The sequence below is a fragment of the Carassius carassius genome, chromosome 35 (genome assembly GCF_963082965.1).
Source record: "Carassius carassius chromosome 35, fCarCar2.1, whole genome shotgun sequence".
In the NCBI taxonomy this organism is placed as follows: Eukaryota; Metazoa; Chordata; class Actinopteri; order Cypriniformes; family Cyprinidae; genus Carassius; species Carassius carassius.
Window position 1 is genome coordinate 21,945,882 of NC_081789.1, and position 144,179 is coordinate 22,090,060.

Consider the following 144,179-nt stretch of genomic DNA (forward strand, 5'->3'; position numbering starts at 1 on the left):
TAACCAGTGAATTGAGCCATATCTGGGAAGCAAGATACCATGAATCATGGTTTGAGGTATCATTCACTGTAGTACTCGGCTAAAAACCATCACCATAGCAACTGCATAGCAACACCCTGACAACCACCCAATTATGTTGCTGTGCAGTTGCAACATGCTACTGTGTTCTAGTGTGTTGCTTGCAGCAACTCAGAACATCCTAGTAACTGCATAGCAAGTATAAAAAAATCACAACACACTGGCAACTGCATAGCAACAATGACAACCACCAAATTCTGTTGCTATGCAGTGACTGTTTTTAAGCTAAATGCTATGCAGTTACTAGGATGTTCTGAGAGGTTGCTAGGATGTTGCTAAAGCAAACATAGAACATCCTAATCCTGACATCCTAGCAATGTGCCTAAAAACCGTCAAAATAGTTTACCAACAGTATAGCAACACCCTGGCAACCACCCACTATGTTGCTATGTGAGTTCTAGTGTGTTCTGGTTGTTCTGTGCAGTTACAATTATGTTATATGTGGTTGGTAGGATGTTGCTATGCAGTTGTTAAGTGCAAAAACAACCACTGAGAATGACCTAGAAACTGCATATCAAATGTGCATAATCATCTAGCAACCATATAGCAACATCCTGGCAACCACCATACTATGTTACTATGTGGTGACTCTTTTAAGTTCATTGCTATGCAGTTACTAGGATGATCTCAGTGGTTGCTAGGGTGTTGCTAAAGAGATCACTTTGAACATCCTAGTCCTGACATCCTAGCAATATGCCCCAAAACAGTCAAAACATCCTAGCAACTGAATAACAACACCTTGGCAACCATCCAACCTTTTTACTAAGCAATTGCTAGTGTTTTGATTGTTCTATGCAGTTGCTAGTATGTTCTATGTGATTACAAGGGTGTTGCTAAGTGTGAAAACAACCACTGAGAATGCCCTATTAACTGAATATCAATGTGCTTAAACAGACAGAACACACTAGCAACCACATAGCAACATCCTGGAAACCACCAACTATGTTGCTATGTTGTGACTGTTATTTTTAGCACATTGTTATAACTGCACAGCAGTGTGCTTACAAACTATCACTTTGTAGCAGCATAGTTGGGTGGTTAACAGTGTGCTGCTATGTGGTTGTGAATGTGTAAGGTGTTCTGAATGTTTCAGCACATTGCTGTGCAGTTGCTAGGATGTTCTAAGGGGTTGCTAAGGTTATATATGATATTTCAGTCCCTAGATATGCTGTTCTTGGAGAGTTGTCAATTTGCTCCAGGTAGTCTATGTGAATCCCCAAGAACATTATTTTTTTTATTGCTCTGACAACCCCCCCCCCCCACACACACACACAGATGATGTGTGTGACATCATCTCTAAAAATCATAATACTGTTGTATAGGATATTGATTTACAACAATAATCTTTATTAAGGCACTCTTTCACACACACATCAAGGGGACAGCTTGCAGAGTGAACGCAAAAAACTGGGACATTACTGCAGGCTACGCCTCATACAACACCCTCGCAGCCTGCCACATTCCCGCTGGCCCTCTAATGAACGGAAACCCAGGGCGGATCTGTCACCAGAACACTGTCCTGCGCAGCCTGGAGATGGTTGAGCCAAGCGGCCTACACACAGTCTGTCACATAGGGGAGGAGAGCAGAAGAAATCTAAACATGTAAAATAAAACGCAGCAGCGAGGGTTGTCTTCAATGAGCCAAAGAAAGCTCACGTTACTCCGCTCCTCATCAGGTTACACTGGCTACCAGTAGCTGCTCACATCAAATTCAAGGTACTGATGCTAGCCTACAAGACGACCACTGGCACGGCACCAACTTACCTAAACTCATTGGTTAAATCTTATGTGCCCTCCAGAAGTTTGCGCTCTGCAAGTGATCGACGCCTTGTGGTACCATCCCAAAGAAGTTCAAAATCACTCTCAAGGACCTTTTCCTGGACTGTCCCCAGCTGGTGGAATGACCTCCCAATCTCAATTCGTACAGCTGAGTCTTTACTCATTTTCAAGAAACAGCTAAAGACTCATCTTTTTCGCCTGCACTTAACCAACTAGCACTAGCACTTTTCCTTTTCTTGTCTTTTAATTAAAAAAAAAAACCTACCTATGCGTTCTATACTAGACTAACTGAGACTTGTCATGGCACTTGTATACTGTTGTTGTTCTCTTGTTGACCTGACTGCTTCTATTGTTCTCATTTGTAAGTCGCTTTGGATAAAAGCGTCTGCTAAATGATTAAATGTAAATGTAAATGTAAATGTAAACTGTACTTCCATTTGAACAGCTGTGAGAAACACAGAACTTTTATGAATCTGTCAGTTCCAGATGCAGCTGTGATGTTGAGAATGCAGTTCGGCTGGACCCACAGAATGAAAGCTTGATGTCTTTGAAGCACCAGTCAATGTCTGTTTGTTGGCTCAGACAACCCTTCAAGAGAAGGGGAAAAGAAAAAGAGAGATCAGTAAAGTCTTTTGTGAATGACAGATAAATTTCAATGGTACTTTGAGTTGATTATTACAATTTAAAATAGACCTTTTCTATTTGAATACATGCAAAAATTTAATATATTCCTGTGAATTTTAATCATTATTATTCCAGTCTTTACTGTCCTGCAGAAATCATTCTTATATGTTGATCTGGAGCTCAAAATGTGAAATAGAAAGACTATAAATATTATGCATCTTTACTGTCACTTTTTATTATTTTGGTTATTCAGTGCATCCTTGCTGAATAAAATATGTATTTATGTAGTATGTAGAATTCACTGTGCAACCAATAATTCAGTAATTCTTTTGGGAGATCTGCTTACAGTCAGAGCTTGAGCTGGTCTAAGTGTGTTTATAGTGTGAAACTGTTGTGCAGGAACACTTGAATCCATGCATGTGGCTGTGAAAGAGAATGAACAGAAGACAGAGTTAACCTTTATTGTTAGATTTGCATGAAAACCCACAAAACAGCTGCTGAAGATAATAACTTAAGTTTGCAGTAGACATTCAGATCAATACATATATAAACCATGTTCAAGGAGGTTCTCTCGCCTTGGGAACCAAATAACCTAGAGCCGGCCCTGTGTGTGTGTGTGTGTGTGTGTGTGTGTGTGTGTGTGTATATATATATATATATATATATATATAGCCTACAAAAAAATCTTATGCATTGCAATCCTTTACTTTCTAATATTTGGCATGTTCGTGTGCTGCTGTGCGTCTCTGTGTTTAATAAGCAGCGTGTACACGCGTTTTGGCCCGCCCATACTAACACGCTCTTTAAATAACAAAGAAAAAACATTGCGCCAGACTTTAGACCAGGTCTGAGTTGGTCTATGGCGCAGTCTATTTTCAGCTCCTTAAAATAGCATTGCGCCAGCAATGCGCCCGAACACACCTCTTTTTTTAGACCAGCACGCTGATGGGCGCACAAATGAGCGCAAATGCATTTGCTAATTAAACGACGTGGAGCTGGACAGGAAAATGCGAACAGCGCCGGACTGAAACTAGCAAACACACTTGTGCTGCGCTTTGCGTCGCATTGCGCTGTGTGTATGATAGGGCCCACAGTTGCAATCGCATTGTACACGCGTGAACCTCTGAGTCACAATGGCATGTGAACATATAAAGTTTGATAAATATTCCTTATACTGTTTAGGATGTTTATGACATACGTCGTTTTTTGATACAGGTAGGCTACTGTTGCCATGGCAGCCAAAAAAAAAAAAAAAAAAAAAACCTGCAGTTAGAGCTGAAGAAGCCTTTCATTTTCTATGTTTTTACAGAAGTAACGGTAGTTTGAGTAAAATGTGAATGGTGCTACCTCGCAGCATGCTGTGGATGGGGGCCAGGTAAATTTCACAAAAAGCTCATGGAAATATTTAGGCTGATAGGAAACGTCCTATATAGACCTATACAGACCCACAAAAATATGTCAGGCAGATGTACATGCAGACGTCAAATAGATGTCTCCTTGATGTTAATGTGCGTTCTTGTAATTTAGCCTACTTAAACCATTAATATCAATGTATGGGAAAATAAATGCTTCAACCTAGCTTCTTCACAGGAAATGATGACTAAACAATCTCCCACCTGTGCTGGATTTACTGACTTGGCTTTGTGTGTCTGTGGTGGGATTTGGGGGCTGAAGGCCTGCATTTCTGCCCATGTAATGACTGGATCAAAGGTTTTTAGAGGGAAGTGAAACTCTGGCAAGCAGCCTATAACATTCTCCAGCCTGATATGAGCATTCCTCCTGCATGAAATCAGCTGGCCAGCTATCAGATCTAGTCTATTCTTGATCAGAGATCGAGAGGCCTGCCCATGACACTTTTAAACTGTTTAAACACATTTGTTTATTCAGTCTTAATATCCATACATCTTTATATCCACATGTTCTTTCAGCTGTGTTTTAAGCAAAAATGTCACAGACTATTGGATTATCATGCATTATATATTTTTTATTCAGGATTAAAAATTGGGCTTTATTTATATATATATATATATATATATATATATATATATATATATATATATATTTATATATATATATATATATATATATATATATACACACACAGTACAGACCAAAAGTTTGGACACACCTTCTCATTCAAAGAGTTTTTTTTATTTTCATGACTATGAAAATTGTAGATTCACACTGAAGGCATCAAAACTATGCTTTAAATTGGCCGGTATGCACCGGTACTCAGTACCGCCACTTCCAAATATAGCTCTTGAACGTACCGCCACCTCTCCGTGCGCCCAGAACGTGCTTTTATCGTACCTGTACGCTCATTTGGACATCTGTTTTATTAAAGGTTTTAATCTTTTGCCTGCGCTGCCGCTTTTCAGAGCGCCCTTCACAATTCATGCTTTCTAATTCGTCCCACCTAGAGCAGAGACTAGATTACCCATACACCCTTGAGATTTTCGAGAGAAAAGCGAATGCGTCGCTTTTGCCGCTGCCAGCAACAACTCAACATGGCCAGAGAGATCGCGCACACTCGGCTCTGTAAAAATTTAAATTCAGTGAACACTTAATATGCTCTCCTGGCTTCAGACTCTTAGTACTAAAACAACAAGGTCAGAATCAGATGACTCGCTGGCTGACACCCCACCAAGCCTGAATGATATCGCTCGCTGCAGGTCAGACGCAAGCTAATGAAGTAATGCAGTAGCTCTTTCAGGTAGAGTGACCAGACGTCCCGAAAAATTCGGGACAGTCCCGAAATCTAAAATATTGCCCCGAACCTGGCCCTAATTGTCCCGAAATTATACTAAAGCAAAATCTTGAGTAGTTATTGTCTGATAAACATTAAAAACTGTCTGCGGAGGTTGAGTCGTCCTGCAACCAGCCCCCGCCGGCTGCTCATTGGCTGCAGAATCTTTTTTCTAAGTTCTAAAAAAAATACCGTAGGCAGCTAGGCACGAATTTAGATATACATTTATATAATTAATCTATATGCACAAAGACAATATGACATTTTTGTCCCCTTTTTGTTTTAAATCTTGATGAAGAGAGCGCAAGCTGCTGCAACTGCGAGGAGGACAGTGATGCACGCGTACAGGAGTGATAGACAGTTCGCGGCACTGTATACAAAAAATAAGTTTAAGCTCATTATCGTTACAGAAAGGTCTGATTTACTCACTGTTACAACAGGCATTGTTTTTTTTTTCTTTTTACAATGACATTTGAGTTCATGATTTTAATGTTGTTGTTTCTTGTGGCAGATTAAAGAGTAATGACAGACGGTTGATCTTTGAATAAAAATGTGTTTAGTTAAGGTTTGAAATTCATTATCTTTTATTATAGGCTACGAAGTCTAATATCATAAGCCCCCCATCCCGTCACCCAAGACCGCAGACTTGGGTGAAAAAAAAAAAAAACTATATATATATATATATATATATATATATATATATAGGCTATAATAGAGTACCGGCAACTCTTTTGGGTCACTTAAAGCACTGATACATAACAGAAAGTGTGAAACAACTAAAAATATGTTATATCCTAGGTTCTTCAAAGTAGCCACCTTTTGCTTTTTTGCTTTGATTACTGCTTTGCACACTCTTGGCATTCTCTTGATGAGCTTCAAGAGGTAGTCACCTGAAATGCCCTTCAAACAGTCTTGAAGGAGTTCCCCGAGAGATGCTTAGCACTTGTTGGCCCTTTTGCCTTATGTCTGCGGTCCAGCTCACCCCTAAACCATCTCGATTGGGTTCAGGTCCGTTGACTGTGGAGGCCAGGTCATCTGGCGCAGCACCCCATCACTCTCCTTCTTGCTCAAATAGCCCTTGATGCCTTCAGTGTGAATCTACAATTTCATAGTCATGAAAATAAAGAAAACTCTTTGAATGAGAAGGTGTGTCCAAACTTTTGGTCTGTACTGTATATATAAATTTGTCTGAAATTGTCTTAATTTTATATAAAATATATTTGGGGAGGCAGGGGGCTTGTTAAAATCCTAGTGAATTTATTCTTTATGAACTGAAATATTCTCTTATACAGACAAGGCTGATATCTTGCTGTGTATCTGTAGTGAGCACCAGCCACCAGCAGATGACAGGAAAACTCAACTGATCCTCTTCACCCATCGGATTGTGAGATACAGAACTAGCAGTACATATAGAATAGCAACAGTACAACCTCATGTTCTATCTAAAGTGGTCAGGATTCTCCTGACTGTCCCCTAATCAGACACACAACAAGACAAAAAAATTATAATAACAAATAGACGACATAATAAGAAAAAAAAAACAGTCCAAGAGGTCAAGTTTTGGGTGCTTGGCATGTCCTGTTAGCCCCTGCTAGTAGATGTTGAAACTACATGCTCTGCTGATTAAAAAAAGTTTATAAACTGTGTATTTTGGCTAGATATATTCTCTTGCTTATTATTACAGGCAACATACACTATATAGCCCATATATTTTCTTATAATACATTAGCACACTACTGTTAAAATGTCTGGGGTAGTGAGATTTGTTTTTGAAAGTAGTCTCTGCATTTATTTGATCAAGAATACAGATACATTATTACAATTTCAAATTGATCTTTTCAATTTTAATATATTTTCACATGAAATTCATTCCTGCGATGCAAGGCTGAATTTTCAGCAGACGTTATTCAAGTCTGTATCATCACACAATCCTTTATAAATCATTTTAATATGTGGTCTAATGTTCTAATATGTTCTAAAGTGTTGTGCTGATAAATATTTAAAAAGAAAAAATATATTTCTTAATAAAAAATCTTACTGACTTTTAAATTGTATGTTTTACCTTTTTATTTTCTTTGAGATTATCTAGATCTGGTCACAAATGAAGGTTGTGGGACTATGCTGCCTTATTGTTTGCATGTTATTTTTATGAAAAAAAAAATGCTATAATATAATACTTTTATAATAAGTGTTAGTAGTTAATAACCTGCGGCAGAATGATTGTTCAAGCTAGTGTGCTACTTTGATAAATCAAAATCCACTTTCATCTTCATAAACTGAATTGAAATCTATGTTTTGCCATCACTATCTCTGAACTCTCTGAATGCCAGCATGGTGCTATAGAGAGAACATTAGTCTAGTGCTTAACCGTTTCCTAGATCCAAACAGCAAGTGTGACAAAAAGAAATGTAAAATGAATCTGACAATCTATGGAAAACTACCCTGTTTCCTGTAATTTGTCATGAGGTGAGCCATACATTCCCAGAAGTTTTATTAATTAATTTATTTATTTTTTTTGCTCAAGAGTTGCACTTGAATTTCTCAGAGTTCCAAGTTACATTTGATTTCAGTATCAAATTTGTCAGATGTTTCTCCTAAGGTTCCTTTTATAAATTTATGTATGCACTGATGTTAATATTTCGGTAAACTTTATGCTATTTTGTCAGTAAGTAAATTTAAAACACTAGCCTAAAACTGCTAAAATCTACAAATGAATTTACGCATCACAACATTATAATGTACAGTATAAAATGAATATTTAATTAAGCATTGATATTGTGCATCCCTAGAAGAAATAAAATTCAAAACAGCCAATACGTTTTTCATCTATAAACAGAAAAATATGCATTCATGCACTTTGGCCGTTTGTGTTTTGGGGGCCTGAAAATGCTCATTTATAAAAAATGGGATTCAAAGTTCAAGTTTTTGTAAAGGATACCAATAATTGTCTCTGTGTAAATTCTGAAAACGTGAATTTGGCAAAACAGTGACGTCACATGCATTATGTGATCAGTCTATAAGTGGGCGCAAGTTTCTTTACAAAAAACTGTGGTTTAGTCGTTTGTGTGGATCCATGTGACCTGGGATTGTTTTGACAAAGTTAAAATGCTAGAATATTCAAAACACAAAACATTTCAAAAACACAAAGGAGAAACTTTTTGTAGTATATCGTTGTCATGTAAACTTACCCTGAGTCTGAAGTTATTGACATACAGTAAGAGTAAGTGGTTTAATATGGATAGAAGTCATAATTTGGTCTTGGAAGAAATTGATGTGAAATATTTGATTTGTACTGAGGCAAATCTGAGCCCACTTTGTGAAATTGTTAAGATCTCCTAAGGAGACACATGTGAGATTACTGGAGTCTCTCTTTAGTTTGTGCAGCACAAATTAAGGCTTGTGGTCAGTTAAATGAGCGATCATCAGACACCTTCATCATTGTAAACATTCCTCCTCCATTACACAAGTCCATATCTCTTCGGATGTCAGTTTGTGTTTTAGTCATACAACACCCACAGATATGAGGCTGAGCAAATGCATCTGTTTCTAACGATTCGATTGTAGGCTGCTAACAAACAGCTTTACCTCCCATGAGAATCACACTGAAAACCTTCAGTGTCTGCTCTGAAGGCAAATCTATCTATAGATGAGCAGAGAGAGATAGACAGCTTTTGTGGCGTTTATTAAAATAAAGCAAAAAATAAAAAATAAATCACATAAATTTGCATAATTATACTTAATTACATAATTAATTAAATTCAGAGTCAGTTCAAGGTTGCATAAAATCAGCATCAATGCAGACTTTGTATAGCCTACAACAAAACTGGAATAATCCAGAAACAACTAAAAACAAATCCAGGTCAGGAGTAACTAATATTTCTAACATTTAAACCTTTGCTAGAACAGAAAGAGCAAGAAAAGATCTTGGATATTAAATATGATTTTATCATCGATCAATGATCTTCTTCAATACTTCTCTCAGGATACAGAAATAATGAAAACTCTTCTGAAAGTTTGCTGTCGTGATGACAATCATGAGCCACGGTTTACTGTTTGATGCCATGGCAGTGAAGGTAAAACTGGCAAAATATCACTCCAAAAAATAATAAAAATGTCATATCTTGTCATATGTGACCCAGTTTGAGTGCTGCAGTGAGTATGTTTTGTCTAAAACAACAAGATCCTTTCCTGGCTGCATAAACATATTTTTGTGACAGCTGTTTTTTGAGGAACATTTCATTATTGTTTAATGAAGATTAGAATAGACAGAATTTTCTTCCACAATGCTTACCAGTTCTGCAGTAAAAAATGTAATTATTGAATTATAATTTCACTTAATAAAACATTTCAAAGTTAACATGAAATCAAAATCATTCCTATTTACATAAATACATATGGGTGGTCTTATTGTGCATGATTCATCAGAGCAAAAATGTTCTAATTAAATATTGTAAATATTAAATGTGTTGGCAATGCCATTTTATGTTGACTTAAATTGCATAATCATTTAAATGCCAAGCTCTTACATTTTCCACATTTTCTCGATTCTTATTTCCAGTAATGGAATGCATTCCATTGGCTTGTTTTACAGCCAGTGAGCTTTTTATTAATAAAACGCCAGCTTGCCTGTGACACATCAGGGGCCATTCATGAAAAATTCAGAGGTGTTTAGGATGACATGATCCACAGAACACATCTCATCAATCTGCCAGCAGCCTGTAGTTAAAGTTTGAAAAACCAGTCACAGTGTTTTCATCAGTATGCTGAAATATGATAATAATTGTGACGATCGCAACCAGTGAAACACAGGGAGAGAGAGAGATCCAATAGCAGGTATTTATTTAATATAGGGTAATCCAAATCGTTGTCAAACACAGCCAAGGTCAAAACCAAAAAGGCAGTCCAAAACAAATGAACAAAGGAAAGGGACAGGAAAGGGAACTCGGAAAACGAGGGGTCTCGGAGGGCGAGAAGACAATGAGGAATCTCGGAGGACGAGAAGACTGGAAACACGAAAGGTAAGGACTCCATACAGACAACATGGAAAGACAGGTATTTATAGGGAGGCTAATGACAATTAAGTGAATGCACCTGGTGCAATTAGCAGGAGTGCAATTACTGTGATGACAGGACAAGACTGGTGGAATACTAGTGCCTATGGTGAAGTGCCTAAGGGGAAGTGAGCCCACTAGTGGACACCCAGGGAAACAGAGACTAGACAGCGGTCGAAACCGAAGCCCATCAGGGCGGCGCCGAAGACCACCACAGTGGGATCGGACTGGCAGAAGAGCAAGTCGGGTAGGACAAGTCTGAAACAAAGAACATGAACATGTTAAGGGTAGCCTCCGTGGCCACAACAGGAACAGTCGGGCGCTCAGAGAGTTCGACTGAGAGGTGACGAGCCTCTGGAAGTTCCGCAGAGGCGAGGAGAGACTCTGGTAGTTCAGCAGAGACGTGGCACGGTTCTGGTAGTTCATCAGAGACGTGGCACGGTTCTGGTAGTTCATCAGAGACGTGGAGAGGCTCTGGTAGTTCATCAGAGACGTGGAGAGACTCTGGTAGTTCCACAGAGAAGTGACGAGACTCTGGTAAGCCCATGGTGTTTATACTGGATTCCAGAAGATCGTTGCTGACTTGACTCTGCTCATGAAGATTATTGGTGACTTGCATTTGTTCATGAAGATCATTGGTGACTTGTATTTGTTCATGAAGATCAATGGTGACTTGCCTTTGTTCATGAAGATCAATGGTGACTTGCCTTTGTTCATGAAGATCACTGGTGACTTGAATTCTTCCATGAAGAACCCCGCTGACTTGACTCTGTCCTTGAAGATCACCAGTGACTTGACTCTGTCCTTGAAGATCACCAGTGTCTTGACTCTGTCCTTGAAGATCACCAGTGACTTGACTCTGTCCTTGAAGATCACCAGTGACCTGACTTGACACTGGAAGGTCAACGGTAACTAGTCCAGACTCTGGAGGGTTAACGGTGACTAACCCTGACTCTGGAGGGTCAATGGTAACTAGTCCTGACTCAGGAAGGTCAACAGTGACTAGCCCTGATTCTGGAAGGTTGACGGTGACTAACCCTGACTGTGGAAGGTTGACGGTGACTAACCCTGACTCTGGAAGGTCAAAGGTGACTAACCCTGACTCTGGAAGGTCGACGGTGACTAACCCTGACTCTGGAAGGTTCACAAGCACCTGACTCAACTCTGGAGGGTCCACGAGCACCTGACTCGACTCTGGAGGGTCAACCGGAACCTGACTTAACTCTGGAGGGTCAACTGGAACCTGACTCGACTCAGGAAGGTCAACTGGAACCTGACTCGATTCTGGAGGATCAACAAGAATATGATTCGAATCTGGAAGGTCAACCGGAATCTGACTTAACTCTGGAGGGTCAACGGAAACCTGACTCAACTCTGGAGGGTCAACGGGAACATGACTCGACTCTGGAAGGTCAACCGGAACATGACTCAACTCTGGAGGGTCAACGGAAACCTGACTCAACTCTGGAGGGTCAACGGGAACATGACTCAACTCTGGAGGGTCAACGGGAACATGACTCGACTCTGAAGGGGTCAACGGGAACCTGACTCAACTCAGGAAAGCCTACTGTAGCTGCCATCCTCTGCAGTGGTTCCGGGCTGGCGGCCACCTTGTGCAGTGGCGCTGGGTTGGTGGCCATCTTGTACTGTGGCACTGGGTCAGCAGACATGACGTGACAGTCTCTGGATCGGCAGACGTGATGTGAACACTCCTGGGAATCTCTAGGATTTTGGACAGCATGGAGAAATAATCCAAAAATGTCTCAGCGGCCATTCTGGGAGTTGGCGCTGGACTGGCGGCCGTCTTGCATCGTGGCATGGGGCTGGCGACCACTCTTTGCTGCGGCGCTGGGGTGGCATCCATCTTGACTCGTGATGCTGAGTCGGCGGCCATCTTGTGCTGTGGTGCTGGGCAGGCGGCCATCTTGCATCGTGGCGCTAGGCTAGTGACCACCTTCTGCTGAGGTGCTGGGATGGCGGCCATCTTGTGCCGTGGCGCTGGACTTGCGACCATCCTGGCTAGTGGCGCTGGGCTGGCGGCAGTCCTGGGCAGCGGCGCTGAGCCGGCGGCCATTCTGCGCAGTGGCGCTGGGCTAGCGTCCATCCAGTGCAACGGCGCTGGGCTGGCGGCCATCTCGTGCCATTGGCGTTGGATCGGCCGACGTACGCTTCCTTTCTCCTTTCCGTCCGCCATGGTGAGACGGCGGCTCCGATCCATTTCATACGAGCCCAGGGTCGAAGGGGTCGAAGATGCCGAACCTCCTCTCTACCACTAACTCCCTTGCGACCTCCCCTAGTCCCATGGAAAACCACCAGGCGGGTTCCCTCAAAACCATTCCTCTCCCGCTCTGTGGCTGGGGAGGAAACATGAACAGACATACTGCTGGATCTCAGTGATGGAGTCCTTCTGTGACGATCGCGACCAGTAAAACACAGGGAGAGAGAGAGATCCAATAGCAGGTATTTATTTAATATAGGGTAATCCAAATCGTTGTCAAACACAGCCAAGGTCAAAACCAAAAAGGCAGTCCAAAACAAATAAACAAAGGAAAGGGACAGGAAAGGGAACTCGGAAAACGAGGGGTCTCGGAGGGCGAGAAGACAATGAGGAATCTCGGAGGACGAGAAGACTGGAAACACGAAAGGTAAGGACTCCATACAGACAACATGGAAAGACAGGTATTTATAGGGAGGCTAATGACAATTAAGTAGCAGGAGTGCAATTACTGTGATGACAGGACAACACTAGTGGAATACTAGTGCCTATGGTGAAGTGCCTAAGGGGAAGTGAGCCCACTAGTGGACATCCAGGGAAACAGAGACTAGACAGCGTGACAATAATAATGAAATGCTATACTTCCATTAGGATGGAACCAGAAATACATCTTCACGAATTCTAATTATAATCCATCAACTAGAGTGAGAATTGGTCTTTAGGGATGCACAAACTGCAAATTAAAGTTACTAAAAAACATTTTACTTCTATTCCGAAAAGGTATACATACATTTTCTGTACAACTTTTTTATTTTATTTTTTATTTGTATTTATTTATTTTATTTATTGTTTTTACAAAGACCGAACACCTTTAATGGGATAAGTGTTCCAGACTTTATGTCTCTTTTTGTGGTCACATTTACCTTTGTAAATATAAATTCTGTAGGCAAATTTTGGCATGTGGATTTTTCATTGGATTCAAGTTTGTTAAACTTTGAACATGCAATGGGCCATTTTGAAGCTGCTTAGTTTCGAATAGTAACCTCTGACTATCGCTACACTATTGATCATGTGCAGTGGACTTTTGCCTGCTGTGACATGTGACATGCACTCAAAGAATACATTTCTGTCAGTTAGGCTTCAAATCTGAATGTTGCTGGACAGTTGCAGTGTTCCATTAGTAAAAGCTGTTGGACAAAGACTGCAGTAAATTGTTGAAGCATCTTTAATGCTGCAGTCAATTGCATTCTACATTATGTACTGATCCATACATACCCACAGGTCATTTATCACCCAAAAGTGTGATGATATCATGTGTAAGTGCTTGGCCTGAACCCCTAATGCATTTCAAATTGAACAAACAACTGGCTTTCACAATCAGACCTTTATTTCATTTCCCACTTGCCCCTGTGCCATTTGCTGCCCATATCCTATACAACATGACATGAAGTTTTGACCTTTCAGAGCTCATAGGCTGTGAGGTAAATATAAAGCGATGTATAAATAAACTGTGATGCTGACAAATGGTTGTTCCATTAAGGTCACTGCCGCACTTAAAGGGCATTCATTAGCATTTCAATTTCTAATGGCATTGGAAGGTTGCAGCTTTAAAACAAGGACATCAATTTGGCATGTGAATTTTACAATTTACCTAATTTAACCTTACTTTCAAGGAGTAGTTCATCCATATATGAAAACCCAGTCATTATGTACTCACCTTAATGTCATTCATGAGAAAATTTTAAGAATATTGATCACTGGTTTCCATGCATTTAGAACAAATGAGACATTTTATTGTGTACAAAATCCAGATAATGGGTGAGCACAGATGGCAAGGACATACTGCGCCAGCCAACCAACTACCATTGAGATGAATAAAAACGCAAATGGCTAACAAATAGCTTCTTCAGGTATTTTTGGCCCTTTTCCCTCCGTACTTAATGATATCTCAATTTAGGCTAGGTGTACATGCTCTCTAAAGTTCTGCCATCACCTGAACAGTTATTCTTATTTCCATCTTCCGTATCAATCTTGCATATTTTATCCCACTGTTTTTGTATCAGTTTGAATGTTGAGCGAATCACATTAAATATTAATTCATATCCAATACATTATTCAACAATACATATCAAAAACTTAATTCCTCATCTTTTAGATACTAAATAATTCAAAGGCAATAGTTGCTTGCATTCAGAACCTGTCATTTCCTTGGGAACCCACAGCCCAGATTAGCTTTAGCATGTTAGCTTCACAGATTTCAAGAGCTTAAAAGTTTCCCGGTTAGCACTCCCAGATGTTCACTGAACACACAAGTAGTAGACTAGTATTTAAACAAATGATATTGGCTGATTTTGAAGAAGTACTGTATGGCTGAAAATAAACCTGTTATGGATTTTCCTTACCTTACCCTAACTAGCATGGTACTGTGTTTAGTTGAACTTTTTTTTTTTACTAGATGTAGACTTAAATTATGGTTGCTTTATGGTTCTTTTTCATAAGATTGTGTATATTATGTATTAGCAATTCTGTTTGAGACATAATGTTTAGAGAACGGAGACTTGAAAATGACAACCACTACTTTACATGTTTTAGCTAGACAAAAGTGTTTCTGTGTGATCCAGAGCTTCCACTGTTGAGTTTTTATAGTTTTCTTTTCCTTTGGTTTACTTCGTCAGTTCATAAGAGATGAGTTGTATCTGGCATCCCTCACATTCAATTTAGGTCAATTCACTGGCCTAGTTTATACTGTGTGATGATAATTACACATGGCAGTCTTAACGAGACCAGCATTTCCTGATCACGAAGGGAGCTTGTGTGTGCTTGTGTGGCGTCGCGCGTTCTTCATCTTGTGTGAAATTAATGTTTCTTTTAAAACATCCTCATTAAATGTATAGCCATGGATAAAGCGCTGCATGCCAGCTTTGGTTTGCTTAATGCAGGAGATGTAGGATGGTGTAGAGGAAAGGATGTGAGTTATCTGACTGTGCTAATTTTTAAGGATGGATGAAAGACCACAGGCAATGATTTAAACGTGTTACGCCTTAATTTGTATTCGCCCCAGTCATATTTGTATATGGCTGTTGATGGTTCTCAGCTGACAGAGAAATCATTCTCACACCATAATATTTGTACATTTGTGTGACAGTAGTGATGAAGAAACATAAGGCACTTTCCAGGAATAGCATCCCATTCCAATTTTGCCATTAAAGTCCTAGTTCAGTAGTTGACAGTATCCAATAATTAAATATGTCATAGTGTTATAATTTTGGCATAATCTGATGAATTGCAAAAATAATGTCTATTTTGTAAATTATTTTTGAAAAGTGCCATTACAAATGTGCAACCAATTCATTATTGAAGAGACTCAGTTGTATATGGCAAATGTTTATTCAAACACTGATACAGCACAGTTTTTCTTCATCTACCCTGTTACTGGAGTAAATCAGAACCATGTAATGATAGAAACAAACTGTTTGTATTCTCAAAGGTGACATCCAGCACATTAACAAAGTTTGACATTATTCTTCTGTCTGGTCGCTGCGACATTAACACATAACATCACTGTAACAGGATCGACTGGATTCATTCCTATCCAAACTGAACTCGATGACAGTTACACAGAGTGCTACAGAGTAAAAGGTTCCTCAGAGAACACAAAATGCTACCAGCATGCTTAATGCATTTCTGAATTCGTTAGCGCTCATTAACGGGTATCCAAACAATCTCTCAACATGTTAGAGATAACATACAGTGTATTTTGGTGTTATTTTATCTATAAAGATTGTCAACAAGTCATTTATATTCAGTATAAATAATCACATATGCAGCTGCTACACAAATGCATAATTTACAAAAAGGGAACAAAAAATAAATGTGAAATATCAAATTACCATGCACTGGCTACAGCTGTGCTGAAAGAGTTTGAGGTTTATAAGAATACAGACTTCTATAGAAATGTTTCAAAACTGAATCTTCCCTTTAAAATACCCTTTGGCACATTCATTTACAGTTTATAAAAGTTACACAGTAAATTTTCATGGAATTAAATGTCACTGCTGTAGTTTTTAACAGCTAAGATGACACTAGATTTAATAAACCACTTCTCGCTCATTGCAAATATCTTTGTGAACAGTAAAGCCATTTTTTTTGTGTGTGTGTGGCTACACAAGTGTATACAGCATAAAACATTTAATATGACTGTTAGGCCTAAAAACCTGGAACTCACAGTGAAATAACCACAGTTAGAAAATCAACGTGGAATAGCGTTTTGCTATTAATGCAGCTAACCTTTAAATAACTATGACATAAAATCAGAATTATTTGAAGGGAAACGAGTAAAATTATATTTTATGTTATGCAAATATACATTTGAGAAAAGAGTGGAAGATGGACATTAGGTGCAATAATAATGTTTTTTTTTTCTCATAATAGTGCTAAAGTAATAAATCTCATTAGTATTCATTGGTATTTGTACGTAAAAGGTATTTTTTATTTTTCTCTTTTTTTATAGACACTTATACACATATAACGTAATATTATGTGTCTAATACAATATTAATGAATGTGCACTTTATGTGCAAATTTCTACAGATGCAGTTCATACAGTATGTAAAGTATTTGTATTGCAAGTAGTAAATGTGAAGTGCATGTCATTTTATGACTATCATTTGCTACGGAGAATATTCTAAGCACTTATGGTCATAAGAAATTTCAAATGGAAGTTTTCAGAAGAGTGCACTGCACTTTTTTTCTATTTTCTGCTTATCTTTTTGTTTTTACATAATGTTCTCAGATTTGGGCAGCACCTAGTTTTAAAGTTATTTACAGAATACAAAAATAAGAGTTTGAGCTAGCATAGTTATCAATGTATGAATAAGTGGAAGTATGATTATATAGGAAATCTTTTAAGATATCTGAGATGTTAAATACTTAAATACAGTGTTGCAGTTCAGTCTTGGCATGGTCACAGTTCCAGCTTCACAGTGTTTCACTAAAGGTAAGACCATTTTCATATGATACTGTATACTGTCATATGTTTACAATGTCCTTATCACAAAAGTAAACAAAATTCTGACCAAAACCTGGATTTTGTGCTCTTCTTGCTGCCATATAATTTTAAGTCAGTGAATGATCTCATTCATAACAGGTGATGCCATTGGAGATGTGTAAAACATAGCATATGTGTCTACACAACACCCAACCTCTTCTGGTTTCTTCATTTTTTTTTTCAAGATAATTACTGACTACTCTTTGAAAACTGGGGTTGTGGATGTTCCCTTGTAAAAAATATTCCTGGTACTGTCTGGACTGTTTCCTCTTTCAGGGATAAGGATCTTGGTTTTTCTTCGCAAACTCGAATCGCGACTCTCAGGACCAGATTCAGTCATGTCCAAGGGAGTGACCCGGATGGTGGAAATGGTCTGGTTGGGATGGTGATCACCACCTGCTGTAGATAAAGTAGGGACAGTTGGCACTGCGATGACTTTAGGAGCATTAGAGCCATTCTTCTTTCTATCCGTAGAACTTTTCCCGTCCCTCACGGATTCTGAGCTCTCTGAGTCTCGATTCAAGTCATTGAGCTCAAATGACTGTCTGAAGCTGCTTTGGGACTTCCATGTCCAGGAGCCACTTCCATCCGTAGAGTGTGCATGCACCAGGGGTCTGCCGTTTTCTGGATGGGCTTCCACCCTAATGATGGCTCCAGTGCTGCCTTGACCTCCAGACTCCTCAGTTAGGCTCTTGTAGCGCTGCAGAGGTGCAGCGGAGCTGGTGTGGCTGTTGCTCTCAGAACTGGGAGAGCTCCCCTGCAGAAGACTTTGCTGCTTGGACATTGCAATGACCTGCATGATGCGCGGCTGGCCATTAGAGTTAGTCCTAACCACCGGTACCTCCCCACCCTTCTCCCCAGTTCTCTCCATGCTTTTAAGCCATTTGTCACGGGCATTACTGGCATTTGGCAAGCCACCCATGTTCTCCTGTGCCTCCTCTGGTATGTGCACCAACTGCGAGGAACCAGGCCGAGACTGCATGGGTATCCGAGCACCGCCAGCAATTCCACTGGGGTTGCTTGCTAGTGTTGTACTTCCAGTGGCCATTTTTAGGTATGGAGTTCCAGGTCCCTGATGTTCACCATTGATTCCCACAGCTGAGGGTTCGGAATTGCAGCGGACGTCCATGCTGTTTAGAGGGGACTGGCCTGGTCCGCTTTCCATGGCATGCAGGGAGTGTTTATGGTTCTCGTTCTTACTCTTCCATTGCATCAGCAGCTGCTTCGATCGACTCGAATCTACCGAGGAGGTGTGGATGGTGGCATTGCGGAAAGAAGACTCATCCATGGCAGGCATATGCACTCTGGGCAAGGTGTTGAAGGTCACTATGCTCTCCTTGTGTGGAGGACTGCGGGTGATGACCTCCACATCTCCACTTGGTCTTTTCAATCTGCTAAGAGATCCAGCCTGGTGGTGTTGGGTGTTTTGATGCAGGTTGCCCTCGGAGCAGGAAGATGAGAGACCCTTGCTGCCACTGCAGCTCTTGGCAGGTAGGTGGTGACCTTGCTGGCAGAGGTCAGCCATAGTTCGATGAGAATCGTGAATGTGAAGCTGACTTGTCTGTTTCTCCTTGCTCGGTTGGAAGTTTCCTACAGCAAATAAACCCTGGATGGACAAAAAACTGTATTTCAATGGTATTTCCTAACATAATAATAAGGGTTTGGGAAACAAAATTTACTTGAGTGGGACATTTTGGATTAATATTCTTTTTGGTCTTGAAACAACTTTTCTGTCAAATTTGGAGCATGAAAAAATGTCTGATTCCCTCTGATTTTAGGGCAGTAATAGAGCTTGGCTTAGGATTGTTTAATGGGAATGTTGTTCCAGAACCAACAAAAGTCTGATCCAGGAATATGTTCTAGTTAACTAAATCATTGTGTCCATGTTTTATGTTGTAGACATGCAAGTAAACTGCATTTCAAAGACTTGTGAAATTTCTTTAAAATGCTATTAAATATATGATAATCTGCTTATATTCATCTCACTAGGTAAACAGCGATGCCCCCTCCAAGCAGGAAGCCCAGGTAAACATCAATGGCGTGGTTCTTGTGCTGAATAATGCGGGTCAGGCCACATATGATGGCAGAGATGATAAAGGAGAACACCAGCAGTGGCTTCAGCAGTTTGGATGAGTCTGTCAGCGTGCTGTTGAAATACATCTAAACAAGAAAAAGACGATCAAGATCACAGATGTTTTGTGATGTTTCCAAGCCAAAGCAGAATCAGGTAGGGAGCCAGAACCAAAATATTTGCACTGAACTTCTTTTTTTTTAATTCATACACACTTTGATAATTATAAGAATCTTCAAAGCAAATTAATTAACATGATTCAGCTGACTGAGTGTATCATTATCGCTAGACCACTGAAGCACATTTGTTATTTGGTAAACCCCAGAGTCGTAAGATGGTTGGTATGGTTCCCAGAGACATGAGCCTCCACCCATTGATTATTAGACTGACTGTGCATAAGATGACAATGTGTAAGGTCGTTTCAACTGCTTAACCTGTGCTCTTTTATCAGGCAAATTCATAGGCGCTTTAAGCAAAAGCACATTGAGTATATCAGCTCATTATAAATAACAGATTCTTTGTTTTATATAATGAATCAAATGACCCTGAGCTGGAGAAAGGAGCTATATAGACTGAAAATCACACTTTGAGATCAAGTTTTTCTCAAAAAGGAATCAAAAAGGATTTGACATCAAAACTTAAACACACATACATTAAATAAACAGACATACACCTACCAGTAAAGGTGTTTACACTTTACACATTTTTAGCTCTATATAAGAGTGGTGTAAGATTGTGCATATAAACACACACTCTTACGATGTCTAAAATACCCAATTTATAAATCCTTATGCAAATTTAAATGCCTTTACTAGTATTCTGTTAGCTTATTATTTGCACATAGTTCATGACAGGAAGTAAAAAAGAGAAAAAATTTAAAGACTCTAAATGTATTCCTACCCTCAAATAGATTATTAAATATGCACACACAGCTCAAAAGGGCCAACACTCCATTTCGCTACTTTGACAAGCTCCGCTAAACTGCATAAAGGCATCTGGATGTTGACGCACAAATTACAATGGAGAGCTGTTGCCCTTTTATCCACACATCAGGGTCAGTTTTGCACACAAGGTGACACAAATGCAGCACCATTTTTTTATCAGTGTCTAACAACAAAGTGAACTGATAGTGCCTGAATGCTTCTGAATGACTGATTTTTACTCACCGAGACATACACGGCAGCAAAGGATGCCAGCGTTGCATGCTGTGATGGGAAGGATTTTCTGAAATAAATGAAAGCAATTGCGATCAACTTTGTCATCAAAGGAAAGAAAGAATACAGGAGACACATTTAAAATACATCACCTCAGCACCTCTCTTCTAAATGCATATTGTCATATTGAGTTTATATGCAGTTGCTGTAGAGTGTCAGGTTTCTAGTGTGTTGCTGTATGGTTGGTATAGGGTGGTTTTTAGTGTATTGCTATGTCGTTGCTAGGGTGTTAAAGGTGGTTTTCGTGCATTTCTCTTTAAACGCAAATGAGCTGCTGCCCCCCGGCCCCCTTTCCAGAATAGGGTTACACCTTTAAAGCTGTATCTCAGATACTCTGCCAAATTGTTTTTGGCTTTGATCATCAACACGCTGAGATCATGCATTTTTAAGCCATATCAGTTTAAACTTCTGATATACGATTTTCGTTTTAGTTTTTTCACAAGCTTGCGGAGAAAGCCAGAAATTACAGGGTAGCTCAGTTTTACATTTTCTGGGTTGGTAGTTGCATTGGGGACCTGTTTATAGCACTTAGACATGAAAAAAGTCAGAATTTCATTATATGTCACCTATATGTCACCTTTTTTTCATGTTTTTATTTGAAAATCTAATTACAGTTCTCTTCTCATGATTGAACTTTATTCATAAATAAATAAACATTCACAGTCTCCTCTTAATCAGCAAACTCTCACAGAAAACTCTGCTACGACAGAATATACTATATTATCTCTGTCACACAGTTAATGAAAGAGTCTGTAAAAAGATGCGATGTACCTCCAAATTATTTACACTTTCAGAGCTTGAGGCATCAGTATACTTGCTGGTCTACAACACGTCCAGCTCAGTCTGATAGCGAGTTCCCGAATCATCACAACAGCGAATCTCTCCAGACAGAGCTGGAGTTATAAACAGGGTAAACGTTTTTTGTGTCAGTGTACTGTATACTCAGAAATTCATAAGCCACTTCAGTACTTCCATTATTTAATGAATCTAAACTAGTGAAGAGATGGTCCACAGCCACATCTGTTCCCTTGAAAACCAACCTTGTTAAAAAGTACATCAAAAGCTATTCCTTTAATCTACAGCCTCTATTCTTAGGCTGCACTGAGGCTTGGCTCTGATCCATGCAGGCTCTTGTGCCTGTTTCTTTCGTATGAATCCCTGAGTATCAGAAGTTCACACTTGAGTAATATTTAAAGATTTTTTTATCGACTTGTCTGTATCAGGGTGGGTTTGGATAATCTATGTTTCACATGACTGTGGCACTGTTAATCCGACAGAGATCTAGGTCCCAGTTCGCCATGAATCAGAGCCGTACCTGCCAGCGTTGATGACAGCGGCATCAGATCCTGAGCAGATGTCCTCCAGGATGAAGAAACTGTCATCACAGGAGGTATTAAGGTGAGTGTAGTTGGGCTTGCAGACAGTCAGGAAGTAGGGGGCGGGGTAACCTGTCGACAGCTGGATGATGTCGGTAATCAAAGCTGTGGCGCATAAGCCAAAGACATGAACGCCTGAAAGGAAAAAGACATTGAATGTGATGCACTGACATTTATTCAATTTGATAAACAATTTATGGGCTGATATTACCAATGCTATCTCATGGCCAATTTAAATGTATTTTACGAGGTTGCTAATCTGTACGAATTCGTATGACCTCACTCGTACAATTTCTTTGACGGTTAAGTTTAGGGGCGGGGTTAGGTGTGGTCCTTCCACCAAATTTCCTACCTCATAAAATACATAATAATGTTCACAAATCGTATGTATCCATGAGTGAGGTTGTACGAATTCATTTGAATTAGCCACCTTGTCAAAAATGTACAAATTACCGTGTGATCGGGTTGATATTACACATCACTCTGTGTTTTATGTGAAAACTTTAAAAGGGAAAAACTTACAACAGACCTAAAATTATTCAGACACCTTTAACATTTCTCACATTATCACAGTTTATTAACTATAGTTTAGAAAATGGTAATCAAATATGACAAAAACTCGGAGTTAAACTGTGTCAGAACAAATTCACCTTAATAATGTCAGATAACTTTGATAGAAAGGTATGCAATCGATTAGGTTGAATAGCTGTCAGTCTGTGGTGTAAAAAGTTCGCATTAGCAATTAAAGAAAAACACTTAAGCAAAACATGGTCAGGTCAGAGTGTAAATCCTTCTTGGTCCCAAATTGTTATCAGTTTTAGAAAACGATTCAACCCGGCGCTCCGGTGAGATAAGAACTTGTAGTAGGTGCTCTGGGAATGGGGAAGCAATATAGAATGAAAAATACACAGGTCCCAGGCACTCAAAAAGAATTCAGGTGGAGAAGGTAAACGTTAAGAAGCCTTTATTGTGGTATGGCCAATATCAAAATTAAAATGCCGACATGTTTCGACCGCAATGGTCTTCCTCAGGGCAAGGTGATAATCACAATTGGTGTGCTCACACATAAAAAAAACCACTAACAGTGGTTTGGAGTGTTTTTATGTGTGAGCACACCAATTGTGATTATCACCTTGCCCTGAGGAAGACCATTGCGGTCGAAATATGTCGGCATTTTAATTTTGATATTGGCCATACCACAATAAAGGCTTCTTAACGTTTACCTTCTCCACCTGAATTCTTTTTGAGTGCCTGGGACCTGTGTATTTTTCATTGTTATCAGTTTTATTGGTAGTCATTTCACAGAATTCTGATCAAAACAATTCTACATTCCATGTGGGCTCTAATCACAGGTAACGGAATAAAGGCTAATCAGGAGTGAACGAAAGAAATGTGACCTACCCACAAACCTGACACCTCGCCGGACGAAAGAGTTAAAGTTGCAGCCCGCGGCATTGATATCGGCTTCAGCTCCTCCTCTGGACTGCGCCCGGGACAGACAGCAGAACAGAATCCCCTCTCCGATCATGATCTGTGGACATGCAACACACCAGGTCAGAGGGGGAAGTGGATCAAATGTTCAGGATATCTCTCCTCTCAGATTGCACTCAACAGTCTCATACTGACTCTTCAGGAGGTTCTTTTTACCTTGACACCAAACACAGAAACTCTGAAGTGAAGCTACAGATGCCTTCAAACTGAACCGCCATAATGTCCTTGTCTACTTGTAAATGCACAGTTTTGATGAGCCATAATGCAATCAGGTCTCACTTGGGCTGAGAGAGTGGTCATTTTTATCATCGCACATTTATGTATTAATGCCCATCTTAAGCAGGGCTGTCAGTGTGCATCAAAGACACATCCATCCTTAATCTGCTCCAGATCTGTCCCCAGCGTTTCACTTGCCTGTCTTCTGAAAATCATGCACCCACTGACTTCTGCACAAACAGCAGGGCTGTGAAGTGCTGCTTTCATGGAGATGAATCATTTCAGCTCAACTGGTCACAAGCTTTGTAAAACCTTGTTTGGGTCCTTGGTCCCTTCACTCCAAGCTTTTGTAACCTTAAGGGAATGGCAGGAGAATGGCATTCTTGCATTTGTAAAATAGTGTTTTAAATTTGAATACTTAATATATAAACCCATTATAATTATATCTATATTATTAAGTCATTATATCTTTTTTTAAATAATTGTTAGATATAATAAATAGTATATCTAATAGATAATTAAATAAAAACATAACAGAAATAAACATGTATTAAAATATGTATTACAAAATATCAAAAATATTTATTATATAATTAAATTACCTTATTTGTTTTAGTATTTTATATATATATATATATATATAAATGTAGTTAATAAGCTAATTAAGTACTAATGAAAGTACTTAATTAGCTGATTAGAAAGCACTTGTCAGAAGAAACAGTCGAGCTACAGAGAACGACAGCAGCTTGTGAGTGTTTTGCCTTGTTTTCTCATCAGACTAGTGTGTGATCGTCATTGCTAGGAAAGTTTTTGGTTTAAATTGTGTGTGTCTTATCCTGGTTAATACGTGGTGAAAGTGGCGCTTGGTTTTGCGTTTGCCTATCGCGGGACTGCCTGGTTTCGATCTGCTAAATAGTGAGGCGTGGCCAGCTGACTTCAATCACAGGTAATCAGGCTAATACAAAAGCGCTAAGTTTCACCGCGGCAGCCCTCGTGTGAGCCCTCCCCGTGTGAAGACCAACGAGTGTAAAGACAATCGACTCTACCTGCGCGACTCCACCGAGCAAGGACACCGACAGGGCACTTGAGTATTGCTTTTTTTCCTCTTTCTTCACTTTTTGTATACCTTGTTCTCAAATATCTCACACTTGTAGTCACTATGTGCTTTCAGATCTCTACTATCACTACTAACACTCGGAGAGCACGCTATGTACGTCGCAGGAAGGCCTGTCTGACAAACCTACGGCCTGTCCCTCTGACCTCTACTACTACACTCTCTATTCCAGTTGGTCTCTGGAACTGCCAGTCCGCAGTTAACAAAGCAGACTTCATTTCTTCTCTTGCTACTCATTCCGGTCTCAACCTCATGGCACTGACAGAGACTTGGATCAAACCTGAAGATACTGCCACCCCTGCAGCCCTCTCCACTAATTTCACTTGTTCCCACACTCCTCGTACCACTGGGAGGGGTGGAGGGACAGGTCTCCTTATATCAAAAGAATGGAAATTTGATCTTCAGCCATCACCTACAGGTACTGGTTCATTTGAATCACATGCCATTACTGTAACCCACCCTGTTAAAATCCACTTTGTGGTCATTTATCGTCCCCCAGGTCAATTGGGAAACTTCTTGGAGGAGTTGGATGTGCTGCTATCAAACTTTCCTGAAGATGGTACTCCTCTGGTACTGCTTGGTGACTTCAACATCCACTTAGATAAACCCCAGGCTGCTGACTTCAAAACTCTGCTCACCTCATTTGATCTCAAGCTAGTGTCTACTACAGCAATTCACAAATCAGGCAACCAACTGGACCTCATCTACACGCACTGTTGCTCTGTGGACAATTCTTCAGTTGCTCCACTGCACACCTCAGACCAATTCCTCATTACTGCTAACCTAGCACTTACTCCTGAAGTGCCTCACACTCCAACGCAGGTCACCTTTCGACGGAACCTATGCTCACTCTCTCCATCTCGCCTATCTTCTGTGGTTTCATCCTCGCTTCCTGCACTCTCTCAGTTCTCTTCTCTGGACACGAACAGCGCTACGGACACTCTTTTGTTCCACTTTAACATCTTGCTTGGACAACTTTTGCCCACTGTTGTCTAGACCAGCACGCACTGCCCCATCTGCCCCCTGGCTGTCTGAGGTTCTCCGTGAACATCGCTCTAAACTCAGGGCTGCAGAGAGGAAATGGCAGACATCAAGAAACTCTACAGACCTCAGTGTGTATCAGTCTCTCCTCTCTTCCTTCTCTGCAAATGTCTTCACGGCTAAAACATCCTACTACCACAACAAAATTAACAGCTGTTGTGACGCTCGGACACTCTTCAAGACTTTCTCTTCTCTTCTTAATCCGCCCGCCACCACCTCCTCCATCGACTCTTACAGCGGACGACTTTGCAGTTTTCTTCACAAATAAGACAAGATCCAGCAGCGGCCAATTCTCCACACCGCAGACTGAGGACAACTTCACAATGACCGACGCACACTCTTTCTCCTCCTTCTCCCCACTCTCAGAGATGGACGTCTCCAAACTTCTCCTGTCCAATCATCCTACTACTTGTCCACTTGATCCGATCCCCACTCACCTCCTTCAAGCGATCTCTTCTTCAGTCATACCTTCGCTTACTCACGTTATCAACTCCTCTCTTCAGTCTGGAACATTTCCCTCAGCATTCAAGCAGGCTCGGGTAAGCCCACTGCTCAAGAAACCATCTCTAAATCCAGCGCTTCTTGAAAACTACAGACCGGTATCCCTTCTTCCATTCATTGCAAAGACACTTGAGCGAGCTGTGTACAACCAGTTTTCTATGTTCCTTGTACAGAACAACCTCCTGGACAGCAACCAATCTGGCTTCAAAAGTGGCCACTCAACTGAGACTGCTCTGCTCTTGGTTACTGAAGCCCTGCGACTAGCAAGAGCAGCTTCAAAATCCTCGGTACTCATCTTACTGGACCTTTCTGCTGCTTTTGACACTGTTAATCACCAGATTCTCCTGTCCACCCTCAGAAAGATGGGCATCTCTGGAACAGCACTCCTGTGGGTTAAGTCCTACCTCTCTGACAGATCCTTCAGTGTGTCTTGGAGGGGTGATGTTTCAAAGTCACACCACCTTGCTACTGGGGTTCCTCAAGGCTCAGTACTTGGACCACTTCTCTTCTCAATCTACATGACATCATTAGGATCTGTAATTCAGAAGCATGGCTTTTCTTATCACTGCTACGCTGATGACACCCAACTCTACCTCTCATTCCAACCAGATGACCCGACGGTAGCTGCTCGCATTTCAGCCTGTCTGAGTGACATCTCTAGCTGGATGAATGACCATCACCTTCAGCTTAACCTTACGAAGACAGAACTCCTGGTGATTCCAGCTAACCCATTGCTTCATCACAACTTCTCTATACAGCTGGGCTCATCAACCATTACTCCTTCGAGGACAGCTAGAAACCTAGGAGTTGTGATGGATCATCAGTTAAGCTTCACAGACCACATTGCTACAACTACCCGGTCCTGCAGGTTTGCCTTATACAACATTAGGAAGATTAGACCCTTCCTGTCAGAGAAAGCAACCCAACTTCTTGTCCAAGCTCTTGTTCTCTCCAGACTGGACTATTGTAATGCTCTCCTGGCGGGCCTTCCTGCATGTACTGTCAAGCCTCTGCAATTGATCCAGAATGCAGCAGCGAGGGTTGTCTTCAATGAGCCAAAAAAAGCTCACGTTACTCCTCTCCTCATCAGGTTACACTGGCTACCAGTAGCTGCTCGCATCAAATTCAAGGTACTGATGCTAGCCTACAAGACGACCACTGGCACGGCGCCAACTTACCTAAACTCATTGGTTAAATCTTATGTGCCTTCCAGAAGTTTGCGGTCTGCAAGTGATCGACGCCTTGTGGTACCATCCCAAAGAAGTTCAAAATCACTCTCACGGACCTTTTCCTGGACTGTGCCCAGCTGGTGGAATGACCTCCCAATCTCAATTCGTACAGCTGAGTCTTTACTCATTTTCAAGAAACAGCTAAAGACTCATCTTTTTTGCCTGCACTTAACCAACTAACACTAGCACTTTTCCTTTTCTTGTCTTTTAATTAAAAAAAAACAAACAAAAAAACCTACCTACCTACCTATACTAGACTAACTGAGACTTGTCATGGCACTTGTATACTGTTGTTGCTCTCTTGTTGACCTGACTGCTTCTATTGTTCTCATTTGTAAGTCGCTTTGGATAAAAGCGTCTGCTAAATGATTAAATGTAAATGTAAATGTAAATCAAATTGATAAGTAAATATTAAATATAATTATTATATTAAATATAAATATAAATTATATATATATATATATATATATATATATATATATATATATATATATATATATATATATATATATATAATTTTAAATCAGTAATTACATATAAAAAGTATACTGTATATAACTTCTATGTATGTGTATGCTTATTGGTTCATTTATTATTTTTCATTTGAACACATCATATTGTCATTATGACATTAGTGCTCAGTGTGCCACAATAGAAATGTCTGGTTCCCTTTCAGTCGGTCACGTTCGACGTTACGGATGGGGATCTCGCCCGAGAGCCCAATCACCTTCGAGTGGTACAAAACGAGCCAATGGTACACAAATGACCTTGGTCAGCGGGATTTGCATCGCGAGCTCCGCCCCGCAGAGCGGGTATATAAGGAGCAACGCGAGCAACTCGCATTCAGGCTTTCGCTTCGGAGCCGAGCACATCGTGTGCTGCTTTCACCGGAGTGCTACAAGCAAGAGTCACTGGTGTTGGTGTGACAGTGCGATTCAGCGGTTCGTTTGGGTTTCCTGCGACAGCTCTCGCATTCCCCTCAGCGCTTCAACACCTCTGAAAGAGCAAATTTCTTTCACAAAAGAGATACGGGCCGATTTGCGTCTTTTTAAAGTTGTCATTTCACCCGTGTGTTTCTGGGTGCGGTCGATACATCGCTCCTCGTGACGGCCACGATCGTTGTGTCACGTGTCTGGGCATCCAGCACACTGAGACTGCGTTTGTGGATGGCTCATGTTCTCATTGCGGGGACATGACCATCTTGTCGTTGAGATCGAGACTCGATTACCTTAAAAGGTATAGAGTCCCCTCTGCCACACCCCGTTCAAGCTGTTCTTCTCGTAAGAGGGCTACTTCAACTGTTGGCCAGTGTGATCTGAGGGTTACTGTGTGGGCTTCCCCGATGAGCCAACCTCCTCGGGCCACACCCCACTCACATATGTCGCAGCCGGTCGAGTTTCCGGATGAGTTTGCTGGATCCTCTCAGGCTCCTGATATCTCATTCGGGCTCGCATCACAAGGCAGGCTTGAGTCCTCAGGAGATGAGGATTCGGCTGCGTTGCCTCCCTCGGGAGTGCCAGCGTTGTCCGCGTCCGATCCCGAGCTGATGGCCTTGCTTTCCCGGGTAGCGGAGAGGATCGGGCTTGAGTGGAATCCTCTGCCCTGTCCCGAGCACTCGAGGCTGGATGATTGGTTCCTGGGGGCTGGTCATGCGGATCGCCAGCACCCCCCTCTTGTTGCTTTATTCCCGGAAGTGCCCCAGGAAGTAACCAGTTCATGGAAGGCACCTTTAACTGCCCGAAACCGTTCTGGTACTTCCTCTGCCTTCACTGTCCTCGATGGCGGGGCGGCCAAGGGGTATGCTGGGATTCCCCCGGTGGAGCGTTCTGTTGCGATGCAACTGTGTCCACAGAGCGCCTCCGCTTGGCGTGGCGGTCCCAAGCTGCCCTCCAAGGCCTGTAAGTTCTCATCCACACTTGTGGCCAAGGCTTACAGAGCTGCGGGCCAGACCACTTCTGCCCTGCATGCCATGGCCTCACTTCAGGTCTATCAGGCCAGGTTGCTCAGGCAGCTGCACGAGGGCAGTGCTGACCCAGGAGTTTTGCAAGAGGCTCGCACTGCTACCGACCTTGCTCTCCGGGCGACGAAGGTCACTGCGCGCTCCTTGGGTCAGGTGATGTCCACTTTGGTGGTCCAGGAGCGCCACCTATGGCTGAACCTGGCAGACATGAGGGAGTCTGATTGAGCTCAGCTCCTCAACTCCCCGTTCTCCCAGGATGGCCTCTTCGGCGACGCGGTAGAGAGCTTTGCCCAGCAGTTCTCTGCCGCCCAGAAGCAGTCTGAGGCCATCAGACACATCCTGCCCCGGCGGCCCACTGCTGCCTCCACCCCGCCGCCGGCGCAGCCGCCTTAGCCTGCTCGTCGCCGAGGGCGCCCCCGCAGATGGCCGCAGAAGGGCGGCGCAACCCGTCTCTGCCCCTAAGCCTGCCAAACGCCAGGCCAAGTGGCATTCCTGAGACGGGCGACCCGGAGTTGGAGACGTTAGCTCATCAGGAGATGGTAGCAGGACCACTCCTTCCCCCGGAAGAGGCCCGGGGGAGAATCCTTTGTTCTTGTTTTCTTTTTGTTCCGCCACTGGCCCTGCGGCCGGTGGTACCCAAAACCTTCACTAAAAGAGCTGTTTCCTCTACCTCCGGGTCCCAAGAGGCCACGAACGACAGTTGGCAACGTGCTTCCTCGCCGCTCTCGTTCTCCTCTCCCCTTGCCAGTTTCCATGCAAAGCCGGCTCAAGAATGCTTTGCCTTCTCATGCCCTCTTTGCTACTAGGAGTCAGACGAGTGCCCGCACTCCGCCCTAGCTAAAGGATGCTATGCCTCCCATGCCGGGGCTGTCTGCTCCACCACGCTGCCCCACTGTGGGTACGCCTGTAGTCCCCTTGACCCTGCTGGTTCAGTTCCTGGGAGCCTGGCTAGAGCTCTCCAGGCCTTCTGCTGGCTCATCTGGACGCTCAGGCACGGCTACGCGATTCAGTTCGCCCGGCATCCCCCCAGGTTTCTGCGCGATAGAGCCGGTCCCTCCAGCCGACATGAAGTCTGGTTTTTACAGCCCTTACTTCATAGTACCCAAGAAGACCGGAGGGTTACGGCCAATCCTGGACTTGCGTGCCTTGAACCGAGCTCTGCACAGACTCACGTTCAAGATGCTAACGCCCAAGCACATTTTCGAATGCATTCGTCTGATGGATTGGTTTGCAGCAATCGACCTGAAGGACGCGTCTCCATTCTTCCTCGACACAGACCGTTTCTTCGGTTTGCTTTCGAGGGGCAGGCATGTCAGTACTAGGTTCTCCCATTCCGGTTGGCCCTGTCTCCCCGTGTCTTTACGAAGGTCGCGGAGGGAGCCCTGGCTCCTCTCAGGGAACAAGGTGTCCGTATCCTCAACTACCTCGATGACTGGCTGATCCTAGCTCACTCTCGAGAGCGGTTGTGCGAGCACAGGGATTTGGTGCTCAGACACCTTGCCCGACTGGGTCTTCAGGTCAACTGGGAAAAGAGCACGCTCTCCCCTGTGGAGAGGATCTCTTTTCTCGGTATGGAAAAGCGGCTTACAAACGAGCGCGCGCAGTCACTGCTGAATTGCCTGAGACACTTCGAGGGCAAGACAGCAGTTCCACTGAAACTGTTTCAGAGGCTCCTGGGGCATATGGCGTCCGTGGCAGTGGTCATACCGCTCGGGCTACTCCATATGAGACCGCTTCAGCACTGGCTTCACGACTGAGTCCCGAGATGGGCATGGCAACAGGGCACGCTCCGAGTGACCATCACTCCGGCCTGCCGCTGATACTTCACCCCGTGGTTGGACCCCTCGTTTCTATGGGCCGGCGTGCCCCTAGAACCGGTGTCCAGACATGTTGTTGTTTCAACAGATGCCTCTGCCACGGGCTGGGGTGCCATGTGCAACGGGCATACTGCGTCGGGCTCCTGGACAGGACCCCGACTTCAGTGGCATGTCAATTGCCTCGAGTTGCTAGCAGTACGGCTTGCTCTGCACCGCTTCAGGGCCCTGCTGAAGGACAAGCACGTTCTAGACCTGTTTGCCTCTCCAGAAAATTCCCACTGCCAGTTGTTTTTCTCCCTGACAGGTTTCCCCCAGTGAGCCTTCTTGTACAGACGTTGTGCAAGATCAGGGAGGACGAGGAGCAGGTCCTCATGGTTGCACCTTTTTGGCCCGGTCGGACCTGGTTCCCCGAACTTGTACTCCTCGCGACAGCCCCTCCCTGGCCAATTCCTCTGAGGAACGACCTTCTTTCTCAGAGACGGGGCACCCTCTGGCACCCACGTCCCGATCTGTGGAACCTACATGTGTGGGTACTGTATGGGTCACGGAAGGTTTAGGTACCTTGCCACCACAGGTGGTAGCTACCATTACTTCAGCTAGAGCCATGTCCACCAGACACGCCTATGCTTTGAAGTGGAACCACTTCGTCACCCACTTCGCCACCCCTGGAAATGTCCGATTGGGTCAGTGCTTCCCTTTCTTCAGGAGGGGTTGGAACGAAGGCTGTCTCCTTCCACCCTCAAGGTCTATGTGGCCGCCATTTCGGCTCACCATGATCCTGTTGAAGGTAAGTCTCTTGGGATGCACGATCTGATCATCAGGTTCCTGAGAGGAGCAAGGAGGCTCAATCTGCCTCGCCCTCAGCAAGTCCCCTCTTGGGACCTCGCAGTGGTTCTATCGGCACTGTAGAGGGCTCCCTTCGAACCCTTGCTCTCAGTTGAGCTAAAGTTTTTATCTTTGAAAACTGCACTCCTGACAGTTTTGGCTACGGTGAAGAGGGTCGGGGACCTGCAGGCATTTTCAGTAAGGACCTGGTCGGTGTCAATCCGCATGCTGTGCCATTCCACTCCATGGACTGGATGCGTGCGCTATTTCCCTCAGGTGAGTTCCTCAGTCAGAACCCTGGGTTCCTCCAGCACTGTTAATGTCCAACACTTGTGTACATGCCCCTTGGTCAGCCCTGTGTGGGACAAGGTGCCTCCATGTGGTGTGATTCCCCTATCTGGGCAATCCCACGTGTGTATGTCCACAGTAAGTCTCTCCGCAGCATGTGTCTTTCCCTTGGCAAGCCCCTTGCCAGCTCTGTCGTTGAAACTACCACCCTGTTGGCTGTGTACCTCAGAGTTCTTATGTATCACCACCTAGGTGGATACCTGCCTTCTGTAAGTCCTCCCACCGGCAGGCAGCCTGCTAGCATACGTCCAGCTGGAATATGCTACCCAGTGTATTCTGTGTAAGTTATGAGCCCTGACTCGTGCTGGCCTCACGACAGGGTGCTATCACTCACACGGGTCGCTGGAAGACAGCCATGTGGCGTTTTGTAAGGGACCCCATTCGTAACGTCAAACGTGACTGACTGAAAGGGAATGTCTTGGTTACGTATGTAACCCTCGTTTCCTGAAGGAGGGAATGGAGATGTTACGTCCCCTTACCACATTGCTGTTCCGCTGAACGGCCGGGTCACTGGCTCGGCTCCTCAGCGAATACTTGAATGCGAGTTGCTCGTGTTGCTCCTTATATACCCACTCTGCGGGGCGGAGCTCGCTATGCAATTCCCGCAGACCAAGATACTTTGTGTACCATTGGCTCGTTTTGTACCACTCGAAGGTGATTGGGCTCTCGGGCGAGATCCCCATTCGTAACGTCTCCGTTCCCTCCTTCAGGGAATGAGGGTTACATACGTATCCAAAACGTTACATGAGACTATCTTTACAAGGACTACTTTTTTTCTTTAGCTCCATAAAGTCCACTCAGACTCGACAGCCTGCAATCTTCTCTTTTGTGTTGCATAGGTCGCCAGGTGAGGAATTTAAATCCCAGTGGGATCATGGGATTGATATCAGCTGTGCTCTACACATTTCAGCCTGGTGAGGGAGGTGCTAAGGATACAATCTAAAACATTTGGCAAGACCATGTGCCACACCGTGACCTGAATCAGATCCCAGAAAGCCTGCAGATTCCAGCATCCCATCCCATCTGACCAGCTCGGCCTCTCAGACACTCATATTGTCATGACACCTGGAGGAACTACAGGACGTCTCAATGCCTGCAGTCACTTCCTGCCTGTTGCTAAATCTGGCCTGTGTAGGTAAACAGATTGTAGCCTAAAGAAAGGAAGGAGTGGGTCATTTTTAATGACTGTCATTACCTGACAACCAAAATGCATTTTTAGAAACACATTACTGTGCATTTTTATGCAGCTGAAGATGTTGGGATAAGATGCTAATGTGGTCAGATGTCTCAATGTCTGCAACTCAAACTGAATTACCTAAAATTGCTAGAATGGTGGTCACATGCTGCAGAGAAAAGTACATTGGGTGACATTTGCAATAGTTTTTTTCTCTTCACACATCTCATTTGTACTTTTAGAGGAGAGCAACATCACAAACAGCTCAGATTTGCAAAGTCCGCAAAAGAATGTCAGAGGTTTGAATATGAACTCATTTTTTTCATGAAATTCTCCAAAGGTCATATCATCTGTTCCTTCTGGGTCCATCTATTCCATCTATTCTGCTTTTTTACTAGAGATTTTATTTATTGCTTTAATTGCTTTTGATTCGTTAATATGATATATTCAATCTAATATAAATGTTTATTTGCCTAAAGATACAATTTTAGTGCTCATCTAATGAAAAATAAAAGTAAATGCAATGACATGCTTGATAAATGTTTATGACCTTAATATCAAAATGCCTGTGGTGTGTTTAGAAAATTTAAAATAAAGATGGTCTCAGTCTGTTTATTTCTTCTTCAGACCAGAGTAACTATCATCTACAAATAAGTTCAGAGGATCAAAGAGAAGCGAACCACAACCAACTCATTACAGTCAAGTGCCCATTAGCGTTGTGAAACCATTTAACCATCCTGTCATTTCTAAGACAACAGCGTAATCTGCCCTAAGAACTGAATTTGAGTATGAAATAATCTGACTTTCCATATGAGTGAACAACCAAACTGTCATAAATCCACAGTAAAGCCCAAAGTCAAAAAACACTCATCTGCTCCAGGACTAGCAGTAAACCGGAGGAAACCCGGAGGGCCGGCAGCCATACTGGCAGGATTGTGATGCACCGAAGGTGTCATAAAGTTGAGGAGAGAAAGATGCTATCTGACAGCTCACTGCTCATGGAGTAGTGTGACCAAATTCTCTTTGGGTATTTGAGTTATTCATGCATGAACTTTCTTTTCTGTAGTGTTTCAGATGAGGCCAGTTGGTGTGTGTCTGCTCTGATAATAGACCACAGGCTAACTGTATAAATGTACAATATATGTATAAAGTAGGACATGCTCCTGCATTCACATCCCAGTCGGTCCTGGAATAATATTCCAGTCAATGACTTGTTAGTTTTTTTTTTATTTTTTTTTTTTTTACACATTTAGCAGTGTAAAATACATATTTATGCTCATAACAGTATATTCCACTTTTAGCTTTGTTGTCTGTCTGAATGCATTTTCTGCTAATTTGTGTTGTTTTCTGTACAATCATTCTTAGAGACTGTCTTGTTAGAAATTATTTGTATTAATGTATACAATACACTATTTTTCCAAAGTTTGGGCTCAATTTTTAAAATGTTTTTATTTTTGTTTTTAATGTAAATCTTATGCTTTTTATTATGTTTTTATTTTTTTTAAATCTTATATAATCTTTTAATGTAAGTCTCTTATGCTCAGCAAGGCTGCATTTATTTGATCAAAAATAAAACTGTAATACAGTAAAAACTGTAATATTCTGAAAAAAAATTATAATTAAAAAAAAAAAAATCTTCTATTTCAATATATTTTAAACAAATGTTAGTAATGGCATCATTACTCCAGTTTTCATTGTCACGTGATCCTTCGTTAATCAGTCTAATATGTTGATTTGGTGTTCAAGAAATATTGATTTATTATTATTATATTATTATTCATTTATCATTATATCCAAATTGGCATTTGAATGCAGCTTCAAAGTGCTCTACATGATCCCTGTGGAGGAATAATGGTCTTGTCTAGTGGAATGATCAGTCCTTTTCTAAGAAAAATAAAAAATGTATGTACTCTTTAACCACAAATGCTCATCTTGCACTTGCTCGACCTCACGCATTACGTAATCACACAAGCATGATGTAGGCGGAAGTACCCAGTGTTTAAAAGAGGAACATGCAAAGAAATTCAAATGCCCTTTAGAAAAAAAAAAAGGTAAAACAACAATGTTGGATGATTTTGAAGTTGGAAAAATTTGTGAAAATGTAATTTTTTCACCCTAGAGTTTTTCATCCTACTAACCACGCGTGATTTTTCCAATATACTGTATATGTGTTTATTGTGATATATGTATAATATGTGTAATGTATAATATATAAATATTAATTTTTTTAAAGATATTTCAATATATTTTAAACAAATGTTAGTAATGGCATCATTACTCCAGTTTTCATTGTCACGTGATCCTTCGTTAATCAGTCTAATATGTTGATTTGGTGTTCAAGAAATATTGATTTATTATTATTATATTATTATTCATTTATCATTATATCCAAATTGGCATTTGAATGCAGCTTCAAAGTGCTCTACATGATCCCTGTGGAGGAATAATGGTCTTGTCTAGTGGAATGATCAGTCCTTTTCTAAGAAAAATAAAAAATGTATGTACTCTTTAACCACAAATGCTCATCTTGCACTTGCTCGACCTCACGCATTACGTAATCACACAAGCATGATGTAGGCGGAAGTACCCAGTGTTTAAAAGAGGAACATGCAAAGAAATTCAAATGCCCTTTAGAAAAAAAAAAAGGTAAAACAACAATGTTGGATGATTTTGAAGTTGGAAAAATTTGTGAAAATGTAATTTTTTCACCCTAGAGTTTTTCATCCTACTAACCACGCGTGATTTTTCCAATATACTGTATATGTGTTTATTGTGATATATGTATAATATGTGTAATGTATAATATATAAATATTAATTTTTTTAAAGAAGATGACAGATTGTTCTAGATTATTCTTCAGCTGGGTTCGTGTAGAGGCCTTTGAAGCGTCACAGAAACAGTTTGGACCTTCAGCCCATTGGCCACTATATTTAGAAAAATCCTGGAATGTTTTCCTCAAAAATTTACATTTCTTTGCAAAAGAAAGACATGAACATCTGGGGTGACATGGGCTAAGTAAATTATCAGGATATTTTCATTCTGGAAGTGCACAACTCCTTTAAACGACTCTAACATTTTGTATGGTTAGGTAGTATAGGGATGTAATGATGAACCACAAGCTGGTTGAAAATCGATTAAAATACGTGATTCAAATCAGTTAATATGCCAAACAAAGTGAGATACAATTGAAGTAGGAGTTTATATGAATGTATCTCTGAGCGGAACTGACTGTCTTTAGAAAAGTTTACGTGGTATTTTCATTTCATCTTGCCTCTGAATGATACATTAGTGTTCACTGAATGTAACTTTTTTGGGCTCTTTATATTATTTTGACAATGTTAAATTATTCTCTGTCTATGTGAATGTTTCTTAGCTATAATTAAATGCAGAGTAGACCAGACTGTGACACTGCAAGACTTGCATTATTGCAATAATTGTTTGATAGAAATGTTACTCCTGGTACTCAACCAGCTTGGGTGAATCACAAAAATGCAGGCAACATCAGCAAGAGGCCAACAGTTTGTGTCCTATCCAATATAAAGTATCTGAAAGCAAAAGTACATCTTGCACTATGTGTATGTGAGTGTATTGGTGGGTTAGACTGACCATAATAGCAGGAGCTGCGAAAGCAAGGCTGAGGAGCATGAGGAAGGGAATAACCTCATGCGTAGGTTCGATATAAGGCAGACTCAGACTGCGGTCGTGACAGCTGAAGCCCCAGCGGACTGGTTTGAAAATGTCTGTCCACTCCAGAAAATACACACTGACCATAGATGAGACCAGGAGAGGAAGCTGTTAGAGAGGAGAAAACATCACATAACTCTTCAACAAACATTATCAAAGAATATCACTGTCCACGTAACGATCCCTATGGAAATGTGCATACAGTCAGCCAGTCATTATCGTAATATACACCCAAACAGGGTATATGAAAGCCATATAATGAGTTTGTGAGGTGATAACTGTAGGCTAGTAGTACAAATTTAGTAGCAATAGATTTGCATAATTGTAGAAAAGCTATAGAGGGACTCACACTAACATTAAAGAGAATATATATTTTGGTATTATGATACAGTTTTATATGCCATGTAAATACCATGATACATGAATACCGTAAACATATATTTGTGCATGTGTGTGTTTAATTGTCTGGCAACCATTTTTATCCAATAGGCATTATTATAATTATCATTAAATTTTTATGCTCAATGCTATTATAACTGTTTTGTGAAATCTACTACTGAGCGAAATGTTTTTCTTAGCTTTTTTCAAGTAAATTATATTCCATTTTTCTTTCAGTGTTAAGTTTATCTTTATAAAATAATCTAGTATTTTTTTATGACAGATTGTTTTTGTCATGTTTATCACTGTAAGCCAGTATTTAAGAGCTCTCGGCTGAAGTTTTTACAGCAGAGTGATTGGGTCAGTTAGCGGGAGTTTGATATGCAGATGAATACAGCATGCAGCTGCCATTCAGTGCTGATTCTGCAGAGTTGCTCTGTGGCCGACTGATACCACTGACCCATATTTTCTTCCAAAGTGCTGGCACTTGGGACAAACCGTATGGGATTTACAAAGCAGTCGACCATCACCGTGAGCATCAAAAAGAATCACATCCCAACAAAAGCCTGCTTGCTTTGATGATAGATTTGAAGTTTTACATCAGATGATTGCTGTAGTTCTGTTTGAAAGATTCTAGCTGAACATTTTTCTGTGCCTTTATGAAGAAGTGGTGGTATACTGATGATTTCAGATGGTAATACACTAAAAAAAAAGTGATGTAGAAACAATTTTCACTCTGAAATTAAAGTAAACTTCACAAATAATTCCAATGAATCAGCAAGTACCACACTGAATTAAATGTGAACTCTTGACATTTTTTAAAACCTAGTTTTATTTATAACTTTTTACAGTGTATATGAGGAATATTGAAGGTCATTTGATTGTCCAGTTTTATTTTAAAATAAGAAGTGGATCAAATTTTCTTGATCTAATCAAGTCCAAGTACTTCTGACTGAATATCCATTTTCAATCAGAAATGTTACTGAATGTAACTGAATTAAAATAGGTTATGAATGCAATTTCATGTTGACTGCATGATTATCCCAAATGAAAAGAAGAGGTGAGACTGAGGTCTTAATAAATGATGGCTACAAATGGGGAGGATAGCATTTCTTAGTAGCTATTTTCAGATCTGTGTGAGAGAGAGCCATTCCAAGCAGGTGCAGTTGGTGTCCGGACGGTAAAGGACCTGTTACGATAAGAGTTGCTCCACATGAGGAGACATGGAGGTTCCTGTGACCTGATGAAACTTAGTGATATCTTGAGAAGCACAAAATCCAGCCATTTCTGCTGAGCACATGCATCAAATCTCTTTAAAACATTCAAATATGGTAATCCTGATCTTCTAGACCTTCATTTTAGGTATTTGACAAACAATTTTGCAAAGCTCACTGAAAAACAGCAAATGGAGGAATGAATAAATGAATGAAAATGTCAAATTCAGCACAGCCCTGCATAATATATGAATGTATGCTTAGATCTTCCTCCTAAGTACTAGATCACGTGTGTCGGTGTGTATGCATGTGCGTATGAAAGCTGCACTGCCTCAATTCTTTATGTCACACTGACCTACATATATTCCACTAACTCCATCATGATGCATTGAGAGCAGAGCAGCACCTCCTGCGGTGATCAACTAAGAAGGAGAGCTGACAGAAGCACAGCATCCCAGTGCTGACATCACTCTCTGCCAGTTCGTACATATCAAACTGATGATATTTTACAAGGAATGTGTGAGATGCTGTACATGGAAGTAAACAATGCTCAATAAAAAGCTTAGATGCAATGTAAAACCAATAATTATGAATTAGTCCTGTCAAATGATTAATCGCGATTACACGTCCAAAATAAATGTTTTTGTTTACATAACATATGTGTGTGTACTGTGTACATTAATTATGTATATATAAATACAAACACATACAGTATATATTTTGAAAATATTTACATGTATTTAGAAGTATATATTCACATTAATATAATTTATAATATATATATATATATATATATATATTTAATATATAAACATTTTTTCTTAAATATATACATGCATGTCCTTATACACACACACACACACACACACACATATATATATATATATATATATATATATATATATATATATATATATATATATATATATATATATAAGCACACACATAAATAAATATGGCAAAATATTTTTATGTGGCAAATAAAGCTTTTTTAACTCTTTTAATTTTTTTAAGATGTTTATCCTAGATAGCAATGAGATTCAGTGGAGAAAAAACCCCCAGAATTTTTCTTATGATTACGATATGAACTCAAACAATCTCTCAGAAGTCGTCTTTTTTCTGTTTCATTTCCCCCAAGAATTTTAGCAGAACATCTGAGATCAAGATACTTCAAAGAGAACTCAATCAAGTCCCATGAGCTTTGAAAGAGCATCTTATGAGCAATACAATCCCTCAGGTTCACTTTATCATCATAGATAAATAGGCAAATATTGAAAGGTTCCATGTATTGATTGAGCTATGACCGTGACATAAAAAATAAATACATACCCTGAGCATTAAAAAGAGACTGTCATCCCATTCTGATCACGCAAGTTGTCACCTGTCAAATCAAACGTGCAAATGTAAACAGACGGTCTCTTACCTCCACGAAATAAAAACATGGCAGCAGTGTCACGCTCTCTTTTATCATCTTCTCTTTCAGTCTTTCTCTCGCAGACATCGTATTTCTCTACTTTAATAAACGCAGATAACCTGTTGTGTCCAGGGCGTCCACCTTCATCCAGCAAACCAAGCCGTCTAGATCATCTGCTGCTTGCTCCGTTGAGATGCATGATGCACACAGAAACAAACGACACACACTATCCACACCTTTCACCATTTACACGCACCGTTTATATTGCAGTGGAATATGATTGCAATTGAATATACAGAGAGGAAAATATTGCCGGCAAGATTACATCAGATTTTTCAGAAGACGGGTCTTGCGTCCTGGCGCGCATGCGCACAAGCTACGCATTCCTCCAGTCATTCGCTTTATTATTAATAATGTCACGAATGTAGACGGAAACAGTTGGACGTGTTCTTGTAGAATAGCTACAGGACGTACTAAAGTAGTAATTTATTATTCAACACCACAAAAGGTATGTGTAGTCTATGCACAATAATAACATAGCCTATATGAACACTATAGAGAAAAATCATTTCACAAGAAATTTTAGATCAAAAGAATTCCATTTTTTTCCACTGCTTTTTTTTCTATTATCATATGGCGAATAAAACCTACGGTATGCTATACTTAACTCTCAAATGTGTAAAACATCTCTACAATGGAACTCGATGAAGAGCAAAAATAGACTTTCAGATAATTACGCGGGAACTCTCAACTATTTTCTTTTGTTTTGTTTTGTTTTGTTTACGGTGTTATTTCTATTTTGGAACCTGAATAAGAAGTCTCGTAAAAGTCTCATAAAGAGCATCATCTTAGCAATTACATTTCCCTAATTTTCCCTTTATCATCAGATCAAACATTTAAATGTTACATACTAGGCTATAGCCTATTGATTAGGCTATGATTTTAACATTTAAAGATTTGTCCTGAATATTGAAATGGAATTGTCATTGTCATGTAATTGTCCTTCTGATGTCATGATCTCACCTTTTAAAACAAATCGATATAAAACAATAGCCTATTAAAGGTGCAGTGTGTAATTTTGCAACGATCTATTTACAGAAATGCAATAAAATATAGCTACATAACTATGTTTTCAGAGGTGTATAAAGACTTTAATAAAACGTTGTGTTTTTATTACCTTAGATTAAACAATTTCTATCTACATACACCGCGGCTGCCCTTACATGGAAGTCACCACCATGTTTGTACAGTAGCCCTAACCTGACAAACTGCTCGACAGAGCGCGTTTCGACACTTTGTTGTTCTTGCAAATAAAACACTGACACAATGAGGAACAAATACATTCACATTCGCAATTTCATCGATTTATTGAATAATTAAGTAAATATAATTCCTTCATTTAGCTCTGTAAAGAAATCTCATTGCTCTCTGCTGTCTTTACCGATTACATCTTTACCTGTGTCGGCCACCGTAGCTTATCTAAAGGGAGGGGTGAGCGGGGGACTGAGCCGTTGGTTGCAATTCGTAACCTCACCGCTAGATGCCTCTAAAATTTAGACACTGCACCTTTAATATTAGTCTAATATGGAATGCATTTTGGTGAAATACATTACAATGCAATTAGCCTACAAAAGACAGAATAGTGCAGTGCAGTGCATATATATATATATATATATATATAAATCCAATTTACTTTTCAAAGCGGAAGTAAGCCGTTTTATGTGAATGTGTAAGATTTTTTCAAAGATTTTTTACTCCAGTATCGACATCTTGCAGATTTTTCTTTATTAACCACTGTTGTGCCTTTGGCTTGCTTGCTGTATGAAGACTAAAGCATTTAGCACCAACTATTAAAACAGTGAGGGTGTTTTTGACCATTTAGACCAGGGGTGTCAAACTCAATTCCTGGAGGGCCGGAGCCCTGCAGTGTTTAGATCCAACCAAACACACCTGATCCAACTAATCAAGTCCTTCAGGCTTATTTGAAAACTGCTTGTGTGTTGGAGCAGGGTTGAAACAAAACTCTACAGGGCTCCAGGCCTCCAGAAATGGAGTTTGACACTCCTGATTTAGACACAACACTATGTCTTTCTGATTCTTTGAAATGTTATGTATTTCGAAAAATTTATAAATGTCTTACAATGATTGCTTGAACATTTATATGTAAAAAAAATAAAATAAAAATTCAGTAGAATTATTATATTATAATTGCAAGTTATAATTATATAACTATTATAAACTATTTAGCTGTATTTTTAGTTACTTTCAGTGCACAAACAACCATTATTTACTTACTATTACTGATTTTGTAACTGTTGTACTATTTTATGTACTGTGTTATATGAGTTAAAGTCAATTAGCTACAATTGTAATTTCTGTCATCATAATTTGAATAGTGTGATAATTACTGTATGATTTTCTTTAAAAAAAATAGTTTCTAAAATAATAGACAATCAGTAATTGCAGTACATTAACTACTTGTAAGCATAACCATATATAACAACATAATTACTTATTACATTATTTAAAATAATAAAGATAATCATCGGTGATCAGCGCGAGATGCATGTTTGTTAGAAATGTGTCCGAGTAACGTTTGCCTTGCTATGATGTCATGCTGACGTATGTCAAAAATCTCTCGCGAGCGCAAGATGCACGTGTCGGATTCTGCAGTCGGGCGCAGTTGCTCTCCACCGACTGCGCTGATCAAAAGCACGATGTGAAACGACTTGCTGACAGCTTTACAGCATAATGCTCATTGGTTTAAACAACTGTTATGTATTGTTCTCTTTTAAAATGTTTGATTTTAAATCTCTAATATCATGTTTATGTGTTTGAATATTACCAAACTATCTGAAAGTGCGATCTCTTTTATGGAAGCATATGGGTAGCATTATTCAATTTGGAATGTAATATTCAAAATGACAGTGCAATATATAAAATGTTTTTTCTGTATTTACATTTACATTTTCCAATACATTTGTGCCACGTTTGGTGCAAAATTTAAATGAAAATTAAATTACATAATTTTTATTTGCCATTTCATACACCAGTTTTAATATGTAAAATGAATACTAATTGTAACGCTTTATAAGTTGCAAAATTAAAATGAAAATGTATTACAGAAATGGTATAACATGTTCAAGCAAAAACTGTGGCAAAATGATCATTTAAATGCTATTTTTCTTAAATGCATTAACACTCACAGTCAAGACACTTACCATTTTCATTCAGTGTCCCACAATGAATGTAGCAAAATTCAATGTGCACATTGAAAATGCATTCCGAGCCGATCACGTCTCCGCCCCCTCCCGACACGTCAATCACTGCGTGAACAAGGTGGGGCTTGCAGAAGGTCAAGAGACTCAAATCTCAAGAAGAGGATTCAAGTCAGAGAACATGGACAAGACAGTTGGCCTGTGTGCGTTTTGATCATTTCAGTTTATGGCTTTAATATTTCATTCGCACTTGTGGGCGGAGCTGAAACGCTGCTTTCATCTGATTGGTCGAATCGCTCAACCTTCAGCTTGGTCTTTTCATTCTTTCTGGCAGAATAAGAGTCAGTGCGAGTGAAGCACTGTAATGTCTGAAACCACCGCTCTCTGTTAATTAGCATAATATTTGAATCAGATGTAGCTGGGCACATAATTCGTGCTGCTGCGACTTGCAAGAGACCCCGTTAAATTATTTCTAGGTTGTATACTGTATTGTATAAATATTGTCCCACTGATAAAAACAGTGCAAATAGTTCTGTCTCATTGGATAACAGTGAAGTGGAAATAAATATAGTTAAATTTATGAAATAAAATTAAATAGGATTTTTTGGGAAGGTAAGTCTGGCCAGTTATACAGCAACACTAGTCAGATGAGTCTGAAGATCTGAACTGAATTTGGTGAAACATTAAAGTTCTAGTCTGTGTCAATTACTCTCATAATAAATAATAATAATAATGTTACCAATATTTTTCGGTATAAGTTGCATCAGTCCAAAAATACGTCATAACGAGGAAAAAAACATATGTAAGTCGCCTTTATTCAGAACCAAGAGAAAACATTACCGTCTACAGCCGCGAGAGGGCGCTCTGGGGTAGGCTACAGGAGCACTGAGCAGCACAGAGCTAATTTTACTATTTTTATTTAGAAATGTAACTATATTAATTTTTACAATTATTTATTAATGTCACACACACATACCTAGTGCCTAACGACTTAAAATATGAGAGTGGTAAATGTTACAGACATGGAACTGTTCAGTCAATTATTGATTTTTATTTCCACTTCACTTTTATCCAAAGAGAGGGAACTCTTTGCACTGTATTTATCAGTGGGACAATATTCATGCAATACTACAACCTAGAAATAATTTGCAGGTCTCAGCAGCACGAATTATGTGCCCAGCTACATCTGATTCAAATATTATGCTAATTAACAGAGAGCGGTGGTTTCAGACATTACAGTGCTTCACTCGCACTGACTCTTATTTTGCCTGAAAGAATGAAAAGACCGAGCTGAAGGTTGAGCGATTCGACCAATCAGATGAAAGCAGCATTTCAGCTCCACCCACAAGTGCGAATGAAATATTAAAGCCATAAACTGAAATGATCAAAACGTACACGGGCCAACTGTCTTGTCCATGTTCTCTCACTTGAATCCTCTTCTTGAGATTTGAGTCTCTTGACCTTCTGCAAGCCCCACCTTGTTCACGCAGTGATTGACATGGCGCGAGGGGGCGGAGACGTGATCGGCTCGGAATGCATTTTCAATGTGCACATTGAATTTTGCTACATTCATTGCGGGACACTGAATGTAAATATAATCGTAAGTGTCTTGACTGTGAGTGTTAATGCATTTAAGAAAAATAGCATTTAAATGATCATTTTGCCACAGTTTTTGCTTGAACATGTTATACATATCTTATCATTTCTGTAATACATTTTCATTTTAATTTTGCAACTTATAAAGCGTTACAATTAGTATTCATTTTACATATTAAAACTGGTGTATGAAATGGCAAATGAAAATTATGTAATTTAATTTTCATTTTCATTTTGCACCAAACGTTGCACAAATGTATTGGAAAATGTAAATGTAAATACAGAAATGCATTGTCATTTTGAATATTACATTCCAAATTGAATAATGCTACCCATATGCTTCCATACTCTTTGGGTTATGCAATTTAATTTGTATAAAAATAAATAAATAAATAAAAACATATGTCTGTATTAAAGAAAAAATATAAAAAACACGTCTCTGGTATGTCTTGTTCATTTGATTGATTTTCATATAGAAGCAACAGAACTTGAATTACATCCAGTTTATTAGCAACACTGTGCACGAGCGTAAATCCCGCGATAGCCATCTTTGATCTCACAGGTGTCAGATCAGCTACGAGAAGAGAGATCTGTCCGGCTTGCCTGCGCTTTGTTCACTCCTCCTCCTCTCACTGCAGCCGCCTACTCTCGCATACATTTCAGGTGAGGCAAGGCGCATTTCAAACAAGCCTATTTACAAATGGCCGTGCCCGCTCTTCCAGAAAAAAAAAATAAGGTGGATAGTAGCCTTCTTAAATCTGATGTCACTAATGAAGGTATACGTGTGCACAGCATACAAATACAGATTATCCAAAGTAATTTACAGCCGTCCTGATCAAGATGCAGTGGTTTATTTTGCCATAACACTCGGTTTCTTTCATTTAAAATTAATTTCAGTGGCATTAATCTTGTAGAAGCGTTTCCTACGTCACGTAGAGAAACGAAACCCTACAGGTGTGCGTGTCCTGCCATCAGAGGGGTGAAGTGGACTGTTCTTTAAGAAGTGCGCGTGCGCAGAGCAGCAACAGCAGCAGAGGAAGCTCTTTCTCACTAACCGCTATAAATGGCTTAGAGACGAATCGTACTTTTAAAAGTTTAGTAAAATAACAGGGGCGAGCGACGAGCAGCAGAGAATAATAAATGTATCTCCCACCTCCAACAGGGTCCTTTCTGATGCCGTTATAAAGTCAAACTGGCAAAGGTAGGACTGTTTTTCACCGTGTCCCTCCATTATGCCATCTATGGCTTTGTGGAAATACAGCACAGCGCAGCCAAGCCTCTCAGAGACTATATAGCATATTTTTGTTAATTTTATTTTATGGTTATATATATATATATATATATATATATATATATAGCCTATATATATATATATTTTTTTTACTAATATTCACACAATATTCACAGCTTAATTCACACAGTAAATGTGGCTGAGTTAGGTTTTGTCAGATTTGTTTTAACAAGATTGACACTTCATTCATAAAATAATTTTTATTTCTCCACTGAACACTGAAATATGGATTTATGTTCAAGAAGTTTGAACAAGTTAACAATTATTTGTGGATAATTAAAATATTTAGTGACCAAGCAGAGGATGTTGTTGCTAATCTTCAGTAAAATAAGTGTCCAAATATTTATTTATTTTATTTTTAACAGCATTGTTATATCATTTGAAACTCACAGTAGCAAATCTTTTGTTTGTGAAATGTTGCTTGAAAAGTGTCCTGTTTATTTATATAAGATGTTAACTTGTGGATTACTTGTTGACTATTGTGGTGTTTTTATCAGCTGTTTGGACTCTCATTCTGACGGCACCCATTCACTGCACTTGACGAGTGATGTAATGCTAAACTTCTCCAATTCTGATCCGATCTGATTTTCAGCAAATTTTCATTTTTGGGTGAACTATTGCTTTGTTTATTTAACAAATTAAATATATAAAGAAAAATTCTGAAATCTTTTAACCCTTGAAACATGCTTTTGTCATTTGAAAAGCATGTTATGCCAGAAAATCCTGTCTGCATATGTCACTTCATCGGTTCTCTTTTTTATTTATTTCCATATTTATTTTAATAAAGCACTTCCCACTAGCTCTGGGATATTACTCTTCTGAAATAGTGACCTTAGCAGATACAACTTGCAAAATAAAACATGCTTTTATAAGCTTTTAGAAAGCATGAAGTCTTATTAAAGTTTGTGAAGTTTTCTCAAACTAATCTTTTAAAGATTGCATAAAAATGAATCTTGCTGTGAAGTCTACTTTGAGAAAACATCTCTGAAACTATGAATGTGCCTACCCAGTCTGAACACAGCAGGTGCAACCATTAAAAGATGATCACTAGTGCCACCCAGTGGTTTCTGCTGCTTATATTTTCCCAACTGAACTCACTTATCTTTCTTTCAGGCATCAAAGTTAATGGAAAAAATGACTGATCTAAAAAGTCGCAAGGAGTTCTACAAAGATCTAACCTTGGAGGTAAGAAACCAAATAAATGTCATATACACAGACCTGCATAACAATGACAAAGTTGCTTTTTTCAAGACCTTGACGCCTCTGTAAATAAGTGTAAATAAGTTAAGAAAGACAGCTGGCTTAGTGTGAATTGATCTTTTCTTACCTGTGAAATCTTCAGAGACATTTTTGTTAATGAAACATAATTTGCTCTTGACGCTTTTCGGTGGAAACATTATTAGACTTCAGCATAAAAATAAACCAAAACACAGAGGAGAAAATATCACAGCAGAGCAGACAAGATCTTTGACGATGAGAGCTGAAAGTGGTGAAGGACATTTTATCAGGGTCCATTTTCACATTGAAGTTCTCTATCATAATTGCTTCATGTGAAAGAGGAGCATCATCAGCTAGCTGAATGTGTGAACTGAACCTCCTCTGTCCATCCACACATTTAGCACTGTGTATTGAACACAACTAGACCACAATTAAGACACTTACGGTTTGGCAAATAAACTCCTTGCACAGTCAATATCCAGTGGCCAGATTACCTTATAAAGCTTGTTCTAATGATTGAGGGGTTTTCTTCTTTGAATCCTTTCCTTTCTAACCTCAAATGGCCAGCATGATGAGTGCATTGAAAAGTGCTGTTTTGCTATTGCTTATGTTTTGTTTGGTTTTGAAGGATGATTTTGTGTGCTTCTGCAGTCAAAACACATTAGACCACCACAGTTCCAAAATGTTGGTCAGTAAGATTTTTAAAATCTTTTGAAATGGTATAGTTTAATTATATAGTATCTATTCATATATTTTATTAAGTAATTTATTCCTGTGATGCTGGCTGAACTTTCAGTATCATTACTCAGTGTCACATGATCCTTCAGAAATCATCCTTATATGCTGATTTCCTGCTCAAGACATATATCTGGTTATTATATATATATATACAGTCATGCCCAAACATATGGACACCCTTGGTAAATATGATCAAAGAAGGCTGTGAAAATTAATCTACATTGTTAATCCTTTTGATCTTTTATTTTAAAAAATACAAAAACAATCTAACCTTTCATTGGATAATAAGAATTTAAAATGGTGAGAAATATCATTATGAAATAAGTGTTTTTCTCTAATACACATTGGCCACAATTAAGGACACCTAGAAATTCTTATGAGTAAAATAACTCTGAAGGATATTCCCATTAATATTCACAATTTTGAGAAATTTAGAAATTTGAGAAAAGCCCAAATGCCCTTAATCATCCACCACAATGAGAAAAACCAAAGAATATATTTATGATGTGCAGCAAAAGATAATTGAGCTTCACAAATTAGTGAAGTGGCTTTAAGAAAAGAGCTAGAGCAGTGAAAATTTGCATTTCCACCATCAGGGCAATAATTAAGAATTTCCAATCAACAGAAAATGTTACGAAACTGCCTGAAAGAGGACGTGTGTCTATATCGTCCTTATGTGCGGTGAGAAGGAGAGTTTGAGTGGCTAAAGACTCTCCAAGGACCACAGATGGAGAATTGCAGAAAATAGTTGAGTCTCGGGGTCAGAAAACCATTTGTATTTATGGAAAATGTGTTTTGCTTCGAAAATTCAAAAGAAAAAAGCTTTGGAAAAAAAAGTTTAATATTATAAATATGTTTACTATCAATTTTAATTAATTAAATGGCTCCTTGCTGAATAAAAATATTACCCCCCCCCCCCCAAAAAAAAAAAAACGTGAGTACTTTTTTCTTTGCATGTGGGACTTTTTGACATTTTCTTCATGTACATTTTTTAAAGGTTTATTTACAAGATAGCACTTTTTCCAGCTCAAGGACACGTAATTGACTGAAATAGGGGACCTTGATGAAATAAAAAGAATAATTTAGCAAGGCAATAGCACTTTAGCAAGTATCTTTTATGACCATGGCACAGCAGATTAAAATGTTTGAGCAATATTAATAGTTAAGCTTGTCAGAGCAGCATCACCTCTGCAGTAAATGGGTGCCGTCAGAAAGAGAGTCCAAATAGCTGTTAAAAACTTCACAGTAATGCACAAGTTATCCACACAACTCCAGTCCATCAATTAACATCTGCTGAAGTGAAATGCTGCATGTTTGTAAGAAATAAATCCCATTCGCTTAAGAGAACCAATTGGTGAGCAAGTGAAGTAATGTTAAATTTCTCCAAATCTATTTTGATGAAAAAGACACACATCTACATCTTAGATGGCCTAGAACATTTTCAGTTTTGGATTAACTATTCCTTTTAGGTACTAATATAACCTTTTTTTCAGTAGATAAAGCACAAAAGTGATTGACATGCTAATGATAAACTTTTCACACATTTTGCCTGACAGTAAATTACAGATGTACGTCAGTAAGGCTCTGGATTGAGCTGAGGAAGAGAGTCGCCTACACACTAGCGCTCAGCTGCAGAGGGGGTGTTATATAGGAGGTGTTTAACTTTTCACTGCAGTGCTGATGTGTGTGGGCCAGAGTAATGTTCACGGAGATCCTAGTGCCTCCACAGAGGTCTACATCAATGCTTTAACAGCCATAGAGACAGTACTACTCATCCCTCAAACCTAAAGGCACAGAGACTCTTCTTAGCACAGTAATTCGATGATGTAGTGCAAAAATACTGCACATTCAGCCATCACAGAAGCTCTTTTAAGTTTAATTAGGAAGATTTGTTGCATTCAAGTGGCAGTGTCTAATGCTTTTATGTAAGTGATATGTTCCCCTGCATGTGTTAAGACTACTATTCGGGGAAACAGATGCATTGTAGTGCATAGTTACTGAATGCACTGGATTATTTATTATACGTTCAGATCCCACTGCACCTGACAGCTTGTATAAGAATGTGTCCTGCTGAATTTTATAAAACTTTTTTCTCCATATCATAAAAAGCATTGGGGAAATGTGGAGATGGTTTGAGACAGCCTGCTGAAGCAGCTCAGGTGTAATCATACACAGAGCGAGGGTCCATCTATGTAAAAATAAAATAAATCAATAAAAAAGAAAGAAACATATTCAGCCTGTCAAAGGCACTCCAGCCAGACTCACAGCAGTCAATCAACCCTCACTTTACACATAATGCAGAAAAAGACACACCAACACAAACCAACAGCAGATTTCTTGTGATAGACAGGTTTGCACTTCGTGTCTAAATGTCTTTCGCGCTTTACGTACAAGAAAACTTCGCAAGTTACACAATTTAAACTGGCAAAAGATGGAGAGAAATCTGTGTGAAACTATGGGATTCAGATTGAAAAAAAGAAATGTAAATTGACATTAAAAACAATATTATTATTGTTTTTACGGCATTTCTGAACCCCAGACTTTTGTACAGTATATATGACATATATTATAATATATTATATGTGTATTTTATGTATGCATGTATATGTCTATCTGTCTGCTCTTCCATTAGCAATGAAAACATGAGAATCTGTGCTTTTAACTGCTTGTTTGCAGATTAATTTGTATAGTTAAATCTTCATTAGTTAATCTTAAAAGACCCTGATCAATTTTTTATTACTTTTTGGAAGGCAGAGGTCTGCAAAGACATTTTTCGCTCACCAAGCTTGTCAGTGGCCTTTCGAGATCTTAATATAATGCATGGAGTGCTGCAAAAAATCTTAATTCCCTCCACGATGCGGCAGTGTTTACTGCTGTCTGAAGGGATCACAGCTATGGGAGACTGTGCTGAATTAGCTTTTGTTGTTAGCCTGTAATGAAATGCTTGGTCATCGCTCCCTGTGGGCCCGTCCCCATTAATCTGGAAGGGCTGAGGCTGGCACAGGGCCACAGGAATGAAACGGCTGTTTGCTGTGCCATGGCAATCATCGACGTTGCTGTCTGCAAATATTTGCAAGTGCTCCGAAATGCCTTGTTGAGATCTGTCCGGTGATGAGATCACAGAGGGCTCCAGTATGAAATATCAGTCTTATGAAGGCAGAGCGCTTGATAACATTTCTGTTCTGGGTGGCACTTGTTTCAAGCAGAATGAAACTTCCATGTTTTTGTGATGCAGGAACAGATTCTACATGAATTTGAAGAGTCTGGTGTTGGGGAAGAAATTTGAAACTCATAAGTTAAAATAATTATATTGCAGCTACTCTTTTATTATATGATATGATATGATATGATATTATACTGAAGAAAATGTTAGTACAGCCAAAACAAAGTTGTTTTTAGTGGTTGCTAGTTAATTGCGAAGGTGTTCAAGGTATATTATATTATATTATATTATATTATATTATATTATATTATATTATATTATATTATATTATATTATATTATATTATATTATATTATATTATATTATATTATATTATTTATTCATTTTCTGCATGTTAAATAAGGATTCCATAATGCGCCCAATAATTTGCATGGATTTGTGCTTTAGTCCTTGTTTAGTGAGTGGCAAGGTTGTTCTTATTCTAGTGGCCACTAGGTGGCACTTCCTTTCTGCAGTAGTGTGGCACTATTGAGGCCAATGCATGGCTTCATCTTTCATTTCTCAGGTTCCTTTTAAAGGCAACAGAAGTCAACTGAAGAGTTCTTTCACCATCCATCCGATGATGCCTGCAGTGTAGACAGACTATAATTTCTTCTTGATCCAGTGAGCCTCAATAATACACTAATGATACAATGCTGCTTAAAACATTACTGTTGATTTCCAAACTGCTGGTTATACAGTATTTGTGCATTATGAGTTTAGTGCAAACATACATTTATAGTTATCGTTTTGATACTACTATGCAAGTTTAAAACAGCATAATGTACTGTACAGCAAAGAGCGTAAAATGGGACGCTAGGGACATGTCCCTACCAAGATTATTGACTTGGCGCCGGTACAGGATGGCTGCCTCCGTGACGTGCTCTGCATATGTTTTTGTCTTTTTGTTAGTTTGTCCTGTCTTTAGTTATATTCCTGCAATCAGTTTCACCAGGGATGAACTGCTGAACATTCGGCAGAACGCACCACAAGATGTTTTTCCGGATTTCAATTATTCAGATGTTTTACTGAATATTGTTATCGGAGGAGCAGCGGCGCTGATCAAACGCTTCAGGACGCGCAGGCGGGGAAAACGAGCTGGCGCGCTCGTCAGACTCAGGAAGCGCGGATTTCGAACGCCGTTGCCTAGCATCCATCTGGCAAGTCTACGCTCTCTACCCAACAAAACGGACGAACTCCTTCTGCTTTCTCGGACAAATAAGGATTTCACACACTCTGCTGCTCTGTGTTTCATGGAAACCTGGCTGAATGATGCCATACCGGTTAGTGTTTACATCCCTCCGCAAGCGCAAGTAAGTCTGGCTTTACAGAAACTCGCTGAGCACATCACAGAGATAGAACAATAACACCTGGACTCTGTTTTAATCATTCTCGGGGACTTTAATAAAGCTAATCTCTCCCGTGAACTGCCAAAATACAGACAGCATGTTACCTGTCCCACCAGAGACAGTAATATACCGGATCACTGTTACACCACAATAAAGGATGCATATCACTCTGTTCCACGAGCAGCTTTGGGACGTTCTGATCACCTTCTGGTTCATCTTGCAGTGGAGTCATTCAGGTTCCTGGGCACCACTATCTCTCAGGACCTGAAGTGGGACATTCACATTGACTCCATTGTGAAAAAGGCCCAGCAGAGGTTGTACTTCCTTCGCCAGCTGAGGAAGTTTAACCTGCCACAGGAGCTACTGAAACAGTTCTACTCAACCATCATCGAATCCATCCTCTGCACTTCAGTAACTGTCTGGTTCAGCTCAGCTTCTAAATCGGACCTCAGAAGACTACAGAGGGTAGTCCGGACTGCTGAGCGAATCATCGGTTCAACTCTCCCATCTATTCAAGAACTTTACTTATCCAGAGTGAGCAAAAGGGCTGTTAAAATCACTCTGGACTCCTCACATCCAGCACACTCCCTCTTTGAACTGTTGCCATCTGGTCGACGCTACAGAGCACTGAGCACCAGAACGACCAGACACAGGAACAGTTTCTTCCCTCAGGCAATCCATCTTATGAACAGCTGATACACACTGAACACACTACACTTTATATTTATATACACATACACTTAATTTATCTAACACACATACTTAGTATACACTTAAATTTTGCACATAATATACATGTACATACATAACTGCATTTTTGTAATATACCTGCCTACAATTGTCAATTTGTATATTGTCATTCCTTATATACTTATTTGTATTTTTGTATTTTTATATTCTTTTATTATGTGTTTTATGTTCTGTCGCTGTCATTCTGTTGTACTGCGGAGCTTCTGTCACGAAAACAAATTCCTTGTATGTGTAAACATACCTGGCAATAAAAGCTCATTCTGATTCTGATTCTGATTCTGATATCCAGTGACTACAAAATTGTCCCCAGCAATAATTTTGATCAAACAATTAAATATATGTGTACTGTACGTAACCATTGATTTTGGTTTAATTTCAACCGTGTGTGAAATATTCATGTTTTCATTCATACATTCATGATTCTACCAATCTGCACGCTTTCAAGAATGCATATTTAAGACATTGGTGGAGTAAGAACATATAAGTTAGCCAAAGTGTTTGAAACATATGTGAACAGTTCAGTTGAATGTGTTTGGACTCCACTCGTCCACAGTGAAAGCCTATCCAGCGATCCACAACATACAAGGTGATGTATTTCCGACAAGCATGGATCAGCTCTAGACATGACGAAGCGGATCTCATCCTCTTTTGGAAGGCCAGACAAAGGCCGCTTTCACAAAAAAACACATACTGTAGCATCAGAACGAGGGTGTCGACAAGTCTTAACTTTTATAAAGAATATCTCTTTGGATTTGAGACTTTTGCAACTTTACAGATCTTCTTTATGCACCAAGAGCTTGTATCAGAGAAAGGAAAGATTTAAATCACATCATATGACCCCTTTAACATTCACTTAGATGACTGGATATCACAGTTTCAACAGATTTCCTATTGAACTGTGACAGATTCTTCAGAGCGGATTTGCGAATCATTGATTTAGATTGGAATTCCGAGCTGGTTTGTGAATTTTTAGATTCAGATCAGAATTTCGGTCTGCGATTTGTGAATCATTTGTCATTTTAGCGTTCAGAAGGGTGCTCACGAGCGCCCCCTTTGCGGCCATTATGTGCTCTTGATCCGCACTTCTGCTGAGACTTGCAGCTGACTTCTACCTGACAGTCAAGCAGCACTACATTATGAAAGTCTGGACTCAGAGGAAGACCGTGTGGGTTCAGGTTGCCATTTGGGACAGGGCCTATATCGAATAATTTGATTTAAATCAGAACTTTGGAGGGAGTTTTTGAATCTTCTGATTCAAATCTGGACTTTGGTGTGGGTTTGTAAATCACATGATTTGGATCGGAAATTCAGAGCACAGATCATGAATCATTTGTTTCAGATCAGGATTTCGAAGAGGGTTCACAAATCTTTTGGTTCAGATCGGAGGTTTTGGAGTGGGTTTGTGAATCATTTAACTTAGATCCGGAGCAGATTCATAAATATTTTGATTCAGATCGGAAGTGTTGGAGTGGGTTTGTGAATCATTTAATTAAGAGCAGGAGCAGATTCATGAATCTTTTGATTCAGATTGGGACATCATTGTGGGTTCACAAATTATTTGATTCAGATTGGGACTTCATAGCAGGTTAGCGAATAATTTGAATCTGATCGAAACTTCGGTGCGGGTTCGCAAATCATTTGATTCAAATCGGGACTTCGGAACGTGGATTGTGAATCATTAGATTTACATCGGGAGCAGATTTGTGAATCTTTTGATTCAGATCGGGACTTTTGTTGTGGGTTCGCAAATCCTTTGATTCAAATCGGGACTTCGAAACGCAGATCGTGAATCATTTGATGTAGATCGGGACTTTGAAGCGGGTTTGTGAATCTTTTGATTCAGATCAGAACTTTGTAGTTGGTTCATGAATCTTTTGATTCAGATCAGATCTTTGCACATCACAAATAATTTGATTTAGATCAGAACTTCGGATATTGTTTTTTGTAAATCTTTTGATTCCAATCGGGACTTTGGAACGTGTATCAATAATCTTGTTTTTGTTTTTGTTTTTTTATGAAACAGGAGGCCTACAAAACATCAAACAAAAACAGCAGTTCACTTCAATGTCTGACTTTATTATATAGGGTCTATTATAATTATGAAATTATGAAATTTAGATCAACTCTAATCTGTTGTTTGGCTTCTTCATATTTAAGGAGAGAACTGTTGTTTTCAAAGTCTGACATCTCTTGTTTTGATTTTCTAGGGCATAGAATTTAGTAGATACCATACCAGTATGTCCCTACCAATATACAGTATTTGATCAAACAATTAAATGTCTGTTTACATGCTACACCCTTGCTGAACAGTCAGCCTGTCATTATTTCGTAAGAATCCAGTCCACTGTGTCCTGATTAAGTGTTTGGGTTTAATTTGCTGTAATGAGACGCTTGCTCTACTTAATCTCTTATGTAATTGTCTAGCAGTGACACAAATTTGAGATTTTTGAAATGATCTAATTAATTAAAGGCTAGATAAAACAGGCTTATGTGCCATTGGTTTCTTCTTTTGTGTTCCACCGAAGAAAGAAAGTCATACAGGTTTGAAATAACATGAGGGTGAGTAAATAATGGCAAGAGTTTTCATTTTTAGGTGGACTATACCTTTACCACAAAAACAGATGTAAAAGAACCTGTTAACATAACAGATGTCATATTAAATCAAAGGCTACATAAATTTTCCTCTCTATAAAATGTCTTTGTATCATTTGCAAAAGGTTGGCCCTATAAAACCTAAAACAAGAGGCAAAAAAATGGAAGTTTTCCCTTTCAGGTAATGAGACTTTTTCTGGTGTCAGTGTTATTCTCTGTGACATTCATAAAAGCGAGTTATTGCTTAGAGGAAGACTGCTGGCAGAGAGAGAGAGAGAAAGAGAGAGAAAGAGAGAGAGAAGGATGTACAGTATGTGTGCCCTGCCTTCTCTCTGCCTTATTTCCTGAGTTATCTGCATTAATATTGAGTTTTATGCTTCATTACACCCACACCTTTATATGGAAAAAGTGGATGATTAAAGTGCTCTGTGAAGCATATGTCTTAAAGTCATGGTGTCATTTAAAAGAATCATGAGCTGTATGAATAAGTTATGGAACAGCCGCTAAGCAAGCAGAGCCAAACTATTAAGAAGGGGAGAGAGAGAGTTCTTATTCGTTATACTTGCCTAAAACATTCATATACTATAGTGTTGGCTTTGATACTGAGCTTCCTTCTGCAGGCTCAGAAGAGTCCAGACCTTCTCAAATTCTTCACTTAGTTATGAAAAGAGTACTTATTTCATCAGACAAGCCACAGTATGCACAAGATGACAGAATTTTATGCAACCAGTTGACCTCTTTTCTTCTATGTTTGTGGAGTTGTCATTGTGTTTTTGGTTTTTAAATGAGGCCTATTTCAGACGTTTAATGTTTCAGGCAGACTATTCTAATTGATGTTAATCAAACATGCAGTCTTTGTAGTTGAATCATTTTATTTAGATGAAGTATGGTGGCCCTCAAACACTAATTAACTACTCTTGTTGGCTGTTTACCAAAAGCCCTTTCTGGAAGAATCCAGTATATGAGCTTTAACATCCAAATACCGTCTCATCCAATGCTGCTCTCATATTGACGATGACACTGCAGCCTAACGGCACAGGTTTTTAATGCTTTTTACACTTAGAATACATATAAATCATTAAAGATTTCCATAAGGCACATCATACTTAGAACCCTTTAAAAGTTCCATAAAGTGTTCAATCAAAATGAAGAAAAAAATGTTATGCATCGTGGGATCATGTGACTTACAAAACATACAATAGTACACTATTTTAAGATTAGCAGTGTAAAGTAAGATTAGTAACAGAATTGACAGAACCCTTATTTGTACTCTTAGAAGTAAAGCACAAAGTTATGGTTAAACATTTAAAATCATTGCATAGATGTTGTATTGTATTGCTCCTTTCATAAAGTAGCATTTATTTTAATATTTCTGAGCCTGACACAAATATTTAGAAAACAGCAAAGAAAATCCCTTCAGATCTTCTCAAGTACAATGAAGACAGGCAATGAATTCCTCATGAAGGGTGGCGGGAAAGATAAAGTTCGCAAGTTGCTTCGAAGTTGCTTTCCGTCATTAGTCTTTTAATACTTTAGGTGCTGTTTATAGAAGCAGCGATTAAATGTGCACAAGTTTTCTGCTTTTAAGTGCTTTATGAATATCGTTTAGTCCCTTAATGTGTATTTTGTTACATTAATTTGTAATATTGTCTTCTTTCTGTAATAGTCTGAAGTGATGCACTCTAACACATCTTCATTAGGACTCTGATTTATTGGTCTGAACTCAAAGAAATAGGTTTCAGAAGCCAATATATAACGTACTATATAATGATTATACTAAATTACCAAAATAATATCACAGTATAATTAGTGATGCTAAGATTAAGAACAATCTCTCCTCTCCCATCATGAAAACCACACCTACATTTATTAGCCAGACTGTTGTGTTTGTTCTCTGTGGAAACACATTCTGATTGTCACAGTAATGTAAATAACATCTGCCCAATTATCATGATTAGTTTTCCTAGAGTTTTTAACAGATGTACGGCTCTACCACGTCACCCTATTAGACATATGCTAGCGCTGTAATTGATTCTCTGCGAGGTTAATGTGAACATCTGAGGGGGCTTCCAGCAGGGCAGATGATTCCTCAAAATGTCTCAGTCGAGTTTTATTGATGTTTTTGGCGAAGGGAAAAATTAATCCCCATTAGACTTTATCACAGCTGTTTTAATAGATGAGGTTTATTAATAAAAAAAAATGTGATAACTGATAAAGCTGAAAGTGTCAAAGCTTTTGAGATAAAGTCAAAGACGTTTTAATTAAATATAGCTGTAGCTGATCAGTGCTGGGCTTTTTGTTTGAATATGTTGTTTGTTATGCTGTTATTCAACAATAAAAAACAGTGTAACCTTTTGGGAGAAAACTCTTTGCCACCAGTTCTTAGTAGGAGTATTAGTTTTTGTCTTTTTATGAAGAAAACAGTTTGCCTTTCTTTTATATTTTTTGGGTCTGAAATGTAAAGTTGGTAATTGAAATGTAGAATTTTTTTTAATGTTCTGTAAAAGTTAGTCTATTAAAATGTTTAAAATAATGGCACTAGTTTTACTGTAATGTGAAATGGCTATATTTACACTTTTTATCCCCAGAAATTGAGGGTGTTTTTCCCTCCACATGTGTTCCGTGTCCCCATTAATTTGTTATTCCATGCACCTGTGTTTCCCCAATTATCCTGCGTTTATAAGCCCTAGTCCATTCAGTTCATGTTTGTCGGAGATTGTATGTCCACCTATGTGTTTCCAGTGCTCCTGTCTACCCTGTGTATTCCCTTGGAATATTGAATTAAAAGAAGATTGTTCTGTGCATTCCTGGTTTCCTCATTCCTCGCTCCTCGACTTAGGCAAAGTGTGACAAAATCTCCGACCTGAAAACAGTTACCTCCGTGTTTTCCCCCCCAGTGTTTTATTTCTGTTGTGCCCATATGGATCCCTTCACTCGCCCTGAATTCTTCCTCTTCCTTCTACTGGAGCAGGGGGGAAATTCACTAGGGGGTCATACCAGTTTCTGGCTGTGGCACCATCTCACCACCTATCTGGACAACACGGCCAGCCTCAACACCTTGTGCAGAGCACCGTCATCCAAAGATGGCCCTCAAGCAAAATTCACTGCCTTTGTGGAGTGGACACTGGCGAGAAATGGATCTCCGGTTCCCAGGAATTTATCGCCTGTGCCACTCCTGACCCAGAGCCCAGCCCACCATCTCCCCGATGTGTGGAGCGCATATCCAAGCCCACCGCTGACAGAGATCCAGAGCCCGCCATGACCAACGAACCATCGCTAGAGAGAGTGACAGAGCTAATGATCACGTGGACCCAAAGGCTGTGACATCAGTTGAGGTGTGTGAACCAGCAACAACGCCTGCCACAAGGGAGAAAGCCACGGATGGTGTGAGAGGAGCTCTGCCCCCTGCACCACGGCTGTGGGTGAGCGGAGTATGAAACGCCCAAAGGGCCAAACCGAGGAGGGGTATCTAGTAGACTGGTACTCTGAACTGCCCCCTCTCCTCTCTCCGTCATCTACGCTGGTCTCGCCCAGCCCTCCTTCGTCCTTGGTTCCCTCGTCCAGCCCTAAGGGGATTTCCGATCCTCCAGTGCCCGGTCCTTGAAAGTGCCCTCCAGTGCCTGCTCCTAGTAAGTGCCCTCCAGCTCCGCCTTGGTCCGGCATCAACCATCCTGCGCCTTGGGACTCCACTCCTCTGGCTTCACCTCATCCCTCTGGCTCCGACAGGCTCCTTCATCCCCTCGGCTCCGCCTTAGTCCTCTTTCACTCCGGCTCCACTGCAGCCTCCACATCTCTGTATCATTCGCCTGCACCATCTGCTCCACCTAGGACCTCCGGATCCTCTCCGTCGCCATGGCTCTTTGGCTCTCCTCCTCCGCCTCGTGCTGCTCCACCACCTGCTCCACTGCCGTTGGTCGGCCCCCTGTAGTCGGCGGCCATTCCTCCTCCATGGCTCCTCCCTCCGTCGGCTCCACTGTGGGTGGACATCATGGCTGTGTCCTGGATCCAGCTGGACTCCTCCTGCTCCAAGCCACTCCTGTCTCCTCCCTGGTTCCTCCCTCCATTGCCTCCAACCTGGACTCTGTCTGCTGGCCCCCTCCTGGGTGTTCGTCCTCCTCCTGAGCCCCTTCCCTAGTTTCCCACCCTTATCTATCTATCTGGGAAGTCGTGACCTAGTGGTTAGAGAGTTTGACTCCTAACCCTAGGGTTGTGGGTTCGAATCTCGGGCTGGCAATACCACTACTTGGGTGCCCTTGAGCAAGGCACCGAACCCCCAACTGCTCTCTGGGCACCGCAGCATAAATGGCTGCCCACTGTTCCGGGTGTGTGTTCACGGTTTGTGTGTGTTCACTGCTGTGTGTGTGCACTTAAGATGGGTTAAATGCAGAGCACGAATTCTGAGTATGTGACACCATACTTGGCTGAATATAAGGTCCCTTTACTATCTATCTAGATAGGTGTGTGTGTACTTGTTTATGCCACATTGTGCAACAAGGATAGTAAAACCTGAAATTTTTGACATTGCGAGGGGGGAAAATGATTCAAAATAGTAAATGATGTTTATCTGAAAGTGTAAAAATGCAAACAGGTTTTCTGTAAGTAGTAGGTTTAGGGTTAGGGCAGGGGTAGGTAAGTTTGGTCCTAGAGCCGCAGTCCTGCAGAGTTCAGCTTCAACCCTAATCAAACACACCTGATTAAGCTAATCAATGTCTTCAAGATTACTAAGGCTACAGGCAGGTGAGTTTTTTTTTTCAGGGATAGAGCTGAACTCTGCAGGACTGTGGCTCTCCAGGACCAAATTTGTCAATCCCTGGATTAGGGGATAGAACATATTGTTTGGTCAGTATAAAAGTAATAGAAGTCTATGGAAAGTCCTCTCAATTCACAGAATCAAACATGCTTGTGTGTGAATACATCATTTTTATTTTAGAAGCTAAAAAAATATGAATTTCTTTAAATAAGCATTCCCACAATTCCCTGCATGAACTATCATGTTTGTTTACATTTTATTTTTAACATGAGCGACCTGATGATATTTTTTGTTAGTGTGCGCACTATATTATAATCGATCAAAGTTTTTATTAACTTCATCATCATCACTTGATTTCTTTCTTTCTTCTTATTATTATTGTACTGTCTGTGAATAAGTATATTTTACAGAAATAGCCAGTTTAATTGCTATTAGACAGAGCTGATAGAGACGAGGTGACATTTGGTGACTGACGGAATAGCGCCTTTAAACCCTCTGAGCGGATGATGATGATGATGATGATGGTAGTGGGGCGAGGGCAGGGCGCCTGACGTGTCTCTTCATCATCAGCTTGTGAGGAGCGCACGGTGACACTTTATCGCGCTCTTCTCTCTCGCGCTCTCTCATTCCGACTCGAGCGCTGTGCCATGCGAGCGCGTGCGTCTTCGCGTGCCAACCTCGCGTGCGCTCGGAGCGTCGGATCCCGGCGCGATGCGGGAAGTATAACGAGAGCTCAGATGTTTGGAGGTTCTCCACTGGATTGTTGGTAAATGTTCCTGCCCCACTCTCTGACGACCATGCTTTATTTCCAGCTGGTGATCATGGCGGGGACGGTCATGCTGGCATATTACTTCGAGTACACGGACACGTTCAACGTGCACGTGCAGGGCTTCTTCTGCTACGAGATCGCGTACACGAAACCCTACCTCGGACCCGAGGACACAAGCGCCATCCCGCCCGCCCTGCTGTACGCGGTGGTCTCCGGGGTCCCCACGCTGCTGGTGAGTCACTCAAGACAGTGCCAGATAGGGCTTGAGGTTGATACATGATAACTTGATCGATACGCGATTAGTTTATATTGATTATCATTGATAAATGCTTTGTATTTGTTTATAAATGAATGAGTATAAAAGCGATTAAGCTTGAGATTTATAAATGATAACTTGGGGATATGTAAGTGTTTAGATTGATAAGTGATCAGTTGATTTATCTTAAGTGCTTTCACAATTATTGAGTAAAAAATGATAATTGCATCAAGATTGATAAGTTATTTCAAACTGATTTATATCTGACTTCATATAGACTTACCTGTTAAGTGTTGATTAATTGATAATTGATTGAAAGCACACCAGATTAGTAACTGATTTATAGGTTATTACTTGATATTTGTTTTCCCTAATAGAGGAGGTTATAATTTATGTGATTTTTATATTGGTTTTCAGTGATACGTCATTTTAAATAATTTGTCAATTAATAATTACATTAAAGGTTATCAGATTGATGTGATCACTTGTTATTGATTGTTTTTAATAAGAATAATGATTTGAGTTTTTGATAGTGATTTTCACTTGAATTTATTTAATTATTAGTATTTTTTTATTTTTTATTTTTTTGCATTGATGGATTATCAATTGAATGATTGCATGGAAGCAAATCAAACTCGAGATGCAAAACTTGATTTAGACTTGATATTTATTAACAGAGTATTAGGTTATGATTGTCAAGTGATTTTCATATTGGTTTTCAATTATGCGTCATATTAAGGACCTCACAAATTAATAATTACATGAGAGACTATCAGACCTGAGATTGATGTGATCACTTGATATCGACTGTCATTAATAGTTATTAATACTGATTTGAGTTTGTTGATTTTCACTAGTTTTTTTTTTTTTTTTTTTGATGCAAAACTTGACTTCGATTGATTAGAGAAATGATTGCATGGAAGTAGATCCGGCTAGAGACTGATTAGTGGTTTGATATTTTTGCCAAGTGCCATGGGATAAGTGGTTCTATAATAACTAATACATGACTTGTTTTAGATTTTGATTGGATAAGTAATTTTGCTTGATTTCTGCTTTGATTTTTAGACATATGCAAACGAACACTTTAACATGCTATATATTTATTATTGATTGAGCAGCGTGCAAGTGATTGTATGAAAGCAATTCAAGCTAGAGATGCATAAGAGAGAGGTTTAATAAAAAAAACACATTTGGGAACACGTGCAACAGTGCTGTGTGATGCTGTCTGAGGTATAGAAATAATGCACACCATGAGTCTTTAAGACTTGTGTATGAGTCATAGTCGACACTGCTGTTCATCATCACCTTCACATTCAGATACATTTCAACTCTGCTTATTGTGTATGTTTATTTATAATTTAAAGGTTTTTTTTTTTAAACCATTGCATAGAATACTAATTTTCATGCATGCAGGACTGTATAATTAACCAGATCCAAATATGTTTACTGCACATGTTCCGTCTTGGTAAATCAGCATAATGAGATTTCATTATTCCTGCATGCATAAATTAAACCTGCATATCATAAAACCCCCTCTCCTTCATATCTAGCTGAAGACGAAGCCTTTGATGTTAGATCACAGCAGGCACTGCCCCAATACTGAATGCCTTCATTAGTTTGACTATTCACTGACAACTGTGTTCACTTTTGGTTTCATTTTTTATTTATTTATCTTAGGATTGCTTTTGATCATTTTGATTTAGATTTATTTGAGTTTGTTTCTGCTAAATATACAAGAGAATGTCATGCAGATTTGTATTTATTTATTTATTTATTAACTTTTTCTTGGGTCAATAACATTCAGTGGACAATTTATTATTATTTTTTTTTGCCATTCAGAAATTTGGTTGGAGATATTTAGTTGCAAGTAAATGCAACCCTATGCCAGGGTCCAAATGTCATTTTGGCTACACGTGCCACAAGTAAGGAATAATTGATGATGGGCAGTTGAATTATTAGAAAAATACTGCACACCTAAGTTACTATTCTGTGTTATTGTGAAGCCCCAAGAAAGGCACAAAAACATTATAAAGCACCACCAAGAGCAATGTGTAACATTTTACCAGATCACACCTATTTATTTTTATTTTTGCCCCCACTAACTGTTTTTATTTATAAAATTATTGTGAACTCATCATTTTTGTAGAGTAACTTTTGCTGCTGAATTATCCACTAACCTAGTTTATGATACTATTTTTCTCATATATTATAATTATATATATATTTATTTGTAATTTTTAAAAAAAAATATTTAGTAGATTGTGAATAACACACAAAAGAGTGATGATCAGGTCAACACACAATGAGGTAAAAGAATAATTAAAAGAAAAGAAAACTGTGCTGGTATCGGATCGGTATTGGTATTGTCCGATACTCAGAAATTTTGGTATCGGATCAGTTCTGAAAAGTTAATTTTCTTCATGAACGGCGTCGTCGTTACCTAGCTTGTATAAGAAATGTCATGTAGCTCTTGTAGCTAAATTATTTTACTAATAATTGAGTGGTTTTTGGCTAGAATAAACTGCAGTGTGGACAGCCAAAAGTATGGCAGTTTTTGGTATGTTTAGCTAGGCTGGTATGTCTTCATATTTCGAATGCAAAAGAAGATGAATGGAAGAAAGAAAATTAAATATAAATACTTATTTTCAGTGATTCCCTCCTAGACCGTTTCCAGTCTCAAATAGATGCATTTTTCATTTACAGTGCTGTCAGATTATAAGTGTTGCTACATGGCAGCTCGGTTGTTATATTTTTTCCCCCATCACTTTTCTGAGTAGCACAGACAGATATTGGCTCTTGTTTTTTTTTAGACAGTAAAAATATCAATGAGGTCGCAACACTGTGACCCCAGCCAGAGCTGTCGTAAAGAGAGATGAACTCTATCTTCATAAAGTAGTGCTCATAAACTCCACGACGGACTCGTACTGAAACCATCACGTAGTGATTTGTAGTCTGAAAGGCTTTCGGGAAAGATATGAGCTTCAGACAGGGTTATTGCTCAATTTGAGCTGAAATTGGCAAAAATGACATTGATGCGTTAAGGTGTGGCTTAAAGGGGAAAAGTCTTGCAAAAGCGAATGATTAAAGAAATCCCTCAACATAAGTCCGCTGCTGGATTTGGATGCGATTGTGCGATATCACACGTAGAGAGTCAGACGTTTGGATAAGGCAGACTAGTATTCCCATCACATCTTCATTTAAAACAGATTATATGTAAAATCCTATTTAATACTGATAAATCTTCTGATAATGAATGGAATTTGATGATCACTGTCAAATGTGCTAAACCACAACAAAGCCCATTCTTCATCAGAGATTATAATGAACAAACTTTAATGAGCAAACATTTAATGACTTTTCATGATTTACTTCATAGTGCAAGGCCGGGCCAATAGCTGTGGCAAAATTAAAGAAATATTTCACCCAAAAATGAACATTTGTTGAAAATGCACTCACCCTCAGGCCATCTGTGATGTAAATGAGTTTGTTTCTTCATCAGAACACTTTTGGAGAAATTTTACATTACTTCGCTTGCTCAATCATTGGATCCTCTGCAGTGAATGGGTGCCGTCAGAATGAGAGTCCAAACAGATGATAAAAGCATCACAATAATCCACAAGTAATCCAAACGAACCCGTCTACATCTTGGATGGCCTTAGAGAGTGAGAACATTTTCAGCAAATGTTCATTTCTGGGTGAACCATTTCTTTAATGTGATCTGTCATTTTAGCTCATGATTTGCAAGTGCACTTGTATATAAAAACGGCTTATATTGAATACCAAACGCAATCTCATGCACACTCATTAAAACGCCCCTATCAACATGTGCCCTTGAGCGAGACACTTAACCCAGATTGCTCTAGGGGGACTGTTCCTGTAATAAAGACGTGCTGAAGTCACTCAGGACAAAAAAGCAATTACCACATGACTAATAACTATAACTAATAAGCTAATATAAGCATGCCCATATTTCTCTGACTCCCTTATGAAAAAAGCTTCCAATTAGTGTTTTACGGCTTGATGTCATTTTATGTGAGTCTCATAGAAATGTCTTATTTATAAGAAATAATATCTAAATAAAGAATATCCTATTGTGAGAGCTTTCTTTTTTATTTATTTTTATTTTTTTGCATGTACAATTTCATATTAAGCAAATTTTGTTCAAAAATGTTGTAACTGTCATACTGCAAAACATGATGTCTCAACATAATAAACATTAATTTAAAATCAGTCTAAATTTAAATGCATTGCAAATATTATTATGATAAATACTTTATGATTTAAATAATATATATTTTGCACACAATAATTATTTATTAAAATATTATATATTAATAGTCCTAAAATATACCTCGTGTTATTTGTTTATTTACTTTTTGATCAAGAGGTGAAATATGACCCAGATATATTCATGAAAATTTCATGCAGTTCATTCACAAATAACTTTTTATTTTGTATTCCTATTTATCTCTATCTCTCTTTTTTTAAGAAAGCAAACTGTTTTTTTTATTGTCAGATGGTATCATATTTTGTGTGCACAGTATATAAAAATATATATTTGTGTGTGTATATATTTGATTTATACAGAACTGTCATCAAAAGGTTCAGGGTATTTCAAAAGTTATTTGTAAATATGGTACATTAATGATTTGTTAAGGATTTCAAAAGGCAAAGTTATCAATTAAAATTATTAAAGTGTTATAAAACACTGAAAATCCCTTTTCCTTTTTTTTATTGAGTAAAGCATATGCTGTTTTTGATCTCTGTCTCTCACTGACTTTGAAGCCTCTGAATTGGTGTTTTTTTTTTCTATTACGCTTGCAAACACTGTTTTTTTGAACCACAGATACAGATGACAGCCGTCTGCTCCTGAAATCATCATCTTCTATCATATCGACCTGTTACAGATGTTAAGGCTTTCCAACTACTTCTTTTATATCTTGGTGTACACTTGTATATAAAAGTAGAGTTCACAATTGAGTCATTACTGCCATCAGGGACAATTTAACAGCAGTAGTTTCTATTATCAAAAACACAATTTTATGGCAATTCCACCATTATGCTTTCAAACAAATATGGTATGTACTGTAACTGCATCCATTTAGCAGTTTACGACTGTTTATATTAATGTGCATAGATTCAGGTGCCATTTATGTAATCGTTAGATCATTTAAATACAGTAAATTACTGCACAGTTCGTAGGTGATCACACTTATCCTGATCATTCCCAGTTAAATCTGTAATACCACTCATTATATTGAATGTATTTTGTCTGGCATACTTTCTTTCAAAGTGGGAATCAATAAGTAAAGTACTTAAGATTACAAAATGAGTCTCTGTCAGTACTGACCACAAACAAAGTCCCTGTAAGCAAGTCAATTCACTTGGCAGCCATCTTAGTAATGAAGATGTACTGTTGTTTTGTCTAATGACACTCTGTTGTAGAATTTTATAGATCGTAGAGAAAGGTCTTCTTTTACTAGCCCAATGTATTGGCTATGGGCTAAAAGACAAGATGTGCCATTTTGGTGTCAGCATCAAATTAAATTTAGAAACATATACATAAAATACATATTAAATGCAAGTGAAGTGTCTACTTTTTTTGTGAAAATAAAATGTCAAAATATGGGTGAAACAATGTTCCAATGTCAGTCTGCATAATAGATATATTTATAAAAATGTTGGCTTTTATTGGCAAATTATGGCTTTTTGTCTCATAAATATGATTTACCGAAGCGTGTGTTTTTTCTAATGTGATAGAAATGAGCTTCCATATGAAGGTGATGAAAATGCTTGTAAGTACTGGTTAGTATCGAGTTAGTAATTTCCTCTTTCTGGGACGAAATCACATGAAATCATTCTTAATCCTCAATTTTCAGAGATTATTCAACACGTGCACCATTGCTGAGATTTGGTTTTGCTTAAATCTCTCATGTTTATGTCTCCGTGGTCTTAATATATTTATAATCTTCTGTCAGTTGTCCTTTCACATCCCACTAATGATACTGAATTCAGTGGCTGAAGGGTTTCTGTAAAAAAAAAAAAAAAAAAAAAAAGGTGATTTTAAAATTGTAATGAGGAACAACAGGAAGTTTTGACTCTGGAGTTTAGTTTCACAACATTAGTATATTCTCCTTATTCAGTACATTCATATAAAAAACCTCTAGATTTCTCTCTGCTCTATGAAACAATCTGAAAAAGACTGTCAACAGAAAATGGGCCACAAAGAATATGAAATAGCTGTTCATTAACATAGTCCAAACAAATATCAGTCCATTGTCAACCGCGATCATCTGGGCCCTGCGAGAAACCAACAGATGTTCATGTCTAGCTGAGTGATCAGGACTTCATGCTTGAATTGGTGTGTGTTTATGGAGTTTTAGCCCATTAGGTTGGAAATGGTTGAGTTTACTGACCCACTGTTGGGCATTAGCATCAGGCTACACATCATGATTGTGCTGTCATCTATTGGAGTGACGTTATGCAGAAACATGAGCATATGTTTCTGTAAAGCTGTTAATTAACAGTTTTAATCCAAGTTTGTGTAAAAATAAGAAGCCAGGAAATGAGTTCAGCTGTATCCTTTGGATGTTTCGTCCTCTTCTTGAGCTCTACAGGCAGCACTTGAGGTTGGCAAGCTTGTGTGAAAACATACAACATAAGAGCGTGGTGTAATGTTGAGGTATTCCTGCTGAGGTGCATGACTGTAACCTTGTGCTTGGAGCTTAACCCTGAATATTAAACCACATTTATAGTTTTCATGCGCTTGAAACCATCTGTACTATAATAATTGTATATAATCTTAACCCGTTTCAGAATATTAACAGGTTTTAACAAGTGAAAAAAGTTTGAATGTACATGTGACAGGGCCATTTAAAATGCAATCTAGTGCTTAACCACTGACAGTATATACACTGTTTAAAGCTCATTTAGTTAACCTACTTTTAGACCTCCTGTTGTTAAGGCAGTCATACTGTTTTAGTTTCTAATAGTAGTTGCTATGAAAGAATCCTTTCCAGCATGTCCTTACAAGCAGCTCAACCAATGATGTGAGTTTAGGGCGGGGCTATCAGTTTGCTTGACCAATGGGATATAGGGAACCTGTTTCGGGAAACCTGATTTTTTTTCTTCTGTTCTCCTTGATGATACTAGTGGTACAAAAACGGCATGCATCACCTTTAATATCAGCATGATATTAATCTCATTATTCAGTGCAAGAAAAATATGATTTCATAATCTATCAAATAAATTGCATTCCTTTTTTAGCAGACATCCCCAAACTCACTTATTTTTCCAGCCCTCTAAGTACCTGTTGTACAGAGACCATTTTTCACAACCCAATAAATTCCTAATGGATACAATCAAGTCATTTTTTTCCTGTTGAATATCCTTCTTCATTTGGAAATTGTCAAGCTTTTATTTTTCCTGTGAGGTTCTTGCATTACATATGTAGAAAAATGCAAGTATACATTTAAATTGTATGTACATACCATGATAGTGTTTAAGTTTTCTCTTAAATTAGTTTTTGTCTACAAATATATGCTATGATATAATATGTGATTTATCTGATTGATCTACACCTTGTGTAAGTAATTTGATTGACAGCCCTGGTTTAAATCTATTTCCTGATGGATGTAGAGATCAAATAGAAGCAATGATGTGTTTCTCAAATCGCTATGTTGTCCACCCCCCCTCCCCTTATTTTTCTTGTCTTTTCTGATCATTTTCTCTTCTGCTGGATGCTCATAACCTAGATTCTGCAGTACGTATGTGTGTAAAGCCTTGAGCGGTTTTGCTACTGTTTTGAAGTAAGGAGGGGGGCAAAGAGGCCACCAAACTCTTACGCTTCTCTACCCAGATTTTTATGTGGAGGTTTATGCAGTTTGAGAATGTGAGATTAAGTCGCTCGGCTTTTGGAAGCAGAAGATCCTGCTTGCATCTATAAGCCCCAAAAGCAAACCCTATAGGAGCTGGACAAGCTCTTAAATCACTCTGACAGATCAGGAAGAGCCTCAAGCTCCTCATGTGTGTTCGTATCCTGGTCTCGTTACCTCAATCAAACCCAGACTCATGAGCAAAGGAAGAGAAAGAAATGTCTCATTAGTTTTATTGCAGATAGAGTTTACTTTAAATGCCTAAAGTCTTTATGGAACCTGAAATCCATTTTCAATGATGACATGAATTTGCCCAATTTACTTGATTTAATGAAGTGATGATTCAATCCTAGATGAAGTATCTGTTACTATATGTGATGTTCTTCTGAATGTGACGGGATATTGAACAATCATTGGGAACTGAATCGATTATTAAAGGGAGGGGCTAAAAATGAGAGGGCTTGATGGCATCAGCAGAGAAGAAAAGTCGTTTCACAGGAAGAGCAAGTTTTTACCTGTTGATGAAAGTTTACAAAAACACATTTTTAAGTCACAATAAGACCAGAACAAGAAAAGTAAAAAAAAAAAAAAAAAATATATATATATATATATTGTTGATTTTAATAAATGTTACTGTTACCATAGTTTTTCATTAAAATATATCAAAAATCAGAAATATATACCGGTATTTATTTCAAGGGTCACATAGGTGAATAAAGTTAATCAATGATATCAATCTAACTGACCAAATTATTCAGTCCTATAGATGAAGTATAAAGGCCTGTAGTCAAAGCTAGGCTTCTGTCTAGAACAATAACACTTAATCTACTAATAGATGCAAATAAGGACAGAATGAACTCTCATTTGGATTTATGCGATGTAAATAGTGCCCATTCTTATAATGAGCATCAGCACAATAAAACACAACACATTTATTATGACAGTCATTTGCAGAGGCAAGACCCCGGTATGCTTTAACAGTGCTCTAATAAATATCTTGCTTCTGTTTAAGACTTGTTGTGATTTTTAAACTTTTTTTTATTCAGTCTTTTGTTTTGTCCCACCCCACCCCATTTTTTTTTCATTGGCAACTGAAAGTTGGGTTTCAGTTGGAGCATTCCACACACTTATATCTTTTCAGGTTCTATAGTCCGTTATATACCAGATAAAATAAAAAAATTCTACTTGGGCTGCTAGGAAACCATCTAGTAATATGCTATTGAACTTATCAGCACCACTCACATTTTCCTCAGAGAATGTAAAAATGTATTAGTTAACTTTATTTCAGAGGTTTGACATTTTCTAATGTTCCGCTCTGTTTCAGATCACCGTGACAGAAACGGTGTTGTTCTTGATACAGTACACATCGAAAGATCTCGACAGTCGAGAGAAGACCATGGTGACTGGGGACTGCTGTTACCTCAACCCATTAGTGCGGAGGACTTTCCGTTTCCTTGGTATGTCATGGCTTGTCCACTTCATTTTATGGATCTTTTTATGGAACCTTGTGCTTTAAGCCCTGGCATTCAATTTACAGTTAAGCTGTGAAAATTACTTGGAAGTGTTTTGTCCCTCTCAAAAGAAAGAGAGGTTGTACCAACCCATGGTAAGTGCACTACTGTCAAAACCCCCTGTATTTTAGGTTATAACCAGTGAAGAAAGGCGTTTGAAACATTTTATTTTATGTTAGGGAATGTTCACCCAAATAAAAGTTGCCCTCCTTTACTTATGGCTTTCTTCTGTATAAAACAAACTGAGAAATAAAAAAAAAATAAAAAGAAAATCTCTAAAAGAAAATTCTTAATAGGATTAAAACAGCACCTTAAAAGAACTCTGTATTTCTATGTTTGAATGTTTGAAATAAGATTAATGGACTTTTTGGGGGGCTTAACAGCTGTGGTTACTTTACTGTGTGTTTGTTTTGTGAAAAAAGAAAAATGCATTGTCTAAATATCTTTTTGTGTGTTTCACAAGAACAATAAAGTAATGCAGGTTTGCAAATACATCTTTAAATGAGAGTAAGTGATGACACAATTATAATGTGAAGTGTTTATGTAAGTGTTTAGTCGAAATGCAGTTTGTTGTTTCTTCTCTATGCCTTACCTTCTGAAACGCGTACATTTTTACAAGGCTTATCTGTTTGAAAAGTGAGGTGTGCTCTAATTGGCCAGCTATCCAGTGCGTGTGCTTGGCAGAATACCTCAAGCGTGTGACGGAAATGTTACGCCATATTGTTATTCCCTGTCCAGCTGGAGCAACGAGACATAAACATAAACCCAGTATAAACGTGATATAAACATGATTTCTAGTCATGTCCCCTTTTGGAAGGCCAAACCAAGTAGAATTGCGCCGCCGGCGGATTCTACTAAGAAGTGTCCATTGGGCTTGTAGCAACCACATGTGACGACCCCGGGCTGGACTCCACTTCGTCCACGGTGAAAGCCGATCTGGCGATCCACATTGCAAGGTTAATGTATTTTCTCAGCGACCAGCATGAATCAGCTCCAGGCATGACGAAGCGGATGTCATCGTCTTTTGCAAGGCCAAACAAAGTGGTTTCGCTTTCACAGGGAAACACACTGCATCTATACGACGTGGCGTCAGTGGTAACAACAATACTTAATGAGAATAAATGGTACGCCTTCTTTACGTGAACATCTGGGCGGTGTTATGCAAATCTTCCCACATAGGGACATAGAGGTGTGGGGGCGTGTTAAAACGAGCCGTTTTAGGGGGGTGCGGACGAGTCTTAACTTTTATAAAGAATATCTCTTTGGATTTGAGACTTTAGTCTTTGCAACTTTATAGATCTTCTTTATGCACCAAGAACTTGTAACACTCCAAAGAGAAAGGAAAAATTTAAATCGCATCATATGAACCCTTTAATGCAGTTTAATAAATTAAGACCATACTTAATCTGTGGTGTCTTACTGTGTGTCTCTCTTCCTTACTCTTTCATTCTCACAGTTTGATTTTTCTCCATTTTTCACTCAATTTCTCCTTCTAATGCTTTAGTGTTTTTGTGAGATAAAGAAGCAGCAACGTCATGGATTATTAGCCTGATCCTGTGAGAAAATCCACTTCCATCTCCGATTAATTTCTGCATTAAATGGTTCCCATTCACCCACAGACGCTCTAATTTTCCAGCAGAATGTACAGTACTTTAGTCATAGTTTCACAGTTTGCTGTGCCTAGTCATCCAAGCTGCGGGGTTATTGGACATCTGACAGCATTAGCGGTCTTAAAGACAAATCAGATAAGCAGAATTATTCCTAAGCCTCCTACAAGGCACTGAGAAAATCACCTTTACTTTACTGACAGCATCTGTCACTGTTCAGCAGCAGTTAATTTTTTAAGATTTAAGATTTTTATTTTTTTTACAGCACTTGGCTCCTGGAAAGCATTGTCATGGTTGTTTAGGCTGTGACATTTTTATTTTTAAAAAGATAAAGCAAGTAATTTCAAGCTATTTTTATTTTTTTTGTGTGTGTCAAGTCACAGCTAATTCAAATCATTTACTGACCCTCATGTCATTCCAAACCTGTTTGACTTCTGTGGACAAAAAAAAAAGAAACACTAAAATTTAAGTCATTATTCCCAGAAAATCCATTACAATTCTCAAATCCCTTTTACTTTTGACGTCCGTGACACCAAATGGCATTCAGTGGTAACTTAAGAAAGTCATAGAGGTTTGAAACAGTAGTGTTAGTAAATGATAAAACGGTTAAGCAATAAGGTAAGAAAGATTGTGTAAAAAATATAAACACTATTGTTCAAAAGTTACGGGTCAGTAAGAATGTATTATAATAAATGTATACTTTTAGATACTTTCATTTAAACACATTAAATTGATCCAAAGTGACTTTTATATAAATGCTGTTTTTTTAACTCTCCATTCATTAAATGTTACAAAAAAACTATAAGAGTTTCCACAAAATATTAAACAGCACAATTTTCGATAATAATAAGAAATTTTTCGAGAGCAGCAAATCAGCATATTGGAATTATTTCTAAAGGATCATGTGACACCAAAGATGCGGAATGGCTGAAGATTCATAAATTACGTTTTAAAATGTATTAAAATAGAAAGTAGTTAAATTATTATAATATTTCACAATGTATCTGTTTTTTTATGTATTTTCAATCACATAAAATGTAGCTTGAAAAATACTACTATGTAATAGATTCACATTATAGCACACGCTGGAGTTCCTTATTGCTTCCTCTAATGTTAAAAGAACAAATCTATTTATATCCTTTAAATTTGAAAATGTATTCATTCTTTATAGGTTCTGGCTATGATTATCTGTTTTGTAGTTTTATTCCTTGCAAACCTTAATCAAACTTAAAGGACAAAGAATCTAGAAGATGCCATGTGTGTTTCCGGTCATTGGTGGCTGCTTAAAATAAAAATATTTAGAAGAATGATGTTTCTTACTGTTATGGTTGAGGTATGATGATGCTTCTCAACTGAAAAGCATCAATTGAGACCAGTTGCTTCGTGACCTGGAGTCACTGTCTTGTGTTATTTGCATAATGACTCATGCTGTGATGTTCTTTGGGAGAGATTAAATTTAGAAAATTGCTGTGGGTCATGGTGCACACTCGTTTAGCCCAGGCAGGCTTTTTCAGTAATATTTCCCAATCTCTCTGCCTGAGAAGAACTCTTCGTTCACACAAAGTCTTGATATCAAAAATGATTGTGAATGAAAACAGAAAACACTTCAAAGCAGTGTGGGTTTGTGCCGATATCATTAAATAGCTCCTGTTCCTCCTTCAAGTTATATCAATGAAATCTGGAAGAGTTTGAACTCAAGCTGGAAGTATCATTATAAATATAATGGAGTAAAAAAGTATTTCCATAAAACAGACGTTGTTGGGTAAAATCTTTTGTTTTCATTTCAGGCCATTTAATTAGGAGTCATGTTTTGTAAAAAAAAATATATATATTTTCCAGTCTAAAGCAAAAACTAAATTTATGTTTTGTATCTATCCATGTCACAAAACTGTAATGATATAGCCTATGTATCTAATGATCAGAGGTGGGTAGAGTACCCAAAAACTGTACTCAAGTCACTCACAGAAATATTTCACCCAAAATTTAAGATTTATGTAATTTTATTACATAACAAATTCCCATTTATATTTTTTACATAATTTTAACACAAATCTACCAAATAAACTTTATACGATTTATTTTCATTAGGATAATAAAACCTATTTATTTTAAATGCATAATCCTCAGGTTTATGTAATTAGTTTATGTAAAGTGTAATTATTCTTAATTAATAATAAAAAGTTTATTTATTTAAAATACATAAAGTTTATTGTATAAATTGCATAATAATTAAGAGAACTAAATCAGGATAATTAAAAAAGTTAAAGAACATTTATTTGAATCATGTTTAATGTATGCTTATATACTAAACCAACTTACATTTATACATTTATTCACTTAGCTAACGCTTTTATCCAAAGCGACTTACAATTGCCGCATATGTCAGAGGTCACACACCTCTGGAGCAACTAGGGGTTAAGTGTCTTGCTCAGGGACACATTGGTGTCTCACAGTGGATTCGAACCCGGGTCTCTCACACCAAAGACATGTGTCGTATCCACTGCACAGCACCACCCTATCTCCAAATTAAACAGTGCATCACATTCAGTGTTGGGGAGTAACTAGTTACATGTAACGGCGTTACGTAATTTAATTACAAAATTATTGTAACTGTAATTAGTTACAGTTACTAAGAAAAAATGAGTAATTAAATTACAGTTACTTATGAAATTTTTTACGATTACAAAGGGGATTACATTTGAATATTTACACACATCCACATACAGATTTAACTGATTTCTTTCCCAAATTGCACTGACTATTCTGAGACATACAGCCCTTATAATTTCCGGGATGCGGAAATACAGTCTGGTTCGTAGAATCCAGTCATAAAAACGGAATGCCTAACGCGGACGGAATATCCCACATTTTGGATGACTAAATCAAAAGTAGGTCAGTACACTTGAATCAAAACATGACATCGACTAGTGTCTGTGAATATAAAGCCCCAAAAATGCAATATATGACTTGCACATTCTGCGTGTCTGTGGAAATCAGGCAAGGACTGGACACCGGGAGAACCGGGACAATTCCCGGTGGCCTGGCAGCCGATTTTGCCCCATTATTTAATATCATTATTGTATAATTGCCTGCCGAATGTACTAAAGCGATCATTTGCGAATCCGCAATGAGAGATGCAATGAGAGATGGATAACAGGGCAAAATAAAGAGACTGAAGAGAAAAATGGAAGTGAAGGTGCAGTTCAGGAGAGAACTTTTAATTATTTTGCATGTCCCCAAATTAAAGATTTAAACCTTTTTTATGTCAGGTCCATACAAAAAATAGTTTTGTCCATGAATTTGTTTGAGTTTTGAATTTTCCAGTCGGAATTTTTTTTCCAGTCCGCCCCTCCTGTAAATTAATGGCAAAGACATGGTTTCATTTACTACACATAGGCCTACTGAAGCTCGCAGTGTTTTCAACCTCTGCTGCCTCAATATAGGAGTATACACGAGCACATAAACATAATTTCTAGAACTGCTCTGTGTCACTTCATGTGCATTTTACTTATTTTGAGAAAACTATCATCATATACAAAGACAGCAGTTTAAAAAAACACCAATGTTTCAGGAGTTTATTACACAGATAAACGTCACATGCTTATTAGATAACTGTATTTAAGTTGATGTATATGCTTTTATTTATTATTCTTTTATTTTCACAAATTTAGAAAAGTAATCAAAAAGTACTCAAAAGTAATTAGTTACATTACTTTAATAAAGTAATTGAAAAAGTTACACTACTATTACATTTTAAACAGGGTAACTTGTAATCTGTAACCTATTACATTTCCAAAGTAACCTTCCCAACACTGATCACATTTATGCAATTGTTTCCCCATCTTATAAAAAAAATAGAATTAGACAAACACAAAAACAACTCTATTAGGTTATTTGTGAACTTACCCACTGTGCAAAGTTACGTCCAGTGGACGTCTTTTTATGTCTTTGCAGACGTTGAAAAGACGTCCACTGAGGAGCCAGAATGAAAGTTTTTATGACGTCTTTTTTTGACGTCTTCTGTACGTCCGATTTAGACGTTCACAGAACCTCCTTACAAGGTTAAAAACTAGTTCAAAAGAGGTCAGCGGAAATATTTCAACATCATTTAAGGTTCATTTAGACATCATTTATACTGTTTCTGGACCAAATCAACATTCTCAGGATGCATTCAATTTAGATGTTATTTCAATGTAATTTCCAGACACTGTGTTTGTCCTAAAATCAAGAAAATAAAATAATCTTCATGAAATAATGGAATAACTGATGATTGAGACATTAAATCTCTGAAGATCTCAGCAGAGGAGGATCAATTTACATAATTTACGTCAACATCATTTGAAGTCACCATTGTGGTGGACAGTGTTTGGTTTAGTTGGGATCTTGGTCCTCATACTTCTTGTGTGAGCTTGTCTCTGGCTGTTATAACTGTGTTTTATAAAACACTCTTACTGTGGCAGAGAGCAGTGAGCTCAAGTGCTAACATCTTTCTTTTAATGGTGATTAAACTATAGCACAATAAGTTATTAATGTTTTGTTGCAACTATGTATTTATTTTCATGGACAGACACTTTGTAGAAATAAAGAATGTACTTATTTTTAAAAAACACATCAGGTAGTCACACACAGACATCAAGATTGTGGATATGCATCACATCAATGGTGACAATTAAAACTAAAAAGGCTGGAAAATAAGGATGAGTTTATCTAGAGAAGCTCTTATTGAGAATGAACAGAGGTTTAAATGTTGATATTTGATTCATTTGAAGTCACCATTGTTGTGATGCATATGCTAAATCTAGATGTCTGTGTGTGAGGACATGACGGTTTTGCTCAAAATATTTCAAACGCATGCATTTTGTCCAACTTCACAATGAGTATTTTGCTCTTGGTGCCTGTACTGTAGAGTCAAAAGGTTTAGGAGATATATACAAACAAAACAACACTTATTTCATGACCTCAGATACTTGTAACATGATGACTTTATCATCACCAACAAAGAGCTGATAACACGGGAGCTCTCTTAAATGTGTCTTTCTTTGCTACAACAACAGTGTTTCACAAACACACAGTTATAACAGCCAGAAACAAGCTAACACAAGAAGTATGAAGACCAAGATCCCAACTAAACCAAACACTGTCCACCACAATGGTGACTTCAAATGAATCAAATATCAACATTTAAACCTCTGTTAATTCTCAATAAGAGCTTCTCTAGATGTCTGACAGAAATAAAGTCAATCTAATGAGTGAAGCTGTTTGTGGAGATGTTTGATCCTCCTCTGCTGAGATCTTCAGAGATTTAATGTTTTTGATTTGCAGTTGATTTTACCACATGCTCAATCATCAGTTATTCCATTATTACATGAAGATTATTTTATTTTCTTGATTTTAGGACAAACACAGTGTCTGGAAATTACATTGAAATAACATGAGTCTAAATCTAATGCATCCTGAGAGTGTTGATTTGGTCCAGAAACAGTATAAATGATGTCTAAATGAACCTTAAATGATGTTGAAATATTTCCACTGACCACTTTTGAACTAGTTTTTAACCTTGTAAGGAGGTTCTGTGAACGTCTAAATCAGACGTACAGAAGACGTCAAAAAAAGACGTCATAAAAACTTTCATTCTGGCTCCTCATTGGACGTCTTTTCAACGTCTGCAAAGACATAAAAAGACGTCCACTGGACGTAACTTTGCACAGTGGGTAAGTTCACAAATAACCTAATAGAGTTGTTTTTGTGTTTGTCTAATTCTCTTTTTTTTATAAGATGGGGAAACAATTGCATAAATGTGATGCACTGTTTAATTTGGAGATGGGGTGGTGCTAGCGCAGTGGATAAGACACATGTCTTTGGTGTGAGAGACCCGGGTTCGAATCCACTGTGAGACACCAATGTGTCCCTGAGCAAGACACTTAACCCCTAGTTGCTCCAGAGGTGTGTGACCTCTGACGTATGTGGCAATTGTAAGTCACTTTGGATAAAAGCGTTAGCTAAATGTATAAATGTAATTTGGTTTAGTATATAAGCATACATTAAACATGATTCAAATAAATGTTCTTTAACTTTTTTAATTATCCTCATTTAGTTCTCTTAATTATTATGCAATTTATACAATAAACGTTATGTATTTTAAATAAATACACTTTTTATTATTAATTAAGAATAATTACACTTTACATAAACTAATTACATAAACCTGAGGATTATGCATTTAAAATAAATAGGTTTTATTATCCTAATGAAAATAAATCGTATAAAGTTTATTTGGTAGATTTGTGTTAAAATTATGAAAAAAATATAAATGGGAATTTGTTATGTAATAAAATTACATAAATCTTACATTTTGGGTGAAATATTTCTGTGAGTGTAAAAGTAAAAGTACTTCTAGAAATATTTACTCAAGTAAAAGTAAAAGTACTAGTCTTGAATAGTTACTTGAGTAAGAGTAAAAGAGTATCGGATAAAAAATCTACTCAAGTAGTTAGTTACCAGTTACTTTGGGTCATATATACTGAGCCTATTTTTATTTAGATATATAGATAAAATGTATGTAATGTATGTGTGCGTGTATAAATGTATATATTTCATCAGCCTTTACTCCAATTTATGTAATTTATTATAAAACCCTGTCTGTTTACTTAAGTAACCGATATAGGTGTCATGCCATAACATATTTTTAATACGACTGACTTTATATTAAATGTGAATTTAACATTGAAAGTTAATGTGATATAAATATTGCTACTAATCTTTCATTGTTCAGAAAGAGAGCAAATAACATTTACATTATTAAAGATCATTTTCACTGACAGTCTAGATTTCAATCATTCTCAGAAACTCCCATTAAAATCACTGAAACTGTTAACACTGTGAAATCAATATCTTAAAGATTCGTACACACACATCTGCACTTTGTTGTTTCTGACGAGAGAATTCGCCAGAAAGAGGTATTCAGTCAGTGAGCGAGTGAGTGAAGGAAGCACCGGCATTTTAGCGATGACTCATCGGAACACCTCTGATTGGCCAATGCTTTAATAAGCTCAAAAGAATCATGTGTGATTGGTTATAATGCACAGTGCTGTAGAAACGCATCTATCTCTGGCTCAGCGCCAGCAAGCAATCACAGATCTGAATTTAGCAGCTGGACTTGCTGAACGTACTCGCACCGGTGTGATTGTATTAAAATTAATAAAATCTTAATCGGCTATTTTTTGTCTTTTGGAAGCTGCATTCAACTTGACTCCCCTCTGTTATAAGCCACACACGTACAACAAACTAATGTCACAGTGGTATCGTGTACTGTAATCGAATGTAGCCCAAGTTATTACCTGTTAAACAGTAGACAGCACACGCAGTGTTCATCTAATAAGGATCTCCATCGCTAGCAAATAATAGCCTTTGCAGATTTGCTTTCAATTCAATGCAGTTCCAGCCACGTTTTCAACGCTGCTGATGTTAAATGTTACAACTCCGAGTGAACCACTTCAGACGCTCAGCGCGTGCGGCAGGGACCTGAACGAATCATTCAAACTGATTCATGAACCAATTCACTCATTTGCCAATTGGTTTGATCAAGCCTTTGAACAGAATTGACTCAAAAGAATGAATCATTCACGAATGGGCATCGCTCATTGCCCAGAGAAAAGTAGACGGCGCGTTTGGAATAAACTGAAGCATTTATAACATTTATTGCATTAAGATAAAGTAACGAGAGGAGCGTCGCCCACAGTAACGAAGTAAAAGTACAGATTTTTCCCCAAAAATTTACTCAAGTAAGAGTATAAAGTACCCATCTTTAAATATACTCCGAAAAGTATTAGTTACCCCAAAAAATTACTCAAGTAAATGTAACGAAGTAAATGTAACTCGTTACTACCCACCTCTGCTAATGATATATTTATAATGAATCCTTTGGAACAAACAGTGCAACCAGTGTTGTCTGATTCACTAACAAATGATTCCTTTGAGTCAATCCTTTTAATGACCCATTCAGAAAGACTAATGGACATCTTTCTGAATTAGCTCTCTGAATCAGAGTGGATACGAATGAATGCTAGTTAACTGAACAAAATTTATATAGATTCACAGGCGAAGATATGTTATATTTGGAGTCCACACAGTTGTTGAGATCACTATGCAAGAGAAAGTGTGAATAAGCTATATTTAGCTTCAGTTTACTTGCAGACAGAATGCAGTTCAGGGACTGTCAGCGTCAAAGTTATTATGTAGCCAATGTGACAGAAAACAGAATTGATGTGACGCCAGCCGGTGACATTATAAGATGGCCTTTTTATGCCAACCTTAACTTGCGTTCTCATGTCTCTTAGTAAAACAAGACCATATTTTCCCTCCAAACCATCTGCCAAACTTGTTTTGCTATGTGTCACGTAAAAACTCCGCAAGGCTTTCCTCTGAGTGACTGCATTTATGGAGAGAAACATGCTAAACAGGGCTTTGTTAATGTTGTCTGAATACGTCTGCCAACAGTTATGAAAATGACTTATTGTTGATACAAGTCTTTCAATGGCTATAACAATAGCCTTGTCAAGCCTGTCATTCTGTTGATCTGAAAAGATGTTCCAAACAAAAAGAACATGACATTTAGGAGTGAAGGAGAAAAACGGAGCTCTTTAAGAAACAATGGTGACTTCCTGTTCCTCGGCCAATATCTACCATTGTGAAACTCTTCAGAACAGAAGGTTATATTATGAAGGGAGAAGACTAATTTATGATGTGTCCATCATGATTTGGGGTTCCTCGAGCTCAGTGGTTCTTGTTTTGCTTCTGGTGAGCCAACAAAACTGTTTCTCATGTTCAGTGAAGTCTACTGTAGCTCATTTTCATTTTGTTCATATTTTTGATGATGAGGTCATCAGTGTTGGACTAGGTAAAAATACAAATCAAATTGTTAATTTGACAATATCTCCATATTGATTCTTAAAATCCAAAGAACAACCAGTGTTTCCTGGATCCAAAACAAATGAAATATAATGAATGTGTGTGTGTGTGTGTGTGTGTGTGTGTGTGTGTATAAAGATACAAGATTTTATTTATATATATATATATATATATATATATAAGCACTACCATTCAAATGTTTGGGGTAAGAAAGATATTAATTAAAATAAAAACTTGTACTTTATTTTAGCAAGGATGCATTACATTGATCAAAAGTGACAGTAAAGACATTTCATAATGTTAAATGTTGTTCTTTTGAACTTACAGTACAACAGTGATAAAGATCCATTGTTATGTTTTGGTTCTTATACTATTAGATGTAGTGGTACATATACTATATAACATTGAATGAATTGGAATCAAATGTAATTGAAATTGGAATATAAGTGAGAGCTTGAATGACATGCAAATCCAATGTTTGAGCTCTTTTAATTGAGGTTTTAAGGTTTGGTTCACAGAGCAGCGATGAGAAAGACTCTGTTCAATTATGAGGTTTGGTTATTATCTCATCAACCTCAGAACATTATCTCCTCTAATGCGTCCTCACAGCTCAACGGCGAGATGTGTGCCACTGTGGAGATCATCTAATCTTAGTCGTATCCATCCCCTTAATGTGCTTAAGTAGAAAATTTGGGTTCTAGTGTGCACTGTGTTAACCGAGCCCACATAAACAGGCCAAAAGCAACTGCTGAATAACTGAACCAATTTTCCAGGTCATGTTTGTCAAATACATATTTTAAGCCCCATCTTGATGGATTCTCTTTAAAGGAACACTCCACTTTTTTAGAAAATAGTCTCATAGTTCCAACTCCCCTAGAGTTGAGTTTCACGTTCTTCTTTTTTTTTTTTGTATATATATACATATTTTTTTTTTCACTGGTGGTATAGCTATTGAAAAAATTCTTTTGGTTTTGTAGTAATTGGAATCTGTTTATGTTTACTTCTCCATAGGTGTATACATGTTTGGTCTTTTCACCACAGACATCTTCGTGAACGCTGGTCAGGTGGTAACGGGGAACCTGGCCCCTCATTTTCTGACAGTGTGTAAGCCAAACTACACAGCTCTGGGTTGCCAGCAAGCTCTTCGCTACATCAGCCATCAGGAAGCCTGCACTGGCAATGAGGACGACATCCTACGAGCCCGCAAAACCTTCCCTTCCAAAGAGGCGGCGCTCAGCGTGTACGCTGCTGTCTACATGGCTGTGAGTATCCAACCCAGCCACATTAGAAAAATGTGCCTGTGGTGACGTTATTTGTAAATATTGTGTTTCTTGCATGTTTTGCTACAATTTCAAAGTGAAATGTCCAGTGAGATGAACATGAATCTGGCAACATTTCATAAAGCTGGTTAGTATATTAAATGTCTGGTGAGTGGCGTTTAAAGGTTAATGCTCTATCAGTTTTGAAAATAACTTACCACCTACACTTAACGTTACTGATAGTGTTAACAAAAGAAAACACGAGATAAATACTTGGTTGCTAAAGCAGCCCTGCTATTTTAGCTCTTTTATCGTGATTCATGTTTCATGTGATTTGTAGTGAAGTGCTGTACTACCGGGTGAGTCAACAAGCAAGTTTACAACATCAGAAAAGTCATACATATGGATTTGGTTATGTGATGCAAAAACCAAAATGTATTAGTTAATAAAATTCATTTAGTATGCTAAAAGTGATTTGAGGTTGTAAGATAGTATTGTGCAAGGAACTGTGCAAAAAAAAGTCTGTACTAAATTGATGGTCTACTCGTGTAATTATGATATGGGTGAAAAGAAATTAAAAAAAGGTTGGTGTTTTAGTGCCACTAGCAACAGCAGTTAATTGCAGGAATAGGTATGTTTTTAGAGTTTTGCAAAAATGTACATTTTCCAATTAATCTTTGTTGCATAAATCCATAATAGTTCCTCTTTCTATATCCAGTGCGGGACAGTAAAAGACAAACAATTTCTATTCAGTATGAATTCTTGATATTTATCAGACAATCAGATATATCAGACAATCAGTGCTTACTTTGGCCAGAAGAATCACCAAATTAATCATGATATTTATTCATTATTATAATTTTTCAAAATAAATTATGCAAATTTATTGTTAAAAGCCTTGGCATGGCAGAAGGAGTCTAAATTAAATTTTTCTTATTTAGTTTTGATATTTATTGCAGTGAAGGTTTAATTATTGCCGTGCCGTGCTTTAGCTGGTAGTCTGTTTCCATGGTAAAACCTTCTTGGAAAAGTTCTTTAAATGTATCCCTTTTTAAAACACCAAAATGTTTCTTTTATGTATGAAATTTTTAACAATGATGGGGTAATTAACATGCTGCGCTTTAGCAGTTAGACTGTTTCAATGGTAAAACTTTCTTGGAAAAGTTGTCTTTAGATGTATCCCTTTTAAAAGCACTGCTATACACATGCATTGAATGTATTAGCTCTTCTTAAAGCTTATTAGCTCTTCTTAAAGAAGTTCTTAAAGAAGGATTTTCAAAGGATGTCCTCTGCTGCTCTTCACACTTACCGCCATTAATGTTTAAATACATCAGCCATATGAAAGTGATTTCTGCTCTTCGTATAGCGAGCACCACTTGGTTTAAATTTTTCATGGCCTGTGTCTTATAGTGATCATCATGAAGCATGCTTATCTTGAGTGCATCTAGGAGAGATGGCACAACGCAGGGCTGCGTTTGAAATGCAGATGCAAATTCTCAGGAGCTTCATTTGGATTCTGTCCATAGCCTGATCGAGGACAGATATGACACAAAGCACTATAGCGTGAAAACAGTTGTTTGTGGAAATGACTTTTTTTCTTGTAATAGGCAGTAGAAAAAGTGGTAACTTTTTTTTTCCCATGAACGCTGTTGTATATCCCTGTCTGTCAGCAATCCTTCAGCAGGAAATATTGCTGATGAAAAAGGAAATGAGAGTTGGATTGGTGTGATGTCAATTTTAAATGTTGTGTGTGGACCTTTCTCATACAGGATAAGCTGCTTTTCAGTTGGTGGCTCAGCTGGTTTTCAGTGAGACACAGAAGCTTCTTCACAAAAAAATCAGATTTTTGCTGCTTGTCTGCGCAAAAACCCATGAAAACTTAATTATTTATCTTAGCTGAATGTTACAGCTCACGAATCATTTTAGAAATGGGCTACGCGTCAAACACAAACCAGCCCAAAAAGTTAAATAACATATGACGGTCTGACATCTGGCACGGTTTAGCCCTCTTTTTCATCAGTGATGCTGCTCCAGATGTGCACTGAGCCCGCAAGCAATCTCACTCCGCAGGGAGAGAATATCTCACACTGGCTGTTCGTCGAGTCGATTACTAGAACTAAGAAAGAATCACAGTGTCCCGGGAGCTTTGATTATTAATGTAGACACAAGAGGAGTCTGATTAGTGTCTTTAGGATGTGCTCTGCCGTGTCAGAGAACTTAGAATTTTTGACTTCCTGCAAGGTGTCATTGAACGGACGTGCTTTTCCAATCAAAAGAGCAGATCAATCATGTTTTGTATGTAGGTCATGAAGTATGGAGATGTTTTAGTTTGCAAGTTCTGCAGAATCAAAAGTTAGCTAATTCTTTGTCTTAAATATCATGATTATTAGAGTCTCAAACACGTTGATGATCTGGACTAAATGTTTGACACTGAATATGTGAGTGCAGTTGCTATTTATTTATTTATTTATTTATTTATTTATTTTTGGTAAAGGAGGCTGATTCAGTGTGTTACACTGACAAAATAGTCACAATTGTAGATTTCTATGCTTCGGTCATGTGTATTAGTGTTTAACAGCTTCAAGCAGTTTTAAGTTCAAGCAGAATGCATTTTTGAAAAATTAATGGACTGAGAGAAAACCTAATTATGAATATTTTTTATTTAGTACTGAAATGTAGTGATTAAAATATTTAAGATAAAAATATATACACAACCGTTCAAAAGACAGTATTTTTAATATTTGAAAGAAGTCACTTATGTTTGCCAAGACTGCATCTATTTGATCAAAATATCCATTAAAAACAGTAATATTGTGAAATATTATTAAATTTGAAAAGAACTGTTTATTATTTTAATATAATCATACTAGTATTCTGGTTTAGTGCTCAAGAACTATTTTTTATTTTTATCAATGATAGAAAAAAATGTGCTGCTTAATATTTTGAATATAAAGTTCAAAAGAACATAATTTATTTAAAATGGATAAAAAAGGATATTTTAAAATTTATTTTATTTTTTTATATCTGTTGTAATTTCTTTACTGCCACTTTTGATTAATTTAATGCATCCTTGGAGATTATTATTATATATATTTTTTTTTACAGTTTTGTGTGTAATATCCCAATATTTGTGTATTCTATATATTGTTTGTGGCTAACATTAGGTGCAAAACCTAACGTACTTATAGTTGAGTATCTTTGAGCTGAACAAGCTAAATTTGTTACCATTTTTGCTGTATATGGTATTTAACTGCATTTTTAACAAACCATTTTGGACATTTTTGCCAATAAAGAGACTTCCAGTTGGTCTCATAATGATTCATTTCACTTATGAGTCTGTAGTCTAAGTAGGGAGCAGCTCACTAGGTTTTGGCACAGAGCTGCAAACACACATTAACACTTTTTTTCAGGTTTGAAGAATGAGGTGGCAAATGAAGTCAGAAGAGTTGACAGGATATTGTGAGTCAGTCCATTTCCAGAGTTTCATGACTTTGTCAGACTCCCGTGGGAGATAGACTTTCTCTAAAAAACTGTCAAGGCATACGTTTGATAAAGTCTTTGAACAATAACATGATGTTCTCAATTCTGAACACGATAGCTGTCACAAATACAATAAATATATCTTTTAGGCCTTCAGATGATGTAAATTAAAACATATCACAGCCGATGGCCAATCGACCTGACAGGAAGGACACATGGTATCTCTTGGGAAAGAATTTTACGGCTGTGCAACAGTGTGTAAAATTGATAATTTGACAACTTACTCTCTGCAGATTTGAGGCAGTCCAGGCTCTGCCCTTGACCTGTGAGATTACGTTTTGTTGCGTTCAAAAAGACAACATGGTTTTTGACAGAAGCCCTGAAGGCAGATAACTGAGGACTCAACCGGCTCCTGAATCGTCCATGCAAAATGTAGGACGGAGAAAAGTCAGCATGCAACAATACTCACACAAACCATTTTATTTTTGTCTGACACACTTCTAAGTAAAACATATATATATATATATATATATATATATATATATATATATATATATATATATATATATATATATATATATATATATATATATATATTAATTAAATAATTAAAATCAGACATTTTAAATGCTACAAATAAATTTAGGCACTACAATATTGTAATGTTCACTATAAAAAAGTAGATTAGATTTAATTAACATTGTTATTAAATTCTTAGTTTTTTTAAGATTAAATGCACTGTAAAAAGTTTAACTATTATTTACTCAATTTTATTGGTGAAACATTTTTACACTCAAAAAAATTTAGTAAATTTTAAAGCTGTGAAATCAATGAAATATACTGTATGAATTGAGTAAATGCAAGTAAATAAATTAAGTAAATCTGAGTAACTGCATCTGGTACATTAACAAATAAAATTGAGTAGAAATAATTGAACATTTAAACATTTAAAAACAATATTTATGAGTAATATTAACTGTTTTTATTAATGACTAATATTAACTTTTTATTTTCTCTAAACCTTTGTAAAATAGTACTCCACACAACCACCAGTATAACGTTACATGACATTGGCCTTTATTGTCAATGAGTACAGCAATACAGCACATTTTACACTGTATACAATATTGCCTACATTTAAACTCATTTAACAAACATTTTATAAGTAAAAATTAAATATAGCCTAATTCAAGTGTAATCAAATCAACCCAATATCCACCGGATCAGCGCTGGTCCTCGTGCCGGAGACGGACTCGCCTCTGCGGGTGAACTTTAAACTTCATACCGCCGTCCTGCGTTTCACTCACACCGGTAGATACTGCGAGTGACTGACATAACCTGCCAATAAACAAACAGTGACAGTTCTGAGGACATTTTATCATCCAAATGATAATAATAATTATATTTATTATCATTAGGAATGAAGTCATGTGTTTATGCAAAGCGTTTCAATCATGCAAAAAGACAGGCGCGAATCTCGTTTAGGTGTCTAATTACTCCTCTGTATGTTGTTTTGCATTAAATATGATTTAAAGCACAGTAAAGATTTTATAGATAAAATAAAACATACACAAACCTGAATTTCACAGAGGAAATGCACCAAATCTGCACGCTGAGAAGAGAGCTGTTGTCTGGAGACTGGAGAGTTCAAACTGCCCGCGCTCACTGACTCAACCAACCGTCGAGTTGTCGTCACGTCAGAGGGTGGGGGAGGGGTGCATTGTTTTAATTGAGTAAACTTACTCAAATTTTAAGAGTGTGTTAAATATATTAATAATATTGATTTGAATTAAGTAGTATTTTTGTTTCTTGAAACAGATCAGTTTAATTCAACATTCTCAAATATTTTGATAGAAATTTCACAAATATATTAAGTATATTATAAAGAAATAATTGGTTAGTCAAATACTAAATAATTTTATTGAAAACAACTTAAATATATCTGTAAATTTTAGATAAAATGAACTGTTGGATTTTTACTCAATTATTTTGATATGTTCAACTCAAACAATCAAGTACACGATATTCAGAGATTTTATTAAGTTAATAAAGTTAAAAATTTCTGTAATATTTACTAAGCCACAGAATTATTTTTTTTTTTACAGTGTGGGAGTTAAAAGTGAGCATTAGATGATGACAAAGGACTTCACTGCTTGAAAATACTGTACTAAAATATGAACTTCAATTTACCTTACCACATACACATTTACTGGAGGTGCATAACTGTATTTTGTATGAGATTTGAGTCTGCATTAATTTGTCTGATCTGTCTGGTTTTATCTTCCAAAACACAGAGTTATACATATTGAAATTTGAGGACATCAAAAACACCTGCTCACCCCAACTCCTCTTGGAGAAAGAAAAAAATCAGGTCACAATGTGACAATGAGCTTCGAATCCAAAAAGAGAGACTCTAAAAGAGCGTGAGACAGCGCTGTAGCGTCTCAGACTCGCACAAGGTCTTTGTGTGGCGTTTCCTCAGGAGTGATGGCTGATTATCTACGACCTTCAGCGCTGACACACAGGCACACTCCAGAATGAGTCGGCAGGACTGGCCCACATTTGTCCACATTTTCTCATTCACTTGCTTGCAAAGTCACAACACAGATTTCTCTCTGGATGGATAGGCTTGTTTTGGCCACTCTGTCTTACCTGACTGCTCTAAGTGAGTGTTGGATAGCTGTCCACCGGTCCATGAACCTCCCTGAGATACACACTCATACACACACAGTGACATGCCTATATCCATTAAAGGATGAAAGTTTTTATAAATGAAAATTCTGTCCATCATTTACTCACCCTCAGGTTGTTCCAAACCTGTATGAGGTTCTTTCTTCTGTTAAAAAAAGAAATTTTGAAGAATGCTAGTAACCTAAACAATTGGGGAAAACATATGGGGGGAGGGGGACTATGGAAGACAATGGATACCAGTAACTGTTTGGTAACCTACATTCTTCAAAATACCTTTTTAGGTTCAATGGAAGAAAGAAACTCATAAAGGTTTGGAACAACCTGAGGGTGAGTAAATTTTCATTTATGAAATCTTTCATCCTTTAATGGATATAGGCATGTCACTGTGGACTATGCCTTTAAATCACACCCTAAAATCTCTGTATTCTCAACCTAAAGAGCTCTGTTCACTTCAAAATAAATGTTTTTAAAGGGGCTTTCGCAGGAAAATGCCATAAAAGTGCCATTTTTGGTTTCCTAAAGAACCTTTCAGTGACGAGTTTATAAAATAACCTTTCCACCTTTTGTGTAATTGAAATGTTCTATGGATGATAAAGGTCATGAAACCATCAAAACCAATAAAGAACAATAATATTTAAGAGTCTGTTGGTTCAGAGTAAGATTTGCATCCATTCTACTTGCGTTATGTTTTTTTAATTATTATTATTATATGTCTTAATACTTCTGGAGGCCTTGTATAGGAACAAAGCAGTTTTAATTCTAAATATGACATCATTAATGTTTTTAAAAAAATGTAGATTGTAAGTTAGCCAGAGCACATATTTTCACCTAGTCACAAATAGATGCTCGCAAACAACAGACACTTGCCTAAGGATGTAACCATAACAACAGTAGACTGTTAAAGTGCTTTCTGTCCCTTTGCTTATGCTCTTTTTGCCCTGTATGGCAATTGCTGTTCGATTGTGCCATGATTGTGGGGTTCCTGAGTGTCTGGATGTTGATATAGTTTGGTTCGGGAGGAGGAAGGTTTTAAGTTTTGGCTTGACTAACCTGATGTATTGACAATGACATCTTACAGTATACTGTATGCACCTCTAGTCTTTAGGTTTGTGTGGTCGGATTGCTATGCATCTTTGAGGATATTTAAGTGTTATTTTAATAACAAGATGTCTATCCAAACAAATAAAGTGACAGAGTGTACTTTAAAAAAAACCCACAAATTGAGCGGTAGGAGCACAGAAACACCAATTATTGCAAATCAAACTCATGATTTGAATATATTTTGCTTCTTTCTCTGTGATTTCAGATGTACATCACATTTACAGTGAGAGCCAAAGGAACTCGTCTGGCTAAACCAGTCATGTCTTTGGGCCTGATGTGCCTGGCTTTCCTTACGGGTATTAACAGGGTGGCAGAGTATCGTAATCACTGGTCTGATGTCATCGCTGGCTTTATCATCGGTGTGGCCATCGCTATCTTTCTAGTAAGTTTTTCAACAGATTCATGTTGTATATATCTTTTAGGCTTTTTCAAGCATTAAATGTAAAGGTTTAGCCAAAAATGATAGTTCTATGATCATTTACATACTCTCATGTCATTTCAGACATAAATTAAATTATTTCAGTGTAAGTGAATATGGATGAGGAGTGAGGAGATCTAAAGCTTAAAAAAGCACCATAAATCCGTAAAAGGGGTCCATTTGGAAATACTAGAAATAAATATATATATATATATATATATATATATATATATATATATATATTTGTTTGTTTGCTTGTTTGTTTGTTTTCCCCAATATTTCTAGTACATAAATATTTAAACTGTACTTTTCAGCATCAACTTTTAATAATGAAAGTATAAAAATTCCCTTATTGCAGTGTTATGTATTAACATTTATATACTATTACAGTATTTATTATTATCTTCATTATTTTAATTATGTATATTTTGAGTTTTCTTTGAATTTTAGTTAAATCTTTTGTCATTTTATGTCCTTTTAGCTGATATTTATTTACTTCAGTCTTGGTTTGTAATTTTAGTATTTCAACCTACACTATATATTTTAGTTATTTTTTTTACAATTTAACAAAAGTGTTTTTAAATGTTTCAGTTAACAATAACAGCACTGGTATATAGCTATGAAAAATATCTGCTCGAAGTTTCGTTTTATGGATACAGTCTCTTTTTTTTTTTATTAGGTAATCATAGATAGAAAAGCCATAGAAACTCATTGGTATAACTCTAAGAATCCTTCATATGTAAATCATGTAAAAAGTTGTATAGTAGTTTTGGAACAAGCAAACTATGAGGGTGATTGAATGACACAATTTTATTTTCATTGAAAACTAACTCTGTGACAAAGATGGAGTTGAATGGCGAAAGTCCAGAGCAAATTACATATAGTTCATCTAGCAAGGATAACAGGATAGTGAAAGGATCATGGCTGGTGGGAAGCTAAGTAGAAGAAGTGCTCACATACTGACATTCTAGAGCACCAGCTAATCTTATGCCAGCATCCAGACCCTCTGCTCCAGGCCTCTTATTCCTTTAAAGCCAATTGTGTTGCGTAGAAGAGCTGCCAAATGCAGGAAGATGGATTTCACCCTCGTTCCACCACCCACATCTGGACACATCATGATACAGGCTTCTTCTGAGGGCACAGGAGCTGAGAGCAGAAGCTAATGCATTTGTGGAGACCACAGCTGTGTCTGAGTTTTAAAGCTTTACAGTCAAGCACAATGACTATTGCTTTGATGAACTACAGGTATACATTTTGGACATTCAAATGCATTTTTTTTCCCTTTTATGACAGCCTCTAGCCCAGTGTAAAGATGAGGCATGATTTTAGGATGAAAGATAATGGTCCCAGAAGAATAGATAAAAACAATGATATATGCATTGGGGCCGAAACGCCCACAAGCTCCAGAGCCATGAAGACTGTTTCTTGTCCATCATACCACACAGCCACAAAGGAGCTTTTTAGAGAACTGTGATATCCTAGTGGCAAAGTTTTGGTGTCATTTCAGTTGAAGATTTCGTGACAAACGACTTTTTTTTTTTTGATGTCCCCTTTGTGATTTCATTATTGATCAGAGAGTGAATTAAATAGTTCCAAAACATTTCAAAACTCCTGTCTAACTTCATTCCAGTCGTTGTCAAGATAAAGCAAAGTATTCCTGTGTGGTCTCACAGAGATTGCTCTAGTAATGAACTGTCAGACTGAGCTCTTTAATGATGATTTGATTGACTTCAGCTATTAATTTGTCTGAGACTAGGCCGTGTTGGTGCTGAACAAACAGTGTGGCAGTGCAGTTCTCGTACTGGTGGAATATTGAAGAGAGTTGAAAAGCTCTCTGATGTCAACCTCCTAATTTGACTGAACTTACTTTATCACAGTATTAGTGGTACTTTCTATGGATTATTGCTTTGTCAAAACATCTAACCCTAAAGAAATCTCACTTAAAAATAATGAAAAAAATTATCTGTCCGTCGTTCTGTCGCTATCTATCTAACAGTTATTCTATTATTATATCGCTTTATAGTTCCATCAACTATCCTTGCAGATTTTCTTGAGCAAATGTAAAATTGTCATATTCTTCTTGTTCATATTGCTAGCATATGAGCCTCCAGTCTTGAGGGTCAGACAAGTGTTTAGCCCTGCTGCGAGGCCATTACGAATCCTCTCCGGCGACTAAGATTGTGATTTATGAAAGCATTTAGCTGCCGTTTTGTTGGAGGAAGCGCACAAAGAATCATGTGATTAGATGACACACTCCAATTATTGAAATTGCATGTGCAAAGCTTTCTCGCCGTGTAAGGAGCCCTCTATAAGACATCGGCCTCATTTAGACCACGATGGGCTAGTGATTCAAACATGCTCTGTTTAGCTGAGATCCACAAGCTGCATATATGATGACAGAATATAAACTACCAACACAATGTGTGACCTACTTTGGCCCTTGACTGCTGTGTTGGAGCTTTTTTATTAATATCATCAACAGATTTTGCACAGAAGTCAGAAAAAGCGGACGCTCAGCAACATACAAATACATATTTGGAATGGAGAGCAAGCTGTGTAAGCAAAACACATTAATGAGTTTATGTAAATCAATCATTATATCTATCTATCTATCTATCTATCTATCTATCTATCTATCTATCTATCCGTTTTATCTGTCGTTCTATTTGCTATGGGTAGTAGCTGTGTTTCTTTTATGGGTCGAGGACTCTCACATGGCTACTAACAAAATTACTGTTATTTCCCTGTTCTCTCTTCTCAATGTGACACACAATTGTCCCTGACTGTGCGCTTCACGGTAGCTTTGTATTAAGTTTGTGCACTTTAATATTATCCTTTCCATTGACAGTGCAGCTGTATTGTGTTCACTCTGTATTCCAAAACTGCCTCACAATCAACAGCTGCACAAATTCTTATATGTTCACTTATATATACTTTCACTTTACAGTTTGTTTTTGCTTCTTGTTTTTTTCTTCTTCTCCCCAATAATATTTTAGAAATTAATTCATTGCACACTAGCATTCATGCAGCACTTATCTCTTCTGCAGGTGTTACACATTACTCCCTGACATTTCAAAGTTTACAACTGCATATTATTTACATATTTCCATCAACTAATGCATGCTTATTAATGCACGTTTGTAATGTAAGATGCCTTGACTTGATATTTCATATCAATGTTCACACTGTTTGAATGGATTGAGAAGTGAAAAGATCAAAATAATCCTGTGTTTCTCCTTAAAGGGACAGTTCACCCTAAAAAAAGAAAATTCTGTTATCATTTACTCACCCTCAGGTTGTTCCTGTATGAATTTGTTTCTTCTGTTAAACACTAAAGAAGATCTTTTGAATGTTGGTTGAAAAACCAATACGACTGAGGTCAATGGCTGTTTGGTTACCCATTTTGGGTGAACTATCCCTTTAAATAATGTTATATTTTTCATGTTTTCAGGTGGTGTGTGTGGTCCATAACTTCAAAGGCAAACAACTGCTGAACGAGGATCCCCCACAGGACCCACTAAGCAATGATCCGATGGTCAATTCGCCCAGGGTTGAGAGTCCACTGGAGAAGTACATCGCTTCACAGGTACAGAGCACAGTAGACAAAAGCACACTGTCAAATGAACTGCCGCATGGTACATGCCCTGTGTGCAGAGTGTTGAATCAGCTCTCAAGGGTCCTAACTGTGTCAGTTTGGGCGCTATTATCAACAAGATGTGTATCCATGCGCTCCTGTCTCTCAGGTGACAGAACTGAGAATGGATGATGAGGACTTGTCGTCCCGCTCTCTAAAAGGCCGTCTGCTGAGTTTCTTTAGCTGGATCAGAGGCAAAAGCAGCCGCTTCAGACACCTGCAGAGCACAAGGCAATAAACGTATGCGTACCTGTGTGTGGAGCTCAGGCTGCCAAAGCTCTGGAGTATAACAACATGTCATTAAAGCCCAGTTAAAACCCAATGATGTTCATTTCAACTGAACAAACCAATTACATGTAGCTAATTAAAGCTTACCCAGAGCTTTGGCATCCCCGTCTGCATGTTTTCAAGTCCTTTGCAGTTCAATCTTTATGGTTGCATCTGATCTTTTTCTGAACTTAAAACTAATGTGCTTTTTTTTTCCGTTGACTTTTTTTTAAATATATTTTCAGTCATTTTCAGGGTGCGATCAGTTTACCCTGTCTTTTTACAGTAATTGTTTTATAATATATATATATGCGTGTTGTGTATATATATATATATATATATATATATATATATAAAACCTCATTTTTTATATGAATAAAATATTAAACGTATGATGCAATAATTAAATTATAATTATATATATTATGTCATTATACATAATAATTATATTAATATAATTGTTGTAATATGGTAAATATTCACAAATTGTTTTAATAAATATAAATAATCATACTGTAAGATCCTACAAATTTAAAGACCTACTGTCATTTTTCTGTATCCTAGTTATATACTTTGTTGTTATAGTATTGATTATGGTTTTTATTATAGTTTAACTTATATTTTAAATTAGTTTATTTATTTATTTTTATTTATTTATATTTATTTATTTTTATTAAATTAGTATTTTTTTCATTTTAAGTTAGTTTTAGTAATTTAGTTGTTTTTGACTTTTTTTAAAAAAAACATATGTCTATGTAGTTTTTATTATTTGTTGTATAATTTTTCCTCACAACTCTCTGAAATACAAGTTTGTAGTTTTATACGTTTTTAAAATATTTAGGCCCGGTTTCACAGACAGGGCTTAGACTAAACCAGGATTAGACCATAGATCAATTAGGACATTTAAGTAATTTTTATAAACATGCTTAGAAAATAACATTACCGATGTCCATCTTAAAACTAAAAAGACACTGATATATTTTTAAGATCAGTCAGTGCAAGTTTATTTCAGTGGAAACAGCTCAGACTTACATTTTAGTCTAGGACTAGTCTTAAGCCCTGTCTGTGAAACCAGGGGTTAATCTTACTTAATGTGACTTTTTATTTTTCTCAGGGTCTTTGATTTTGATACAGAACAAGGGTCTTGAGTTTTTTTTGTGTTTTTGTTGTTTTGATAGGAGACATCACTTCATTTTTTTTTTATTTGTAATATACCTGAGTCATATCATTCAAAGCTTTTGTGATCTAATCAGAATTCCTTGCACGCACAGTTGCTTCCAGTATGTTTTCTTTTATAGCCAGTGCTCCAGAATCCATTTAAAACTTGAACTGAGTCCCGGTGTTGGTGTTTGAGTTGGGTGACCTAAAAACTATCAGAAATCCCGCACCTCTAATAGAAGTCGAAATGCACTTCTAAGCCCTCAGAGACTTGAAACACGTTTGAAATTCCTCCGTTCCTGAGGCGCTCCCAAGCAGCCGTTATCCTCCATGGCAGAGAGTCAGACCTCGTGTTCAGCTTTTAATTAAGCCACGGGCCACAGTTGAGCCCCGTCAGACTGTAATTAAGCTGCAAGTATGACCCTTTGAACACTTTTATTTACGCATTCATTTCACGATCCTGCAAGTAAGCAAATGAGAGGATAATTTAATCCCAGATTGCCGTGTTGATTTTCTCTCAGCAGTATATGAGGGATTAAATGTTCTTCTTTGTTTGCTTATTCAGCTGCAATAAAACCATTTGGGAACAATGTCGGTTCACAGACGGTTTATTGAAATGCAGCAAATGAAATGTGTTGGATATTGAGGGCTCTTTCCACCAATAAAAATGCTAATCTTCTTTGGTCAAGGGTACCAATTTGAGAGATCCATTTGCGATATCCCTCCGTCCTTTTAGATGGATGAAGTTTGGATGCAGTAATGTCCCGTGAGGTTTCTGGGATGGAAAACAGATGATTCCACTTCGGTTTCTGCTAAAAAAAACCCAGACAGATTGCTGTCAGAAACCATAATGCTGTGGAAAGTGGGAGGACAAGGCGAGGAAAATCCGCATCTCTGTTTTTGTCTCTTCAAATCACACAGACTGCGGGATCACGGCTAATGTGACTCAAAGCAAGAAATCATTTGTTTGGCAAATTTCCGCCCCATATTCTCTGCCGAGGTCACAGTGTATATTTCAGCAATGTGACCTGCGGAGTGCTTTTCTGTGATCGCACTTCATGTTTGCTGAATCTCTGATGAACTCACTCCATTTCCAGCTATAATATTTATTCATTTTCTAATGCAGCGTGTAGTTTGTGCACCATGAAATTTTAGCTATCATTAAATCACGACTAAATCACGAATCCCTTTCAATGCCCATTTATATCTGCATGACATGTGTAAGAAACAGAACATTGCGTTCCCTATCAAAAGCTACTCTCGATGCTGCACTCAATTGCGCTAATGAGAACATTCTTTGTTCAACCGGTTGTGAAGCATGTGTGTCAAACACGCCAAGAATTGGCTTAAATAACCTCGGCAGGTGACGTCACTGATAACGTGCACCTGTAGATTATAAATAGACGTGAAACGGAAACATCCTCAGGTTTCTTTGTCTTCAGAGACCGCATTGTGTGTGTGTCATGCTGATTAAGTGTTAGTTTAAAAAGAACTATGTTGAGAGTTAAAAAAAAAAAAGGAAAAAGAAAGTTCTAACTATTCTTGCTGATTCTATAAGAGATGCGTGCCTCGCTCTCCATGGCCGACCTCTGAAGAGAAATCGCATGTTTATTGTTTAAAAAAAAAAAAAAAAAAAAAAATGAAAGAAAAAAGGCTGCTTTCTTCTAGAGTGGCAGTTGTAAGCACCGCGGTTCACTTCCTATCCGCGCTATGCTCTTTGCTCTCACGAGGAACGAGCTGCTTCCCGCTCATTAAGATTGCGCTCCGATCTGGAAGATCGGACGGTTCTCGCGCCCACCTCCGAAGCGTGCCCAGGCACTTCTTCGGATTGGGCAGAGGCTGCTGTAACTCTAGCTCTCTCTCCTAGTGCTCCTCTCGCGATTATAAGCACATGAGGAGTTACTAGGTGGCAGTGTTGGGGGAGTAAACGTACAAAGTAACGCGTTAGAGTACTCTAATTACTTTTTTCCTGAAATGTGTAACTTAACGCGTTAGTTTTGTGCGTAAGTAATCAGTAACTTCGTTATTTTTTTTAAAAAGTAATCCGTTATTTTAAGGAAAGGAAAATCCCGACTGCAGCCTGCTTTTTGTCAGACAGTAGGCCTAGGTCTACTGTGCCATCTGCGGATGTATCAGCGGAGCCGAAGCTCTGTGATCGTAAAGTCAATGGCTGTGATACGTCTGTGCCCTGCGCCTGACCCTGTGTGTGTGTGGGTTTTTTTTTTTCGAACTCGCGGCAAGTTGGCAGAGAGGACAGCGTTTGGTTTATGGACTGTGTTAAAGCGAATTAAGGCTCGTGACTGTGAGTGACACTTTAATAATAATTAGTTCGGCTATTAAGCGATTTGTCATTTGCCTGTGTGGCAGTGAAGGATTTAATTCGGTTTGTTATCATTTTTGTTTGACAGGCAGCTGTTAATTTCTGTTAGATCGTTGGCTGGCTGGTTGTTCATCATTTCTAAATGGATTTAAATCTGCAAGCCTGTTTAAGGTTGTGTTTACAAGTAAGCATACTTGTACTTTGAGTTATCTTGTGGTGCTCATAATATACAGTAGCCATAGGCTACCCGGGCTGGGTAGGTGCGAATTTTGATTAATAATATGTTCTGTGATAATAAATAAATAAAACGCCATGTGGAATAGCCTATTGCTGACTGTCTTTCTTGTTATTGTTATCCTGCAGTGTTAATTTAGTCTGATGATTGACGTTATTCATTGTCGGGAGTCACGACTTCTAGGTACATTTAAAGGGGCCGGGGGCTGTGTCTGTCATGTGTGAGCCGCTGCAAACGGCTCTTAATTTTTGGTAACGCATGAGTACTCTAACGCGTTACTTTTATGAATAGGTAACGCTGTATCATAACTGATTACTTTTAATTGATGGTAACGCTGTAACCTAACTAACTACTTTCCAAAGTAACTATACCCAACACTGCTAGGTGGTGACTCGTGCAGTGACCAGATTAAAGCCTTAAAATTAGATTTTGTACATTATGATTTCATAGGTGAGAGAGATGCTAGCGGCTATCTTTCCCCTATTGGAGCAACATCATTTAAATAAAAAAATGAATACAAATATAAATGAAGAAATGATGATGAAATGATGATGATAAATAAAACAGTCCACACCTGATCCAGCTCCTCTGGGGTAGGAGTTTCAAAGAGAGAGTGTGGCGAGTTGTGCGCCCCCTCATAAGACTGGGGAGCAGCTTGTAGCACTTGGCAGCCGCAGATGGAGCTGGACTAAAGTATGGTCATCACGACCAAAGCAAGGGCCTTAAGCTGTGCCCAGGACAAAGAGTGTGTCCCCTCAGGGAGGGCCCTGGAAAATTCCATCAGAAGTGTAAGGCTCCTTGCTGGCACCCTTAGGGGATCACTGAACAACCTCCGCCACCACCGGTGTTTCGGAGGGCAGTGGCCTCCAGTGAAATGATACATGCTCTGTTGCTTCCTGCCACGTTTCAGGACACCAGACATCTAACCCCCCCCAACAAACAAAATCAGTGCCCCTTTTGGAGAAGCTGGCAGTGTGGAAGCTGCTGCCAAATATCTTCCCATGAGTCGAAAGAACTGTAGTGAAGGGCTACAGGATTCAGTTTGCAGATCGTCCTCTGCGTTTCAACAGCGTGGTCTCCACCTCTGTGAAACCGGCACGTGCATATCTGTTGACACTGGAATCACAGACTCAGCTGGTCAAAGGGGCCATAGAATGTGTTCCCCTGCCAGACAGAGAGTCAGGCTATTACAGTCGGTATTTCTTGATTCCCAAGAAAGACGGGGGGCTGCATCCAATCATAGATCTAATGGACGTGTATTTTCATTTTGAAATATTGACACAACTCAGGAGGTTCCTGAGGTTCACTTTCGGGGGCGAAGCTCACCAGTATCATGTTCTTCCATTCGGCCTAGCTTTGTTATCCCGCACTTACACAAAATTCATGGATGCAGCTCTGGCTCCTCTACGACTCCAGGGCATCCACATTTAAAATGTATATAAATGACTGGCTGAATCTGACCCAGTCTCAAGAGCTTGTGCTTCGACATTAGCATGTCGTCCTAGCTCAACTCGAATCTCTGAGGTTGAGACTCGACACCAAGAAAAGCGTTCTCTCTCCTGCTCAGATGACAATGTATTTGGGTGTGGTATGGGATTCGATCACAATGCGGGCACAGCTGTCTCCTGCATGTGTCGAATCCATTCTAAACACCCTAAAGAACATCAAGCTAGGCCAGAAAGTCACTGTTCATCACTTTCAGAAGGTTTTAGGTCTCATGGCAGCTGCTACCACGGGTGATACCTTTGGGCCTCCTGCACATGTGATAATTTTAGTTGTGGCTCAGAGCCAGGGGATTTCATCCAAGGGCCAATCCCCAGAGGCAAATAAGGGTTACGCGCCAGGGGCTTCGTACCCTATCTATGTGGTTCAGACCCGGGTTTCTGACTTTGGGTCCCACTCTAGGTCCGTGTTGTCATCGCAAGATGCTAATAACAGACGCTTCCCTCATGGGCTGGGGAGCGGCCTTAGTTGGCTGTCCAGCCCAAAGGATCTGGAGAGGTCATCTTCTCGAATTGGCACATCAATTGCCTCGAAATGAAGACTGTATTTCTGGCCCTGAAATACTTCCTCCAGCAGTTGAGAAGCTACCATGTCCTAGTGCGGATGGACAACACATCTGTAGTCTCTAACATAAATCGCCAGGGCGGACTGCAGTCGCGCCGCTTGAACGACTTAGCGCACCAGGTTCTGCTTTGGGCACAGGAGAAGTTCCTGTCCCTCAGGACGATTTACATTCCTGGGCATATGAATGTGGGAGCGGACTTGCTGTCCAGACAAGCTGTGAAACACGGGAAATGAAAACTCCACCCCGAAATAGTGGGTCAAATCTGGGAAAGATTTTAAGTAGCAGAAGTGGGCCTCTGTGCTTCACATGAGATGGCACAATGTCCCCTCTACATCTCTCTGACTCATCCAGCTCCCCTGGGTCTGGATGCTATGGCCCATGCGTGGCCCAGACTGCGTCTTTACGCCTTTCCTCCGATTGCTCCGCTCCCGGGAGTCCTGGCCAAGGTCCGTCAACAGGGGTCTCACCTCTTACTGATAGCGCCCCGTTGGCCGACCAGAGTTTGGTTCTCAGATCTAATATTCCCTCCTTGATGGCTCGCCATGGGCGATTCCAGTCAGGAGAGATCTTCTCTCTCAGGCACAGGGGACAGTATTTCATCCCCGGCCTGAGCTCTGGAACCTTCACGTCTGGCCCCTGAGGGGGACCAACTAAGAGATGTTGGCCTTCCAGCCAAAGTAATAGAGACTATTCTAAGTGCTAGGACTCCCTTCACTAGAAGAACTTATGCCCTCATATGGAGTGTTTTTGAGGGCTGGTGCATGAGGCGGCTGCCTCCAGACAAACAGTTTCACATTGGTTGAGGGATGCTCCAGCTCAAGTGTGTGATGCGGCAGGTTGGTCCTCTCCGCACACATTTGTCAGGTTCTATAGTTTGATTGTCCATCCTACTCATTTCCAAAGACTTCTGTCCTCCGCCATTTACAACACCGGAGCAGAAAAGACTTCACTTACTGTGTCCAGTATGTGCTCTTCAGATTTACTTCCACCGCACTAGCCAGTGGCGTAAGTCAGAGCAGCTTTTCATATGCCGTGGGGGGGCGCAGTAAGGGGTGCGGCTGCCACCAGGCAAACAGTTTCACATTGGGTGAGGGTTGCTATTGCCCTAGCCTACGAGGCACGTGGTCAAACTTCGCCTCTAGGAGTTAGTGCCCATTCAACCAGTGGGGTTGCATCTTCAATGGCTTGAGCAAGAGGTGCGCCCTTGCAGCAAGTGTGTGATGCGGCAGGTTGGTCCTCTCCGCACACATTTGTCAGATTCTATAGTTTGGATGCCGATGCTACTCCGGGCTCGCATGCCCTTGAGTCCACATCCCAGAGTCATATCTGAGACCTCTTCAATGTTTGTGCGCACACACTACACAACCTTGGGGGTCCAGACACTTACAGTGCGGCGGCGTTGGTATTCTCGTTCCCATTAGCGCTATTGAGCGCAGCATCGAGAGTAGCTTTTGATAGGGAACGTCTCGGGTTACTTGACTGTAACCCTGTTCCCTGAAAAAGCGGGAATGAGATGCTGCACCTCAATGACGCACTCTCGACGTGTCCGGACGTCTCTTCAGACAAAGGGGTAACCTGAGGATGTTTCCATTTCACGTCTATTTATAACCTGCAGGTGCACTTTATCAGTGACGTCACCTGCCGAGGTTATTTAAGCCAATTCTTGGCGTGTTTGACACGCATGCTTCACAACCGGTCGAACAAAGAATGTTCTCATTAGTGCTATTGAGCGCAGCATCTCTTCCCGCTTTTACAGGGAACAGGGTTACAGTCAAGTAACCCGAGACGTTTTCTAATATAGTTTTGATTACCAGAGTCACGCACCTCTTCAGATCTGATTGAAACGATCTGTCTTCTGGATCTCGCTGTGTATAAATAAATGATTCCGACTGGGATCGGGCCCGTCGCATATGGCAGCTGAAGGTTAAACAAAACCATTAGTGTTTGCTGTCGCTTGGTCCATATACGGTCAGCCTCATGCAGGAACTTTGACTGTGTGTAAAGTGGATGAAGGAATACTGGGAGATTAGGGGCCAAGCTAAGCTGACTATATTTGCTCTAAACTCACATCATTACAAAATAGCACACTTGGGTGCTCTCTGGCCTCATGCATTAATGTTTTATTGCATTTCTAAAGTGATCGCGTGGAGCTTCTATTTTTTTTAATACATTGGTAGCACTTTATTTTACAGTCATGTTCCTCATGTACATACAGTACTATGTACTTATTATAGTAATTACAATAACTATGTAATAACTAGGTACTAACCCTGAACCTACCCCTAAACCTAACCCTACCCATGTAGTTACCTTGTATTACCAGAACGTTCTTAGATAAATACACTGCAAGTACACTATAAGTAAAAGTAAGTACACAGACTGTAAAATAAAGTGCAACCCCAAAAATTACAATTTGAGAAAAATCACTTTCTGTTTTCCTTTTGGTCTTGTTTTCCAGTTAAAATGTGTAAAAATCCCTAAGATTTACTTAACTAGTGTAATTGCATCTCAAAAGATCATTTTTAGTTAATATTTCTAATTTTAATACATTTATTTAAAGTGTCCAGAAATTATTAAAAATATTTGGTAAGATACATAAAATGCTTATATATAAATTATTTGGTTTATTCGTTCATGCTGTAAGCATTATTGTAACAATTTCAAGAGGTTAATGAAAAAGAAATAAAGGATGTTCTTATTGGAAAACAAGATGGTATTTTGCAGTGAATTTAGGCACAGTGCTAAACAGCTGCTGCTAGTAGTCACACTTGTGTGAAAAGTGTAAATGTTATTCTCCTCAAACCCTGTGTGAAAACAGTTTGCATGTGAAAAGTCTTTCCGCTAACAGAGCAGATTTGATGTGTTTGATCTACTCAGGTTTTTGCTGACATTGTTTCTTCTGACTAACTCTGTCAACAGAATCACATCGCCTTCGCTGAGATCACGTGACCTTGATTCGCCGGTGTGGCAGACACATTGGACATCCACACTGTTTACTGTCCAGTCTCGATAGTCCCGGCTCAACGCGCACGCAGTGGTCATATTCTCTATAGTGTCGTTTTGGATCGCTCTGCCCTTGCTTTGTGTGTGTGTGTGTGGAAATATTGGTCCTATCAATTAATAACTGTTACCATCACGCAACTAATGACTGAAGCTGCACTTCACATTTTCCCGATCAGTTCTGTTGGCTTTCTTGCAAAACAAGCTTTTATCTAGAGCTCAGAATATCTCTGCTGCTCTCATATGTGGAGAGCATATGTGTCTGTGTTTGCATTTGAAAGGTTTATGGCAGGTTGATGCAAATACCTGCGCTTGGAATTCAAAATGGACTTATCTTGTAGTTGTGGAAATTTTTCGTTGTCATATATTCCTGAAAATGTTTATTCCTATATTATTTTTTCTCATTTAGTGCTTGCATTGGATGAATGCAAACATCTGGAAGCTTATTTCTGCCTGAGAGTAAAAAAAAAAAAAAAAAAGGTTATTATGAGTTTATTTCTTGGAACAATTATTTCACAATGTGATTTCTCAAGCCATATGTGTCTCATAATTGTGATTTTCTCAAACTGTGATTGTATTTCAAAGTTGGATCCATTTAATTGTGATTTTATGTCTCTCAATAACACAATTTTGCAACTTAATATATCACAATTGCAACCTTTTAATCAAATAGTGACTGAAGTCTCAATTTGTGAATTTATACTCTACAATTGCAAATTTATTTCTCTTAACTGTGATTTAATATCTCACAATATGACTTTCTCTTAATTGCAACATTATATCTCACAATTGTAACGAAAGTCTCAAATTTCATTATTTTCATTATTCTTATAAATGCAACTATATATTTTATAACTTTAAGTATGCTTTTATCACACAAATTAAGTTTATTTTCTTAATATCTCTTAATCACAAATGTATTTATCTTAATTATGATCTCACTGTGACTTTATTTCTCAAATTGTGACTATTCCTGATGGTTATGTCTTTTATTTTTCACTCTGAGGCAGAATTGGGCTTCCATACATACATAAATACACTGTGTCCACAAAAATAAGGCAGAAAATAAGCTAAAAATATCTGTTGAAAGATCACATAATATATATATATATACCAAAGCTTGGATAAATGCAAGTACTCACCTACTGTTCTGGCAGCAAAAATGGTTCCAGATCCTTTGGTTAGATAACTTCAGTTTCACCCAGAGGCCAATATGCTTTCACAGTGAAGCTGTGTTTGATTGTGAGCTGAAATCACTCAGCTGTGAAAGACAGATCATCTGCTAAGACAATCACCAGCCACCTGACTAAAATAATGAGACAGTCCATTTAACCAGTGCTCAACATAATGATTCTCACATAGACATTTGTTTTAATGGCCAGCACATCTTTCACTGAGGATATTGGATATTGTTAATGTTCAAGAAATAATGAGTCAGAAAGCCACCTCTCCTCCTGTGATCATTAAAAACAAACCGTGATGCCTCGTGTAAAATTGATATAAATTAGTCTCCTACATTATTTTATTCTGAAAAGATGCAGTGATGCGCTATTTTATATTTTATATGTTGTGGTGCCATTTAAAGAAATATTCTGGGTTATATTTATCTTATGACATTACGTTTTCAGGGTCAGTAAGATTTGATTTACTTTTATTCAGCAAGGATGCATATAATTGATTAAATGTGACCATTAAGACATTTGCAATGTTACAAAGAATACTGGATTCCTTTTTTTTTTACTTTCTATTCATCAAAGAATCCTTTAAAAAATGATTAAAGAATAACAATTAAGTAATGTTTCTTGAGCAGCAAATCAGCATATTAGAATGATTTCTGACACTGAAGACTGGAGTAATGATGCTGAAAATTCAGCATTGCATTACAGAAATAAATTACAGATTCAAATGTATTGAAATAGAAATGATTTGTATTAAATAGTAATATTTTTTTGACGATTATTACAGTTTTAATGTATTTCATCAAATAAATGCAGCCCTGGATAAAGAAAAACATAAAAAATAACCCAGAATATTCATTTAAAGGTTTTAGACTTGGTGCTTGATTAAATATATGGTTCCCCTTGTATAGTACAATGTCCTGCTGATGGTACCAATCCTTAACCTTAAGAGCAATAATGTGATTCTTTACATCTCATGAGAAAAAATTCCCATTTGGCTTCTCCTCAAATGGTATGTATATTTTTATTGATATATATATATATATATATATAAATGTATAGACATATAATATATTGGTGTGATAAATGGTTTATTATTGCTAGATCACTAATCACAAAAGTCTGGGATAGCTGCACTTTATAATGCAGAAAGAAAAAAAAATGATAATGCATAAAAATGATAAAGAACGCGATCAGCGGCTGCAGCAGTATTAAAATGAATACCAACATGGTGTGTACAGTGTAAATGCACATGACTATCATTTTTGTCAGAGATTATCGATGTTTATTTTCTTATGTTTGTGCTGTACATGTACAGTATGTGTGGCTGGGGGCTTGTGGGTGTACAATGGCATACTGTAAGTACATATTGTACTGTATTTATCATTGATATTCTTTGAATTTTAGCTGTAGTATCACACTGGTTTACTGTGTACCAAATGGATGTTTTTTAATCGTGTCTATTTTATGTTCTGTTTTATAGCCTGCACAGAGTTTTGGGCTTGTTAAAAGATGTTCTTTCAACCTCAAAAGCTTTTTTTAACTTATGATTCCTATATTTTCTTCTGCCAACTCTCCTTGAAGATCATTACTAAATGGTTTATTTGGATACTATAGGTGGATTTCCTACCAAATCGGCATGAGTCCATCTCGTTGAGTCCTTTTAGGGCTTTGAATTCATGACCTTTTACACTGTAGAGACGATGAAATTTAAAGTTTGAATAAAAAATATATTCTAAAGCCTGTGGTGTTTTCTTTGACTAGATCTTCACTGATGTGTACAGACTATAAAAAGAAAGATGTCTTCTATTGAACGCTCTCAGCAACGTTTAAAGAGCCCTGTGGCGTCTCTGGGCCCTGACCTCTGGAAAATTGGTTGGTTTGGTCTGAAGAACCTGTAAAATATGAGAGAAAGTGACATGGTGGGGAGTCGGAGGGGATTCGGTGTTCTTCGGGCATCCTGACTGACACCATATGTCCTGAGGAGCAACAAATGGACAAACAAGCAATCAGAAAAGAGGGAGCGATTGGACCAGTTCACATTAATAACTGTAACTCAACAGGTTCAAAGTAGAAAATCTATATTTCTCTTTCCTCCCTACCCACATCACAAGGATTGATTCTTTTCCGAAGGGAAAACGCGTTCTGCTTTGAGAGTCCTTCTTATTTTCTCTGGTCTGACTGCTGCTAACTGTCTCAGTGAAGATTGAAACCAGTGGTGAAGTGCTGTCAAATAGGCTACTTGGTCTTAGGAAAGTCTTTAGAGAGTTAAATCTAAAGCCAAAGATGATTTATCATTACTCATCAAAAAGCAGGGCATAAACATCACCACACTAATAAAGGTTGATTTAGCATGACCGAGGCACATTACGAGGGAAATTTACTTGTTTTGGTCAATTCAAATAATTGTTCAGTAATGCCTGTTTGAAGTTAATTGGTTTGTTTGAACTCAACATGAAATGAAAATCTATCCTATTAGCTTTCTTATGCATTCCTGATCTATTTGTACATTTAGTTAGTGCAAGCTATTCTAAAGAAAAACTTAATTTTTTTTTAATAAATGCGCAGTTGCGCACAATGCAGCCCAATACAGAATCATGCTGCAGATAAGCACAGCACAACAAAATACTAAAATGCTCTGTATATTCTTGCAACAGAACCAAATAGGCAGAAACGCACCTCAAGTATGCACAGACCCCACTGGAATGTCTATCAATTATCAACATTATCAATCTATGGTCTATGCTACAGGTCAATGTTTTTTTGTATTTGGTCACGCTGTGCATATTTGCAGTGCATTTTTTTTTTTTGGTTGGGTTGTGAGTATTTGCAGCACATGTTGTCAAACTTAATTTCCTGGTGCTTTTTATATATGCATATGGTTTCTTAAGTTGAAGCATGTTGAGCTTTCTTGGCTACCAGAATGAGCCCAACTGACTTGTACAGCGACGTCACACTGAAAATTCCTGATTGTTCTTTTTCCATATTTAATTCAGCTCTAGAAGAAATTTTCTTTGTCAGCCTATAATGAAATGAACACTGACATATTTTGACACATTACTACAGCAGTGTTTAGCATGCATTCCAAGTCTAAATTGCTCCTGTAATACTTTGCAGCTAACAATAGCTACCAATCCATATCCCAGCATTCATCTGGATTCAAACAGAGGGTGATTGTATAACAAAATATTTAATTTCGGTTTACCACGAAATAGGTCGATATCTTTATGAAACAATCAATCCACACTGCAGGTTTCCCAGCGAGAACAAACAGCCTTATTGTTTTACGCATTGTTTTGGTTCTCATTCAATTCGCAGGCTTGGCCTTTGTGCTTCAAATGCGAGAAGTTTGAGTCAGGACATAGATCAACTGACGTGACTGAGAAAGAAGTGGACAGAAAACAAATCTCAAAAGCAGCAAATTGGAAGAGTTTGGCTTTTAGACCAAAACGTTTGAATATTGAGAACATCAGTCTTACCCCAATCGCTTCTGAAAACTCCTGCTGTTTCCTGTCAAGGTTCTGTGTGGCGTCTCGCTGGTCCCACCCTGGACTGTGTCTCAACCGCGGTTGGCAAGGGCTACAGAGACAACCATAGCGATTCTGTAGTGTTGACAGACTATAGTAGCTATTGTGCAGGTCTTTGTGATTCACAAGTGGTTTGAGCTTCTGATCCCTATGCCTGCTTGTTCCTCTGTAACCTCTTCCTCGTGCCAGTCTCCGGATCACCACTCTGGTTCTGGCTGTGGTGGGTGATGATGACCCAAGGTGGGCCGCCTTAGCCAGATGCTCGTGGCACCATTCGATTTTCTTTCCAGATGCATTTTTCCAAAGAGCTTCAGGACTCCTTGTTTCAATGTTCGCTGAGACAAGTCCAGCACACCTCCAGGTTGTGGTTTCCTCTGTCATTTGCTCATGAGATAATTCCGGAATCCACTCAATCATTGGCAGAATTCCGTTTATCTCTACGATATGTACTTGCTGTGAGTTCTCGCTGACAGTATTTTGTCTCTGGGGCATTGAATCACTAGATACGCTGGGATTTATGGGTACACAGCTCGGGTCTGGTGCACTTGGTCTCTCAGTGGTAATGTTCACGTCTGGGCTGGCAGATTTAGTGGGGACGCTAGTGATCTGAGATGCTTTCCATCTTGAGTTTGCTTCATCCGATGCATCATTTGCTACAGATACGCATGACCTGGGCTGAGCAAATAAATGAGGGGACAAAATGATGTTCCTTTCGTCCAAGTAACTGCACTTGTGCCTAACCTTCTGCTTAGCCTCCTGGTAATGATGAAAGGCATTATCATCTGTTAAAAAAAAAGAAATAAAAAAACAGTGGTAAAATAAGTTTTTTTAATGTTTTTGAAAGAAGATGATTGTCCTCCTCGGCCCTCTATTTATTTGATGAAAAATACATTAAAACCCATAATACTTTAAAAATATTATTACAGTTTAAAAACTGTTTTCTATTTAATAAGGTCATTTATTTCTGCAGTGCCATTACTCCAGTCTTCAGTGTCACATGAATAATCATTCTAATATGCTAATTTGCTACTCATGAAACTTTTCTAATTATCAATATCTAATGCATTTAAAAAATTTTATAAATATTTTTGAGGTTTCTGTGCTTGTTTAAGTTTTTTCCTCTTTCTTTCTTGTAATATTTTGTATATTTTTCTAATTATCTCTATTGACAGGAAGATTTAACATAAAGTTGGTGCTTCTTAGATTATTTGGTGTATTTGATAATAGCAAAATAATGAGTGGAAAATGTGGTATTTTGAGTCCGTGAAAAAACACGATTGACCAAAGTGATCTGAAAGATTTGACTTCCCAACTTGGACTTTATCAATCATTATCAATATTATGCTGCTACAGAGAATGATGGGAAATGTAGTTTGGTCACAATTCTGTGTCCCACTGAATCAGCCAAATAAGTAATGTTTTCTGGATTTTTTTCATTGCTTCCCAAATATAGACGCACTTAAATACACTACCACTATTTATTATTGTTGCTAACACTTCTAGAAAAGAATAACTGGAAAGGATATTCTGATGATCGATTACCTGCTGGAACACACATGCTGGTAATTTTGAAGTAATCCTATAAACCATTATTAGCTGCTTTAGGGCTGGAGCTAAACTGTGTCATATTGATTTCATACCTGCATTAATATATGTTGAGAAGATCTAATGTCTGCTTTGGGAACAAGAATGAATCCTCCCATATATTTGGATATTTGGGTAAATATAAACATTCCCATTTAGACTGTTTAACAAGGTTATGTCTATCACATAGATGTTAAACCCTTCTGCTTCCTTGCTCTTGGGTATTTGAGTGTCCATGGGGCTTCATTACAAATGCTGTAAAGTCTGAGCCCTGTTAGGCCGATGATTAATCATAGGTCCGGTTTTTAAATGTCAGGTCTGAGCCCAGCGTGGCCTGGCTCTGATCGATGGCCCACTTTACGGCCATCTTTCAGAGAGCTGCACTGATGCTGTGGGACTCACAATGACTCACCGTTTCCTCCAGAGAAGGTGAGTGATGGAAGGTTTAAATACAAATGTCTTCAACATCTAACCTCTGGAGAGCAGAGAGCGATATATTAGGGCTCCAAAATCCGAGACAAATTTCAATTATTTTTTCAATTAATAGATTGCCATGCTGAAATGTTTCTATATTTTATAACCTTTGGAATATTGTATTGTTTTTATTTTTATTTTTGTTCCTCTTTTGCTTTAATGACAAAATCACTCTGCATGAACTCCACACGTTAAACCCAGCATGACTTGAAAATGATCTAAAAAGAATCTTGTGCTTTAATGAATCCAAGAACATCTAAGCATCTGTACAAAGAGTCCAAGTGTGACCAAGAAATCATACAATTTTTTTTTCTTATTCTTAAATTGGCCTTTTTTTCTTTCTTTCTTTTGTTTTAAATATACAATTTTCACTGTGGTCTCAGACTTTAGCATCCCGCTGTATGTATAATGAGATTGGAGTAAACAACATCTGGCTGAGCTTCTGTATTTGCTCCTGTGAGACATCTGCATATTATGCAGCATGAATGTTAGTATATATATATAATATTTTTTTTTTTTTTTTTTTTTTGAGAATTGGTTTTGTGTGGAAAACCCTCTTAGGAACATGCACTGGGCGTGTTTATGCAAACTAATAGTTGTAGATACACCTTTCCTTATTTAGAATAATCCAGATTCATCAACCATGATGAATGATGACAGGAACACATTTCTGTGTATATGCACCTGATGTGAATTTGTCAGACATTCAGAGTGAGAACTGTGCACATAGATCCACAATATGTGTGAAATTGTTAATGAACAAGCTCTGATTTTACCATTAAAGGAATAGTTGACCCAAAAATTCTAATTGGTTGAACTGCAGTGAATGGGTGCCATCAGAATGAGAGTCATAAACATTTTTAAATCATAATCGTTTCCACTAAAAATGTGAATCATTTATCCAGAATGTTGTTTTCTCCTGTGAAAATTAAATATTACTTTCTTCAGTCATGCTGTCTGAATCAGGAGAGAAATATGCACAGATCAAGTATTGTTACAAGGCAAAACTTATAAACAAATATGTCTGTGCATGGATTTTGATTTGTTAGGACAACAGGTGCTGGCTTTTTTCACTGGAAGAAGCATTTTTATTGTTTATGAACTGGTATTGTCCCCAGAAGCAGAGGTTTAATAATAATAATAATAATAATAAAAGAAATTCCCATAAGTTTTTATTTTAGAAGTTTTTTACTTCACAATATATTGATGGATTGGAGTCGTTTGTATTATCGTTGAATTATTGTGATGTTTTTATTAGCTGTTTGGACTCTCATTCTGATGGCACCCATTCACTGTTGAGCAAGTGATTATATATCTATGCTAAATTTCTCCAAATCTGAGTACATTTTTAGCACATTTTCATTTTTGGGTGAACTGTTCCTTCTTTTTCTCTTTGACAGAGAAAATGTCAATGCAAGAAAGGTACATTGCAGTGAGTTGGGTTGGTAATCATATCAATTACAATAATTGTATATGGTTTGAGCACATATGACTCAGTACCAGAGTGCTGTTGTGAGTGAAGTGTCAATTGCGCATCTAATAGTCAGTGGTGGTCGTGACTCACACAGTGCTCTTGTTGAGCTCCGACATGCTGCTTGCTTGGCTGCTCGGAAGTTGCTCAGAAAACAAATGACATGCTATGTTCATTTAAAAAAAATAGGGTTAAATAAGTTGAACAGAGAGTGATGGTAATGCTGTAAAAATACTGTATGTGAAACTAGTCTTAAGATGACAAGTGCCCTCTAAAACCAACAAATGCGAAGGCTTAGGCTATTTCAGAGATGAACTTTTTGTGTGTGTGTGTGTATATATATATATATATATATATATATATATATATACAGTACAGACCAAAAGTTTGGACACACCTCATTCAAAAATTGTAGATTCACACTGAAGGCATCAAAACTATGTGGAATTATATATGGAATTATATACATAACAAAAAAGTGTGAAACAACTGAAAATATGTCATATTCTAGGTTCTTAGCTAGAGATGCTTAGCACTTGTTGGCCCTTTTGCCTTCTGTCTGCGGTCCAGCTCACCCCTAAACCATCTCGATTGGGTTCAGGTCCGGTGACTGTGGAGGCCAGGTCATCTGGCGCAGCACCCCATCACTCTCCTTCTTGGTCAAATAGCCCTTGATGCCTTCAGTGTGACTCTACAATTTTCATAGTCATGAAAATAAAGAAAACTCTTTGAATGAGAAGGTTTGTCCAAACCTTTGGTCTGTACTGTATATATATATATAATTTAACACTAAATCAAGCTGAACTGAATCACAGTATCACAGTGTTAAATAGTTTTTTAATGTATGTGAATGAAGCTGCATTAATTTTATATCTTGCTTGCATAAATGTGTGGCAAGTATCCCATTACTCCAAGCCTGGTTATTTTCTTTTTTGCTTTAGTGTCAAACCAATTCTCACCCTCCAGTCAAAACAATAGTTAAAAGCTCAAACAAACATAATAACCAGTCAAAACAGAAAAATGTGCAAACTAAGCATCAGGCCTCATGTCCCCATGAGCAGTGAAACCTCTACATGTTGAGTGATTGGCAGGAAGTCATGCCTTCCAGTCCCGATACACACTGCGAGTTAATCTTGAGGCATGCTGGGTAGCAAGCTAGACTCGGTAACACATAAATGTTGAAAGCAACTGTATAATTATATGCAGGTCGCACACAGGAAAACGCCAGCATTGTCCATTATCTCCTCTCCTGCTGCTTGAACTAAACCATGTTTAAGGGAACTCAGTGGGACTGTCACTCAGGACTCTGATTAGGACTCTGATGTGGCATTAGAGCTATTTCAGAGAGTATTATTGATTTTTCTTTGGCAGCATTTTATTCCTTTGAGCTAGATTCATTACGATGTAAGCCATTACTTACATAGATTCCCTGACTGAATATGAATTGGTTTGATTGCTTACCACTGATTCCGCCATCCGTATCAGAACATTCCCAAGCACAGCACAGATCCCTCTTATCACTTTTTCTGTGGAAAAATGTTGAATGCATACACATTTAAATGCATAAAAGACTTTTCAAAATACAACTTTTTAAAGTCTAAAGATAGAAGTGCAGTACTCGACCATTAAACATGATGTAATGACACTATTGTCGTCTATTTGCAGTAAATGATTGATACTAAATGTGTAATATTCCATAATTAAAATGTTATATATTCATCAATAACTATATTGTCCTCCTTATAACTATAACTATATTATTCTATTTTCTATTTATATTCTAATATTTATAATTTTGTACATATAATTTACATGATAGATGGATGGATGGATAGATGATACTTCATAAAACTCTTCTGAAAAAGTATCCTGAGCTACTAAAAAGCAACATTCGAGCAGCAAAATGCAGTTTTGGAGATCTGCTAACTGAATTGAACCACAATGAAGTTAAAATTTAAAAATGCGATTTCCACAGAAAGGACTGAAAGGAGACTTTTTACATAGCTGCAGCTAGTGTTTTGTATTCAGCATGATGGGTGGTGTTGAATTGTTTCTGATATTATGGCAACGGGCAGGACAATAGAAGCTCTTCACTATAGCAAAACAACATCAGTTCAAATGAATGGAGCATACAATGCTAACAGATTCCCTGTGTTTGTTCCTGCTGCTCATCAAACCTCTCATCTGATAGACAATGACTCTATAGCCCAGGACCAATGAGTCATGGGAGTCCATAATTATTCCTGACTATTGTTTTCCATTACCATCACCTAATATCAGTGCTACTCATAAGCCACCTCTCCAACATCTCTAAAGCACACTTTTTGTGAAAGCGCAATGCAGAGAGTAATTTTCTCTGTTCCATCCCTGTGTTTAGTGCAGCATACAATAGAAATGGCTTGTTTTGACGATGTGAGGACTCTTAATTCCTCCAGCAGATTGCGGTTTACAGCAAAATAGAGAGAGAGAGAGAGAGAGAGAGAGAGAGAGAGAGAGAGAGAGAGAGAGCAGAACCGACACGACTGCTTCAAACCCACAGTATAAAGTTTAAATTAAGACAAATTCACATTGTGATATAAACTCAAAATTGGGAGATTTTAAGTTACAATTACATTTATTTATTTATATATATATATATATATATATATATATATATATATATATATATATATATATATATATAAAATAATAATTTTGAGGAGGAAACAGACATGCATGTGTACATGGATTTTATTATAATAATTATTACTAATAATTCATATTTAATAAAATAAGGACAATGAATACATTTAAATGTAAATTCATAAGCTGCACTTTTCTATTATAAAATCATATTCAATATCATCATGATTCTTACATTAGTCCATACGACTTTTGGGCAATGTTGTTTCCTAAAGTCAAGCGAGTTTGTAATGACATGAGGATGATTAAATTACAGAATTATAATTATATATATATATATATATATATAATTTTTGCTTTTTTTGTATGAACTGTCCCTTTAAGTGATTTAACATGCAGATCAATATTGAGTATTGTTTAAAGAATAAAATAAGCTAATAACTGTACCTTTTAGTCCTCGGTTTATTTTCCATGAGCTGCATGTTGGGACACGTTTGTCTTGTGGTCTCTTCTAAACGCTTTGACATGGTCATGTTCACACCATAATTACACACACGAGACACAACAGTAACCAGGAACTTAGACACGCTTCAGTAACTGGTCAAGGCCTTCCCACTGCCAACAGCTGATACCTGAACAACACTTACCAAAAACATCCCTGTATATAGCTGCTTTTAATGTATGTAATATATTTTATTTCTTCTGAAGAGTGTGAGAAACATCTAAGTCACAGAGAACTCCATTAAGCTTTAAAGCTTTGAAATGGCAGTATTTGAAATCATCCTCTGGCAGTTTCTCTTTAGTCATGCTGAAGTCAAGTGCTTGAAGATACTGAAAGGAACAGATAGAAGCATGACGAGTGGAAGGAAACTGTGGGCTTCCCTGAGGCTGTTTGATCCATCTGGTCACTCAGGCATGCATGTACTTCCCTTCTCCAAGTCTCCATGAGGAAAGCCCAGAGCAGAGCTGCTTTCTGCTTGAGTCAGGGAGCAGCTGCTGCTGGCAGGGAAAAATGAAAGCGCCGTGGAATAAAATTAATTTGATTAGCACACTTACTTACTTACTAAATAGTAAATTAATATTGCTGTGGAGACACTGACATATGTGCTTCTGCCAGAGACAATAGTGATTAAGTCTGCCAGTGCAGAGTACTTTAGTAAAAGGGTTGGGTCTTGGATTGGGACAAGTCTGGGCTTGGTTTTCCTTTTTCCATTCCAGGATTCTGGAGTATTCATGTCCACATGGAAGTGGTCCAGGAAGAGATCTGATGGAGAAACTGAATTGATTTGAAAAACTGTGAGATATCAATTATTTCAAAATGATCTTTCACAGGTGCTTAAAGGGTGAGTTTTTCCTAAGCCAAGCAAAAGTAGTGTTGAGTTGGCCAAATTCACAAATTCATCAACTTCAAGGTACAGCTAATGTTTTTGTTTCACCAAAAAGAATCTGTTCATAAGAGTCTTTTGTACGTGAATCAGGTTACGTTGGATGCATTGTATGCTTTTGATTCACTAAAATGAACCTGTTCAGAAGAGTCACTTATTTGTGAATCAGGCTACATTGGTTGCATTGTATGCTTTTGATTCACCAAAAAGAATCAGTTCATAAGAGTAATTTGTTTGTGAATCAGGTTACATTGTTTACACTGTAAGAATTTGATTCACCAAAAAGAATCTGTTCATAAGAACCTTTAGGTCGCGAATCAGGTTACTTTGTTTGCACTGTAAGCTTTTGATTCACCATAAATAATCTGTTCATAAGAGTCTTTTGTTTATGAATTAAGTTACGTTGTGTTGCAATGTAGGCTTTTGATTCCATAAAAATAATCTGTCCATAATAATCATTAATTTGTTAATCAGGCTACATTGTTTGCACTGTATGCTTTTAATTCACCAAAAATAATCTGTTGATAAGAGTCTTTTGTTTGTGAATCAGTTTACATGGCGTGCACTGTATGTTTTTGATTTACCAAAAATAATCTGTTTATAAGAGTCATTTGTCCGTTAATCAGGTTACATTGTTTGCACTGTATGTTTTTGATTCACCAAAAATAATTTGTTCATAATAGTCAATAATTTGTGAAATAGGCTACATTGTTTGGACTGTGTACTTTGATTCACTAAAAGTACCCGTTCATAATTCATTTGTGTGTTAATTGGGCTTTATTGGTTGCGCTGTATGCTTATGATTAAAAGTACCTGTTTGAAGACACCAGAATTAAACCTAATGTACTCCTTATATTTTGCATTTAATGAACTCCTCTAATAAACAAAGTAATAATTTTATGGCACAGAGTCATTTAAAGAGCTCTTTAATGTGTCATGTGATCAAGCTGTGATGGTAACCCAGTTTAGTATCTAACATACCGAACTGTTCTTAATTTCCCTCGAGAGAGAATAAAAACACACACCACAGGACTTCTTTCAATCATCTTTTCAATAACTTTCTTTACAGCTATTCCAAGAATACATCCAAGACATTAAATTCACTACTAATCTTTAAAAGCGGTTTTAAATCAGGTTGCAATTTATTACTTTATGAAATTAGTGCACCGCATTAAATCATATGGAAGAATCTAAAACAATACACTCAATTCACATTAAAAGGCGGCAGGTAAATTCTTTTGCTTTATGCACTACAATAACATGTAAACATTCTGGAATGTCAGCATCTTTAATATATGATTTTTTTGCATAAAGATGCAGCTTCAGTAACCTGAATGGAATAGCACAATGATGAATTCAGTCCAATGCAAGAAATGCATCCATTCAGAGTGCATTTATATTTATTTATACTCTAATTGACTGGTTTTTGCATCGAGGCAGCTCTGATAAGAGGTAAAAAGCATTTGCATTGATCTGCAAAAGGGCAGGACATATGAAATAGCAAACATCATATGGATAAAATCCTTACTAGAAAGGTCAGATGATGCAATAAAGCCATAATGCATGCATCTTCATCTTCCAGGAATTGCATTACTTTTTTTTCATCTCATGTGTTGTATTTATATAATCAAAAATGAAAAATTGATCTCAGTATAAAAGATTTGGCAACATTATTTTTTCCCATTATCAAAAGAATTCAAATGCGAGTCATACTGATGACAGAAAGAAATTCTCCTTTCGATCTCTCTGGTTGAGTGGGTAAATGTTTGGATATGTTTGTACAGGGTGACTGTCCCTCTCTTTGGTGCCTCGGTCTCTAAATATGAATCTTATTGGCTTCTGCAGGAATAAAAGCGTCTTTGGTGGTCCCGTTCAGATAAAAGCACCATGAGAGATTAGGAAAAGTCAACATTTCCATTTCCTTCAGCGTCTGTCCTTTGAGAATGCAAGAACGACTCCCATACAGCCAAACACTGCAAGAGAACATATACACAAGCAATGTAATAAATAAAATAATACATTTAAATTATATAATTCTAAATATATAAATTATACAATATATATATATATATATATATATATATATATATATATATATATATATATATATATATATATATATATATATATACTAATTTTAAAATACGTAATAATCTAAACTGTAATAATTATATACATACATTATATATATATATATATATATATATAAATAATTGTATATACTAATGTACTTCATTATAGTAAATACACTAATAATAACTACTATAATTATGAAAATATGCATTATAATAATATATATTACAGATTAATCAGAACAGATGGCAATATTCAATAACACACCAACGTTCAATAAATATGCAAGCATTATAAATCATTTAAATAAGAGTAAATATATTTGAAATATATTGAAATATATTAATTTAAAAAATATAATTATAATTATACAATAAATAATATTTAATATAAAAAGTATAATTATTCATATATAAAATATACAATATTAATTATAATAAAATAATAATAATTATTTTTTTTTATTGTTACATTTATTTTCCCAAGCAAATGCGCGTGCAACACTATCCATATACACCTATTTAACCCCCTTTTTTTTTTTTTTTTTTTTACATTCTCACATCAGTAAAAACTCTTGACTGCAGTGAAATATTGTAGACATTTAAACAGTGTTAAGTGTGAGGCCTGACAAGTGGCTGCCATTTGGTTTCCAATTTCATTCACAAGCTTCGGTCGCTCCTCGTCCTCCTCGTCCATTTAGGTGTCAAGATTCTAAGCCCTTGATAAATGCCCTCACCGGGACTTGTCAGTCGCCGCCCAGGGCCCTAAACACCTCAACACCCTCGGCCCAAACTGCTCAGATGCTGCTCAAGAGCGTGTTTCTTATAGCAGAACCTCTGGAGGACTGTTGGCTGCGACTGACCGACTGTCAAGAGCAGTTAGTCAATACACTCCATCACCACAGGATTCAGACGTGACGTGACCTCAGTAAACCACTTTGGACAGGCCGTGTGTGAGGCCGCTGGACCACAGTCGCCCTCCAAATACGGCTATATTTGTCTCGGTTCCAAACAGTGGAGTTAAGGGAAACAGTTGACATCTGGGTCACTCAAGTTCAAGATATTGATTAAGCTGCAGCAGCTGCTCAGGACTTTAGTGTGCTATTCACTTTCATTCACATTAATGCAGGATTGGAATGAAAGCATATGCAAAGAATGAGCATATTTTGCTAAAGTTAGAAGAAATCCAAACTGTGAATTGTAGAATGCAAATAATAGTGATTTTACAATGGTTTAGGGGTAGAAAGCATGACGCAACGCTGAACTGCTTTAAAACCACAATCAACATTCAATATATTGAAATAATATTGATTATATAACTAGCATAATTGTGAAAGGAGAAAAAATTATTAAACTTATATTAATGTATAAATATAGTAATTAAATTATAATTAATAAAAAGAACATTCAATGAGTAACAAAGAAAAATTAAAATATATATGAATATAAATAAATAAAATAAAATAATACTAAATATAAAGAGTAATTATGAAACTATAAAATATATAATATTCTAATTCTAATATATACTTATATTATTACAATTGTAATTAATAACAAACACTGATGTTCGATTTATATTATTATTAGCGTAATTAGAATAAAATGAAAAGATAACTTATATTTATATATCTTAAATAGTAAATATAGTAGATATTAAATATAATTAAGAAATTAAGTGAGTATTATATCAATATTATAATTCAATTCTAATTAACAAGACATCCAATAATTAAAATAAATTAATATTTATATATTATAAATAAATAATTTAAATGACAAATATATTATGATTAGTATAATTAAGAAATGTATTATTATATTAATGCACAAATATTATAATTAAATAAGAATTAAAATCAGACATCAATGTTCAATAAATAAATAAACAAAAACAGAAAAAGTCAAACAAGTTCGGAGTGACATGAGGGTGAGTAATTAGTATAAATAATTATTATAATTAAGAAAATATAATAAAGAAATATAAAGTGATTATTATACATGTACTATGATTAAATTATATTTAACAAGACATCAACATTCAATAATTAAAATATGGTAATATATAAATATTATAAATACATTATTTAATTAAATATAAATATATTATAATTAGAACAATTAAAATGTATTTACTATTATATTAATGTACAAATATGATAAAGTAGAATTAAAACAGACACCAATGTTCAATAGATAAACAAACAAAAACAGAAAAGTCAAAGGTTTGGAATAACATTAGGTAAACAACAAAATTAAATGTTTTGGGTGAAGTCGCCCTTTTAAAGTGCATCGATTGACCCTCCAAGCACAACAAGGTCAAATGAGGACAAGAATAACGAAAATGAAACGGTCTTAGTCAAAGGTGGAAAATGCATTATTCTCATCTCAGTGGAGAATGACTTGTCTGCAATTTTCCCATTTGTTGTGAGAAAATTGAAAAACTTCAAGCTGAGAAAACGGTAAATGTGGAAATGCAAGGAAAAAAAGAACAGAACAAAGAAAAGTTGAACACAACTAACTTTTATGAACACGTTCTTCAAGCCTCAGAATCAACAACAGAAGCTGTATTTGCAATGCAGTGCACATGAGGACACAATAAAACTATAATAAAGCAGAAAGGCACAACACAAACCCATGTGACCATTCCAGATCACTGACTGGGTGAGAAACACAAGGCTTGAACAACGTCAGTACCTATTTCAGTAGTCTAGAGAGTCTAAGGGCTTGGTTTGCAACACGTCCCTCTGACACACACTTCCTGATGGACTGGGTCTCTTTAATGGCTCTTGTGTTACCAGGAGGATCATTAGCTCTGACGCCAGTCCAACCGCTCGCAGCCAAACCTGGCGCTAATCAGGCAGCGAGGCATGAATAATAACAATAATCAACACTGACACACCTGAGACGTAACTGTGCAGATCAGACGCCAAAAAACATTCTGTTTCAGCTGCAGGAGGAGAGAGACGCGGTCGAAGGGCTTGAGATGTGAATTTTTCAACACCAGTTGCATCAGCTGTAGGTAACGAGGAATGAAGGCTCTGTGCTGGCTGAATTATATCTAACATTTAATGACAGCTTCCTCATCTTTGCTATCGTTTCGGCTACAGCCTTGTTGCTATGGCATCTCCATGGCAATTCTCTGAAGTTGCCAAGGTTTTTTTTTTTGTACTAAGCGGCATGCAAATGTTGAACATCCACCCACACCAATATGCAGGGTCACACTGTTCCTCATATTAGAGTTTGCATTGTTACAGCTTAAAGATGTGTACAGGGAGGTGAAATGCAGGTCGAATGCAAATGTCTTTATGATAGGTAAAAAAAAAAGCAAGATGTGAAAATGAATAATTAATATTATACAGTAATGCACTGTGTTGTTTAGACCTGGAAGCTGATCATAATTTAGTATAATTTAATATAAGAGTTATATTAAATATATAAATAGAAATAGAAAATATAATATATAATATATATATATACATATTCTAATATAAAAATAAAATATAATATTAATAAAAAACATAACTAGAAATTGTAATTTAATACAATTAATAATAATTTTGTGTTCCACAGAAGAAAAAGTCATACAGGTTTGGAACAAATAATAATTACCTACAAATTCTGATAATTATTTGAAAGATTTGGGTGAACTATCCCTTTAAAGTACACTGGTTGGCCCTTGCAGCTTCGAAAATGAACATGAAGAGGTCACAATCTGAGGTGGAAAATGCATTTTTCTCATCTCAGCAGGAATGACTTGTCGGCAATTTTCCCATTTGTCGAGAGAAAACTACTTAAACTGGGAGAATGGTAGAACGGTAGGTCTGACCACATTTTCTAGCCTGGATCTTCTCATATTAACAGATATCCTCACAGACCAATGCTGGTGAAGTCATCTTACACAAACACATGTTCTTATTCTTCCACCTTAAATAAAAATGCCTCTTTGCCTGGAGGTTACATAAAAACACAGGTGTGTCTGCAGGGCCCTGTGAACATGCAGTATTTATTTTTATTTCTTGCTTTTTAGTTTTAGTCTATTTTAATGATACCTCAATAACTTTATTTCACAAATTTCAGCACATATGTTATCAGAAACTGCACCATGCTCAAAATAAGAACATTAAAGTTTTATTTGTGAAACACGCAACACACCATACTACAGTACTTGTGCACAGTAAAATAATAAATGTGGCGCTGCTGCTGAATTTTACAGTACATTTTCCTTACCAGTATTCTGATTTCTCAAAGGTATTTATAATTCAGCAGGATAGACTAGATTGACTAGAACAACTTGTTTATGGATTAACCATAATTCAACAGCTCTAAAACTTTGAAAGTTTAGCATTTCTTCCTTTGCGTCTCATTTTATTTTGTGCTATTGTAAAACACCTTCAACTGTGAGGTCGTGGTTTACAGTTTAAGACCGAAAAGCAAAGGAAGAGAGCTTTAAAAAAAGATAAATTAAGGCTTATACGCATCCAATCTAGTGAGCAATGTCAACATTTATAGACTTGGAGTGCAATTACTTGTCAGCAGGGATAAAAATGAGATACTACCACCCTCTGCTGGCACATGTCCAGGGCGGCTGTGCAAATGAATGCAGGCAGATGGCCACATGTATCCCTCTAAAATCTGTTGACGGTTTGTCCAAGTCTTCAACGGGGATCATTTTTTACCACCTCGTACTATGCGAATGTTTATCTCTCAAATACATCACTATTTTAAAGCTTGATCAAATTTAGAGCAGTAACCAATGACCTCAAGCGGCTTACAGCTTTTATAAAATGGCAACAACAAATTAACAAAAGGACACCAAAAAAAGTGATTAATATTTTGGACTAAGCAAACATCTTACCTTTTCATAGTAGCTGACGTTCCTCTCTGCTGTGTCGACGAAGGCTGATCGTAGGTCAGTCCTCATGACCTTTTGCCAGCGGGTCCAGTCGCTTTTGAGTGCATTATTTGCCCACTCCAGCCGGTCCTCTGCCTTATCCAGATCATCTCTCATCTGAACACACAAGGATTGGTTGGTTAGCATGGTCCTGTTAGCCTCTGCTGGTAGATGTCATAACTAGACCATCAGGGAACTGAACAGTTTCTTTCTCTATCGAAGGCCATTCACAAGTAGACAAGTATTCAGATAAAGGATGTTATTTAGAAATATTTTTAAGACGGAAAATCGTGGTCAAGAGTTAGACAGTATTTCTGAATTTAGTAGTAGAAAGTGAGTCATCCAAATTTTAATATCAACTATGCATTCTGTTAGTTTTGTTAATTGGTATGTTTCATCTGGCCTCAAAGCAAAATCTGACTATTGTCAGCGTAATTAGTTTCAGGTTTCTTAATGAAATCTCCCAAGGGTAGCATGTACAGGATGAAAAGGAATGGTCCTAGTACTGAGCCTTGCAGTACTACATACTGAACTTGTTATCAATGACACCTCTTTGGTGATAATGGTCAGATAAGTACGATTTGAAACATGCCAATGCAATTCACCTAATGCCAAAAAAAATTCAAGCCTATCCAAAAGATTACTGTGGTCAGTAGTGTCAAATTCAACATAAAGCTCCAGAGATGCAATCACAATCGGATGATATAAGTGAGCTGCCTTACTGTGAACTGCTTTATGCTGCTATTTTTAACTTTTTATTCAAAGAATCAGGAAAACATATAATGGTTTCCACAAAAATATTAAGCAGCAAAACTGTTTTCAACATTGATATTAATAAGAAATAAAAGGTTGTTGTTATTTAGTCTATTTATTAATTTGTTGAAAATCTGTTATTTATCCTATTGAAAGGGCTGCATTTAACATATATTGTAAGTACCAATCTAATCGGGTCTGTGGTCTCAACCCTAAACCCGCCTAATTCTATAGGATTTCCTCAAGACAGACTCGGCGACTAATCCTTCAAATGACCTACAGACTAACCAATTTTGAAAATATAGTTTTGCGGATCCCTAATCCTGAACTGTAACTCAGAGACATGACAAGTCATGTGGCTCTAAATGGTCAAAAGTTAAAACCACAATGCCACCACCAAAATTATCAGAGAAGCTATTCTGCCATCAGACTGCTGACGAACACTTTTTGGAGTGTTGTAAAAACTTATTACGGAGGAGTATAACTCCTGTAAAATCCTGCTGAGCATGCAGGAATGAATTTAATATGCTGATATCAACTAGATCGGTCACTGTAATTAAATAAAAAATTGTGTTGGCTCCCTGCAAGTTGTCTCGAAAGTCTAACAGAGTTGTTTAAACAATGATGAAGTTGCATCTGCTATCATAATTGTAAGTTATTCATATTCACTCTGTCCCGCCTATGCTACATTTCAAAACCTTGAGGTCTCTAAGATTTTTTTTTTCAAGGAAATTATAACTTTCATTCAGCAAATATGCATTAAATTGATCAAAAATATAAATTGAAAACTCTATCACAGGAATAAACTACATTTTAAAATATATTAAAACAGTTATTTTAAATAGCTATATTATTTCACAATAATACTGTTTTTACAGTTGTGATCCAATAAATGCAATTAAAATAAAAAGTAGATTTTGTAGCTGAATAGTAGTAAATTCCGAATTGCAAATTATTCCAGGGGTGTTGACAAACTTGCAGCCGTATCCTGTATATATTGTATTTTTGCACAACACCTTTCCTGTCCCTGCGCAGCCTGTGATTGGCTCACGAGGTGGCCGTTAACAACTCTATCGTACTCTATTTACTGCACAAGCTCTCTAGGGGTGAAAGAACATCCAGATGACACTCAGCAGTATAAGTGTCTAAACATAGAGAGAGATGAACAGTAAACATGCCCAGTGATGTTGGGAATGACATGCCTGTGGGGACGGTGGCATGTCAGATCAGTGGGCCAAGAATGAGAGGATCATTTAAGAAATACAGAGCGAGCTGTTTATTGACAGGTAAGCTAATGAAGGTCAGAGGTAGCTGTCTGTTAGAGCTCTATCTCATTTCCAATGTAGCGTGTGTTCGTGTGAATCGGATGTGGGGATGTCTTGTGGAACAGCGGTTGTGTTTGGTGAGTGGACGCATTGCTCTAGGGACGAGAAGTTGTCTACAGCTGCGTCTCGCTTCTGACAAGCAGGCCAGATCATTAGTTCCGCTGATCTGATGCTGCTGTCACCCAAACACACACATTTATACACAAAGCCAAACTAAGTGACTAAAATCCACTCAAAGAAATGAATGAATAATCTTGCGCAAACTTGAGTCACATATTCAAGTTTGTTGACACTACTGAAGTAAGTGTTTCTTTTATTTAGATATATCGGAGAGAGTTTTCCATAAATGGGATGATGATCTTCCACTTGTTTATAGTGACCTTTACTGCCCTCTACTGGACAGAAAGCACATGGCGGCATCCAACAGTCTTTTTCTCATTAATTTAGAGTGAAAGTAAACATGACAGGAAATACTGTGGAAAAGAGAGAGCAGCAGGATGAGGAAGTGATGCAGACTAGGTTCAAACCCCATAACTCATGTATGAGAATCCTAGCTCAATTTGTCTGGAGTATTTGTGCTAACTGCTAAAAACTCACATAGTATGCTAGCAAACATAGCATTTACATTTATGCATTTGGCAGATGCTTTTATCCAAAGCGACTTACAGTGCATTCAGGCTATACATTTGTTTTTATCTGTATGTGTGTACCCTGGGAATTGAACCCACAACCTTTTGTGCTGCTAATGCAATGCTCTACGACTAAGCCACAGGAACACATAGCAGACAGAAGCAGAAAACAATTCGATTTTTACATTGCTTGTTCATGCAAGACTACTGGGATAAAACTACTGGGACTCCTGAGTGGTTGCCAGGGTGTTGCTATGTGGATACATTTTGAAGTCAAAAGAGCCAAATTTTAAGTTCTCTACGATATTATAACAAACCAAACTGGTAGTAAAAACTAAAATGAAAACCTAAAACAAATCCTGAATTTTACTTCAAATGAAAGCATTTTTGGTAACTCAAATAAAGAAAATAACTAAAATAAGTAAACTTTAGCAGCCCTAAAATACTAAAGTAAGAAAAACAGTAAATAAAAAAAATGCTTTAAAACTTAGGTAAACTGAAAAAAAATAAAATAAAAAATAATGAAGGCTACACATTTACCTTGGAAGTACTACAAACTACGAACATTTTTAATAAAGCAAAAATGTAGAAAAAGGTAACAATGACACTGTAAACTAAATTAAAAATCAACTGAAAATAGAATAAAAAGATTTATTCAAATGCCTCAATTTAGGTGGCCCTAAAATACTTAAATGTCAAAAAAAACAAAACGAAAATGCTTAAAATAACAATGATGGGTAAACTTCCAATCACTCATTTAATAATTTGTTAACATGAATGCATTAACTTTGATAAAATACCAATGTATGTAAAAAAAAAACTAAAAAATGTATAAAGGTTTGTAGTGTGACTCTACAACTTTCATAGTCATGAAAATAAAGAAAACTCTTTGAATGAGAAGGTGTGTCCAAACTTTTGGTCTGTACTGTGTGTATATATATATATAAGGTTTTATTCATGTCTGTAGCACAAAGTGGAGGGACAAGTCTGAAAAAGTTCACATGCACCACACCTTTACTCCATAAGTAAAAGGCTACTATACTAACATGCTCGGCAGAGTGAAATATTAGGCAGCGTTTTGAAAGAGATGTTGACATCAAAAGTCACAGCTTTCAAACGTAAAGCCACATGCTGGCCTAAACTGAGCAAAAATATTTGAAACAAAGACAAGGCAACAACACACCCTCATATCAAGGTGTGGTCGCCTCAGAAAAGCCATGTACATTTTCAAATCAACCCTTGAGTAAATAAAGCCAGAAGAAGCTAGTCAGGCCAAGCTCAAGCGCTAAGGGGGACTGTTACCTCATTAATCTCGCCCTTAAGTTTCTGCTGTTTCTGCTGTTTGACCTCCTCAGGGGATCGTCCCACCAAGCTGTCCCATGCTAAACTCAGCACCTTAGACTCCTTCAGTGGACACATGAGCAGTTAACACATGAATATGAACATGTCTGGACTGGAAGTCACAAAACCCATTTACTGTGGCAATAACATATCACACTATGTAATTTCAGAAATGCTATATTGGGTTTATATTGGGATATTGGTTAAATCCCCTCAAGCCATCAACTACTAGTTTTTGTATCGTTATATAGCACAAGTAGCTTTACACTCCAGCAAACAGAAGCAATGATCAAATGCCCTCACTTTAGAATGGGTTTTTGACTAGAATTGATTTTAGTGAATCACTTCTTTAGTGTAATCAAACTGGTTCAAAAAACAATTCACAAAGTATTTTTATTGGCACTTTAGGTCTTTTGTAGCAGCAATTAACATTTTGCTATTTAGTTTACACTTCTCATTTGACTGAAATAATAAATATCTGACAGTTTTATAGATTTAAAATATCAGAAAGAAAAACAGAACTAACAAATATTGCTACAAGTGTGACTGTATCATATAATAATTATTAATAATATTAATAATGTTCATCGTCTGGCTGACTACGTCTTGTATTAATTTGTCTAAAAATCCTGTCATACGTGCACAAACTGACAGTCACCACTTATAAGCTACTACTATATATTGTAAAAACATAATTTTCTGTAAAGTTGTTTTGTAACGATTTATATTGTAAAAAGCACTATACAAATATACTTGAATTGAATTGAAAATATATATTTTTAATTGCTTAAAATAGTGTACAAATTTAAATATTAATAATAATGATGATAATAATAATTAAAGTTAAGTTAATTTTAAAATCTACTCAGGTTTACACAAATGATGGGCAGAAAAAAATTTTTAAATATTGAAATAAAATGAAAATCAAATATTTATACAGTAAATATTTTCCACACAATATTTTATACACAATTTTACACTCTTTTCCCCCAAGAGAATAAAATATCTTTATACATTTTAAATATATAGCTGTATTTTAGGAAGAGTGCCCTTGCAACTTAATTTGGACATGTATATAAAAAAACTGAAACCTTTTTTAAAAAGTGTGGTCTGACTGCCATTTAACTAGTTTAAAAGTAACTTGTACCTTGACCAAAGTACAATTTTAAAGTAAGCTATTACATATTGTTTAGTAGTTATTTTATGCAAATTTTACACAATGATAAAAAGCAAAAAGTGGACACATATTCAAATTCATTATATGGCACATCGTTTCTTCTACACACTGGGAGTAAATTAATCTGGAGCATATAGTTATTGGTTAAAAAAGAAAAATCAGGCCATTGGGGATACCTTCTCATTTTGGAAATGGCCTTTTGTAGTTAGCAGCATAAGTCAGCAGGGACAAGCTCAATCAAAGCACATAATTAAATTGACGAGAGCTGAGATGCTGCTAAGCTTCTCTGGACACCATCGGTACTTTGTCCATCAATACCCTTTCAGAGCATTCAAGTGTCCTGCCCCTGATATTTGATGGAATTGACAAAAATAAACTCAAACAGCCAAAGAGACTTAAATATGGCAATATTAGCTTGGGCAATATGAGTAATATTTGAAAGCTTCCCACTTCAAGAGTGGTCTGGCTTTTAGGGACATCTACAGCGATCTGGAGATAGTCGTATAATCTCTCTAAATTCCTCTTACAGCTTAAAAAGCAGCGCTGTCTAATGAAAGCCAGGAAGACAGCTAGAGCTCGGTTTTATTAAAAATAATCTCCATGAATGTTCCGAAGGAGCACTGGATGGATTTCGTGGGGAACTGAATGAGTCAATAATAGACCTACCGTGTCTCTGTCGGCCTTCTTTGTGGCAAGAGCCTCAGTCTTGGCTTCGAAATCCGCCTGGATGTTGTCTCGCCTTCTGAGGACCGCCTGAAAACCCGTGATCGATACTCATGAAGTATGAAAATTGCGATCGATATATTTTAATGAAATGTAAGGCTGAATGAAATATGTAATAAGCCTTGGAAAAAACATAACGCTGGCTGTATTGATCTTAGCTTTGCATCAAGGTTTATATTAGACGGGATGACACGCATCAAACATCGTATCAATTCAAACATGATTTTTATGCTAGCAGGTCATTAGCCTTAAACAAAATAGAAGAGAACATTTTATTTAACCAAAACAAATAAATAACATTCTACACGTGAAGGGATAGTTGACTTGAAAAAGGAACTCAACGTCACGTGTTCTGAACCATATGCGTTTTTATTTTCTATTAATTATTATTATTATTATTTTTATTTTTTAAGTGAAATATGATTTTTGAAGGATGTCCAAATAAATTCCTTCAGTAGTGTTCAAAAGTTTGGGGTTGGAATGATTTTTATTAAGGCTCTTATACTCACAAATGCTGCATTTATTTGATTTAAAAAAATACAGTAAAACACAAATTTTGTGAAAAAGTATTACAATTTAAAATAACAGTATTCTATTCAAATATATATTTTAAAACATAAATTATTCCTATGATGATTACTTCAGTCTTCAGTATTACATGATCCTTCAGAAATCATATTATTAATATGCTGAAATGCTACACAAGAAACATTTAAAAACATAAAAAAAAGTAGTTGTGCTGCTTTAATATTTTTTGTTAAAACCGTGATAATTTTGAAATGATTCTTTGAAGAACAGAGAGTTCAAAATAACTGCATGTATTTGAATAATGTTTTTGTAACATTATAAATATCTCTACCATCACTCTTGATGAATTGAATGAATCATTGCTGAATAACGGTATTATTATTTTTTTTTTTCTGCAAATTGTGTTCTGCAAGTTATATGGGTTTGGAATGATATAAATGTGAACAAATGATGACTGAATTTGAACTTTAGGGTGAACTATCCTTAAAAGACAAAAACAGATCTAGTCACTCTACCTTGAGTGTGTCTGCGCAGAGGACGTACTCATGAAGGACTGGAATCAGGTGATCATTGAGATTCTTGACCTGCTCCTCTGTCTCCTTGCAGCATCTGTCCACACAGCCTGCCACGTTCCTCAGGGGCTCGGCCAGCTCCTCCTCTGATTGTGACCACAGCGCGTATGTCGGCCCAGACTCCTTCAGCTCGTCCAGATACTCTGTGACAACAACAGCAGCTGGTTTACGCAGCATATCCATAACCATAGCAGTTATAGTCCACTAAGTGTCAACCAATTAGAGATGAGAATTCACTGAAAAGTGTGTGAATGAAACAAAATCGAACCCTTCTGCTCTCTGACGATCCTTTGAGTGACTTTATCAAGCGAGCTGATCTTCTGACTGAAAGCATCCACGTACTCCTGCATTTCTGTGAACTCCAGAGGCCGGTTTCTGACCCCTCTGACCGCAGCAGCGACGGCTTTGACCGTATCCCCCATCCGGCTCAGAAACCCCGGACCTTGTTTCTTATGAGAGGACAACTCCTGCAGAGGATCATAGGAACAGAGCATGAGGTTACTGAAAAGAGACTACAGCTAAATAATTCTCAACTCCTCTCATTTTTACTCCGGAAAAGCCTCTGATGGCTGAAAATGTGTGCATATGTTCATGGTCGGGCAGTAATGGCAACACCAGTGCAAATAGCTGATAAAACTGTAAGTGTGTATCATAGCAGCCTACGAAGCGTCAAATATCCATAACAGCTAAACTTCCTTTTTTATGACTGAAGGAAAGTGAGGAGCTCTTTATAAAGTACTTATCTTAGAGATCACTCAGCCGGGGCTAAACACAGAAACTGTCACATTATCTGCATGCATTTAACATATTCCTCTTATGAAACAAACTTAGATCACATATAATGAACACACAGAAGGTCAGTGATTATTATCATGGTAATGTGGGACTGTGTGTGTTTGTGTGTGAACAGGCAGGTTCTTTTCCTTATTAGGAAGGAAACAATGTCTCTGATAGACACGCAAAACCTAACAGTGGTACATCAACACAAGACAAAAATATGGTAGTTATAATATAGCACTGCTACATGGTTGCTAAGATGTTCTGGGTGGTTGCTGGGTGATCACTTTCCAGTCCGGGTCAAAAAAGCCCTGAATTTTATGATATATTGGTTTCTAGATATGGTTTGGGAAGAGTTATGCACAAGAGTTATAAGTTTTATACCTCTACTGTACCTTTTAAGTATTACAACTAAATTAACTAGTTTATACATTAACTCCATTAACTAGATATAATACTAGTAAAGATTAAAAATATATACTTTTGATAAATGCATTAATAAATAGCCGATAACTAAATGAATGAATAAATATAAATATAGATAAATGAATCAAATAATAAATTATATTGATAAATAAATACATTCTATGAAAAGTACAAAAATACATACATTTATTTACAAAAATTATGAAAATTGACAAAAAATAAAGTGTATATAATGTATAAAAATAAATAAATAAAAATAAATAGATCATTAAAAATGTATGAATAAATAAATATGAAAATAAATGTGTAATGTATAAATCAGTTGTATAAAATGTATAGGACTGATTTAGAGATACCTAAATAAAAATGAATAAATAAAATGTATAAATAAACTGCATTAAATGTCTAAAAATAGATAACCGAATGAATGAATGAAATTTATATAATGTATAAAAATACATAAATAGATAACTTAATCAAATTTCCTTAATCAGTCGATCAATCTTACCCCAGATGCTGCAGTGAGAAAGATCTTAAAATCCTCACTGCTGGAGAAAATGGGATGTTCTGCTATTTTGTTCAAAAACCTGTGCAGCGCCCTGCTCCTCGTCTCGATGAAATCTTCATTAAACCTCTCCACCATTCCTTTCACCACAAACTTCTCAGGCAGTGGCTGATGGGACGCAACCAAATCAATATTTTATGAGAGTTTTAGCACACCACAACCAAAGCCATTTTGAAATGGACCACACCTTTAATTATTGATGAATGATGATGTCAAATCAGTTTAAAATGTAAATCAACTTTACAAGCATCTTCCATTGGAAAAATGAATATTTCGACTCTCCATATTTCATAAACTTCCATAATGTGTTTATTCTCCAGAATGTTTGACAAGCAGGAGACTCACACACTTCACCTACATGAACAATAAGCGTGGGATGAGCTTCTTCCAGACGTCCCTTTAACCACAGGAAGTCCTGGTATCGTCTTCGCACCTCAAACTCACTCGAGTCAAACTCGCTCCGTGTGGTCTGACGTGAGGGAGAATGATGGAAAAGATGAGAGAATTATTCACAGAACCTGACTTAGTGAGTTCGTGCTCAGATAAGTACCTTGGTCACCACCCGGTAGGTTATGTATGTCTCAATAGCCGTTACATGACTCTCTGGGTTATCGACCGTGACAAAAATATCTTTAGTGTCTTCAGCGTCTTCCTCAAACTTGTACTGGTTGATCATTGAAGCAGGGGAGGTCTGCATGGAGGCGTTGAAAGAGCTGCCGTCTGTTAGAGTCAAATCCTACACAAAAAACAAAACGTGCTTCAGGACACGTGAGGGACTAGCAACACTAAACAACTTCATAATATATTTACTGAACCTAAAGAAATGTATCAATAAACGATTCTGCTATTGTTACTACGCCACATAACCACAGTATCATGCCATAACAGTGTATCATTATTTAGAACTGGATGTAATATTGCCATGAACTTGATTTTAGAGCTGTGTTTGTGTTCCGATCACAGTGAGAGACAAACATCTGATTTTCCTATTTTCTTGCTGTGCTTTCCTGGTCCAAACACTTACGCATGCAAATCCATTTCGTTTAGCCGCAGCTGCTGGGAAAGAAGCCTGACCGTCTGTTTCCTGTCATAACAAACTGGCCTGTAGTTAGCACAAACTACACTGCTGCTTTACCCAACAAACACAGCACTTCCATTCAAAACCATTCACAGCAGCTGATACTGACAAGAACACCAGCAGTTAGAGAGAACTACTGTACAACGGAACGTTCGTCAAGAATGACTTGCTGAGAACTCTCAGGGTGTTCTGCCCAGTTGCTATGGGGTTCTAACTGTTGCTAGGAATTGTTAGGGTGTTCTGCCTAGTTGTTAGGGTGTTCTAACTTTTGCTAGGCATTGTTAGGGTGTTCTGCCTAGTTGTTAGGGTGTTCTAACTTTTGCTAGGCATTGTTAGGGTGTTCTGCCTAGTTGTTAGGGTGTTCTAACTGTTGCTAGGCATTGCTAGGATGTTCTTCCTAGTTGTAAGCGTGTTTTAACTGTTGCTAGGCATTGCTATGGTGTTCTAACTTTTGTTAGACCTTGCTAGGGTGTTCTGCCTAGTTGCTAAGGGTGTTCTAACTGTTGCTAGGCATTGCTAGGATGTTCTTCCTAGTTGTTAGGGTGTTCTATCTGTTGCTAGGCATTGCTAGGGTGTTCTGCCTAGTTATTACGGCTGTTTTAACTGTTGATAGGCATTACTAGGGTGTTCTAACTTTTGTTAGACATTGCTAGGGTGTTCTGCCTAGTTGCTAAGGGTGTTCTAACTTGCTAGGCATTGCTAGGATGTTCTGCCTAGTTGTTAGGGTGTTCTATCTGTTGCTAGGCATTGCTAGGGTGTTCTGACTTTTGTTAGACTTTTGTTCTAATGGTTTATAAGTGTTGCTAGGGTGTTCTAACTGCTTGCTGAGATTTGTTAGGGCGTTCTGTTTAGTTGCTAGGGTTTTTACCTCTTGTTAGGCATTGCTAGGGTGCTCTTAACACTTGTTGGGTGTTGCCAGGGTGTTTGCTAGGAATCGAAAGGGTGTTCTGCCTAGTTTATAGGGTGTTTGAACTGTTGTTAGGTGTCATGGTGTCCTGTTGTTATGGTGTTCTTATAACTGACCGTCGACAGACAGGCGGACTGACTGGCAGACAGACAACCAGACAGACAGTCAGACAGATAAATAACATGTTCGCGACAGTGAGACAGATAAACTCAAATAACAGGCGTTCGCACAGATTGCACTTGTAGGCTACTTAGCTGATTCATGAGTTTCTGACTATTTTAAAAACTAATAAGCTTGCATCAAATGACGAAGTAACTAAAGTTACAACAGCAAAAATCCAGAAGTGAAAAAAGAAATGCATGGCATGACAGCGCCTGATCGCTGACCTTTGGAACTTCAGAACACAGCAAAACACCAAGAGAAGTTGAGATTTCTACGCCATTGATTAAATATAATCAAAAGACATCAACACTGATGTCTCTGTTTCACACAACCGATCGATCAGCCTGCGGTGGATCTGAGTTGAAACTAGTTGATTATAAATTACCTTACTGAAAACTTCCAAGTCATCGTCTTCGTCTAGATCTAATATTTGCCCGCTGATGTCTGTCGGAATCGCAACCGAAGAATTGCCCGGTGACACGGTGTTGTCGACAACAGATCCACTCATCGTTGCTCAGATCGCTACTTTGTTACAAGTTTTCTGGACTTCATCGGGTTTTCCGCACAACTCTCAAAAGCTCAGCCGAGGCGGATCAGGCTCAACTGCGCAGAATCGGAAACCGCGAGACAAGGAATGGGCCGAGAGCTGAGCTCTGGGGGACGCCCACGTGAAGGAGCGTGTTTACGGTATTTGGCTTGATGTTATGGTTTGTTAATGGCCAACAGCTCTTGCCTTTAAAGGTTATTCAGTTTTGAACTGTGAAATAATAGTGATTTACATAAAATTAGTGTTTTAAAAGTGTAAAAGGCTCGTGTGTGTTGCATAATTCTTTGGTTATGGAACTCTGTGATTATGGGTTCTGGAGTCCAGTTTGTAACCTAAGATTACTGAAATGTCTGTGAACTAACATTTATGTGGATTTCAGATGTGTCCCTGTAGATACTTAACAGTAAATACCTAGTTTCATTTAATGTACTATTTGTATGCTACTACAAAATGTATATTCTATAAAAACTGCAATAATAACAAAAATATATATTTAAGCAGTAAAGCGTATATATATATATATATATATAATATTTAATAAATACTTTATACATTGCTACTCACTGTAGTGACGCAAGTCTATCAAGAACTGTGTGAATGTCTTGAAATATCAAGTTTAATTAAATTCACCTTCATTCATATCAGTATTTAATGCACCAGCTATATTTCAGTTTGGAGTTTGTAGAGCACTGAATTCCTGCTATGTCCTTTTCCAACCAGCAGATGATACTGTTGCTCAATTTAAATGCCTTTGCAATGTGGCACATCTCATAATTAAGACTTCATATGACAGTGGCAATTACAATTCTATATAGCTGTGCAAACACTCAACTATTTTGCTGTGTGAGTCCGTATTATGGGACGAAATCGGGCATATCTAATAAGAGACTTATTAGGAAACGTCTAATTGGGGACATGTCAGTCAGACTATATTAAATTTAAGTACTTATCATGAAACCGCTCTAGTCATTAATATAAAGTATTCGGCCACAGAATTCCTCATTAGTTGTCAGTTATTTCATTTATTTAATCAAATAAAGACCATCCCCTTGGATATAATGAATGTTTGACTTTATCATATTTCTTTGAATTTGGACATCAACCATTATATTATCAAAAATTATAAAGCTTAACATTCTTTAATTGAGTGAAAATCATACTAGATATCGCTTTTTATATATTATTAAATTAGTTTGGTATGAAACTAAATCAAGAGTTATTCTATAGCATGCGTCAGGATATAGTAATACCGTTTCAAAGCTGAATCCCTTCTGCATAAGAACTCTCTGAAATCTTGCATAGATCGCATTATAAAGCATATGAAGTATAAGAATATCTGTAGAAAGGGCAGGCCTTACGCATGCCTGAACCAGGCAGCTGTAGCTCCAAGCACAGAAAAGGTCAGCCCAACCCCGATCACATTAGTGTACTGTCATTTTATATCATTTGCTTTCATAACTGATTTAAAGCTGAATCTATTGGACCCTTTTTTCTCATTTTGATGTGTGCCGATCAAAGACTTTCATAACCGTGTCACAATATCACACCATATGATGTATGAGTTGCTGTGGAACGATCTTTATTTAGCTGTTGCAATGAGAATATTCAATGCATGCTATTAATTAAAACAGTTTTTAATGTAAATGATAAATAGCCTGTTGCAAAGTCATTTGTAAGGCAGGATAGGGAATGTGTTATGTAATATGCTACTGCTATAACCTCATTAGATCAAATTCAGTGCAGACCACACCCATTCTGACTTGCTAGTCATGGCTAAATCACACGGAGCGGTTTACTTCAGAAAAGCACCATACATATAGTGTTTTGTGCGACTGTGTGTGAATGAACGACATCCTGGAATCCTGCACAAATTTGTGGCTCGGTCCCAAATCCTTCCTCTACTGACCTCCATCAACGGCAGATAATAATTACATCAGCATTACCACACAACAATGGTGTACATAGATCAGCTCCTTTCATATTACATTTCCTTCCTGTTGGGCCCATTAGCGATGTCGACCAGACCGTTTTTTTTTTTTTTTTTTTTTTATCCACTGTTGCCGTTGTTTCTGAGTGCCTTTGCCACAGAGAATTTCGACAGTTCTGTTTAAACCCCACTGGATGTCCCTCAGATGTAGAATAGGTTTGATTTGGGAGAACCACTTGCTAATCTGCAGCGCGCCATAATAAACTGTGTTTTGGCAGGAGAAAAACCTTCACATAAAGCACACAAAACATCAAATAGAGAAGACTTAAGCCACCTGGAGTGAATGCAGAAGAAGACAATTAAAAATCAATTTACTGTCAAAAAAAGCTTTGCTTTCTAATTAAATCTGCACACTCTCGCTCTCTCATTGCTGGCTGATGCACAGTTGCAAAGCACACATTTATTTATTTATTACCCCCCAGACGGGTGCAATAGTTATTATCGCTTTTACGATATTCGCTCTTTTTTTCAAATCTGTTTGAGACACTGAATTCTGACGAGGACCATTATACCTTATTTCATATGGTTGTAATCAGGCTTCTAAATGCATTTTAAATGTGACTGCTGTTCAATACCTGCCAGGTGTCCAATCCAACAACTGCACCGTCATGATCACTCTCATTAGCAACTAGTACATGTCAAAAAAAAGGCTATTCATTATAAGGCACTTCTTTTGTTTGTGGCCAAGCAGCTGGACACAACTTTGTCTTTTAATTCATCAATTTAAAATGCCTTGCTCTGGAGATCTACATGATTTCAAAAGGTTTTAATGGGTCTTTGAGGAATGCAAATGAATAGGATTGAGTTAAATGGATTTTTATTTATCCCTATCAGCTGACGTTGACATCACCACTCCAGATTTTTGCTAGTGAAGGGTCGTACTGTAAGGGCTCTTGCAATGTAATTTTTGACTCAGAAATGTTCACAACCGAGCAAAGATGACTGTAGACATCCTGTGCCAGCCATAAATTTGCGATTGAGATGAACAGCCATGCCATTTCTCCAGGTCCACTCAAACAAAAATTGGTGGTGAAACAATTTTTGCTCAGAAATTGCTAGTAAATTTCACCAAAAATCACAAAGAAATGGCAAGTAACACAGTGAATTGACTGAAATAGCATTTTCATGTATGGTGTTTTATTTACAACTCTGAAAAATCACTTTCTCAGTGTATTATAGACCTCCTGGATGTGGTATTTGATGGAAGGCCATTTCTAATTGCACTCAACAAAAAGCTCTGGAGACTTACTGCGCTTAAGAGCATGTAATCTGCGGATGTGTTTGGAGCCTTCTGAGATTTTTAGTATTATTTTATTGACCAGAATTCTCTTTGAGTCAACAGGTGGATCCATAGCACTAAAAATGTCCATTTACACAGCACTTTTTCGGCTCTCTGAAGCACCTCTCATTTCTGACATTGTTAGGCTGTAACTCCATCACAGACTTAATGACTGCCGGTGGAGTCACAGCGCTGCCCTTCCCTTCTCCGAAACGTCCCACAATAACCCGCTTTAATGGCACAATCTAATTAAAATAATAATAATAATCTTGAACTTTCAGTATGTAGACCTCTAACCTGTGAAATCTAATTAAGTCTCCGTCACAAACAAACAAAAAAAGGCATTACTAATCAATCAGCCAGAAAGAAGATAAATTAAAGGAGGGGCACATGAGATACAGGGCTGAGAGGGGGAGATAAGCAGAGGTGAAAACAAGCACAAGTACATTCTGCACAATTCCAGATCACAGTGGCAAACGCACGCTGAGCAAAAGGTGTGGCCGCTTTTCAATGCATTTATTGTTCATGTCCATTTTTTACTCATGTGAAGTCTAGTGTTTTAATTAAAAAAACCCTAATGCAAGGGCTTCCAAACTTCTCAAAAGAGACTATTCAAACAATTAAAAAAAAGTTTTCTTTTAATCCTCTAAATGGTAAAAGAGCCTCATTTGAGTGTTTTCTGGTTTCATAGTTAAATTTCATTATGAGTTCATTCGTAAATTGCTGTGTTGTTAAAGCTGTGGCCTAGTTTTTAGCTGCACTGCTCATGTGGTGAAGCAAGTTCAAATATATTCCAATCATGTTCTCAATATTTTAAAATGTATAAATATTATTTATTATTATTATTAAGCTCTGTGTTTTATTTTTTATGGACGTTTATTATTATTATTATTATTATTATTATTATTATTATTATTATTATTATTATCTTAAGCTACTACTTTTAATGATAGAATTGTTTAGCTTGTTATCAATTTTATGGAATGTTTAATTTTATGGACCATTTAATAACAATAATAATGATGATGATGATACAAATTATAATAATAATAATAATAATAATAATAATTATTATTATTATTATTAAATACATCTTGTACATACATGCATACATGCACACACATACATACATGCATGTATGCATTCATAGCACAAGCTTTAAATCATCATTAGCTTTGTTCATTTTTTGGAAGATAATTTATACATTTTTAAACATTATACAACTTTTAATATTAGATTTATTAGGCTTTGCATTATTTATGTGTTTCATTGTTATGTATCATTTTAACAGCTACAACAACAATTATTTTTCATATTATTCTTATCAAAATTTGTAAATAAATAGTACAAGCTCTAAAAGTATTTTCTTTTTTGGAAGAGAATTAAAACATGTAAACATTAGCATAAAATAGATGACCTCAATGCTCATGAACATGGACTAAAAGTCACCAAGCCTTAATATTTATTGGGTTCTTTGAGCAACATGTATTTTGAAATATACAAGAATATTTTCTAGACATATGTAGTGCTCATCCAGAGTGACAGATTGTGGGTAAGTCTTTTTATTTTTTAGCATCTTACAGAACTCTGGGGTCAGGAGATACAAATAGATGGCTCTAAACCGATGGGGGATGGTCTGCATATAAATATAGCCAGAAACAGCATTCATCTGATTTCATTGATTAGGGTTATAGCTGCAACATCATCATCCCACTGCCAACACCTCCACATACTATCCCTCTCACTCTATTTCAACCCAGCTCAATATGTTTCATCAATAACCACCACATTACTCCAGAGTCTCTACCATAATGACGATCACAATCTCTTTGAGATGCTTCATCATGTCCTCAAACGCACTGCCAGTATAAGCATTGTGGTTCCAATATAGCTATAATGATGAATGGTAAAATGCACCCGCCCTGTTCCTCTTTGCTTCCTCTGAATGCATAATAGATCACACTAATAAACACAAATTTATGCAGGGAATGTTCCTTAAGACTTTCACTCATTACCTTAAATGTTTAAAAGTTTAAAAGTGTATAACAGTGAGACTTATGGCTTTGTTATTATGTCCTTTTGTTGCACTTGTATGAAAGTTAACGTTAAATACTTGGGAAATTACGTGTCTTTGTTCAGTGTAGCGAGGAGTCAAAGCTTTTGAACAATAATGGGATTAAAAATGTAGAGGATTTGAGGATAGAACGTCATATTATGGTGGAAATTGAGTATTGTCAACTCTGTTTTCCCATTTCTCTGTGTTTCTCTGTTCCTGAAATCAAACAGGGGAGACCAAGGCCAATTGTCACATTTTCTAGAAACATTCTTAGGATATGTCTATTGTGGTATTTTCTGCATAGACTCACACCTTCTAGACTTTTAGTTGAATTTGTATGTAGTATAATATAGTAATTAGGGGTAAGTCGATACCGATTATTACAGATCAAGTAGACAAATAACAGATAATTTAAACCGATATATGTCTGGTGTAAAATTAAGAATAACAAGGGCTCTGACAAAAACTTTATTTAAATGCTTTTAAATTATTTTTAGTAATTGGTTTTGAAAAATGAAAATGCTTTATTGTTAAAAAGTTACATTTCATGTAAATTGCAGTGATGTGTTTGGACACTTGTACAACTAACAAATCATAAAACAGCATGATAAATTATATAAAGTTTATATATATAAACTACTATATAAACTATATCACCATAGTCTAATACTTATTTACTAAATACTAGTCCAATACTCATTTATTTGAATATATATATATATATATATATATATATATATATATATATATATATATATATATATATATATATTTATATATTTTTTTTTTTTTTTTTTTTTTTTTTTTTAATAATATACATTTCTATGCTGTCCCTTTTAATCAATTAAGTGATCAATTCAATTTAAAGTATTAATTTCTTTTAAAAAGTTATGGTTGCGTGTATTTATGTATTTTATGTAATATTTATATATTTGTATTACTTATATTATTATATTTTATTGTATTTACCTTACAGCTCTTAAAAAATATATATATTGAAGGACAGAAAAGTACCTAATTGACAACGGTTTTGAACTAGCTGTTTGACATCAACAAAGAAAACGTACATTTGTGTAATTCGAATTTTGACTTATAGCTCCTGAGATGTAGCGCTTCCCCATATGAAAACTAGCCCCGGTCTCCCCTGTATTAAAGATTTCAGATTGCTTCCTTGTTCTGTCCTTGCCATGTTTATCTTCCATTGCTTTCTTGTACCTTTCTGGATGCGGTTTCACAATCTCGGTCTGCGCTGTCTCATTAGCACTTCTCATCTTCATTTCTCCCTTCTTTGCCATTACTGTAGCCTAGCACGCTCTCCACTTCTCTATCAGCTGCATCTTTCTCTCTCCCTACTGCTTTATCCCCTGCTCTCCTGGCTTCATCCACCTCCAGATACATTATGTAGATTAAATATTGCTCAGCTGTACAGTGGAGTGTCTATGACTCCAGCACTTTGTTTTCCTAAATAATTAACAAGACCGGTGTGGATTTAGTGTCTAATGTAATACTTCCACATCCTTCTGGGGGTGAGATGGGCATCTGGCTCTTCGCTCGAGCCTTGATGGGCCCCTAGAAGGCTCCAGTGTGAGCTCGGAGCATTAAAATTTAAAGCGGCACATTAGGTATGAGGCCACAGCAGAGGCTTTTCAGTAAACAGAAGGAATTGGGTGGCATTAACCGCAGAAACGGAGGCTAGCCGGCGATAATGCTGCCTGCTCCCTAATGAGGCCTTAGTGGAAGGGGGAAAAAGGCCAACTGTAATTTGGATGCCTTTTCCTGTGTGTTTTTAGACATGTGTCGCCATTTTCTCTCTGAGGTATTGATTTCAACTTTGGCTCCGTAATTAGCAGCATTGAAACTGCCCAAAGTTGGCATGTAGCTTCCGTTATGTTAATCCGGTCCGATCGCATGACCCCTACGCATCTGTCGGGACGTTCTCCGCAGGTCACCGTCCACTAAAAGATGCAACCTGAATCCCAATTAAGTGCCTGGTTTCATCACGACGCGAGTTGTTTTTCGTATGAGCGCTAAATAAACAAACACCCTGGAAAAGGTCCTATTTAATCAGCTTAGCCTCTGCTTTGGTGCGCCTTGACAGCCTGCATCTGGGAAGGAGTCAGGCCTGCCAGGAGTCATTTTCAAGAACCTTCAGTGACGGCCGTAATGACTAACCATCACCTCCCATTCTTCAAATTATCATTGCAGTCACATTCAATAGCAGAAGGTTCAGCCTGTCCCATCAAAATGGCCTTTCAGCCTCAGTGGACTGTGGAAAACCCAGTACATGTCTCTGAAAATGGCACGTTATTGTCATCGCCTTGAAAATCTGGGGGTTATGTGGAAATGAGGCTCATTTCGGATGTTGAAAATTGAGTTGTGCTACTTTTTTATTATCTTCGTTATTCCAAGCTGGCTTTTACGCCTGAATGATGCAAATTGGCAGAATGATTCCTCTCTTTATTTCCATTTAGCAAGATATACACAAATAGCCCTGTGCTGTAATGTTCGCCAGAGTTGCACTGAGGGAACCGAAAGTGCAAATGGCCGCGTTTTCTCTTACAAAAAAGTGCCACTGGCCTCCTTTCTCTGACTCGTCTTTTTTTAAAAAAAAGACTGCTTTGCTTTGGTCTCACGGTAGCGCCTGAATGGGTCGAGGAGTCGTATCCAGAAGGATATGGAGTTTTGAAGAGGCGCATCGATTCTCCGGCTTCAAAGACATCTTCTGGAGAGCCACAAAGCCATTACTGGGGCTACCTGCTTGCTCTTAATGCAAATAAGGGAACGGGATTGTTAGACCACATCATAGCAGCCTGCTCTTTCAACGCACTCTCATCAAAAAGCAATGAGAGTGGATTCAACATCATTATTGAGCATTTGTTTGTGCATGAGGGTGTCCTGTCTGAGCGAGTGTGTCCGTGTTGACGTGAGCGAGCGTATGAGTGGATCAAGGCACAGAAGAGCATGCGTGTGTGTGCTTATGTATTGATGTGTGTGTTGTGGTGACTAGCTGTTTGCAGCGAACAGGAACAGGCTCCATATATCAGCTGGTAGCAGAGAGTGCACTAGATTAATGGAGGAACCGTTCTCTTTGAGAGTGTACCGATGATCAGAGGTCTCGCACGACCCCTTCCTTTCCCCCGGACCGACTATCCAAGAACTTTGCCAGCACAGCTCTCTAATTAGACCCGTTTTCCTCACGCTCTGTAAACACCACTGCTTTTTATTGCAATTAGTTCAGTCATTAACTTGATAACGCCAGAGCTTTCTCAGATGGAAACGAGAGTGGTAGAGTGTGTATAACACACGCCGCCCCTTTAAAAATATCAGTTGCATTCTGAAGTTAACATGACAGTTGTTGCAAAAATTTGAACTCTGTCATTGTTTATTCACTCTCATGTTGTTCCAAACTTGTATTACTTTATTTCGTCTGCAGAACACAAAAGAAGATATTCTGGAAAATGCAAGCCAGGCTCTTTGGAAAAATGCATCAACCTTCATTTTTGCAAAACTCCAAACGTGCCTATACAGTATGTACTGAAGTTTCCAACTACAATAAACACTGGTGGTAATGAAACACTAGCAATTTTTATTCATTTTCACAAAATTGTGATTAGTACAGGGGCAGATTATGAAGCCATATGCCATATGTATGGCTTTTCTGATATAGTAAACTTGCTCAGTAGTGCACCTGGTGCAGTATTGCACTTGCAATGCAATACACTTGTGTATAAATCCTGTGAAAAAAAACTCAAAGACTTGTAAAAGCAAGCTAAAATTGCAGGCTTACTTTAGAAAATGTGTTTTTATCTGACATTTGTTTTTGTCAACACTATCAGTTAAGTTTAAGTTAGGGTTCAATATGTTATTTTCAACGCAATGCAACCTTCATTTTATTTCTGAGCTGCTGTCATACGTACAACAACCACCTGAAAAACTGAACACACTTTAAATGCCACTCAATGGACAATTTATTTTAAAAAAAATTGTGATATGTGTGGGACTAGTCCCATGAAACACGAGTTGTGATAAAAGAAGGCTTTAAGACTTGTTGAAGGAAGGTAAAAGTGTGTTTATTTATTTCTTTTTTTTTTTGATACATACAACATACAACAATCAGTGTTTCCAGATTAACATCCATTTCAATCAGTTGTGCAAGAAACATTGTAATACCATTTTGCAAAAAAGTCAACATAGACATATTTTTCTAATGAGCCTGGATTCAAACAATGAAAGTCTATGATGTCCAATGTTGCTTAGACACTAACATTCTTCTT

The 144,179-nt window shown here is 37.6% G+C and overlaps 4 protein-coding genes across 7 annotated transcripts; 1 reads left to right on the forward strand and 3 right to left on the reverse strand.

Annotated features, from left to right (window-relative positions):
* Window positions 1–15,861: 15,861 nt before the first annotated feature.
* Window positions 15,862–40,970, reverse strand: LOC132116230 (phospholipid phosphatase-related protein type 4). Its single transcript, XM_059524956.1, has 7 exons — window positions 40,617–40,970; window positions 37,524–37,709; window positions 23,603–23,732; window positions 22,141–22,336; window positions 20,778–20,835; window positions 19,527–19,700; window positions 15,862–19,146 (listed from the first exon to the last, which is right to left on the reverse strand). The coding sequence occupies exons 1-7, from the start codon at window positions 40,692–40,694 to the stop codon at window positions 17,737–17,739; spliced, it is 2,232 nt and encodes a 743-aa protein (XP_059380939.1). The 5' UTR covers window positions 40,695–40,970; the 3' UTR covers window positions 15,862–17,736.
* A 5,531-nt stretch (window positions 40,971–46,501) lies between these two features.
* Window positions 46,502–104,420, forward strand: LOC132115759 (phospholipid phosphatase-related protein type 5-like). 3 transcript variants are annotated; one of them, XM_059524168.1, is made up of 8 exons: window positions 46,502–46,622; window positions 47,826–47,897; window positions 62,124–62,312; window positions 71,535–71,667; window positions 83,247–83,497; window positions 90,972–91,148; window positions 94,636–94,770; window positions 94,928–95,339. In XM_059524168.1, the coding sequence occupies exons 2-8, from the start codon at window positions 47,838–47,840 to the stop codon at window positions 95,054–95,056; spliced, it is 1,074 nt and encodes a 357-aa protein (XP_059380151.1). In that variant the 5' UTR covers window positions 46,502–46,622; window positions 47,826–47,837; the 3' UTR covers window positions 95,057–95,339. The 3 variants fall into 3 exon arrangements, with proteins under 3 accessions (XP_059380151.1, XP_059380152.1, XP_059380153.1); XM_059524169.1 differs by lacking the exon at window positions 94,928–95,339 and adding an exon at window positions 103,786–104,420 and having other exon boundaries at window positions 46,505–46,622; XM_059524170.1 differs by lacking the exons at window positions 46,502–46,622; window positions 47,826–47,897; window positions 94,928–95,339 and adding an exon at window positions 103,786–104,420 and having other exon boundaries at window positions 61,821–62,312.
* A 2,246-nt stretch (window positions 104,421–106,666) lies between these two features.
* LOC132116232 (uncharacterized) lies at window positions 106,667–113,622 on the reverse strand. Its single transcript, XM_059524957.1, has 3 exons — window positions 113,562–113,622; window positions 108,524–109,353; window positions 106,667–107,023 (listed from the first exon to the last, which is right to left on the reverse strand). The coding sequence occupies exons 2-3, from the start codon at window positions 109,061–109,063 to the stop codon at window positions 106,874–106,876; spliced, it is 690 nt and encodes a 229-aa protein (XP_059380940.1). The 5' UTR covers window positions 109,064–109,353; window positions 113,562–113,622; the 3' UTR covers window positions 106,667–106,873.
* Window positions 113,623–117,140: 3,518 nt separating this feature from the next.
* snx7 (sorting nexin 7) lies at window positions 117,141–134,697 on the reverse strand. Of its 2 annotated transcripts, XM_059524958.1 has the most exons (10): window positions 134,422–134,697; window positions 132,440–132,625; window positions 132,248–132,358; window positions 131,833–131,997; window positions 130,390–130,588; window positions 130,065–130,264; window positions 128,965–129,051; window positions 127,083–127,184; window positions 123,038–123,190; window positions 117,141–118,080 (listed from the first exon to the last, which is right to left on the reverse strand). In XM_059524958.1, the coding sequence occupies exons 1-10, from the start codon at window positions 134,542–134,544 to the stop codon at window positions 118,003–118,005; spliced, it is 1,404 nt and encodes a 467-aa protein (XP_059380941.1). In that variant the 5' UTR covers window positions 134,545–134,697; the 3' UTR covers window positions 117,141–118,002. The 2 variants fall into 2 exon arrangements, with proteins under 2 accessions (XP_059380941.1, XP_059380942.1); XM_059524959.1 differs by lacking the exon at window positions 127,083–127,184 and having other exon boundaries at window positions 134,422–134,696.
* Between the last annotated feature and the right edge of the window lie 9,482 nt (window positions 134,698–144,179).

Bases quoted from the DNA above. Each gene is read 5' to 3' on its own strand.
- LOC132116230 (XM_059524956.1), bottom strand. From the start codon at position 40,694: ATGTCTGCGAGAGAAAGACTGAAAGAGAAGATGATAAAAGAGAGCGTG. The intron at 23,733-37,523 runs GTCAGTCTAACC...GCATGTCCACAG, and splicing joins TCGCAGCTCCTGCTATTATG to ATCATGATCGGAGAGGGGAT. The intron at 19,147-19,526 runs GTGAGATGAATA...TTGTCCATCCAG, and splicing joins GGGGCATCGCTGTTTACCTA to GGTTTATTTGCTGTAGGAAA.
- LOC132115759 (XM_059524168.1), top strand. From the start codon at position 47,838: ATGGAAAAAATGACTGATCTAAAAAGTCGCAAGGAGTTCTACAAAGAT. The intron at 71,668-83,246 runs GTATGTCATGGC...ACTTCTCCATAG, and splicing joins GAGGACTTTCCGTTTCCTTG to GTGTATACATGTTTGGTCTT. The intron at 94,771-94,927 runs GTACAGAGCACA...CCTGTCTCTCAG, and splicing joins AGAAGTACATCGCTTCACAG to GTGACAGAACTGAGAATGGA.
- LOC132116232 (XM_059524957.1), bottom strand. From the start codon at position 109,063: ATGCCCCAGAGACAAAATACTGTCAGCGAGAACTCACAGCAAGTACAT. The intron at 107,024-108,523 runs GTAAGACTGATG...GTTGCTCCTCAG, and splicing joins AGTTTTCAGAAGCGATTGGG to GACATATGGTGTCAGTCAGG.
- snx7 (XM_059524958.1), bottom strand. From the start codon at position 134,544: ATGAGTGGATCTGTTGTCGACAACACCGTGTCACCGGGCAATTCTTCG. The intron at 130,265-130,389 runs GTTCGATTTTGT...TTGTTGTCACAG, and splicing joins GATCGTCAGAGAGCAGAAGG to AGTATCTGGACGAGCTGAAG. The intron at 127,185-128,964 runs GTAGGTCTATTA...TGTCCACTGAAG, and splicing joins AGAAGGCCGACAGAGACACG to GAGTCTAAGGTGCTGAGTTT.